Genomic DNA, 144,179 nt, shown 5'->3' on the forward strand with positions numbered 1-144,179 from the left:
TCCATCTTTATGGCTCGTACTCAAACCCACTATGGAGAATATGAATGGGATTTTTACTCCGTGGCCTCACTGTTGTGCTTTATAGAACAACATAAAAACCACAAACAGAATATGTGCAATAAGATCACCCTCTCTATAAGGTACCTTCAGTAGTACCTGAGAACCACTGCTACTATGACTTCTCTAAGGTTGACTTCTCTTGAGCATGGGTTAAAAAAGTCGGCAAATAGAACAAAATAAAACCTGGTATGCACATGCCAAATGTTAAATAACTGGTGCTGCTGATTCATTTGTGTAACATGGAGGCATTTGTAGCAGTGACCTAGCTAGCTGGCGGAACAAATCGGCTGCCGGATTCATGTATAGCTAACACTGGGTTTGATTAGCTTAACTTATCTTAAAGATCTGAAAGAGACTGAAACATCCAGTCTGACTCTGTCAAAAAGTTCTTCGAAGGATTTTAAATTTAATTTGTTAGGCTATCGACAGGCTGTCCACTCCAGTATTCCCAGTCTTTATGCTAATGCTAATCTTCTTTTAAGCCGCTTAAGCTGCACATTACATGAACCCTGTCACAGAAATGAACCAGAGGAATATGTTATGTATGATTACTTTTAATATTTAATTGCTTTAATCGCTGCAGTTTTGATTTTAAAATTACTTCTGATAATGCAGATTACTGTTTACATTTCTTACATGGTAGTTCAGTAGTTTTTACACAATTGTTTGTGACATTTTGGCTAATTCGCACATTCAAGGCAAAAAAACAATAGAAACATTTAACTAGTGGTTAATTCTGTTAGTCTAAGTATATTGCATTATACCTATAATCCATATACACCTTTAGTATTTCTGTTTCTTCTTCTTTAAAATTAGATTTTGGAAAAAATAAATGAGCCATTGTTTAGTTTAGAGGCAGGGGGTTGTAATTTCTGCTTCCTCTTGGGAGGATGTAGTCTTTGTTTTAAATTTGACAACCTTGACTGTCATGCACACACAGATGGTTGCAATAAACACAGTATCAAAGATCACACTCATTCTGAACTGACCCACTCAGTGCCTTAATCGGGGGCAGACTTTGGCTCTCTCTCTCTCTCTCTCTCTCTCTCCACACACATACTCTGTTGGTCCGTCTCCAGATTTCTTCATGTAATGTCTTTTTTTCTGCAGCTTCCAGTCTCTCCACAGCTTGGGAAGAGTCTGCGTCACTATGATCGGATTGGTTGCTTGTGTTGGTGGCGGCCTGCGTGGTTCTGGTATGTGGTAATGCAGGGAAAGGGGGTGGGGGTACGTGGCTGGATGTGCGAAGGGGTGAAGAAGGAAGGGCTGGCCAAAGACGGTTGATTGGATAACTGGAGTGCCAGGAGTGAAGAAATCAAGGTGCCAAGATCAGGGCTGGACTTCGTGACCTCATGCTTTTTTAGGGGGTGGGGCCAACTTGATGATCTCATCTTCAGATGGCTGGCGGATGATGTCTTTATTTCACAGCGGAGGGGTGAAATGTTGGAAAAAGAGAGTTGAGAGAAAGAAAGGGTAATCATAAGAAACCTGGTCTTTCAAAAGGTGCAAGACAACAAGTATAAGACAGCACATTAAAAACAAATGATTTAAGTCTTTTCTCACGTAAAGTAAATGCTTCTACAGATATCCGACTCACACAGCTCGATTTATAGCTGTTTATAGCTATTGTTAAGACTAGACTCAGTTTCAGGCATAAGGAACGTTTTCTGCTGCTTCGCGTTAACACAATACACAGCATCAGAATAAACTTTGATTTCTCATCAAAAATGTGCCGACAACGCTAGAAAGATTTTCCACCAGAAACTTGTTAAATGTTATGTTTGAAGTCCAGTGTGCCAGCTCAAATTTGGGCATACGAATGTGAATTCAGTTTGCTATTTGCCTAATGCAAAACAGTATAATTTTTAGTTTTCAACTAATTTTTAAAAAGATTTCTAAAGTATTTGCGTTTTCTTGTGTTTGTGACATGCACCGTCATAAAAACCAGCAAAAACAAGCTGTCCATGTCCTCACACCTGTCTCCCTGTGGGATTGCTCCTCTCTCTGATTCCTGTTCTTCTGTCTCTATTCTCTAGTAATAACACAAGTTAGCAAGCAGCTGTTAAAAGTTAGCAAACAAAAGTTGCTTTTTTCTAAAAGATTCTAATGTGATTTACTTTTTTTTGCAAAGTGCTAAAATTGAAAACTCCCAAATAACAATGTTAGTTATGTTCTATCTTTAAAAATCTAATTTTGTACTTAGTAAATGAGTACTGCCAATTAAGGGCAGCTAATGTCAGTTAGTGTCTTAACATTATGTCCTTACATTATGTGTCAGTTTAATGAATTTGTTCATCACTATACAAACAGCAGGACTAAGAACATTCATGACATTTTTGGTGCCTTTTATTTTTACTAAGTAACATCCAGAAAAGAGAAAAATATTGAATTAAAGGACATATTTGAAGGCAATTGGCAGCAGCTGAAAGCTTTAAATTTTTGTTTTTAATTTAATTTTTTAACTTTTTATTGTAATTTAAAAGTTTCATTACAGCAACGATCTGAAAAGATTACATTTTTCTTCTTCTTTTGCCTGATAAAATCATTAGTTATGTCAGTGTCACATTTTTGTAGCACTTTGATTATTAGTAATTAAACAAGATGAACAAACTTCGATGGAAAGATAAAGAATGATGATGATGACGAGGAAACAACAAGACTTATTTGACCATTGTCCTCACATTTTTATGTTGTTATAACCTCACTCTATTACAAGACAAAAATATTGTAATAAACTAAACAAAAAACTAAATAAATGAATAGGTAGAGAATGGAAATGAACATTTTCAGTTCAACATGAAGCCTCTGAATTAATTTAACCTCTCAAAAGCTGACAGGTTATTGCAGTCTATTGGAAATTGCAGTCTGTTTAATACCAGCAGTATATTTCAACCTCATAATTAAATCTGTGTCTAAAATGTTGAAAGTAAAACATGAGATTTAATTTAAAAATAAAAAAGGGGAAACGGAGGAAACTGAAATGCGGCTGATACGACATAATAATTACTTTATTTCTCACATATTGGTCTTCCAGTAATGCTGAAGCTTTAGTTGTGACTTTACATATTACTGGTTAATGATTACAACATCAAGTATAACCATGTAAAACACGATTTCTTTTTAATCTATTTTATGAGCAGATCAGCCCGTTTCATACATTTACTGAGAATGAAGATCACTGAAGAAGCTGTTCAGGCAGTTATTCGGTTGAGCCACTAGAGAGCAGAACTAGATCAGATTTGGGAGAACATTAAACCAAACAGGGAACAATCTTTCAAATAAACAAATTCAACTTTCTCAATTTTTAAGACAGAGCGTGCTACCTTTGTATTTCTTGGCCGAAGGGATGCGTGTGAGCTTGGTGTCGATCTCATCATCCTCAGAAATCTTGAGCACTTTGGTGCGATACTCGATCACCCTTGTCAGCAGGTCCGGTCGCCGTGAGATCTCAAAGATGTGTTCGATGTACGACAGGTTATCTGCATTAGGAAGCATTATTAGAGGAGATTTTTTGGCTCATAAAGGTGTTTCTGACATCAATTTAAGCCACATATGAAAAGAACCATAACAAGAAGTGGATCTAATTTATGTCTCTCACCCTGGGCCAGCTTGTCATTCTTCTCCAGGTAGCTGAACCACTCTTTGGAGGAGGTGATGTTGTTGCTCTGGTCCTCAGGGATGTCCTCCTTGCAGGCAGATTTGAGCTGCTCCAAGTCCTCGTTGGTGATGTTTTCAGACAGGTCGCTGAGCAGAGAGCTGTACTCCGCCATGGTCTGGTCACGGGAAGAGGGAAGAGAAAGAAAGGTGAGAATTGAAATAATGTTAAGTTGCAACGATGGCAGCGCGAAAGAACAAAATCTACAGCGATGAGAGAAAGAGGTTCCTAAATTATCTCAATCTAATATTGCTGTGTGCAGCAGCAGCAAGCAGCCCACCTACTTCCCAGACTTCACAATGGAAAACAGCGAGAAAAACTTAGCTGATGACAATAGCATACCGTCAGGGTGGGATGGAAAAGCACAAAGACACAGAGTCATCTCCTTTCTTTAAGGTCATTTGCTGCCAGAGTTTGGTTTTTAGCAGAGAGTTGGAAGAGGAGACTGACTGAAGAGAAAAAACAGGACCAATCTGGACAAAACACAGACTTTTAACCATAACAAGAAGGCCCCAAAGGGAAGATCTTTTAACCCAGAGGAGGATTTTATTTAACATTCAGTCTATTTTTCTCCACCACAAGTCGATGGATTTATTTTGATAATCTTTTTATTTCATATAGGTTTCGCAGATCTCCCATTTGTCCAGAAAACGATTAAAAATACATCAGAGAATATCATAAATGAAGATATCTGACATGTAATGATAACAATGAATATGGGCACTGCATTTTATTCAGGGTCAACACCAGCTTCTTCTTGCAGGGTGTAAAATATGGATGCAAAACAAAAGCACTTCTTACTCCTGCTTATGCAAACCTTTGTGACTGTCTCCCCCTAGTGAAATGACTGAAAATGACAGTTTCTTTGTTTGTTGGCTTTTCTGTGTGTTTCAGTTCAATTCAATTCAATTTTATGAATACATCGCCAAGCCACAACAGCAGTCACCTCAAGGCACTTTATATTGTAAGGTAAAGACCCTGCACTTATTCAAGGAAAACAGAGAAAACCCAACAATTTCAGGACTTTGAAATTGTTGCGGCTAAACATGTGACTCCTGGTTTCGACTGGGGAGGAGACCAGAGGGGAAAAAAAAAACAGTTTGTGTGCAGGATTCTACATTCACTGGCCAGAGAAATAGGTACACCTTGCAAATACCACCGTGGTCCTCCTTTTGCCTTCAGAACTGTCCTAACATTTCATGGCAAAGACTCAACAATATGCTGCAAATACTCCTCAGAGTTCGGTCTGAGTTGACATGACAGCATCACAATCTGTTGCAGATTTGTCAGCTGCACATCCATGATGTGGATCTCCTGTTCATGCTTTGATGTTGTACACTAAACTGTGATTCTACCATCTGAACGTCACAGGAGAAACAAATCGAGAATGAGACCGGGCAACGTTTTTTCAGATCATCTGTTGCCTAGTTTTCACGATCCTGTGTTCATTACAGCTTTTGTTTCCTGTTCTGAGCTGACAGGAGTGGCACCTGGGGTCGTCTTCTGCAGAAACTCAGAGAGAAGAGGGGTTGAGCAGGTGTACCTAATATTATGGCTTATAGTGTATACCCAGATTTGAAAGGAAAATGTCCTGGCACTGAAATGACAGCCAGAGCTCCATCCCCCCCACCCAATATAAGATATAAGCTCCAGATCAGAAGTAGAGGACATCATCTTATGAATCGTTTGCTGTGAAATCATGATCCACAAGGGGACGGCAGCACACACTTTGGGAACAGCTGACACACATTATTATGTAATCCACTGGAGCTACGATGTAATAAATATTCATTCTGGGGGGATAACATGAAATTCTATAAACAGAGTCAAGACAGTAATTTTTTACATCTCTATTTACACTTAAATAAAGCTGTGTTTCCTTATGTTTTACTTCAATACCAGTTTGAATAACAGATTTTGAGGCTAACAGTTTTGACTCACAATTTTTCCTTCTCCTAACATCTGCTTCTTTTCAGCTTTGACGTGAAATGTAAGCAGTGGTCAGAAGATTCAGTACACAGGCATGCTGTGGTCAGAGATCACACCAGCGGCAAAGGAGCGTGCGTTTTAAGGATTTTAGGGTTAAGGTTGTTCTTACAAAGACATAGTATGAGGGTATTTGTTTTTGTGTGTGTCAGTGTGTAGGAGTGGGTGAAAAAAGGGACCCCCCCCCCCACACACACACACACAAAGTAAAACAGAGGCATAAACTGACAGTGTGTCAGACATGTTGCGCAGCCTGTTTGCTCCGCTCAGCGCCGCTGGTTTAGAGGAAGCAAAGAAAGTGCACCATGAGGTCAAATGCAAGCTTTTATAGTGAGACTGTAAATCATATCTCGGGTTTATCATATTTGGGTCGAGGGATTTGCACGCACTTTCATATTCAGATGACTGTGTAGCGATGATCTGCATGAGGTGAAGAGAGAGGGAGGAGCAAACAGACATATTTTTGCAGGTGCTGTGTTAAATCATTTATATTTATATTCATGAATCTGTTTTTTTGGGAGCACAGTGGTGAAGCGCTTAGCACTTCACCAAGCAGGTCCTCCTATCTGGAGCTTGCATGTTCCCTCCAGATAATCCTCCTGCCTCCCACAGGCAGGTGTGTCTGTAGGTGTGAATGCGAATGTAAATAGTTGTCTGTCTTTAAGTGTTATCCCCACAATAGTTTAGCAGCCAGTCCAGGGTGTAACGTGCCTCTCAGCCTTTGACACCATGGAAGCTCCAGACCTTAAACTGGAAAAGCATTCATTTCACATTATATATATTTTAACATACACATATTATTTTTGTCCTGATTAAACAAATGATGATTGTATCATCTTAATTCTTAGGTAAACTAAAGTTGTCACAAGTAAGCTCACTCTTAATTGTTGCAGCTTACTTATAACATGGTTTGACATTTTTAAATGCCACACACACACACACACACACACACACACACACACACACACACACACACACACACACACACACACACACACACACACACACTTAATTCTCCCTGGTTTGCACTGTGAAGTCTGGTGACAAAGATAGAGGGGCTGAGACATAGTGAGCTGCCAATGCTAATTTTTCCAGCATTTTCCAACCAATCACATGGCTGCCTCAGGATTTCCAAAGTCCTGGAGAGATTCCTTCGTCCCTGAGAGAGTTTACTGAGGCTGCAGATTAGCTTTGTTGAAATGATTAAGGTCACCTAAAAAACAAACCAAAAAAAAGTCTCTCTGGGAACTCGACAGGATCTGTTGTTTTGCTCTGGGACACTTTGGGCAACTTTGGGGAGTTAGACAAGTTGTAGCAGGGCCTTCTATAAATCCTACAAGTGCAACATAATTATACTTAAAATTAAACATGAACTGTTCATTTGATATCTTTCTGTCCCATCCCCCCCGGTCGCTTGTCCCTGGGATACATGCAGCTGGCGAGAAGCAGCAGCTCTGTGCAGTGCATCATGGGCACTGGCACGCAGGTCTGTCTGCCTCTGATCCCCTCAGTCTCATCACAGTGAACACAGCATACAGAGAGCCCAGAAGAGCTCCATGATCAGCGGCGTGACCTATATAACGGTGCTGCTGCCTACCGCTGCCACCAGAGGGCCCCCACTCGCTGTGGAGCGTTACATAGCGTAGAGGCAGCTTTGCTTGCTCAAGCAATAGCATCTCACTGCACAGCAATATCATCCTAGCCTCATCAAAGGGGGCGTTATATTTGTGCCTGAAACTACAACACCACATGCACTACTTTCTAAGCTCGATCATTCAGAAAGTAACCTGTTACCTTTTATGCACACTAGAAGAAAAAAAAGTAGAGTCAACAGCTGGTGACTTGATGAACAGATACTGACAGAGCGACTAAGTCTTCAAATCAGCACTCGATGTGTGGGCCAACGCAGAGCCTCAGAGCAAATATGATGGCTAATGTAATCGTCCCAGAGGCTGATTTAAGGTCACATTTGTTTGTCTGTTCTCTAATGGCTAATGGTTGCATTTGGATTAGAACCCTGATCTCAGCCTCGGGGCGAAAGCACAATGATGACAGAGCATTTCTACAGTGCGTGCATGCTTGTGTGTGTGTGTGTGTGTGTGTGTGTGTGTTATTTCAGTCTTAAATGTGATATTCATCTCCTCTCTAACCAGAGCAACTTGCTCAATCAACACAAAGCTCTGCGTGGGAGAGAGCAGGAATATGCACCTTAACTCCACTGAATACAATGAGGATCTCAATACTGTGTGTGTGTGTATGTCTGTGTGTGTTTGTGTGTGTGTGTTTGTGTGTGTGTGTGCTCAAGTGAATGCATGCTTGTATGCTTCAGCTCATGAGCTTGTGAATTGTGCCCATGACAGAGGGAAGCTGATTGAAAGAATGAAGGTTGTAGTTGTGTGTGTGTGTGTGTGTGTGTGTGTGTGTGTGTGTGTGTGTGTGTGTGTGTGTGTGTCTGAGCCTCCTCTCTCGACCCAGGTCGCCCTGCCTGCTCCCTGTTTTGCACCACAATGGACTGGCGCTGCTTTTGTGTACTTTTATATGAGAATGGCAAAACAAAACAAGAATGGATGGAGTGGCTACATTTAGTGTTTCTATCCCATCACCCCGTTTACATTCCTCTGACTCTCTGCTGCCTTTAACTCTTATTCCTACTGAAAATGTGCAGTCTTGGGCTTGCTACAGACAAATAAAGGAATATTGAATATTGTCGTTTTATTGATGTGTGCCCTTCTTACTTTCCCTAATATCTTTTCTTTCTCTTTTTAGCTCCCTCTGTGCTCTCAGCGATCACCACCTTATGTTCGTTCAACTATGGAAGCTCATTTCTTTTACTTTATGCAAGATAGTTAACTTTCCTAATATTGTAAAAATTGTGCCAAATTTATTAACTTTTTGCAGCTGATTATAACAGTATAGTATGCATGACCTATCTTGCACTCTAATTGTTGTATAGGTAGGTCCAGTACTCATGTGAACAGTGGTACATGGGATCTAGACTTCAGGCAGCCATTGCATTAAACATAATTGTTTTTGATTAAAATTTTTGTTAGTTTTTCAATTTATTTTTGAGTGTCTGAAAACGAGGGACTGTATATAAAACACAACTGCTTCAATGCATACATATTGTAACATAAAACTGCTTAAATTGAAGCTGAAAGTCTGTAGATGTCAAATGGTCTCAATTACATGTTTTTCAATTGCTGGATAAATAAAAAAATAAAAAGTCTCAATGAACATGTCACGCTTTTTTATTAACTAAGGATGACACTGCTTTCTTGGTCAGAGCATCGAGGCTCGTTGTTGCCTGACAACTGATACAGAAACCATGACGATGAATGAAACCACCACTACTGAGCTGAATGCCACAAAAGATCAGTTTTCTGCCACTGACGAGTCCCTGATTTCCCTGTAAAAGAGTAAAAGACTGTTTTTCATTTATATATGTGTAGTATTGCAACCATGCTCCAACCACAAGAGTCTGTTAAAGCCTCCCTGACTGCAACCCCTCCCCTTTTTGCTTGGTTTCTCTGGGACGAGCCTGACACTGCTTCCATACATAGAGACCCACTGTGCTTCACATTCTCATGAACACAAACATGCTTTTGTCTGCTCGTTCCTCTGTCTGCTGCCTCTCGCTCACTCTTGCTCTGCCCGAGTGTTTGCATGTGAAAGCGCGAGCAGGAGGAAGAGCTGTCACTGAAATTATAATTACAAAGTCCAATAGCTCTGTCAGCTTATTTGCTGTGTGCACTGTCACTACACTTAATTGTTAAAGAGGCCTGCAGGCGATCTTGAACAAGAAAAACTGATTTCTGGAACAGAAAGCTAGACATAGGTTGTCTGACGGTATTTTTGGAATTAAAACTCAAGTTATATTGCGAATATATGGAAAGTAATTAGTGGCAAAACATTTGAATGAGCAGCAAATCTAATTTAGCTGTAATCAACTATGCAAAGGGAAGATTTGGACTTGCAAAAGGAGGTTTGGAGCTTATGTTATTAAAAGTTACATTGCATTAATATTGTTTGTTATTACATGAATAGCTGAACATGTTGAGAACGCGTTGCATCAGTATCACTGCCAAGAAATCTGCCTGCCTTCACTTTTATGCTTACTAAGTCACTGCATTCAATTCCCCCGTTTCCAGTCTGAGTTGAGCTAACCTAACTGGCTCCTGGCTCTGTTTTTTTTCCCGTGGACAGCAAAACAAGCCTGTCACAGGAAATGCAAAACAATCATTTGAGGCATATAAACAAATTACAGGAGCAGTCTGAGATTATTCAGTAGACAGAGCGGATTATTTTACCCTATGGCTGTTCATGTGTGCAATCATCCAAACTAGGCAACTTTGAAAACACTGTGCAAAGGAGGCCCCGGAGCTTAGTCGTATCTAGTGACACAGGCTCTCTTATCCTGTATGCAGACATGTGTAGCCAAAAGTCCAGAGTGTTCAGCCGTCACTGAATTTTGCATGAATTTCAAAACGTTTCACCTTGTTTTGTTTCCAAGTGTCTGGAGAGCGCGACGCACACTGCAGCATCCTAGAGCTGTAGAGAAGAAAGACGCACTTCTATTTTGAGAGTTGAGGCAAGTCGTGAAGTGAAGCTCATCTACGATACCAGCAGATCAGCTGATCTCTGTGCCGATGACTCAGCTTATACCCTTCTACCCATCCAATTGGCAGATCTCATGCACGCCACCAGATGTAAGTTCCTTTAGAGTGTCTGTGCTGTGCCTGATGTGTGTTCTTTACTTATTTTATAGCTACAATTAGAGCTGGGCGATATATCGAGTTTTTAAAACATATCGATATATTTTTATACGAGATATAAGATGTGACAATATCCTTTATATCGATATAGTCTATGTTACATTATAATTATAGTTGTGGAGCCGCAAGTTTGCCTCTCTTTCGTCCACTTTTGTCTCTACGCAACGTTACTCCGCCTCGCCTTCACTGAAGACAACTCCCCCTCCTCCCCCATCGCTTCACATGCAGGCAGCGACAAGACGGACACGGCAAATCTCCGTTAACGAGTTACTGCGCATCGCCCCATGCGTGGGGCTGGACGGCGTCAACGTGCTAACGAGCTAAACATGCTAACGAGCTAACAGCGCTAACCCTAAAATCCTTTCATTCTCTCAAAAGTTGACAGCGCGCCTTATGTATGAATTCTGGTTGTGCTTGATGGCCGCGAACTGATTTTATGTGGTACACGGCGCTCAGCAATCTGTCAAAAATGTTTGAGTACGACTTTGGTAAGCTACGGAGCTGCACCGCTTGATAGATTGTCGGCGCATTACGGCTACCGAGGAGCTTCGCGGAGTGATACGTACTGTGCATCAACGTAATATTACCGTATTGTGTGTGGATAAGGACCATAAATGGCACCTGTAAGAGACGTGGTTATGAAGCGGATTTCAAACTCCAGGCTATCAGTCACACAGTAAAACTTGGGAAAAGAGCAGCTGTGAAATCTGTCTGTCTTTGTTATTACGCTCAGCGTCTTTTAGTTTACATTTTGACTGCACAATTGTGAGCTCTTTGTTTAGCACAAAAACAACCTTGTTTTCTTTTATTTATGGAGCATTATTATTTAATGAATGCTCATAATTTAATTTTGAGTAATTTTTCATGTACATCTGTGCTGTATGTTAATAAAAGTGCTTGTGTGACATCTGGGACACAGCTTTGACTAAGAACTCTCTTTTTGTTCTTACTTTATGGCTTAAAAAAAAAATCGAGATATATATCTTATATCGCCATCCAGCTAAAAAATATCGAGATATGAATTTTGGGTCATATCGCCCAGCCCTAGCTACAATTAAACTTAATTAAAGTCTGTTTCTAAAGCGCCAAATCACAACATCAGTTGCCTCAAGGTGCTTTATAGGGTAAGGTAAAGACCCTACAATAATAGAGAGAAAACTCCAACAATCAGATGAACCTCCTATGAGTAAGCGCTTTGGCAACAGTGGGAAGGAAAAACGCTAAAAAAACTTAAGAGGAAGAAGCCTCCAGCAGAACCAGGCTCATAGAGGGGAGTAAGGCAGGATAAGAGACACATTTTGGAAGAGAACCAAAGATTAATAATGATTAAATTCAATCACAGCGCACAATATAAATGGCCTCATATGGAAGGATTCTTCTTTTAGCTATAGCAATGGACAAACTTGCAGTCAAGGATGCATTTTTGGCAGCTGATGTCCCTTCTCGGTGTTTACTGAATCTATACAAAAACAATTCAAGCCATAGTTTGGTCCTGACTGCTCTCCCACAGCTCTCAGTGTGAATAGAAACCAAGCAGCAAGGCTTCTTCCACTTCATTACGGTTAACTGTTAACCCCCTCTCCCTGCCCACCTCCCATAGTCTGCTGTGCAATCAGGTCATTATCCATTCAGACACAACATACTGCTCACCCACAACTACTGTTTCTCTTTCTCCCCCCATAAATGTTCGACAACATGCGTGCGCACGACTTGTCCTGGAGTAGACACAGCAGCAGCTGATCGGTATCTTGTACCAAAACACGAGGCAGCATGTGAGAAGACAAAGATAACGACTGATACAAACGCAGAAGACCATGAACTGAAAGCTGCTGCTATGATTTCCATTACAGGCCTCATTTTCTTCCTCTTTCTCTTTTTTACATTTGCTCCCTTTGTTTAGGACACACACACACACACACACACACACACACACACACACACACACACACACACACACACACACACACGTATACTGTATATGTATACCACAACCACCCAAACTCCATTCACCAATGACATCACCATGGAAACCAAGCCTGGCTTTGCCTTTAGGCCTGGAGACTGTTACCTAGCGACAGGGCCGAGACCCCCTCTCCCCCTCCTCTGCTTCAACTCAGTTCGTACATTGAATTAAATGTTTTTTTATAGTACCAATTCATAACGATGTCATTTATCCCAAGGCACTTTATATTGGAAGGTAAAGACCTTAAAATATTACAGAGAGACAAAGTCTCTTTCAGAACAAAAGCCTACAAAAACACAGGGGTGATCGACTTGTTAAGGAAAAAAACCCTTCAAAAGTTAACGTATTAAAAGTTTCTTTTTTTAGTCCATTTGAAATACAGACAGAGACCAATACAATACAGGGGAAAAAGTTAGCACTATGCATTCAGACACATACAAGTGAGCACAAAGAGACATCGTGAGGATGCTCATCTCTTGACTGTGACCTTGTGACAGTCATACGATCAATAGACATGACACACACATCTCCTGTGTGGCTCCTTGTATCAAAGGCAAATAAACACACACACACTCTGTCCATCTCCCTTTCAAATACACACGCAGGCACAAACACAGCGCACACACAACTGTGCTGGACTCCAGCTTGGAGACAAGCCTTTAGATTTTACCATAGCAACCGAACCGCAAGGATTGCAGCTCAAAATCTTTCTGACAGAGATCTGGAACAAGAAACAGACTCCGCTCTATGCAATTTATTCAAACTGTGCAACTGGTTTATCTTTGCCAGCACTCCATTTCCTCCCCCACCCCTGCTCTCCTGCTCCCTCACACAGATATTGCCTTTTGTCTTTATTGCTGTTAGTCCCCCTACATCTTCATCAGTTGTATGAATTGGTTACCCCTGTACAGAGTGTATTAATATTAAAATACTTCACATTCTTTCGTTTGTTTTTTTCTAATGAATGTTTTTTAATATGTTAACACTAATGAAATCGCGATGACTGCTGGTGTGTAAATGCTGCAATAAACTCACTGTTAGCTTGTGAGTTTGCCAGATGGTAATAAGTTTATGATACATCTCAAACCTTTGGGTTGCAACTAATTAATATTGTCATTATAAAATAACGTGTCCGTTAGTTTCACGAGTCACTTGATCAAATATTTAAATTAAATTTTAACATGAATATTTAAATCTTTTGAATAACCACAACGCCAGTGATATATTAGCTCAACCAGCTCATGGTCCATCGGTTTCCAGGCTTCTTGCAGCTTAAAATAACAAATGTGACCCCAGTTTTGAACACAATTTGGGTAAAGACCCTGACTCCCAAGGCATAAGCTCATTGGCCTTTCAGAAAGATGAGCTCAAAGAAAATTATCGACACTTGCACATCAAAATCTCACAGATCCCAAACAGACATCCTGAACTAGTTTTTTATTAGTATGAGTCATATGAGTCAAGGCACTCTCAGGGCACTACGTGATACACTCATGGTCTGTTTTCTATTGATTTGTATCTCAGAAGTTAGTTTTTCAGTTCATAAATGCTAAATCATGTCCATAAAATTACAAAAAAAAAATCTATTTTACAGTTTTAAAAGGAGAAAACATTCACATTTGGAGGTTGGAGAGGTTGGTGGAGGACTGAATCATTTCAGTGTTCACGCCAAGTCGAACGAGTCATACACATCACGGATTTTTACACACCATTTGTATTATTTTCAATCTGTTATTAATTCAAAACATCTTACATGCCTGCGAGTAGAAAAAGATCGTGGTTTATTTAAATTCTTTTAAAGCTGTTTTCTTGGTTGCCATGATCGTGCATCTCTTTTTGTCTCAATATAAGTGCTGCAGACAATAAATATACGTCCCGTTAAAGTAGTTTACTCATGGTCATGGAGACTGCACAAAAAAAACCACAAACACACAGACAAATATTAGTCTGGGCTGACATGATATCAACTTCAGTTTAACTTGTTGGTGGCAATGCAGTAATTCTAATAATCACTTTGCTCTGCAACCATTCCTGCGCTGGAAAGTGTGGAGATCAGACCACCATCTATGCTCTGGGAAATCTGTTCAACCACAAGATACACAGCCGCAGGTTACACACATGAGATATTTGAAGTGAGTGAAGTGGTTCCACGTTTGTAGATGTTGTTACCTACACCAAGCCAAGAACTTGTTGTCTGCTAGTGTCAAATTCACTGTGCAGACATTACAGTCATCCAACTCTTGGCAACTCTTAGTTGATGTGAAAGATTACTTTTGAATATTAATCTTTCATCTATCAAATAAATATGCTTCTGAAATTACGACACAGTACATTAGCATCTTTCTCTCCAGTTGTAACGTCTATGTTTGCAATTCTTAAGTTAGTTTCCCAAAGATCATATTGCAAAGTAGGTTGTCAGTCATTCCTTGTCAAACTTTAGGCCTCCAGACCAGTTGACGACAAGCTAGCAAGCATCAGCTATTAAGCAGTATTGCCCAACTGAGAGTGGTTGCTGTGAGTCACAAGGTGAACTTAGTTGCAAAGCGATACACAATGCTGTACCAAAAACCTTGTCATCAATAGTTTGCATGGATGCCAAGGAGAAGGTCTGGCTTATAAACACCCACCAGCTACTTATTAAATGGTAGTGAAACAGTGAAAGGTGCAACACAAGTTAGACACAGAGCCCGCTCACCTTCAAAGCTGCCTTTGAATGTGTGTTATTTTCAGCCACAAGGTACAACTTTTACTTTGAAAGTAAAGATTTCCCATTTCCCTAACCATTATTGAGTATTTGCACATAAAATTGTGTTTTCCGCGTAAACAATTGGTGACTGCGGCAATTTGCTAGTGACCAAACCAAGGTCACAAGGAGGTTTTTTGTGTACCGCCCTCTTTATGACCTCCGGCAGCAACAACCAGCAAACTCACCCACCCCTCAGAAACCTCTGGTCCTCTCCTAGAAATCATAGTGGCAGGGACATAAATATAATAAAATAAAATAAAAAAACTAATTGCTATCACTTATCTTATCATCTTGTTTTACTCAGGGAGGCAGAAGAGCTGGTTTCAGTCTTGTTCATTACCCTGACCTTTGAGGACCTCCCCTCATCTCTTTCTCTCTCTCAGGATTTTTTTCTATTTCACTTAGATGCACTGAGGGGCAGAGAGTAGGAGTCCCGCCCACTCTCCATCTTTAAATCTCTCATAAACAACTTTACAAAAATCTCTTCTGCGCTCCACGTAGAGCAGCGCCTATTCTGACAGAGCAACGGCTCTTATTCCAAAAATTATATAATTACATGACGTAATCTCTGTCTAATTTGAGCAATGCTACTTTAAAGCATACCAAGGTTTAAGTGAGCTTAAATGCATTTCTTTCATATTGTCTTTCCCTCTCTGTATATCTTGTTTTGTTTTTTTTTCCACATCTCTCAGTACAGTAAAGCATCTTCCGTCTCATATGAGCAGGAGGAGGTAAGGGATCAGGGAGTGGGAGGCAGAAGAGCTCACAGTTGCAGGTCACAGCAAATGTCCGCCTCCAAAATCTACATCTCAGGTCAGAAATCTCCCTCCCACCCAAAACAGATATAAATTAGCATCTCTGAGCACATAGCTAATTACTTTGTCTTTCAAGCATTTCACTTCAACCCACCTGCTTTGGTGTTGGTGTGTTTTTATTCCTATATATCTGCACTCACTAACTATGGATTAAAATGTAAAAACATTAATAAAGAAATATGCAGAGGAATGTGGGCACAATTATTTAATCCGTTGTTTCCGGTGTACAAATTTGCACTCATTCTTATGTTGCCATTGGCTGATTTCCCAGTGCAAATCAACCTATTTACTGAATTGACGACATATGTTACCAACAATAAGCAGGTGCTAAAGCATGCGCTCATTAATAGGCCTCACACACTGTTTACAATCAGTTTTGATTCTTGTGTTGCATTTATCAAGACAGGGTCCTGTGGGACTGTACAAGTTTAACATTATGTTCAAATATAATAGATGCAGTCATATGAACAAAAACAAAAATAAAAATAAGTAGACCCGATGATTCAGCAGCGTATAGAACCACCTTTAGCCTGTCACACAGATGGAGCCACTCTTCTTTACAACAGTGCTTCACTTTCTTGAGGTTTGCTGGCATTTGTTTATGCAGGTCCTAATACAGCTTTTGAGTCAGGCTGAAGTTGGTTTTTGATCAGGCCACTGATTCTTTTCTGTTTCAGTCATTCTGTTGTAGATTTGCTGCTGTGCTTGGGATCATTGTCCTGATCACTGGGTCAATTTCAACCAGACAGATGGCCTCACATTTGCTTCTTGGATACTTTAATCTACAGAGATATTTATAGTCAGATGAGTGACTGAAAAGTGTCCAGGTCCAGTGGCTGTAAAACAAGCCAAAAAAATCATCACTCCTCCACCATCATGCTCAGTTTGTGTTGATATGTTGTGTTTGGCTTTCTCCAAAGATGGTGCTGTGCATTATGGCCAAATCTCCACTTTGGTCTCATCCTTCCAAAGGGCATTGTTCCAGAAGTCTTGTGGTTTGTTATCATGCATTTTTGCAAACCTAAGCAGAGCTGATGATCAGTTATTTTAGTGCATTTGATTAGCAGCTACTTGTGCTCTCAATTCTTGTGAAAGCAGGTTTTACATATGTATGAAAGATGTTTCCTCATGTGAGCGGAGTGATGAAGTCATTTTGAGTGGAGACAGAAACAAAGTAGCTTTTCTGTTTGTTTTAGTATTTTACTGGATGTGGTTTCTGGTATTTGTCATCACCAGTGGTGCCTGCAGAAGCTTTTTAGTAGGGATGGCACAAAAAAAACACCCGAAAAACTCAGCTATTCTCCTATGATGTAATAGTGAATCCAATTGAAAACTATCGATTCTTATTTTAGAATTAACATTAATATCTTATATACAAGATATACAGGGAGTGCAGAATTATTAGGCAAATGAGTATTTTGTCCACATCATCCTCTTCATGCATGTTGTCTTACTCCAAGCTGTATAGGCTCGAAAGCCTACTACCAATTAAGCATATTAGGTGATGTGCATCTCTGTAATGAGAAGGGGTGTGGTCTAATGACATCAACACCCTATATCAGGTGTGCATAATTATTAGGCAACGTCCTTTCCTTTGGCAAAATGGGTCAAAAGAAGGACTTGACAGGCTCAGAAAAGTCAAAAATAGTGAGATATCTTGCAGAGGGATGCAGCAGTCTCAAAATTGCAAAGCTTCTGAAGCGTGATCATCGAACAATCAAGCGTTTCATTCAAAATAGTCAACAGGGTCGCAAGAAGCGTGTGGAAAAACCAAGGCGCAAAATAACTGCCCATGAACTGAGAAAAGTCAAGCATGCAGCTGCCAAGATGCCACTTGCCACCAGTTTGGCCATATTTCAGAGCTGCAACATCACTGGAGTGCCCAAAAGCACAAGGTGTGCAATACTCAGAGACATGGCCAAGGTAAGAAAGGCTGAAAGACGACCACCACTGAACAAGACACACAAGCTGAAACGTCAAGACTGGTTTTTCTAAGGTTTTATGGACTGATGAAATGAGAGTGAGTCTTGATGGGCCAGATGGATGGGCCCGTGGCTGGATTGGTAAAGGGCAGAGAGCTCCAGTCCGACTCAGACGCCAGCAAGGTGGAGGTGGAGTACTGGTTTGGGCTGGTATCATCAAAGATGAGCTTGTGGGGCCTTTTCGGGTTGAGGATGGAGTCAAGCTCAACTCCCAGTCCTACTGCCAGTTTCTGGAAGACACCTTCTTCAAGCAGTGGTACAGGAAGAAGTCTGCATCCTTCAAGAAAAACATGATTTTCATGCAGGACAATGCTCCATCACACGTGTCCAAGTACTCCACAGCGTGGCTGGCAAGAAAGGGTATAAAAGAAGAAAAACTAATGACATGGCCTCCTTGTTCACCTGATCTGAACCCCATTGAGAACCTGTGGTCCATCATCAAATGTGAGATTTACAAGGAGGGAAAACAGTACACCTCTCTGAACAGTGTCTGGGAGGCTGTGGTTGCTGCTGCACGCAATGTTGATGGTGAACAGATCAAAACACTGACAGAATCCATGGATGGCAGGCTTTTGAGTGTCCTTGCAAAGAAAGGTGGCTATATTGGTCGCTGATTTGTTTTTGTTTTGTTTTTGAATGTCAGAAATGTATATTTGTGAATGTGGAGATGTTATATTGGTTTCACTGGTAAAAATAAATAATTGAAATGGGTATATATTTGTTTTTTGTTAAGTTGCCTAATAATTATGCACAGTAATAGTCACCTGCACATACAGATATCCCCCTAAAATAGCTAAAACTAAAAACAAACTAAAAACAACTTCCAAAAACATTCAGCTTTGATATTAATGAGTTTTTTGGGTTCATTGAGAACATGGTTGTTGTTCAATAATAAAATTATTCCTCAAAAATACAACTTGCCTAATAATTCTGCACTCCCTGTACAAAGCCTACTTTATTCTCATTTTTTGACTTTAATCGAGACTATTATTAACAAAATAAACATAATGTTCTATTTAACATCATTTAAACATGAAGCAATTTGTTGTTTATTGAGTGAGCAGATTTACAATTTGAATTTAGTAACCGCAGGAGACACCCCCTGATGTCCATGAGAGCGAATGCAAGATTAAGCTCGGATGCGGTAACTACATCCATCTTTTACATTGAGTCTTACATTTATAGATAAACTATTGTCTGCCTGCAAGAAACTATTACAGTGAGAGACAGGACTAAGCACAACAAGAAAACAAAAGAGCTCCCAAAATCAGCAAAAATGACTTTAAAGAAAACCAAGGCTGACAAACTGGGCAGCTGAGAGTTCATGTCAGTGGTTACAACTGCTTTTACTGCAGTCATGGCCATACCAACAAAACTTTGTGGCACGGAGAGCTCCAGAACATGCCTTTTTCTCTTTATAAAAACATATATACATATAAACATCCCAAAACATGAAGAAATCAGACACTAAATACTAAGTATACAAAAAAAAAAACTGTCATTATACAGCTTCATGATTGGAAAGGAAGGCTGCCACTTTATATCCAACATGACTGTTATGAATCACATAAATACAAACCTAATGACCTGTCTTAAACTTGCTCAAAAAGTTACTCAGGAAGTAACTACAAAGAATGTGCCAGCACACAATAAAAGTCTCATGCTGTAAAGCCTCTATGAGCCACTGCAGAATCTCTATGGCGAGTAAGAAGTCAGAAATTGATCAGTGTTCGATGCCACAGGCATTAAACTGAGCCAGTCTGCCTCTCTGCATGTTTCTTATCCAATATTAAACAACAAACGGCCATCCCCGGCAGATGGCAATCAAATAAGGAGGAAAAGCTGTCCGGTCACTGCAGGGATCACCCAGCGTTCGCTTCGCATCGCCATACAACAGCTTGATCCACCGCTGCTACACTGCAGCATCCTGTTGAGCTACAGAATGATACCGTACTGTTAACACGCGGCTGTTCCTCCCTTTGTTTCATTTTTACTGAGGTAGTTGTGGGCAACTTTAGTAGTAATTCTCCAACTGTGCTCATTTTGGTTCCTGTTTGATCAAACAGTTGTTGCAAATCTACTGTTCCCAGTGTTTCCCAATCAGTAATGAACATATGAGCCACATGTTGCAACATGTAGATAATTAAAAAGGCTGATGATCAGATGGGTGACACACTGGTAATTCTTTTGCATAGATATCCAATTTCATCACTTTATTCATAATCCCAGCTACTCTCTAAATGATAGCTAAGTATTTACTGAAGCAGAAACAGATTTACCTTTGAAGTTAAAGTACTTGTAAAGGGTCTCAGAACTAGGGGTGGGCGATATAAACGATATACGATAGAAACGATATAAATTTGGCCAACGATAGAGATTTTGACTATACCGCTCTATCGCAATAGCACATGTTGATGGCGTCATCAAGCTGCGCCTGTTTTGGTTGAAAGCATTGCAGCAGCTACAACCATTATCATCTGCAAATTATGGCGGGCGACAGTCATAGCAAAGAGATGAAGCACTGTTGAAATATGGGGAAAGCCAAAAACTGCGCTTCCCCCACTTCAGTAACATTGATTCATTAATGTTGAATTCTCTCTCTATTCCCGTGTTGTTGCAGTATATTAATAACTAACCTAACCTAATAATCTCAGTTGTTCTCCTGACTGACGTTTGCTCCGTGTATGGCATCCTGCTATGCGATTGCATTTGTCCCTGACCACCAGAATCCCTCACGTTAACTTTTATCAAGTGGAAAAAAAGTTGGCGTTCATCCTCCAGCTCCACTGTGCTAATGTTATGCTAACATAGCTGTGTCGCTAGCAATCAGGTAGCACAACATTATATACCAGTAGAGCTGGGCGATAGAACGATAACGATATGTATTGCGAAATAACTTTTTCTTGATAGAAAAATGAAACTATTGCGATAGACCTCATCTCTCTCTCTCTTCCTCTCTTATAAAAAAATGAATAGCCAATACAAATTAAGCAGCACAGAGCCGAACCAATCATAGCCGCAGCGTCACGTAACTTGTTACGTACAGCTCAAGTGCCAAGCCGCACGTGTGTATTTGTTTGGGAAGCAGCCAGCCACCGTGTGGCCGGGTAATGGAGGAAATGAGTGTGCTGACTAGAGAAAAATCAACCGAGAGCTTGGGTGACCAGGTTACTGAAGAGAACACAGATGACGGTTCCAATGGCGGAGAGATTGTCGAAAGGAAAGGCCAGAGAAGTTCTGTAGTGTGGAGGTATTTCGGCTATTTGAAGTCTGACAAAAAACAAAGTAACATGCACTGTAAATTGTGCCGAAAGCATGTTCCCACAAAGTCTGGAAATACAACAAACCTTTTTTATCACCTGAAGCAGTGCCACCCACTAGAGCACGCTCAATCTCTGACTGAAAGTGCTAATTCGTCATCGAAAACAACCAAGGGAATCCCTGTGAAGCAGCAACAGTCAATTGAGTCGGCTTTCTCCAGCGTCTTATCATAGGACAAAAAAGCTAAGAGACATAGCAACATAATGAACGATAATGAAGGATTCAAGCAGCTAATTAAGGTAATGGATCCTCGTTACCAACTCCTTGGACATAAACATTTCTCTCAGACAGGGCTTCCAAAGCAATATTAAATAAGTTAGTCAATTTTGTCTCTTCTTCTGTAAAATAAACTAAGATTTATTTTTAGAATTAATATTTTGTTTCTAAGTGGAATTGACAATTTAGTAGTCTGTTTCGTTTGTTCTATTTTGAAACTTAAACGCTTTAGCGGCTAGCTTTTGTGTAGTTTGTAATATTTGCCTTTATTTATCTGAAACTGAAGCCTCATTTTAAGTACATCTACCCTGTTGAACTTATTATGGGAAATAAATATTTAAATCAAAACAAGTTGCTGATTATTTCACATTTTACTTGTGAGCAACAGCACATTTAAATCTTACAAATATAGTTATTTGGCTTATATCGTGATAGATATCGTTATCGCCTGAAATGAAAAAAACATATCGTGATATGAAAAAATCTTATATCGCCCAGCTCTATATACCAGGTAGTCCAACTTCAGTAACCCTGCAAACACCACTGCTGTTTAGTTTTCTGTCTTCATTTATGTTGGAAGTGATAACAGAGCTGTACGTTTTAATTAGTTTCAAAAATCTCTCAGTCAGAACATGGTATGAAATGTTTAGGTGTAAACTAGCGAGCTAACTTCCTCTTAACTTGTAACTCCGTTAAATTTAATAAATTCTGTTTTCATGGATGCATGGATGTTAAACTTAATTATTACACCTGGTAAAGCAGCATCGCTGATGATTTTATTAAAGATGAAAGAATTTAGACTGTTTTTAACTCTTAGTGTTCGTTTGACTTTGGGACCTGAAATGGACGGAGTTTTGGATCCAGGTTACTCCACGAAGCTCCTCACTACGGCAGCCGTAATGCTCTGACAATCCATCAAGCAGTGCGGCTTACCAAAGTTGTACTAAAACATTTATTAACAGATTTCTGCACGCAGAAATCGGTTCGAGGTCAGTAAGCACAACCAGAATTCATACATAAGGCACACTCTCGATTTTTGAGAAAATTAAAGGATTTTAAGTGTGCCTTATCAGAATCAGAATCAGAATCAGAATACTTTATTGATCCCTGGGGGAAATTATTATTATAGTGTGGAAAATACGTTATACAGAAGAAAAGAATATATCGCGATATATATCGTTACCACACGTGCTTCAAATTATACCGCAATATGGATTTTAGGCCATATTGCCCAGCCCTATTCAGAACTTTAATCCCACAACCTGACAACATGTATTCTGTGGTTAATATATGTGTGCTAAAGTCTGCTGTCATAGCGTAACCATTCAGCCATTTTCCAAAAGCGACTAACACCAATCTCAAACAATCAGTTAAGGAAAACACATTTTTCCCTAGCAACAAGAGATTGCCAGGAAGTCGCTGACTGGTCTCCTGTTCTGTATGACTGAGGATATATAAGCCATGCCGATTCATGACTTTTGCATATGTCAAAGCACAAGCGCATTAGCACACAATGTAAGGTTAACTTGCCAGGTGTCAAATGGCTGATATTATTTCTATGCGACTATCCACTGACAGACTTTGCAGACTGGTCGCTCCAGTTAACTGAAGCTACACTTACTATAGCATGGCCCATGTATATGTACCACAGTTAAACTGCAGTGATGTTACGAGATATTCTTCAACCTGCTTTAAAAAAACAACAGAGATATGGGTATCATTTTAAACCTAATACAAGCTATATGTACTCAACTGTATAGATAACTAAATAATAAATAAAATATTTTTTTACAATTAGTGCAATAATACGTGTGCAAAGTTCAATATTTATTCAGGTTAAAGTATATCTCTTGAGTAAAACGTCCGAGCTCTGATAATGTGCCTTTAAAGTCAGCAAATATTATACATTTTGCTGACATGGATTCTGATCACATTTCAAATATGAAATGGATTCAGTAATGGACATATGTTTTATTCATAGCAGACACTGTAAGATAACAGTCTAATGGTGAAGCACCCTGTGTCTCTTAATCCAATTAAAAACTGATTTTTCCTCTTTTCGAAAAGGAAAGCAGATTTTAAACCAAGATGACATTTATGTGGCTTCTACAGAGATTATTTTTTATGGCCAAGAGTGGCACTGCCAACTGATACACACACACACACACACACACACACACACACACACACACACACACACACACACACACACACACACACACACACACACCTTAAATTAAAATACAATCCTTCCACTGAAAGGTCAAACACAGTGCTCCAAGGTTGTGCCATCCATCCCCTTTCTACACCCACATCTTTCTCACCCATCTCTGATTCTTTCTCTGTCCTTGTCTCAGTTTCCCTGTCCTTCGTTGCCACTCTGTCCTTACTTTTCACTTAGCGACTACATACTTTTTTTAGGCCTCCAAGTGCTCTTTATGGCACAGACACATGATAGTCTTTGAAGTCGTCACCATCACAGGAGCATCTTGCTGCCGGGAAACATTAGAATTGATTTCTGACCGTTAATCTTACTTTGATGTCTCTTTTGCTGGGAACATTGCCCATGTACCTCACCAAATAAAACACCTCGTGCACACCATCACTCATGTCTGATCCCTCCTTCAAACGCTTGGCTCGTTTGTTTTTTCTCATCTTGTGCGAGTCCAACTGTTTCTCTCTCAGATGTCCTGTTTGTTTTTGCGTGCTTTGGAGTGAATCCCACCACTTCAACACAAGATTAAGCATCCTCTGGTCAGTCATATTCCCTCATTGCACTCTCACCATTCACAACACAGGCTTGGACGGTGAAAACAGGCATGCAGAACTGAAAACGAAGAACGCAAAGACTGATAATGTGAATGGAATTATTGGATGAGAGCGGTAAAAATAAAGAAGGATAGAGAAAAAAGAAGAACACTCGCTTCTCTTCCTCACAGACGGCCTCATGTCCAATGAGGCAGCGGGCACTGCCAGCACTTATCAGTTCAAAAGCCCAGAGCAAGAGAGATGGAGAAAGAAGGGGAGAGAAATGGAGGAAAGGAGGAAGCACTAATCTGGAGAGAAGCAGTGAAACGCCAGAGAATATAGGCCACTGGCCCATTTTCATTGAGGAGAAAAGAAGATTTGCCGAGTGTAAAAATAGCACAGCTGATTTCAATATCTTTTTTTAAACAGTCCGTCAGTTTGTCTTAATGTTTTAACTACCCTTTTCTCACTGATATAAGTTGGTGAATCCACCTGCACTGAGTATTTCTTCTTCAGTCACCTTTCTCACTCACTGTGTTAGTAGACCTCTCTGCACTGAATCATATCTGTTATTAACCTCTGTCTCTCTTCCACAGCATGTGTTTCATCCTGTTTTCCTTCTCTCACCCCAACTGGTCGCAGCAGATGGCCCCACCCCTCCCTGAGCCTGGTTCTGCTGGAGGTTTCTTCCTGTTAAAAGGGAGTTTTTCCTTCCCACTGTTGCCAAACTGCTTGCTCATAGGGGGTCATATGATTGTTGGGTTTTTCTCTGTATGTATTATTGTAGTGTCTACCTTACAATATGAAGAGCTTTGGGGTGACTGTTGTTGTGATTTGGCACTATATAAATAAAATTGAAATGAATTGAATTGAGACCTGAAGATGCTTTTGAACATGTTGTCTTAATTTCAACAAAAATCCTCAGCATTTTCAGGTGGCTTATGAAGCAGGTAGGTCTCAAAATCGTAGGCATTTCCCAGATGCTAGGTTTTTTTCTACATTTGACACAACATAGTTGATGGATTAGAATGAGTGTCAATAACTTCTCAGCTGATGTGCTTGGTAAAATGTTGCAAATAGGTAACAAAAAGTTTAACATGAGAAGCATTGAGCTGTTTTGTAAGAGAAAAAAAAAGAATTTATAATTTAAAAACCACACCTCTAGCTGTGAGCCTGGCATTGCAGTGTTTTAATTTATCTGTTAAAAAAAAAAGAGCAGATCTTGGTTTTTAGGCATGAGGTAGACAATATAACTGATGGACATAGCTCCCATGTCTGAAAAGTAAGCCCAAAATATATAGCATATATTCTAGCAAAGTCTGTGGAAAAAAAAGTCCTCAAGTCTCTCGCTCAGTGACGCCAGAAAACAATTTCTTGGTCTCAATTGAAAGTTTTTGATTATATAGAATTAAACATGAAGTTTTGTAAACTAAGGTCATTAATAAGAGTCAGAAAGAAGGACAAAACAGGGAATGATCACTGGCTACCAGCTGATGAGTGTCTCAGTCACACCTGCCCCCCTTCCTTTATCACATACTACCAATGAGTGACGTCCTGGTGGCCATGTACATCTTTTATTTTGTCTCTTCAAGTCAAAATAGACAAAAACTCTGAAAATATGAATGGAAGCTGACTCACAAACTCTTGAATGGTGAGATTGTTACTGTCAAGAAAAATAAAGCCCACTCTCAGCCTTGCATTAAATCCTCAGCTGTTAAGGTTACCACGCAACTGGTCTGTATGTGTTAAAGCCAACAGATTTGATAAAAAATGAGGAAATTGAATCTACAGTGCGCCTCAGAGAACACATTCTCTGATTAAACTGTTGCAAAATCAAACCTTCAAACAACAACATGTCCAACCTGAATGAGACTTCATGACGAGAAGAATATGAAGCTGATTAAAGCTTTTTGCTTCCTGGCCTGATGGTTAAATCTGCTGGAGTGTTATTAAACCTGCTATGTGAAAAAAACAAATCTAACAACAACATTTTACACCCGTTTCCTGGAAGATCTCCTTCCATCTAGCATTTCACCTTTAATAACGGTAATAGGATTAAGAAAGAAGGAGCTTTATTAGTTGTCTGGGCTGGATTGTGCTGAAGTCTAACGAGTCAGTTCCCCGAAAATGCAAATGAAAAAGTATTTAAACAAATATAGTTTTGTTTTTTCTTTGCCCGGATCAACCGACTTTTTGTTCGTGTCCTCCACAACCCTCAAAAATTTCATCTAATACTCCTTAAATAATCCTCCGTTTACTCTGGATAATCCAAAGGGATCACTCCAAACCGCTATTTTGATTTCCCTCTCTCTCTCTCTCTCTCTCTCACTCACTCACACACAGGTTTCCTTTTTTTCACAAAATTTGCACAAACTGATTAAGCTTCACAGAAAATCTAATTTTGCGTCCAGTATTATGATTTACTTCTTAACAACACAAACATTGCACTTTAGCACGCGTGCTAAGGCTGAACACAACAATTTATCAAAAGCATCCAAACAAAAATCCTTGAACCTTTTTATCCATGTGCAACACAACTTTGTACTTTTTGAATGTACACAAATTTGCATTTGTATCTACACGTATGCATTTATATATTTATGTGTATGTTGGTGTTTTTACTCCCTATTCTTCTACAGAAGAACAGCACTAGAGAGAGTTTGAGTGGGCAGAACCAACAATCAAGCCTCCCAAGTGACACACACACACACTCTGTGGGCACAGTGTGGATGTGTCCTGCATACAGATACTCCTTATTTTTTGGCTCAAGATTGCGTAAAGCCACAGGGTGAAGGTCACCAAACCGAAAAGCACAGGAGACAAATAAACTGAGTTTTTGGTGAGTGAATACTGGGAGAAATTCAGAATGTGAAAATGTGAGAATTGCTGCATGCAGCTGCATTTATTGTTCACTGGTAAAAGAGACTGACCAGATGCTGTTTTCTCAAACATACACACTGGTAAGTGTACGCATGCAAACCTAATGATAGCAAATGCATACATGCAGACATACACAGCATTATCACAGCACCATATCTGTGAGTGAGGAAATAATTACGGTATATTAGAGCAGACTGACAGGAATCCATTGCCACTTTTCATAAAGTGTCAGAGATGCAAGCGTTAAAGCGGTCTGAGGCTTTCAGATGAATGCGAAAACAAGGCATCTCAAAGAGTTCAAGACAGTGTGTTGTGTGCTGCAGAGACCTGGCTTGGACTGACCAGTCTAAGCTTTACTTCCTGCCGTCACCATGGACACACTTCCTGGCCCTGGGTTTGGTGCAATGGAAAAAGAAAACCACTGCCGCCAAGGGAGAGTGCAGACAGAAAAATAAAGAAGGAAAGAATGATGAAGAGAGTGAAAATAGGAGAGTAGAAAAGACATAGGGAGGACAAAAAGAAGAAAAAGCAGCTGCTGGACTTCTCATCGGAATTAAAACTGGAGTTAATCCCATATGTTTGTTCAGTGTCTCCTATTTCCCACCGGCTTGTTTTTTTATGAGGACATATTATGAAGAAGGCGGATCTTGGACCACGCTTGTCACACTGCACTGATGAAGATGCTTCAAAAACATCCAAAGGCACAAGTTTAGGCAGAACATAAGACTTTGAGTGGTAGCAGATTATTTTTAGATAAAGACTGGAAATGAACCTTTAATTCTGTGCAGAGGAAACCATCTACCACATTACATGATATACAGTCTTTTAAAGCCCCCTTTTTACTGCAGGCAATGCTGTATTTCAACAGCTTGTATAAAGTGATCGACACTGCTGTAAAACAGTTGGATGATATATAATATAGACCAGCTTCTATTCATCAGGCCTCTGGTACGTGTGCTACAGACAGTGTGCAGATTGTTTGTGAAGAATGGAGTTGTATAGAGTCTGCTAGACATACACTGTTTCTAAATTGCTGCATGCATCTTTTTCTGTCTTGTTTTAAAACAAGTAGAAAAGGATGTGTATTGGACATCACATAGATCAATAATAAAGTTTAGTACCAAGTTGAAGTGCATCAACAATCAAATGGTAATGAAATTTAAATCCCGACAGCCTAGTGAAATGAGAAACAGAAGTCTATTTTTAATCTCTCTCTCATCTGAGATTGTTAGTCGTCACACTGGAGTAAAAACATGTGACAGACATATAAGTTACAACAACTATACCAGCAAGATTATAAAAATCCAGATATTGTCTATAGTTGTCCATCCATCCATTTTTGTCGCTTCACCAGTTCATGACCTCGGGGGGAGATCTGGAAACCATCATTGGGCAGGTTGCTAGTCTTTTGCAGGGCAAAGACAGACAACTATTCACGCTCACATCCACACACACACAATTTTGAATTGCCAATGAACCAAAGATGTCTTTGGACTGTGGGAAGAAGCCAGATTACCGGGAAGTAACCCAAGTGGGCTAACCTTTATCACAACATGCAAACTCCACACAGAACGGTCCCAGCCAACTATTATTTTCCCTGCTGTGTTAAAATTCACAAAATTAACCAAAAGGTTAAGTGCTAGATCTGCCAAAGACAGTCAGATTATAAATCCACAATGAGTCTGAAAAACTGTGAGTAAGAGCTTTTCCATCCATCAGCTACAACCTGAATGCTAACAGCGTTTTATTGTACGTGCATCACCATCCAACCCCTCCAGGGTGGTCAGGAGTCACAGAAAGACAAAACAGAGTGAGAGAGAGAGAAAGAGGGAGTGCTTCTTCCTGTCAAGGGAGCTGCCTTCCACTTAATCTAAATTCTAAATGGCAAACGTTTCATTGTGGCTGCAGGGAAAGACCAGATGGCCATGACTAAAACCAGAAAGAGAGAGACCAAAAAAAGATGTGGTATGAAGACATGCAAAAAGAGATACAGCCAGTAGGAGTCAACAAGAAATGAAGATGGACGTGATGAGGTAAAGGTAATAATCAGAGCATCTGCAGAAATACCAAGAGTGGATTATCGAGTCCCCACGATCACACAAAGGCACAGTTGTGCTACTTCGAACCAAAGTCAAGACGTACCTCATGACCCAGTGACCCTGCGGCAGGCAGCAGTCATCCAAGCACGGCGACAAAAGCACGATCTCACACGACACACCGCCACAATGCTGAGCCGCCGTCAGCTCTAATTCTCTAATCCATTAAAACCCTGCTTCCATGTGGCTGAGCTACCTTAAGCAAGTCAGTTACCTTCAGCACCCCTTAAGTCGGCACAGTCAACAGTCATTACAAGCCGTTTATGCTTTAGTGTGGTTCTAAGCTGCCGGTAGAGCTGGTAGTAGTGTCATTTTCTTTTGTTGGGTGTGTTGTTAACTGCACCTGTCAGAAGCATTATTCTGAACATGGCTCCTCTGCTTCGGAATATAAATTCTGGTTCTAGTTTTTATTTAAAAAATAAAATAAAATAATGATAATTCAAGTTAGCTTGCTTTAGTTTAGCATAAAAATAGAGACAATAAATTAACTGTTATATGTTATGTGTTTTTCTTATACATTTCTGTATGAATAACATAAAACAACAACAACAAAACACCTACTGGCTTCATAGTTAGCCATCTGGCAGCTAGCAAAAGGGTATATCAGTGGTATCTTCTCTTAAAACTCTTTACAAGAAAACAGATAAATGATAAATCAAAATGTAAAAAAAGGAAAACAAATCAGGTTTGAGGTTAAAAATAGATATTTACGTCCATTTTGTCACAGGTTTGATAAAAAAAAAGCTGCTTATGCCTGACAGCGAGAAAGCTCAGCATCTACTAAAAGAATCAAGGAGGCGCTAAATATTAGCAAAACAAACCACTGTAGATGTAATTTGGCTCTTCTGTTGCATGCGATCAGTGGACTTGACAGACATTATCATTTGAAAATTATTAACATAATTGCGCACATAATGACCTGCATAATGTCATTGGGCTGAGACTCTGTTAGCTGCAGCCAAAGTATGCTAATGGTTTATCATCATCATCTGTTCAGCGAAGCTGGTTTGGAGATGAAGGGGCATTTTGTTTTGCTAATTTCCCGTTCTGTTGACGGTACCAGACAAATCGTCTCTGGTGGAATATTTATTCAAATGGGACCATTAATAGAGCCATTCTCCATATGCAAGATTCAAATTGCATTCACAGGTTTGCTTACATAAAAATACTGAATGTGTCATATGATTATTATGTTTTCTTTATAAAAGCAAATGCAGTGACAAGTCTGTTGACAGAGTTTGAAAATCTGTGCATAATTTGGTGTAGTTTTATGGATCTCTTCATTAATGCAAAGAAGCGCCACGTCAAAGCACATTTTTTTAGAAGTATATAATCAAAGTTGCAGTATGTGAACAAAAGTATTAGGCAACACCTCTTAATTTATTCAACTGCATTTTATTGTATTTTATTAATATAGCACCAAATCACAACAACAGTCCCTTCAGAATGCTTTATATTGTAATGTAAAGACCCTACAGTAATACATAGAAGATGTAAAGAATCAAACAACGCTCCTGTTGAGCAAGCAGTTGGGAAGGAAAAAAATCGTTTTAACAAGAAGAAACCTCCGGCAGAACCAGACAGCCATCTGCCGTGACCAGTTGGGGGGATGGGAGGAAGTTGGGTGTTTTCAGTCCCATTGCCACAGGTGTATAAAGTGAAGCAACCTAGCCATGCACGTCTGCCTTTACAAACATTTGTGAAAGAATGAGCTCCACTAACATCAGCACAACAACTGTGCACCGGGAGCTTCATGAGGAGCAGTTCCTGTAGGGCTAATGTGTAGGTGGTCCAGTACTGCGATCCATATAGTTTAGTAAACAAGACTAAGAATATGGCATATGTTCAATGCCAGCTAATTTTTTGACATTTCTGACAGTTTTCAGCATTTATTAGTACATAAATGTCAGTGCCCCCCAGGGTGGCTGTGGCTACAATGTAGCTGCCATCACCAGTGTGTGAATGTGTGTGTGAATGGGTGGATGGCTGGATATGTAAAGCGCTTTGGGGTCCTTAGGGACTAGTAAAGCGCTATATAAATACAGGCCATTTACCATTTACCATTATACTATATTGAGACAGCTCTTTATAGGTTATAAAAACGTCATACCTACAACCTTCCGAGTGCCAATGACTTACAAATCCAGCAACATAAAAACAAATGAAAGAACAAATTTGAGTCATATAAGACAGAAAATCAGAACAGCTTCATTTCTGAGAAGCTTGAAATAATAAATATTTGTTCAAATGACATCACTTTGATGTCAGCTTACTTACTTTACTGTTACTGACTGCATAACAATAGAAGCCTTTGTCTATGGCCGATTCTGTCCTGTCTGTCTGTATTAAGCTCTAACAGTCCATCATCTGCAGTCATGTCATCTTGTGTATATCTGAAACTGTCAGCTGTCGAACAAAATAAAAATTCAAGAAAAACAATCTAAGCAAAAGTAATTTAACACTCTTAGTAAGTATAATACTTGAGTAAATTCTACCTTGGAAAATTATACAGCATTAGGATTAGAAACCACACGGCTTATTAATTCTTACTTTGTAGGAATTAACTGATTCACACAGTAAGAGCAGAGTGAGTAGAAGACTTTTTGGATCCACTGCTTTTAGGTTATCCGTGACCCACTGCACCACACATACTGTATATTTGCAGGAGGGGATTATGATGTTAGATAACCATGTATACCGTATCACTGAATGCGGCATGTGCTGCCAGGATGCCTTAGGTAGGATGAAGCTGTGTGGTCCGGCTACAAGGCCGACGACTTAAACTGCCTCCAAACGTCAGACTTGATGACAGCCTCTTGCATCATGCAGACCGAGAGCACATCCCTCGATAGCAATAACATGATACAGCTCTGAGTTTGTGAGTCTGGGCTTGTGCCTCAGGTGACAAATTTAGGATTTGAGGGCATTTTCAATCTTATAACACAGCAAATAAAGTCAATATTTCCAGATTGTATTGTATTTTTTAGCTGTAGCTAAATTTTCCCCCTTAACCTTTGAAAACAAGAGCAAATCAGGCACTTGTGTTGGTTACATCCAATTGTCACAATGTGCTGGAAGAACTGTGGGTCTTATTTTCTGACACTGTGAAGTGTTTTATAAAAAAGCTCCAAACGAGTAAATGGACTGGAAATAAGTGGAATAATCTCGCTTCGCTGCCTCTCTCACCTAATGAGGTTTTAGGCCTGAATACACGATTAAATGGCGATTTTTAAATGTAAAATTATCACTGAAATGCAGCAGAACAATCTGGTACGTCACGCGCTGTGACAAGTTCACAGGCACAAATCCTCTGGTGTGTCACGACATCGGCGGCAGAAGCCACATATGAAAAATCATGGAAATGTATTTGTGTCGTCGATGCTTCATTAGCGTTAGGGCTTTACGGGAGATAAAAATATCTCTGTGCCTCTGGGAGGAGAGAGGACGAGGAGGGGAGGGGCAGAGTGTGTGCATCAATGTGTGTGTGTGAGGAGATGAAATCAGGATGCATAGGGGTTTTTTTCCTCCCCTCCTGCAAATGTCAGTCTGTGTGTTTGTGCACGACCGGGGTTGTAACAGCCACGTCGTTCAGAGCAAAACTTCCAGGCAAAAAAAAAAATGTGGCAAAAGGTGCAAAACCACGAGCTGACGTCAGCCACTTCAGACACTCGACTGTGAAGTCAAGTCAGAAATATCTCCTCACCTCATCGCCGCCACCTTCACACACACTATCCTCCTCACTTCTTCCTCCTGCTCCTTCATCAAAACAACACTGCAGGCTTTTGTGAGAATGTATGCAGCAGTGCATGAAAACATGCCGGTGAGGATGAAACAGGGGGAAAAAAGCAACTCTGTAGCTAAAATTTGAAAAAAAAAAAGGTGATTCGGTCTAATCATATCCATATACATTTCAATTTTTATTAAACCATTTAGCTTAAATACCTTCAAATATCCCAGATTTTTAAACCTGTGCAAAAAGCTGTTAAGCACAAATACAGGAAAACTGTATCACACATGCATATTTTAGACCTGTTCTGACTAAATGAAAGGACTAAACTGAGTATCATTACACCAAATTGAACCGGTTTCAGATCCATTCATTTCACTGTGACATGCAGGAAAATTATGGTGTAGAAACCACTTTTTTTACCCACCAGCTTTAATGTCTAAAATTGTTGCTTGAGCTGAAAAGGCTCCAAAATGATGGACTATTTCAGTCCTGGACACTCAAAGAAGAGCGAAATCCTGTTACAAGGCGAGTGATGGGGTGAACAAAACCTCAATCGCATTAAAGGTAAAAATACACAGGTGTGTCAGCAGCAGTCACCTTGCATGAAGTGAAAGGCAGTTGTACGCCTTTCACTTCATTTGTTCAGACTCTTCTTATATATGTAGGGAAAACTCATTTTTAGAAGAATGATTTTGTTTGGTAAAGCCCTTCTCACTGACCTACGAATCACTCTGGCATTAAAAGGCACCTAACTCAACGGATGAACCAGAGTTGTGTCTAAACATAACAGACAATTCAGTACAGAACCAATTTTGAATTGTATTTTTAGGCACTTAGCAGCCTGTTACAAAAGCATGCCATGTGTGCCCAGTGTCCAATATGTGTTTCACTGAATCTATGAAAAATGCCAAAGATAACAGAGTTTGACAGTATAAAATAGTATTTTTTGGACCAACAAAGAGCTGCAAGCTGAAAGCCTGGACAAGTGGAGGACAAAGATGAAGTGGAAGGTATAAAAACTACAGCAGAGGAACAGTATCTGAAAGTCATGTCCTTAAGAAATGGAAAAAAAAAAAAAATCGAGCAAAGACCTGACACGGGCCCTCAGAGCTAGAGGATACCAAATTACACGAGATTTGGACTCAAAATCAGTGGCAACACTTTTGACTGGGTGTCTACAGCCATCTATAAAACACAGTATGTTTTACAAAGCTTTGGTTCATGTAGTTCAAGAATGATGGAAATATTTGGATCGTATGCTAAGATAAGACATGCAGAAACCACCAGAGGGGTTTCTTGAGGTTCACATCAAATCCAGAAAAATGACAAATAAACAGGATTGTGAATTTTGCCCCAAAAGGTGCAGTTCTTCCTCTGAGAAAGCTAGAGAAACAGGTGGCTGGGTACTCAAGCAGGAAATTTAATTAAGAGCCAGAACTGTTCAGACACAGTCAGCCTGCAGCGAAACACTGTCAGATGTTTTGATTGGTTGTCCAATAATCAAGAAAATCAGACAGAAGTCTGGCTGCTTTCTTACATTCAGCTGCTGATGTGTCTGACTGTGCATTTCTGTGTGTGTGTGTGTGTGTGTGTGTGTGTGTGTGTGTGTGTGTGTGTGTGTGTGTGTGTGTGTGTGTGTGTGTGTGTGTGTGTGTGTGTACTGAGTCGTGAGCACAGAATTAAAAAGACAAGCGGAGTAAGACCTGAGGGACAAGAGGATGAAGAGGAAGAGGTAGAGAGGAGGGGATAAAAGAGGGCCCAGGCAGTGCTGAGACGCTGTGACTTATGTGTAGGACACGTTTATTGACCAAAGAGGACAGCAGAACGGCTACTTTATTGGTGCCTCATTTCCTCAAGAGGTTAAAGGTCACACAGCATGAACTCATTATTGGAAGAGTTAAGAGGTGAGGAAGAACTAGAAGACTCTAATAATTTTTAAAGTCTCCTTTAATCTTGAAATCCCCACCGAGGACCCCAGATTTCCCAGTAAGTGCAGTTTATAAATTCCGATTGCGATATGAAACACATTATGAACCATCTTGATGTAACAGCTGCGCTCCTGAACCTTTCTTTCTTCTCGGTTATTGAGAAAAGCAGTTGGTAATCTCTTCACACCGCGCCTCATCTCCAAACTGCTGCTCAAGCTCAGCATCAGACAAACACCTCATCGTATTATCTTTGGACTAAAAAAAGTCGACTCATGCCAAGTCCTAATAACAGCTATTTGAGGTGGTACTCAACAGTAGTAGAAGTCCATCAAGGCAGCGTGACAGCTGCTCATACAGGCGTTGTATGAATAATATGGAAACTAACAAAAACACCTCAAATGCATCACCTTGCTGTATGAAACTGGCGCTGACTGCTGCCAGCCCGACTTAGCTCAGTGCCCTTTCGTTGTAAAATATTACTGTTCTGTTGTCGTAGTCTCTCTTTCTCTTAAACTTAAGTTGACCCTAACCATGTGTTGATCTTACCTAACTAATATATATGCTTCAACCCCAAACCATCTCGAACAGTAGGCTAAATGATCAAAGCACTCCAAGGTACTCGCTTTTCAATTAAAATTGAAAATGCCTTTACAGCACGGTCATGTTTCACCTAAAAAACCCTAGATCCTCATTTTAGCGAGTTAAACAGAGTTCATGAAAACACTGGCTCTTGTTAAGAGGTATTCCATCAATGTTAACTTTCCACTTGTGGTGGACGGTAGGCTTCCCCCTGGGGTGAGAGTGGAATGCTCCATCAATAGCAGGGATCTTTAAAACCTGGACAACAGCCCAAACGGACATCAAGAAAAACAGTATCAACCAAAGATAAAATGAACGCATCTACAGTCAGATGCAGTTGGGTTTTTTTTTTGGTTTTTGTTTAAAAGGAATAAAATCCGTAATTTATAAAATTTTATAAAAAAGCTTCCCTTTGGTTAAGTCTCCTTTGACTGAAACCTCTTCGTATGGAAAAAAGACATTTGGTCAACTCCAATAAAATAACACAAGTGATTTTTTCCCTTTTTCTTTTTTTTTTTTTTGATAAAATCAAGTTCTAATATTTGCTTGTATGGTCCTATTCTTTTTATTCTATTTCATTTTTTAATGAAAACATCTGCTTTCACATCATGAACTCCACATAAAGGCTGAAAAAAGGAGGATAACAACAGCCTGGCTCAGACCTGATAATGGACTCACTGTCCTCACATTTTTGTTGCCGTCTCTTCTTATTTCTTTACTTTACCCATTTACACCTTCTCATTCACTCCACCATCACTTTCCTTTTGTTAATGTTGTGCTGCTCATGTATTTTCACCAATTATACTTTTATTTCCTCCTCCAACGTTTTCAAAAACACAGTCTTCGCTTTATTTTTACACCTTTGAGAGAAAACAAATCCTTAGGATAGAAATTTGAATACAGAAACTTATGCTTCATATTATGTGTAGGTCTTTTGTTTGTATGGTGATGAACAAATTGACCTTTATGTTTATAAATGTCTGTCCTCAAACATAGTGGCTTTTCTAATAGCTCTACAGTGCAGTGGTTTATGCATACACATTTGATCCTGGTAGAAGACACAAATCTGCCATAGATATCCTGAAAATCAAACATGTGGAGCCTGCTGTGGTCAAGAAGTTGAAACTTGAAGCTTCTTCTATTACTTGACATTTCCTCTAGGTCTTTATGGGAATGGTAGTTTTCAAAAACTTTCATTAATCTTGACTAAAATTCCTTTCTTGCTCACAGTTCATTCAACTTTATGGAAGCATTTTCAGGCATTGGTCTAAACTGAACATGTTACTGAAAATGTAATGTGATTACTTAAACAAGTTACACCTGACACTGTTTAGGATCTTGCCAAATCCCTTAACTAACCTTTGGAGTAGAAGACAACCTGCTCCAACTCCTGAGCCGTGGCCTGAATTCAGTGAAAGAACAAGACGAATTATTTCTTATGCTTTGTTCACACTTCCTACTTGTTGTTTTAAATGCAGGCTGGTGATCAAAGCCCAACACTTGTGTCTGCATAATGGGCATGAGAGTTTAACTGCCCACAACTTCATTATCACTGCAACAGTGCAGTGAAGTATCAACCAATTGTGCACACATAAAGAAGGCCAGGCAACCCTTCAGGTACAGTGTAGCTATGAAACACACAGCATTGCAGTGCAGGCAGTCAGTGTGTGTCTACTTTAGCATAGCATAAAATATTGCACCTTGTTTTCTTGATTTGCACGAAGACCAAAGTGTAAAAATGTTTTTGTTTTATAGGAAGTGGTGGGCATATTTTTGTCTGAGAGCAGCAACTAGTCAATTCATCACTTTGTCAGTTGTGGCAGTAAAATGTCAACAATGCTGCTACGATGGCTTTGAGCTCTTTATGTTTTAAAAACTTAAGAAGCAAAAGCACCTCTGTCTGCTGGTGAAAACACTTCAAAGGCTGCATCCCACATAATCTACAACAAAGTGGGATGAGATTCTTGCCCTGATATTTCTGTTGTGGAGGCCTTCTAGAACAACAGAAGGCATCTGGAGGCGAGCGCAGCTTTGGACATGATGTGGCTATTCTACCTTTAAAAAGCAACACCAGGCCCTCCGCCACACATACGGTGCACTTCCTCTCTCTCTTCTTTGTGTCTCTCTCAGCAATATGCAAACAGAGGCAGTGAAACAAGCACGGGGGCCAAGCGACACACACGCTGGGTCAGAATCACTTATGCAGACATGCAAAGCAATGCTGATAAAAGGCCCACTCTGACTTTGATGGTGCAGGCTAAGTTCCCCACTTACTTTGCACACTGCACCTTTGCATAAATAACTCCAAGCTGCAGACTGAAAAAAAAAAAGATCAGTTCCTGTTTGGCTCCTGTCTGATCCCAAACGGAGAAACTACATGGAAATATGCTGCTGGAGCATTTGGGCAAGGTAGTAAAGAAAGACAGGAGAGAGAAGCTTGTTGCTCATGTCTTTGCATATAACGAGCTGGCAAATTGTAAGGTTTTTTCTGCTTGGGATTCACTAAAATACATACTGGTTTTCTCCAGCTAGCATCCTACACTTCATCTGCTGCACACTGTCCCACTGTGTGGGTGTATTTGCATGTTTTCGTGTGTGTATTTGACAAACACCTGCACAAACCCACAGTCTCACCTTTATCAGCCCGATATGAATGTGTGAACATTATGCCTTTGTAAAAAAAAAAAGTTGGCTTTCCTGTTGTTGGCCTGTTGTATTTATGACTGTGAAGCATATGTCGTGTTTAGACATGAGCATTAGCGTGAGACTCCCGGCGTGTTCAGTGGGCTTTCACTATATTTAACTCAGTTTCTGTCAAACTAGAACGTGTCCGCACAGAGGTGATGAACACATGAATATATCTACTATATTTATAATGAAGTTTCCCTGACCTCGATGGTTTACTACGATAGTTTTTCTTGGATGTCACATAAATACAGTTACAGTGGTGGATGCTTATATTCATCACTATCCATTTTTAGGCTGGAACCTCCTGTCATACATCGAGAGGCAGACAAAACTCAACTGAACTGATTTTAAATCCAGAACCTTCCTGCTGTGATATGCAAGCGCTAACCACTGTACTACTAGTCCTTCTTGAATCACATGTTAATCATATTTATATTATTATAATTAACCTGTTTGAGCCAAGAGCTCCGGATGCTTTAAACACTAGTCTTGGTTTGGCATGATGATGTCATAGACAACTTTGGCTGTGAGCATAGAAGCCCCACCCACTCACTGCTCAAACGTTCTGTTTATGAGGTGCAGCCAATGGAAATAAAACCTAGCTAAAAGCTTGTTTCAGGCAATGAAGTGCAAAAGGTCCGTCCATCCATCCATCCATCCATCCATTCATCCATCCATCCATCCATCCATCCATCCATCCATCCATCTTCTTCCACTTATCCAGTTTAGGCTACTGAGGAACTGGATACTGAGGAACAGTTGGGATAGGCTGGTGCAGACTCACCCTGGCCAGTTTGCCAATATATCACAGGGAAATAACCAGGGACTATTTTGAACTGTGAATCCTGCCAATCAACCTGAGCTCTAGTTGAGTCCAAGCATAAAAAGAGTTTGAGCAGAAGATACAGCTCACCCAAACTCTTTGCATCAACCACCTTAATGTTTAAAGGCTTCAATGGTAGCTCTAAAACATGTGTAGTTTCCTCATTATGAGGAGCTGTGGCTGCTTCATTTGGTTGCTATGATGTTTGCATAGTCCTACGAATCAAAACATGAACCACGCACGATCCGATGCCAGTTCCAGCAGAATAATGACATCTTATTTGTGTTTTTCAAACAGAGAAGGATCACAGATGCCAATTAATTGTTTTAATAACTCAAATACAAGATTTGAAGAGTGGCTAACAGATTTTCAAAATTTTGGGTTGTCGCAGATATAAAACTACAGGAGTGAAAACAACACGCTGGCAGGCACACAAAAGTCATACACATATGCACATAAAGACGTACTCCAGTAAAATAGTTTTTTAAATACAGATTTTTCTGTTAATTTAACTCAAAAGTCTGTCCTCTACACACGAGTTTGCACCCACAAACACAGATGCACAGTTGAACAGCCAGCCTGGGTCCGGATGCCGGCATTCTCCACAGTGATAATGGGGCCGTATCCCACTGTAATGCACAGTTCACTGAGGCTGGCTCTCCTCCAGATGGAGAGGCAGCAAGGAAAAGGAACAGGATGCCATAACCTCGGCTCACACAGTGGACAAGAGCCACAGCTGCAGACGCTCACACACATACACACACCGAAGCGCACAGGCCAGAGCATCATCAACCATCAACCCGCATGGATGCTTGCATGTATGAAACACAGAAACAGACAGCCACAAGCAGGGGCATGCGATTAAAGACACGACAGAAGTGGTGCAAGAGCACGTCAACATCACGTTCATGCGCACGCTCACATGGAGCGCACTTCACGGAGTGTCGGCTGCAATCGTGCAGCTCCACTGTGTGACAGGAGGAGAAAGTAGGGGTGGTGGAGGAGCTGGAAACGGCGGAGAAGTGGGAGGAGGAGAAGCTGCCTTTTGTTATATTTTCAGCATGACAAGAAAGGCAGAGGAGCCGCGATGTGTGAGAGGATTTGTCGCTGAGAAGTAAGAATGTTATTCTGCCCCGTTCTGACCCGTTTAGGCGAGGAAGCCAAAAAGCCTCTTTTTATAGGTCTGTACCAGAGCTGGCTCAATCCTTCAACGCAGCAGGGGAGAAACTGAGGTCCTAATGAGATCTTTTTTAAATTTACATTCAGTTACTAGGATTTATTTTGGTGTTTACCTTCAACCTTCAGCTTTCTCACTGATGCAAGAGCATATTTCCAGAAAATGTTCGTGATCCTCGTGCATTTTTGTTTCTTCTCACAAACATATCTCGCAAGCACAAAAACCAAACACCGATCTGAGAACTTGCGTTACATAATAACAACTGCCACCTTGATTTCCTGCAGGAGCCTTAAGTTTACTGGCTGCGGCATGAATCACATTTTTCATCTGTCTTTTATCTGTTGTAAGAATGCTCTAATCTTAGAGGATACAACAGTGCTGCAAAGCCAACATAACAGGCTTTTCAATTTCAAGGTTTTATTTATGACAGGTTAGATTTTGTTTTTTTGTGTCCATTAAACTGTGTTTTAATTCAGCGATGAAGTTTGTGCATGAGTCTGATAAGGCCTCACTGACACAGGTCTGCAGACTGGTTGGCGAGCCCCTGGTAACCTCTGGTTGCTAGGGAAAAATATGATTTCCCTGGTGAGTGACTTCTGATAGTTGTTTGGTGAAACTGATTGCAAAGTGGTAGCAACAGTTGTACTTGGTAGCAGTTTACCATGGCCCACTGAGCTTGCATGGAAGACAATGGCTTGTCTGCGAACACTTGAGGCATTAAAAAAAAAAACTCAGATTGAAAGTTGCTCCTTGCCACTGCAACACATTTCAAAAGGTGAAACTTTTACTTTCTCCAACATTCTCCGTTTGTGGTTTGCAGAGTGAGTGTTTGTGGATAAGTTGGCCTCTTCCATTCAATTATGAGCAAGTGACCAAAACAAGCACAAGGACATTTTTGGTCCTCTGCAACTGATTTCACCCAGCAACAGCCAAACTCCAGTTACCAGTTGGTGATTACATATTTTCCCTAGCAACTGGAGGTTACTGTGGGGGTAGGTGCACATCTGTGTGACTGTGGTGTCACTGAAGAAATACAGATTACTCTTAATCTCGGACAAATCTCGGAAATCCTAATTTAACAGTTACTGTAACTAAAAACACAAAAGCTGCTGCAGCCCTGAATCTCGTAGCAAAAAAGATGTGAACATCAGAGAAGAGGTAAAAAGAAAAGAGAGGATGGAAACTAAAAAGGGCCGGATGAGGTGCAGGTGGAGGAAGGGGAGGAGGTGGGGGATAGTATGAGTCATAGGCCGTTACAACCACAAGCCAAACGGTGGCGAAGAGACAGAGACACGTGCGCACACTCAGAAACACACTGAAGTAGAGGAGAGGAAATCTTTAATGGCAGCTTCCCTGTCTCTTTCACTAACATGGACATGGAGTCAAATGGTCAGGAACTGTGGGGAATGGCTGTCTATATTGGAGTCACTGACCCCTCATGCACACACACACACACACACACACACACACACACACACGCACACCTACACACACACAAATGGGCTGGAGTCCCCAAACAGTCCATTAGAGATTAAACAAGTTGTTCAGTCTATGTTTCAGACTCCAGGCGTGACTCAAAATTTCAAATTACTCTGCCGGCTCGTCTGCCTCCTCTCCTCTTCCCCGCCTCTTTCAGGCTTTCTTTCTATCACTCAGTTCGCTATATTGTTCCATTAGTGGATTAAGCGTGCTGGTACTGGGGAGGAAGATGGGTGCAATTCAGAGAAAATGAAACTCAGTCCATCAACCTGCATCAGGGGAGACGCAAGACTGGGGTACTTTACCTGCCAGCCCTCATCACCTCTTCACATTACTGCGTTATTATAGATTTCTCTAATAAAACAACACAATATATGAATTCACTGCAGAACTCCTGAGTGCAATTCTAGGATTTAGGGTTTCTCATCCGCGTTATTGAGGGAATAACTAACATTTAAATGAGTTGGCAAAGCCAGACTACAGCAGCTACAGAAATATTTAAAATCATGTTGTGCTTGCGACCTGGTAGTTATTGTTGAATACATCATGCTCTGTGAGGGTGGCGATAGATGGGAAATCAGAGGAAATCCACCTTATTGGAAATCTACTAAAAAGTCGTTACGTTAATAAGTCATTATAATTACCATGCATATCACAAGTACACACCCTCCTCTAACTTGTAGCCAACTTAGCAGGCTGTTATCATCCACTGTAATCAGGCAAAAATGCAGGAGACCTCTAGTGGTTTTACAAGGAAATGCATACAATAGCTATTGTTGTAAGCTAGTAAATAGAGCTTTGTGACATGTGCTAACACATGTCCTGTGATCTGGCACATTCAACCCATATCAACTAAATATCACATAAACAAACAAAGAAAAAGTAATGTCATCAAACTTGTGCCCACAGTTGCAAGAGGAAGGTGAAAAATCGTCAACTTATTGCAGAATTTTATTAAGGCAAACAAGTGCTAACACAAACCTAATGCTTTCACTCAGCACACTGAAAAGTCTTTTATTCTGTCTTCCTCTCCTCACTCCTAACCGCCCACTGCAGACAGCAGCACCTTCCTGAGCCTGGTTGTGCCAGAGGCTTCTTCCTGTTAAACGTGAGTTTTTCCTTCCCACAGTCGCCAATTTGATTATTGGGCTTTTCTGTATTATTGTAGGGTCTTATAGTAAAAAGCACCTTGAGGTGGCTGCTGTTGTAATTTGGTGCTATATAAATAAAACTGAATTGAATCAGATGAACCTTACTGACACCAATGGAGATATGTGTAGGGCTTAGAAAAAACTAGGAACATTGGAAAGGGTTATTTAAATTCATCATCTGATACAAAATTTCATGAAAAAAGGTGAAGCGCTTGAGCTATCTCAATCTGCACTGACTTATTTGACTGATATTTAAAGTAAAAGTCTTACTTTAAATGGGAACTTTTTTTACAAGCACAATTTTTAAGAAAACTTCTGAATAAAGTAGGTAATTATTTCTTTACTATGTTTAAAAGCTTCATCTTCATCGGCTGTGCTCCCTTTAGTTTTTGGACATAAAGAGCAGCTATGCAGCCATCAAAGCATCCAGAATTACAGTGAAGCAGCTGCTTCAACCCCCTTGATTAAAAAACACATGTTAACTACGATAAGTAGCAGTATTATTATGAAACATTGATAAATAGTCCCTCGGTTACCAAACCGCCTGCTTTAAAGCTCTCAGCTCTTGCTGTAATTATCAGCATCATTGAAATACAACTTTCATCATGGAGACTGCTTGGATTCAATTACTGCTTATGCAATACAACCATTAAAGTTCCATTTGCTCTCCTGCACATGCTTGTTGTCCTCCTAATGTGAGACTAGATGCTGTGTAAGGTCTTTAAAAAGGAACATAGGAGGGTTATTAATCGCCTGTCTCTCATTGGCTGATTGTGTTGATGCTTTCATTCACAGAAACCCAGCAGCAACGACGTGTCTGTGCTTTGCCTTTCCTGCTAATGGTTTAGTAAGATTGACTTTACCGCTCAATAGTTCAACTTCTTTCCAAACGCTGTCTGCCAAGAGCCTGCGCACAACATGAGCAGCAGTGCATGGCGCTGATGACTAAAAGGGTTGTTTGTAATAATGGAGTGCACAGAGAGTAGAGTGTGAGACAAATATTGAACTGCATGTTGGAGGCCAGCTATAAGGTCACTATGGCTGTGAACTACACACAGCGAGAGTCCACTTACACGGCAGTTCTGTTTGAAAACTGAATCGTGGAAAACTTTATTGCAGCCAACACATATCAGATGAGTTAGGGGGCAAACTCACCCACTCCTCATTCCTTACATATTGATGCTTGCAAAAAGACCCCTCGGCGTCATCTTTGAACACACTGGTTCGGCATCAGTTTTCAAGGTTGATGCATAGTTAATGTTGGAAAAGAGCATGCTGTAGCACATGAAACTTAGCAAGTAGTTTAAGTACCAAAACCTTCGCTGCCAGCACCGCAGTCTCCTCACTGACAGAGTTCTGACTAACTTGCTAAACACCCATCAAAAATTCCCCCCTACTGTGAAGTTTATTGGGCCTTATAAAAAAGGCCCGCCATGTCTTGGCTCATGTCAGGCTCACATCTTGGCTCAGTGTATTGAACTGCCAACGCTAAAGGACATCTTGTGCACATCTCTGTGACAACATCTGAAGGCATGGCAACATTTGGGATGACAGCCCAGGGCCTCAAAGTGAAAAGTAAAAAATTACTCTAAACCATTTCACATCCTTTAGTGGCGCGAAAGCAAAGCGGAAACTGATTTTTCTGCAATCAAGAGCATATACAACTAGCAAGATTGCTCAGTTAGTGGGTATAAGTCCTCCGTGAGAAAGAACGTGTAATTGCTTCATTAAATTATATTGCAGCAATTATATTACAAGCAAATACCTGCAGATTTTCTCTAGAGTACCACACAAGGGCAAATATAATATTTACTGTTAGTTGTATTTAAATAAATAATTCATTCAGCGTGTAAGGATATCAACACATTATATTCACTGGACACTTCATTACAAACACCTTGCTAGTACTGGGTTGAACCGTCTTCTGCCTTCAGAAGTGCCTCAAGCCTTCATGACATAGATTCAAGAAGCTGCTGCAAACATTCCTCAAAGAATTTCGTCCATGTTGACATGATGGCAAAACACAGTCGCTGCATATTTGTCGGCTGCATATCCATGATGAGAATCTCCCGTTCGACCACGTACCAAAGGTGCTTTTTTTTGCTGATGGTAGAGGCCATTTGAGTACAGTGAACTGTGACATGGTGTGTTATCCTGCTGGAAGCAGCCTTTAGAAGATAAGTACACTGTGGTCATAAAGGGATGGACATGGACAGCAACAATTTAGGTAGGCTGTGGTGTTTAAATTATGCTCAGTTGGTAATAACGAGTTCAAAGAGACAGGGAAATATCCTGTCCACCATTACACCACCAGCAGCCTGACCTGTTGACACAAGGCAGGATGGATCCATCCTTTCATGTTGTTTCCTGTTTCCTGGTCTACTCATCAGACCAGGAAACATTTTTCTAATCGTCTATTGACCAATTATTTTAAATTGTAGGCTCAGTTTTCTGTTCTTAGCTGACAGGACTGGCACCCAGTGTGGTCTTCTGCTTCAAGGTTTGACATCTTGTGCATTCAGATATGCTCTTGAGGTACTGTTACAGGGCATTCTCCTCTAACCTCTGACATCAACAAAACGTTTTATCACAGAGAACTGCGGAGATGGTTGTGTGGGAAAATCCCAGCAAATCAGCAGTTTCTCAAATATTCAGGCCAGCCCATGTGCCACTAACAAACAAGTCACGTTCAGTTACTTCAAATTAAATCACCTTTCTTCCTTATTCTGATGCTCAGTTTAAACTTCAGCAGGTCGATTTGACCATCTCTGCATGCCTAAATGCATGAATTGCTGCCATGTGATTGGCTAATTATGTTCAGGAGTTGGACAGGAGTACCTAATGATGTGGCCAGTAAACGATTACAGCAGCTCTGAGGATTAAACTTATTTTCCAGCAGAAGAATGGCAATAAGTTTTGCAAGGTTGTGCATGTAACTGAAAATAAAAAGCCATAGAGATTTATGCAGCTTTCCTTCTTTTAAATGTGAACTTTTCTGTTTCTATGAAAACATTCTTCCAACTAATAAATAAAAATGTCATGTAACTCACCGATTTGAAGAGGTTGTTAAATTTTGAATAAGTGCTGGGATCAGACCAAAACTAAACAACAAGGGCAGATGTGGCTTGCAGGCAGCACGTTGCTCACCTTGTGTTTATCGGCTCCAAAAAGTCGTGAAAAGGTATTACATAAAAGCTTCTAGCCGGGTCTTTGTGTAATGGTACAATGCATTAGTGCAGACTGCAATACCTCGAGCACTAGGTGGACTCACGGGTCCCCAGAGGGTTACATAAACAACGTACCCAGAACAAGTTTGACGCCTGCATCGCATTTTATCGGTCTCATTTGAAGCGGAGAGAAGCTACATCCATATGTACGCGTGTGTGTGCGCATGTACTCTGAATTTTTTATCTCTGCAGCAAGGAGGTTAACCTGATTCCCGAGGCCTTTTCAACCGCACGTGAAGTATGTGCGCGCACAATGAAGAACACATGCATAACAGCTGACAAGGAGACAGAAGAAACAGCAGTAAGGCATTCAGAGACACGTTCGGGGGGCTCTAACTGATTCATTCAGGAGGCGAACATCCTTTTTGAGACGTGGATGGATGATCAGAGTTGAGACAGCTGTGAGCAGGGGAAACAAGTATGTGAAAAATCACGGTATTTAAAAGTAAAGCAGTATTTCAAAAGCTTGCGAGAGCATGGAGGCGCATAAAGGCAACATTTGGTACAGTTTATGCCTAGCTCAGGGCAGGATAAAAGGCGGCTGCAGCTCTGAATCACCTCAATAACACAAAGTGTCTCATCAAGCCGCTCATTGCTCATCAGAGCAACTGTTGTACACCCGTGCTTTCCACCCACGCCACAAGCTTCTTCATCATACAGTTAGACGCACACACACAAAGACCCATCATCATCCAACGAGCAGATGAAGAAGCACAAACACAACAGACCCCCCGACGGCCACTGCCAGCTTCTCTACGCGCCACAGGCTGACTCCTCGTCTGTTGCGAGACAAAAACAAAAACTGTCCATAAAAAAGTTAGCTGCTTGTGACACACATAAACACACAAATGAGCTCATTCAGCTAGGTTACTGTGGTTTAGGAATTGTTTTTTATTGTTATTACTTTCACTTTTACTTTAAATGATGAAATAACCGCAGGTGGGATAAAACAGTGAACCTCTTATTTGCTTTTATTGTCTGTAATATTGTAACACGCGTGTTCTAAAATCTCCTACTTCAGGGGAGTAGTTTGCCATTTTGAGAAATCCATTTATTCACTTTCTTGCCAAGTCGAGAAGACTGATATCAGTTATAAGTAGACTATATGAGGTGAATGTGAAGCTACAGCCACAACAACGTTAGCTCAGCACAAAGGCAAGCCTGTTGCCCGACCAAAATTAATATAACTGAGCTCTCATCACGTCTAATGAAACAAGCAACATGTTCTTGTTAAATACAGTACTCTGCAAAAGTCTTGAGCCAGCCCACATTTCTTTATATTTTAGGAAAATGGTGAAACAAGTACAAACATGTAAAAACGACATATGAGGCAAAAACACAGTTTGTACAAATCTAATGAGCTTGAAAGTCAATAGTTGTTGGGTCAAGTTTTATTCTCCAACACAGTCTGAACTCTCTTAGGCAACTTTCTTGTCATTTCTTTAAGTAGTTTTCGGGTATAGTTCTCCAGGCTTCTTGAAGGACATGAAAAGCTCTTCTTTGGATGTTGACTGCCTTCAGATGATCCCACACTGCTTCAGTAATGTCGAGGTTCGAGCTGTGGTGAGGTCACTCCATGGCTGATGGAGTTCCACTGTGTGTTTTTCTATCTGGGAATATTTTCCCTGCATTGGAAGTGTGTTTGGGATCACTGTCACACTGAAAAATGAACCCAATGTCAATCTGATGGTTTCCAGATGATGCTGTATGGTGGATGAAATTCTTATGGCACTTTTCTATGTTCAAATTTCCATTAATTTTGATGAGATCCTCAGCACTATTAACATCCCAACCATGACTAAGACGCCATCGTGCTTTATAGGTGGTTGTAGACACAGTTTCAAAATTGGAGTCATCACACTGTCAGACCTGTTGCACAGATGTTCAGTCCAGTTCTTGTGTAATTTGACGTTTTTCTCATTCTCAAGTACATGACTTTTAGATACTAATCATGTGCTCTTCATCTGTCTGTCACTTCTCCACTTCTCCAGTTTCTTAGTTTTTTTGTTAGTTTTTTTAAGGACACAAGGAACAAATTGTGTTTTTGTGACATGCTGCTTATAACAAAGTGCCTGAAGATATCATTTAAAAATAACTCTTGGCTAAGTTTTCTCTTATGTGTAGACACAACACTGGTTCAACCTTGAGTTGGGTGCCTTTTTTATGCTTAAATGGTTCATAGGGGAGTAGCAAGCAAGCAAACTTTCAGAAAGGCTGGTCAAGAGCACTTTAAAACATTTACAAGACAGTCGGGCTGCTTCAAATAAAATGCAAAGAAGTGAGAGATGGCTCAAGACTTTTGCACAACACTATTAAAATGCATTCGATCAACAGCAGCAATCAGTTAGAAGGTTTGGAACAAGTATCTGCATGTGAGAGAGAGAAGGGTGGAAACGGGTACAACAATACAAGCTGACCTTTGACATAATATCCTGTAACACCTGAAACACACACACACACACACACACACACACACACACACACACACACACACGGGAGAGTTGTTTTTGCTTCTCTTCCTCTCCTGCTTCAATCGAATCAAGTCTTATCAAATCCAATCAGACCCACTGAGGCGTTTCATTTGGAGTCAAGCAGCAGAGGAGATTATACACACGGATGAAGAGGAATGGCTTTAATCAGTGTGTGTTTGTGCATACATGCAAAACAGAGGGATAGAGAGCATTTGTGTTTGTGCATGTCTCAGTCTGTGCTGTTGCTGTCTGTGTGACTCTGGCCCGTCTGTGTAGGCTTAGGTGTACTGTGTGTGTGTGTGTGTGTGTGTGTGTGTGTGTGTGTGTGCAGATCATTTTATCCATTACTGTGGCCACTGTGAAACACTGCCAGTCACACAGATTGGGCTTATGAAACACTTCCACAGCTGTGTTAAAGCAGAAAAACACCCCTGCTGTGTTTCTCCCTCTCTCCTTTAACAAATAAATAAAGCGATTAACAGAATCACTCTAGTTTAACCAACAATCATGCTGAAATCACACCATCCTGCTACCAAGCCAGCACGTTTCTGCTCCGCCCTAAAAGAGGAAAACTGCGGTGTGTTTTATTTGCATAGCTTCACTTACACAGAGGAGTGCAGAAGAACATTTTCAAAAGTAGCAGCAAGCATTACAAAGTAGCTGTGTAGGCGTCACTTGTAGCACAGCAACCAAACGACCACGCAACCAAGCAGTTGCCAGAGGGATTAAATCTGTGGTGTTTTTTTTTTTCTTTAAATTTTTGGCTGCATCGAGAGCGCTTAACATGTGTGACTTTGAAACACATCACAGCACACATACAGATACACAAGGTAAATCTGTCTTTTAGTTTGAATGCATGATTAATGATGGCCAGCTGCTCGCTTCCTCTTCTTTTCCCTAATAACATATATACAGGATATCGTGCAAAATTTTAAGGTAAACATCAAAATGACAATCTGTCGAGCGCATTAACCTGCAAACACGACAGAACATTAGGATATACTGAAGGCGTGTGGGTGGCTTTGAATGACAAAACCCACGTAACCCACGCGTGATCTGCAATGTATCGAGAATTCAAGAGAGCAGGGAGTAAAAACAGACTACATCTGGTGATGTAATTGGAAATGCGGACTTCCCCTTCAAGGCATCGCATCCTGTTTGCCAAAGAGTGGAGCGGACGTGCTCGGGGTAAATTTTAAACAATAAACAGTGTTTGACATTTTTTTAAATCAGCGGGGTGGTAAACTTGGCTGTGGGTTCCGGTTTCACTCATGACCACTGCTCGGCCATGCTGGCGGTATCACTTTCTATGACCCCAATGACTGAAACAGAGACGTCTGACCAAGGTTTCATACTGTTTCAGATGATGTGCAGTTATGAGTAATCTTGGGCTCAAGCATTCATGTTAATACGTCAACAACCACCATCTAAAAATTGATGCACAGCAATCACCCCCAGAACGGGAATGACTCTGTCCATCTGCAGCAACCTCGCCCAGAAGGACAATACACCTTGCCACACGACAAACTGGGTGAGCAGTATGACAAATACCTTGGGGTCCTGACCCGGCCTTCAACTTCTCCAGATCCCAGACCCAAGCATCTGTGTTATGCACCAGAAGAAGAGTGACGCATGGAGGCCCCACCCCATTCAAAGAATGGGGTGCTGCTGCAAAACAACACAATCCCAGGTCCATGCCTTGACTTGGCAGAGCTGTCACATCAAGGCATGGACTTGACTATTTCAGCACTCAACGCTCTCTCTTCTACAAGCCTCGTACATTTATATAGTGAGGCTTGTGCCTAACCTAACATTCACACACTCTGAACCATGCACATAGCATAAACTCAAGGAAACGTTAACATGAAGCCTAGACGAGATGGGAATTGATCCACCAATTTTCCAACTGGCAGATGACCTGCTCTGCCTTGAGAGCCACAGCTGCCATCCATCCAACCATCTGTTTTCTTACTCACTTATTTAGGCTTGAAGGGAGGCTGGAGCCTAACCGTTTGCAGAGAGAAAACAGTATTTGAAACAGTTTTAGGTTTTAATTATTTTTATTGGATTTTAATGTTGTGTCTGTTTTGTATGAAGATAACACGGTTACTTCAATACAGCTGAAAAGAGATTATTGGATTATTACAAATTAAAAGTTTTACCTGCAAGACTTGCAAAATGAAACATGTTGCTTCTACAAACTTGACCTAAAAACCCAACCACATTGAAAAATACAGGAGTTTGCTAGCAGAGTGCAGAATGACTCATTGGTGTTTAGGTGGTAGGCTTCATAAATCCATCCACGATAAATGGAAAGAAATAGTATTTAAGAGAATTACCCAGTTAAACATTAGTGACATAGATTCAACTTTAATTTGCAGCTGAACTTTGATACTTAACTCGTTAAAAGAAAGTAAAACGGAAAAAATCCTCAAAACTACTTGGATGTGTTTATTTGTTGCAGAAGATTAGTTTGGTTTGGGTTGCAGGCTTCCAGTGCAAATTTTGTTGCATTTTTAAAAAGAAAAAGATTATATTGTTTGCTGATTGTATAGACAGAAATATTCCAATTTGGATAGAAAGTGGAATCTGCTCCTAGGGTTTAATCTGTCAGTGGACACCTAAACACAGCTCAGAAAAGTAGGCTGCAGGACGTTGCAAGCTGTAGTGCAGATTACAGGCAGTGATGTAACATGCCATAATACCAGTGACCTTCTGTAACTCATAGCTTCCTGGGGAGCCCTGTGTACACATGGTGAAAATAAATAAATCTGCAGCCGAAGGGTGAGAGGCAATGGGAAACAAAAGGCAGGGATAGTCTGACAGTGAAATATATGTTCCCCTCTGTGAACCGGGAGGCATGTCAGAGGATCTCCTGCTGCAGGAAATGATCCCTCCAGAGTGACGGCGAGGCATCTTCGCTGCGAAACACAGGTTGCTTTTCATGATACCCGAGTCTGTACTTTAAGACCACACACGTCTGTGTTTGTTTTCAGCACAATGTGAGCTTAATTACCCAGCGTAATGCGTTGACATGCACTGTTGTCAGATCAAGCCTATACAAGGTTTTTATTAAATAATGGATGTCACCTGCTGTCAGTGTCATCTGCCACTGAGAAACTGAAGGTTAGCCGAGGTTTTTATCTACTTTGTCAGAGACTTTTAATCACTTAAAAATGCAGTTCTTTAACAACTTCTAAATCTAAGCAATAATAAAATGATATAAAATTTAAAAAAAATATCTGATCGTGGAAACTTTAGTAGCAGAGAAAGCTACAATGAGATTTGAAAAAAATAAATGAAATATCCTTAAGTGTGCTCACAAACAAAAATGAAAATGTTAATAATAACTGATAATTGATACATAAGGCTACGTCACGTTCTACCTTCTTCTAATTTTTTGAAAATGTTCTCATGTTGTTGCTTCATCACGATCTCAATGGTGGATGGTAAAAGATTAAATGTCAACTTTTGCATTTTTTCTTTGTTTTTTTTTAGCAGTTTGTTTTGGTTGTAGTTCAATATCTTGGGTAAAGTATGGGGCTGCCTGCTGTACGAGTGGTTAAAGCGTAGCATTCTTCTTCAAAATGTTTGTATTTGACAGGATCTCATGGACCTATATCTTGTTAATAAATAATAATAAAATACTGAAAAGATATGAAATGTTTAAACTGAGAAAATATGTAATTACATTTTTTTTATTGTTTTGAGTTTGATGGCAGTACCATGTCTCAAAATTTGAGATAGAACAACCAAAGGCTAGTAAAGTAAATGATAATAAAAGAAACAAGTGCAGGAACGTTTTGCTAATTATGTTAATCGGTCAGTAACATGATTGGGTATAAAAAGAGCATTTTAGAGAGGTGGAGTTTCTCAGATGAAAAAATAGGCAGATGTTCATCAATCTGCAAAAAATTTGTAATAATTCAAGAATGATGTTGCTTAATCAAACATTTTGAAGACTTGGAATATCTCATCATTGGCAGTAGATATCATGATCAAACAAAGTCAAAAATCAGTTTTGGATGCCCGTGATCATCAGGCACTCAGGAAGTATTGCAGTGAAAACAGGCATGATTCTGTTTATGACTATTAGTTAAAAGAGGATCCCAGACAGTGATAAACATGGCCCTGTCTCAACTGTTTGAAGATGTGTTAATGCCCTGAAATTGAAAATGGGCTAAAATATGCATTAAATAGTTGTAAATTTCCTCAGTTTATACATTTTCTGTTGGTTCCTTTTCTGCACTGAGAGACACCAACAAAATTCTGAACAAAAATCTGAAGTTTGGCAAACTTAAGGAAACGACTGATGACTAATTAGTGATTGTTCATCAGCAGCTGAAAACACACGATTCGAGTGTGACGAACCACAGAGCTGAAATAAACCTGCTCTAAAGGAACTGCAGGTGGACATCTAATTAAATCAGTGCACTCTGTTTTTATTTACATATTAGAGCATCTCCCAACTTTTTTTCAGAACTGGCAGTTAACATTTCTTCGCTCTCGCACTGCAGGCTTACTTGTTGTTCCTAGAGTATTTAAAAGTAGAATGGGAGGCAGAGCCTTCAGTTTTCAGGCCCCTCTTCTGTGGAACCAACTCCCAGATTGGATTCGGGAGACAGACACTATCTCTACTTTTAAGATTAGGCTTAAAACCTTCATTTTTGCTAAAGTATAGTTAGGGGTGGATCAGGTGACCCTGAATCCTCCCTTAGTTATGCTGCAACAGGCATAGGCTGCTGGGGGATTCCCATGATGCATTGAGTCTTTCTTCTTCAGTCACCTTTCTCACTCAGCATGTGTTAATAGACCTCTCTGCACTGAATCATACTAGTTATAAACAGAGATGGTAGTAACGCGTTACTTGTAACGCATTACTGTAATCCGATTACTTTTTTCAAGTAACGAGTAAAGTAAGGGATTACTATTGCAAAAACGGTAATTAGATTACTGTTACTTACCTGTAGGAACGCTGCGTTACTGTGTTACTAAAACCGTGATTTTTTTGCGAGAATGTCTCATGACAGTGACGTAAGCAAGTGCGACGTTCGTGGCGACAGCTGTGTGCAGATCAACAATGGTTAATATATCGAGTGCGGGAGAGAGTATGAGCGTGCAGCGTTTAAAGCGTGGAAGTACTGACCTTACTTTGAGTTTGATTCCATAAAAAGTGACAAAAACATTAGTGTCCGTTGTGTGTGGGAAGAAAACTTATTTTTACAGCGAAAAAAACCCCTAAACTTCCGAGCAAGCACCGAGTGCGCAACGACGTAATGGGAAATTCACAGAGAAACTCGTGGATTCTTCCACTGACCGCGGCACACCTGCACCACCTGCACCAGGGTAAACCTCCGCCTACCCCCACTCCTGCTTTACAGGTGAAAATAGAGCAACAGGACCGCTGAGTCTTTGACTTTATTTATTTTCTGCTGTGTTTTACTTGCATCTATTTGAAAGAGTGAGTGTAAACACAAAAAATATTTTATTTTATGTGCTGGAATGTGTAGAAAATAGGTTTCAATGTTAACCCTTTAAGACCTACCATAGAACCAAGTCCGCCAGAGCTTATATTATATTTTTACATGCTGTGGAGCCATTTTTGGGAGCATTTCAAGTTGCTATACATCAATACAACCATTATAGCCCAGATTTTAATAATATGTATTCATTAAGTGCATAGTAATTACATAAATTGCAAAAAAGTGCAATAAACTACAAAAAAATTGAAAATCGTTTTTGCTTTTTTAACATATATTTGTAGTTAGAGAAATTTAAGAGGTTTATCCCTCAAAACTGTAAATACAAAAAAGTTGCTCAAAATAGTTTCCCACCACAGGAAATTTATTTTGAGTGTCTTCATAGTTTTATTTTTGAAATACACCAATTTTTATACACTGCAGGAAAAACGAAAATAAATATTATACTGCAAATTTGCAAAAAAGCAGCATATGCATCAAAATAAACTATTTCCAGCAGTGCAATATGAGTCCTAAGCATCCCAGAAATGACACAGAAAGTCATAAAGTCAAAGATAACTTTTAAAAAGACCAGTATAGGCCCTGAGGCCCTGATGGTAAAAAAGACTACATTTCCACGAAAATGACGTCACTTCCGGTTTCGGGCAGGTAATGGCGGAAATGCAAAAGTTCGCGCTGACATCTATTCCAACGTAGGAAGTGTTATGAACAGCTGATCGGATCGGCAAAGCGTGTTTCTGGAATATTATGTTTTTGTTCCTGCAAGCGCTTTTTATGCAGTTTTTGCAAAGCTTTATGTGGAAGGAAACCGTGACCTAGGACAAGCTGATGGCATTAGATGTAAGTACAACTCCTCCGGTTTCATATGCAAAAAAAATTTTTGCGCTAGCTTACATGGTTGCAGTGCTACCGGGATTTAAAAATAGTTACGCAAAACAGAGCGTGCCCGCTCCGATCGGCTCTAAAGGGTTAAACTAATTTCTTCCAGTGAAAGAATGTTGCATATAATTAAATTTTTGCTTGATGCATAAAGTTAAAAGATTAAAACTAACAAAACAAGTTTTAAAAAGAGACTTTTCCATTTGATTACATTTTGTATGATGGATTATGCAGAAAAAGTAGAATTGGGCTGAAAGATCTATCGCTTTATTACCTATTCAGGTTGTAAATCGTGTTTTTAAAAAGTAACTAAGTAACTAAGTAATTAATTGCTTTTAAAAATAAGTAATCAGTAAAGTAACGGGATTACTTTTGGGGGAAGTAATCAGTAATTAGTTACTGATTTCTTTTTTCAAGTAACTTGACCAACACTGGTTATAAATCTCTGGCTCTTTTCCACAGCATGTCTTTTATCCTGTCTTCCTTCTCTTTCTCCAACAGGTCGCAGCAGATGGTTCTGCTGGAGGTTTCTTCCTGTTAAAAGGGAGTTTTTCCTTACCACTGTCGCCAAAGTGCTTGCTCATAGGGGTCATGTGATTGTTGGGTTTTTCGCTGTATGTATTATCGTAGGGTCTACCTTACAATATAAATTGCCTTTAGGTGACTGTAGTTGTGATTTGGCGCTATATAAATAAAATTAAATTGAATTGAATTGAATTGAATTGAATTGAACTGAATTGAACTGAATTGAATAGAATTGAATTGAACATGGATCTTTTTATTAATGTTTGTTGCTATGAGATAAAGCCAAGTTTACTTCTGCAAGAGAATGTGAGGAGGAAATGCACTGCACTTTGTGGTGTCTCATACCAAATGAAACTAAAAGCGGGGACAGAGGAAATGGATCGGATGTTAGTGAGTCCAGATTTGTCTCAGCAAAGTTTCAATTCCTCATTTCCTGTGGTTTGAGACATACCCATACTCAACGCTGGGCTTTCATATAGCCTAAAATGGAGTGCACATTTGGCTTTCGACTTGTGGTGAAGCAATGTTCTACCAAAAATAACAGGTCCTTTTAACACTTTGGCTGTTAGGCTGTGAGCTGTTGCACAAATGGGTTTGTTAGATTTCTATTGTCTGTAATGTGCGACAACCAACAGCTTGTTGAAAAGGAAATTGCGAAAGTGCATGGAAAAAATAAACAAAATCAAAGAGCATATTGTGCCTTTGGTGTTGATTATTTCAAGCGCCAGTTTAACACCGCTTTTCCCAAATACTGTATTTGTCTCGGTGCCTGCAAACAATCGACCACAAACATTCCCCTGTCGGCGGCAGGAGGAAATCCGAAACCACAAACAGACGCACACACACACATATATAGGAAGTGAACCTGAGAGAGGAAGCACATTTCTGCTGTCCCACTTATTTCTTTTCTCTGTGTGCACAACGACAGATCGATGTATACATGTATCAAAAAAGAGAGGAGACCGGCTCCCAAAAAGCCTAGTCAAGGCTCATACACACAGGCCTCTATTTGTATAACTGTGAGGACCCTTAAGCTCTGTTCATAACCTAAAATTAAGCTTTACCCTCAGGCAAAGTTAAAAAAAAAAAAAGTCCTCACAAAGATGTATTATAAGTCCACAGGAATGTTCGACAGCTTGCAAAGATTGGACAGTGTTCAGGGATAAAAATGAGTGGAATGTGACCTAACAGGAAATGGACTGACAGCTGTCACACTGTGCATCTGTTACACGCTAAAGTGCAATGTGCTGTATGAGTGTGGCAGATGGGGTCAGAATGAATGGGAATATGCAGTAATTAATGACAAATAGCTAAAATTAGAGCAGAAGCTACATGTCAACAAAGTTAATCAGGATCTACTTGGCTAATTGTTCATGTCATTTTTTAATAAATATGCTAAATACTGTGCCAGCATCTTTACCGTGATGCGTTTCTAACTTTTGACCATAAAAAAATGACTGCTTGAGTTTATGCTAGCAAGCAACGCGACCAATGTCGGGCTTAAGAAGTGGCAAAGGGAAACATAAAATGGGTTTAATTTACATACAGCAATAAATGTTTTAGCTTAAAACAGACTTAAAAGTAAACTGGGAGAACAACTGATGGTAAAATCCGCAAAAATTGCGTTGTTCTTTTTTACTTTTTTTGTATCTCTTTATAGTTCTAATTAATCTTTTTGGCTGTTTTTACATATGTCAAACCTCTATCAAAAACAAAACACATTAGTTAAGGGCTGTAGCTAATAATGGTCCCATTATACCTGCTGTTCTTTCCTCTTATGCCAGCACTGATGTAAAGGTTTTATCTGAGTGGAGACAACTTGATAGTTTTATCCCATCGTTCAGAAGAATATTGAAAAAAAGCACTCGCTTCCTCAGCACTAAACAGGACAGAGCTGTGCAGACGTCACTTTTGACACAAGAAAAACATAATCAATGCGTCGGTAACATGGGCCAGCTATAGATTTAAGAACATATTAGAAATTACACATTATGTATTATAAATGTATAAATAACATTATGAATTTAAAAACAATAGTTTAAATTTTGTCACTGGAGCTTTTTGTTTGTGTAAAGTCTTTTACAGTTAAGTAGAAACTGTTGCAAACATTCAAAGAAAAATGCTGGTGTGACATGTGCAAGCCACCTATAGAAAACAGTCGTGTCAGGAAAGGCATCTGGCTAAAAATCTGCCAAATCAAACATGATCCCTTATTCACAAGTTCACAAGGGAATAAGAAGAGTAGCTTAGTCGAGATAAGTCTGCTACAGTTGGGGAAGAAGACTTCCGCTCACCCCCACCCATGTGCACGCACAAAGTGTTGGCCATCCACCCAAATTCATTCATAAAAGACCCACCCCTTCCCCATCCGCTCACACACACTCTCAGCCATCCGGGACAGTCACAGGTGGTCACCAGTGCTTTATCATCTGCTCCTCTGGTTTAGAGCCAGAATATTCCAGATCATGTGATCCTCATGAATACAGATCTACTAAACCAACACCACAGACTTTTATCACACAGTATAGCTGGGATTCAGTGGGAGAGTGCACTGTAATCGTCCAGCCTATACAAGGAAAACTGTGGGGATATTCAGCAGGGGTGTAATGAAAAGGACACTAGATACATGAATAGCCTGCCCACAGCCACACTCAATCCAATTAGTTTAATCAATGGTGTATTCAGTGCACTCTTGAGAATGAAACATCCATCCATTTGCCATTTAAAAGTCCATGAATGAGTAAAGGACATACACTTATTTCAATTTTAGCTTCATAAAAGTGTTTATTTTATTGTTAAGAAACAACTGTGACGAACGCCCCGTGGAATCACTTAACTGACCAATGTTGTATGTCCTCCTCACAGGGGTCTCAGGTTTATTTTATAGTTCACAAAAAACAACTCACATTGACAGCAGGCTGTGAAGTAGGCGAGTCTCCGACACAGCCTCCATGTAACGGTATGCAATGACAGAAATGAGCCGTGTCCATGAATGGAGAGCGGGATGACGGTCAAATGAATGAAGTACACTCTGGGGGAAATGGGTCTTAAAGCAACAATCCCCCACGGGCGTGTGAGAAAAAGCATGATTTTTTTTTTTAAAAAAAAGAAAAAAGATGGAGACAGGAAGGGAGAGTTAGAAAGAGATGTACTCACCCCGAGGAGCAAAAATGAGTCAGCTACAGGCAGGGAGAGAGACACAGAGATGGAAGTGATGCGTGAGTCTGCGGGACGATTTCCTCTAAAACGCTAAAACTCGTAGAAAGCAGCCCGACAGAGGCGGCAGACGTGGTGCAAGGAGGGAGGAAAAAAGTCCACCTGGTCAGTCCCGCTTGGTTTCGGTTCACTTTTGTGGTTTTAAGGCGCTCAGTGATGAACTTGAGTGTGATTCATCAGCGTGGCAAAACGCGGCAGCGGTGCCTGGGTTAGACGAACTGTCAGCACGAGTTTGGGGTGTATGATGCTCGTGAGGTGTCACTATGTCCGCTTGCTTCGCTATCCGCCTCTGAAACTGGCTGCTCTAACGTGGAAACGCCTTTTGTCTCTCTCTGCGCCCTCCTCTCTCTCTCTCGGTCACGGTTAAGCACGCTGTCTGATTCGCCCTGAGATCGTCTGTTGAAAACAACGCCTCACTCTGTCAATAACACGACGCTATATATGGCAGTAATAATACTAATGCTAATACTAGTACTACTACTACTAGTAGTAATAATAATAATTCGATTTTTGAAGGGACTTCAGGGGGCTGTGAAGCTTGACAGTGTGTTCCCTGTAACACACTGTCATCTTATCTTCTTAATGTCTCTTCATTTCCTTTCAATTAATGCTTTTGGGGATAAATAAGGGACATCTTTAGCTTGCATTTCTTCAGAGCTTCTGGATAGCACTGATTCAGGCATTCCCTCGATGTCAATTTGTTCGCCATTTGCACAAATTTCAAGTATCCGATGTGTGAATGCTGCTTTATCCTTGGCTCAGCACTCTCGTTTAGGGCACTTATCCAGGACCCTAGCTGAGATGTGATGTTCATATGGACAGGCTAACCACTGAAGTCACATTAACACCACTTTAGATTTACCAGCTAACCTGACAAGAGTCTTTGGACAGCTTCAAACCTGGGAGCTTCTTGCTGTCATGTGACTATTGTGCTAAGCTGTTTTATTGGTTTAGCTTTCTTTTATTGGCTTAGTCATGTAATCAATCTAAAAACACCATTAATGACCCTCAAGCTTCACAGTAGTGATCACTAGTCTCTAATCTTCTTTCCATCCAAATATTTTATGTGTTTTACCTTCTCCTACTTAGCCCATGGTAATATGGACTGTTAAATGTTTAGCACTCACTTAGTCCTCAAAGCACTTTGACACTGCAAGATGAATCCACAGACACGTGCTCAAACCCACACAGATGCATCACTGGGTAACTTGGGGCATTTCTTCAATTGATCTCTTATTAAAATAGGGCCTTTTTGGAGTATAACCCAGAGAAATATTTGTTATACATGTGGGGTTAATTTAAAGTTAAAGAAACAAACAACCAGCAGGAATAACACGACGAGCACACATTCGTGTTCTCTTTAGTTCTCGGTAAAAGGAGCAGAGTGGGAGCTCCTTCCCATTCGCCATTTTCCCTCTGATTCCACACATACTCTCTCAATTCCACACACACATTTTTCGAAGCTGATGTCACTGAGCCGCTATCCGGTCTGCAAATCCCTCCTCCTGTTCCTTTCTCTCTGTCACAAACATCCCCCCCAGCTTCAACTCCATTCTTTTAAAAGTGACAGCGAGCCAACAGAAATTGTGCTTCTGGGTGCTGATCTCTCAAATGAAGTTAAAGCATTCATTAGTTTCTCCCCTCTGGTCTCCGAAAGAAAGGTTTCCCCCTTAGTACAGTGAAAAAGGACACAAGTGGGAAAACAGCTGCAATTATAGAGTTTATGTCTGTATTTCAGATATTTCTGTCACAAAATTGCTTTAAAAACGACCGATGTCTGTTCTTTCAATGGGAATAAAATATTATTTCATTGCTTTCACATTACACATTCTGCAACACAAAGCAACTATGTTAGCGAGATGCATCCATAGATTATAACGAGGCTATTATTTCTCATAGTATTGGAATGATAATTGCATTCAAAGTCAGTCAGAAGTCATCACCATCAGAAACATGGAGATATGTTTAGATTGGTAGTAGATAGTAGCGTCCATGTCTAACACACAGTTACTGTACAGTTGGAACTATTTAACTGCAAACTCTTTTGTAACTCTAAGCGTAATTTTCATGGCTAATAATTTTCAAGAGAAGCTCTACTGCTCACTAGTGTTTTGACAGTAAAACGGTCCAGCAGGGGAAGCACATAAATGCTATAGGCTCTACAATGCCGAAATAAAAATTACTGTAAGCTGTCAAAGCAAAGTTGGCATGCACTACCATTTTTCCCTTGCTTCCCCACAAAACCTTTTTGGAGATTAAACTTTTGTTGCTGCATAAACGGTTGAAGTAGCCCGTTAACTCCAGCTAGTCCTGCATATGTTATTATGAAAAGAACACAAACCCCCTTTTAAGTGTAAAGTAAGGTAAAGTACGTTTTTTGAGCAGTCTTTGCGACCATCAGGAACTTAGAGTAAAACGTCCAGGCAACTAAAAATAATAACTATGTGTAGTGGAAATACCTTTATATGTGATGTCACATTTCCTGTTTTTTTAACCATCTTCAGGTTACACCAAGAAAACAAGAATTGCTTCCTGTTAAAAGCTGCTTGAGACATTCTACACTTCACTTTACTTTTCAAAGGTCTTCAGAAGTGCGCGTAGCTGGGTGTGAAGCGCACAGCTGTGTTCATTCTTGCAAAGTGTAACTTAAATCCAAAAACAGGTGCCGTACATCAAATGTCCGACGACTAAACTTTAGATCACTCAAAGAAATCATTCTGCTGGAATAAACTGCTAATGGCCTCTTCACACACCTCAGAAGTGCGTGAGTGTGTTTTGACATAATTTTGGAATATGTTATGACGGACATGAAAAAAATGCCCCCAAATTTAAAATAAAACACATTTCATAATATAGAATATAAAAATAACCTTTAAATTACAAAATTTTACAGTGCATCTCATGATTTTGTTGTGTTGTTATGACTTTGCAGTTGCTCTGTAACTCATGGTGATGCAGATCATCAAATCTGGAGGTTATGAATAACGCTTTTCTTCTCAGGTTTTGACCTCGGGCATTGGAAAAAGTCCCCTTTTTTTACTAATACACAAGCATGTACACATGATCACTCACGAGGGTGCAAAAGAACTGGATTAAGAACGCTGATCTTGGGAAAGTTTCCATTTGCTTTTACTTAAAAATCAGAAAAACTGCTGCAATTCAAAGAACCAAAGCATAACATTTACTGAGGTTAAATGCATTTATATTCTTTGTGATGCTGAGTGATGACAGACTGTAATACTACAGTCTTACTAAACAGAGCTGTAGTTGCATTAAGGCCTCACCGGCTATTATTTGAGTAGTTTTTAAGATCACTAGGGTGTAATCATGACTATGTTTACATCTTTATTTATTAATAAAAGTGACTATTTAATGCCTGTAAAAAATCATGATGTTCATGACGCCTGACTTAAAAGTTTGGACTGATGAGGAGACAAATTTAAAAGACACATATATTTTATCCTGTTTTGAGCACTTTTTCCAATGACTTCATCGACTTGTTGGCCTTATTGAATGGAAAACACTGGTTTGTCTTTTCTTTTGCAAAGTTTTCTGGAATGAAAGATGAAGATTAAGCTTTATTTTGCTGAAAACGTTGAAAATGATGAATGCCTTCTTATTTCAGATTGCTAAAGATTGTCTTCACTATCAACAACACCCTAAATTGGCATTGATTCAGGGGAAGCATGTGAGTTAGCCCATTACTGTTTCAGTGCACTTCTTTGCTGTCTTTTAAAGAAGTGCACTTCTTTAAGTGATCTGCTTTTTTAAAACACAGATCAGCTGTACATTTTTGAAAGTGCATGTAGCCTTGGAATAAACACTTAAGTTAGTGCTGTAAATTCGCCTTGATGCCAACAGCATTAAATTCCTTACACATCAGCAGAACCTCGCTTTCTCACTTAAATATCAGTGACCACACGACAAGAAAAGAATTGAAAAGTTAAAAATGTTTATTTCAGTGTAATGTTAATTAAATGGGGCAGCATGGTGGTTAGCACTGTTGCCTCACAGCAAGAAGGTCCTGAGTTCAATTCCACGATCAGGCCAGTGTCTTTCTGTGTTGAGTTTGCCGGGTTTTCTCTGGATACTGTGGCTTCCTCCCACATTCGTGCAATTATTGAGGATAGGTTAATTAGTAAGTATTAGCCCTGTAACAGACTGGCGACCTGTCCAGGGTGTACCCTGCCTCTCACCCTAAGTCAGCTGGGATAGGCTTAATATTGATTCAATGAACAAAGAAGCAGTTCATGCAAAAACCTGCTAAAGAAAGGAACACTAATAACATACTCGGACGTAAAAACTGAATGTATATTTAAGCAAAACCATGAAATGTTTTGCAAACATCCTGTCAATATATATATATATATATAGTAAACAAAATATTAAATAAAATATAATTATGATCATCATTATATTGCAAACAGCAGTGAATACAGTGACACCAGATTTCCTGTACCTGTCACCACCTCAGTCAGTCGTCTCCGGATCAGGTTTCACTGTAACAATGGGCTTCCTGTTGTTAATGCATGCAAATAAGGACAGAGTCATCTGAAATGGAGAATGAGACAGTGCTCTTTGGACTCAGAGTGATACAGAAAACAGCACAACAAAACTTCTTTTTTATGGGTTTAATCTAAGGTATTTTCTACTTGAAAGAGCTGAGGTTCAACTTCAGCCATTTTTCATGAACAAAAACTGAACACGTCAATGCTTACAAATACAAAAGGAGTGGAAAACAACAGCTTGTGTTTCTAACTCTTGCATCACATGTCAGATATTCAAATAGATCTCAGTGGGTGATGGATGAGTCAGTTGACAATCTTTGGTTGCCTTGGAGGCCATATGTTGATTAGCGCACTGGGATTTATGGAAGCATTCTCAACATGAGCTCCCCAACTTCCTGTAGCGGAACAATAAAGAGTTAACCTTTCAATCATTGCCATGTCAAGAATTCTATAATAATAATGGATTAGATTTATATAGCGCTTTTCTAGGCACCCAAAGCTCATCTCATTTATTCTTAGAAATATCTCTAAAGGACGCGTCAATTCTGTAGCATATAGGAGATTTATTTTTTCTCTAAGGATGCACCACATATATGAAAAACATTAGTGTTAGCACAAACTCACTTGTTTGGGCTTGCCATGGTAACAAAATCCTTTCACAGAGAGTTTGAAGTAAAGAAAAAAAACCTGAAGTATTAAAATAACAGTGCTATTACAGTGAAAAAAGGAAAACCCCTGACAAAGGAGAATTGATCCATTAGCCTGTCCTTTACCCCTCAGATATCTGGTAAAAATCTCTCAGTGTTCATTAAAAGCACAAAAAATAAAACTCTGGTTCAACCTTATATCCCTAAAGGATGAGTTCTCACTTACAACACAGCTGAAGAAAAGAAGATGTAGGTGTAAAAATAAGCTGGTTAGATATCAGTGAAGAATATTTAAAAAGCTAAAGTTTTAAGATACATGTATCGACTACGGAGCTCAGAATGAAATAAAATAGAATTAAAATGCAATTTATATTTATGCAAGGAAATAAAAAGAGGCAAGCTTTTAACTTATCTGCCCATTACTCCAGGCTGCAGGTGCACAGTGAGTAAAACTAGACTTTAACAAGATTGGTGAAAACAGTCTGCAGAGTGATTCAGTCATTCTCGGTAGAGATGATAAGATTATCATAATCACTATTTCTGGATTCATAAAAAGCATACACTCACCAGCCAGCTATTAGGATCCCCTTCCTAGTATTGCATTGAATCTCCTTTATATTTAATTCTCCATAGATTCAACAAAGTGCTGTAATCATTTCTCATAGATTCTAGTCCACATTGACATGATTGCATTGCACAGTTGCTGCAGATGTGGCGGCTGCACATCCATGATGAGAATCTCATTTTCCACTACACCCCAAAGGGTCTCTTTTCTTAGATTAAGAATTAATTATTGTGGAGGCCACTTGAGTACAAAGAACTCATTATAATGTTCAAGAAACCAGTGTGAGATGATTTGAGCTTCGTGACATGGTGTGTTATCCTGCAGGAAGCAGGAAGAAGATGGTACAAGATGAGTTTGTCCATCCCTTTAAGTCTTAAAGGGATGGACAAACTCAGGTGGACTGTGGTGTTCAAATGATGCTCAGTTGGTAGTAAAGGGCCCAAAGCCTGCTGATATCCCCCCACATTATTACACCACCTGGACTATTGATACAAAGCAGGATGGATCTATGCTTTCATATAGACTACACTCAATATCCTATAATTCAAATGTTGGAGCAGATTTCGAGACTCCTCAGGCCTTTTTTGCAGTCTTCTGTTGTTTCATTTTAGCGAAACTCAGTTTCTTGTTCTCAGCTGATATAAATAGTACCCAGGGCGGTCTTTGCCTTTTCCTAGTCCATGTCCATAGGCTTTGACATGATGTATATTGAGTGATGCTCTTCAGCATACTTTGGTTGAAATGCCTGCTCATTTGAGTTACTGTTGGCTTCCTATCAGCTTGTAGCAGTTTGGCCATTTTGCTCTGACCTCTGACGTTTTCACCCAGCGAACTGCTGCTAACTGAATATTTTCTCCTTTTTGAACAATTCTCTCTCCAGAGACGGTTGCGTGTGAAAATCCCAGCAGATCAGCAGTTTTTTAAATACTACGAGAATGTCATGCGATGTGGTAGGACTCAGGCGCAGAGCACAGTTCAGGGAAAAACAACGTTTATTTACACAGTCACCAGGTGCAGATATATACAGTGAGGGGAGCGAGAGTCCTGGGTCCGAAAGGGAAGTCCGGGATAGGAGTCACATACACGCTAGCTCTTCTTCTTTACAACGGTTCAAACAACAGGTTGGTCACGGGTCCGGGGAAACTGTGCACAGAAGAACAGAGGGTTACACAGAGATCACAGCAGGTCCACAACGCTTAAGGATACCAGGCTGAGGTTTACTGACGTGTCTAGCACAATCATCCAGCGGTGAGGCTGTCTGCGTCCCGGCCTTAAGAGTCGAACCCATAATTAGAGCCTGACGAGACGGAGGTGTGTGTGCCAAGGGCGGGAGCCTGAAGTGAGCTCCGCCCTGGCGGGGAGGAGAGAGGAGAATGTACACCAAACACATGTGGCCTTGTGGAGCCGGCCGGGCAGACAGGGGGACCATGACAGAGAAGCCCATCGGCAATGTTCAGAGTTACTGTAAATCAACTTTCTTCCTCATTTTGATGCTCCGTTTAAATTTCAGCAGGACGTCTTTACCATGTCGACATGTCTGGATGGACTCGGTTGCTAAATAAGTAGTTGCATTAACAAATATTTTTTTTTAAAAAGAGGGGGATCTGTTTACTTTTATCTGGATTGAGAAACAATTTCTGGTTGTTAAATTATAACTCAGAGTAGTACTGGTGAGTTTAACAGCAGACTGAACATAATAATATCATCAGCATACAAATGCACAGTCCGGCCGCTTCCACATGCCATCAGACAGGCAGGACCCAGATCAAAAACAAAAGGTTCACACACAAGAACACTAATCTGAGGTTTGGGTTAAGCTGCAATTTAACAGAAAAAAATGCATGCAATGTACAGCATGCGTGTGTGAAACTAGGCATTTATGTGCCCATGTGTGTGTGTGTGTGTGTGTTTCTGATTTTGTTTGCATGTGTGTTTTTCCCAGAACAACTAAAATAGGGAAGTTCTTGCTTCCCATCACAAGACTGGCTTGTTTATTTGAGGGGAGACCAAAGCCCAGAAAGGAAGCTTCTCCAAATAAAACAACTGAGGGTTCAGCTGCTGTGAAAAGAAGGAAAGAAGAAAGGAAGGAGGAGAAAGATGCAAGAAATATAATTGAATAAACCTGAACTGGATGATAAAAAGGGGGAAAAAGAGCAAAACTCAGATGGAGAAAGGATGGAAAGAAGAGACAACAGACAGAGACAGAGAGAAACAGAGACAGAGAGAGACACAGAGACACAGAGAGAGGGGATATCGAGGGACTTTTGTGTCACTGTGTGTGAATGTGCTTATTGAGAGGGATGATTCAGTAGAAAGGGAAACAATGAAAATGCAGAGTCACAGCACCCCTTTTATTCAGATCTTATATTCTGTTGTTTTCACCCTCCCAAACTTTCTTTTCTGCTGTTTTAAAAGCTTTACTCACCACAGTTTAAAGTGTGTTTTTTTGGATTTTAATGGCAGTATGTTCAGTGTTGTCTGATCTTTGTTAATCACTGAGAGCAAGCTGCACAAACTCATAATTTTGGATCCTTTCGAGGTTATATCCTTTATTTTTGTCACTAAATTGGAACTTATGTCAAGGTCCCTGATTTAAACCCAGTGGGAGTTTCCCCCCAAAGACCCTAAACCCTGGCTGGTTGTGACCCACACCCGCTTTCACACCTTGGCTCATGTGATTAGGTAGAGGATCATCAGGGGGTCCTTTGTCCCTCTTTGGGGGGAAACTCCCACTGGGTTTAAATCTGGGACTCTCCACCATTTGACCTTAGAACTGAAGAAGCTTCTCGGATGAGAGGTGAAACGTCTTCAAGCAACTCAAAGAAGTCCAGACGCTTTTCTTTCCAAGCTCCTTAGACTACAACATGTAACACAGATTCTGTCTGTTTCTTTCAGTCTGCGTTGTCCTCCAGCTTATATCTTTTCCCATTTGTCATGTTGCCAGCTCACCTGCCTTCTCTCATCACTCACTGCCTACCTGCACTCCCTCCTCCTTGTAAACACAGCTTTAAAGAAGCGTCTCCTCCACATTGTCATTATCTTCCTGGTTTAGCATCTGTCCTGTAGTCATCCCTGCCCTCTGTTTTTCATTTCCTCACCCTTCCCCATGATGACACTGCCTCTGTAGCAGAAATTAAAGGCTGAGCTCTAATCGCCAACCGCACTAAGTGCAGGCCGACAGCTCGGGGCATCCAACCCTATTATAAACACAGGCATCCAGATCAGAGCGGTAATGACAAATGCCACAAAGCAGCCAGCAGACAGACAACTCTGCCCTCCCTTGTTAAACCATGACCATTTAATGCTTTCTGCTGGGCTCTTTCCTATGATTAAATAATAATACTAAAAGCTCAGCTATTACAACTGCTACTACAGAAAATCCATCAATAATAGTAATTATTATGCTCTTTTAAATAGTTTCAATTAAGGCTCACACAGATGGACAAGACATAAGAATGTGTTGCTTTGACATAAGAATGTGTAAAAGTCGCTCAGACAGATGATAATTTATATTCTTGTTGAGGCAACTGGTTCAGTTTCATACTTTTTCCTTTTAACTTTCAATCATGGAGGTAATAATAACGCTTCGTGATTGCAACGCTACTAGAACAAAGTGACATTATTAAACCAGGTAAGAAACAGGCTGGAAATTAAAGGCTACAGTAACCAAACAAAGCCACAGATCAGTCAAACTTATTTAGCAGGGAAAGAGTTTATTTAACTTATCGAATTGTGGTTCAACTTTGAAATAATGTGTCTACCATAGTTATTTTCCTGTACATGCAGAAGTTATTACAGATAATTGAGGTGTGCAGAAAATGGCTTGCAGACAATAACCACAACGTCTGCTGTTCTTCTGCTATGTAATCATTATTATTTCCACCATATGTCAGTTCACTGTTTTGGATTTACACTCAACTCCTTTTTATACCCATTCATAGATATATCTTAGTTTCCCCCTTGGCCCCAGGGTTTAGAGTTTTTCTCTTAAGGAACCATAAATGGTACCTTCAATGGACATCAACACTGGCCTCACCATGCATCTCTGTCAGGTTGTAAAACCAACCGTGAACTTTTCCCAACCAATCAGCATAGATCACAGAGAGACATAATTGCATCTGACCAATCAGCAGTGGCTTGGAGCATTTTGAACGTCAGTGTTTTTCTGGATTTGGGAAATTTGTTTTTATGGTCCTGCCTATCTATTATCATGGTTCATAACATAGAAAATGACAGTGCTAAGTTGCTGAAACTCTCACATTATGTGGCTGAATTGTTGTTTTAAATGCTGAGATAGGAGTTGTTCATTTCTTGACATACATCAAATGCATCTAGAAAGCTTTACTATTTGTATTTATTTTTGCTGTCTTATTTTTGCTAAAAATTGATTAAATAATTCAGTATTTGACATTTATTTAGCTTTAAATTATTCCACATAAGAAAAAAAATGTCACAACCAGTACTTAGTGTGTTTTTTTCTTCACTTAATAATATACATTTACCATTTATACATGAATATTTTTGGTTTTCAGTGGATCTAAACTTCACTTTTACTGTTTATCTTTGAAATGGGCTCAATATTGACCTAAAATATCCACTTGTATCTTTTGCTGCTGTCTGCTCAACTGCTTCATGGAGAGCGAGACACTGTTGTGATGCCATGCCATCAAATACCATGCCACAGAATAGCAAGACCTGTACTTGGCTGCTCTGTTTAGCCTTAATTGAGTGTTTACAAAAGAGCTTAAATATTTGAAGAAAAATAGTAATGTGTAACTGCAGCAGAACGTTCAGCGGTGTCACCAAGCACTCTGAAGAAGCTGCCTAACTGACTGGACAGGACCGCACTTTGATATTTATGTTATAATTATGAGAAGCATCAAGAAAAATGTAAATGAATAAACATTTTTTTTAAAGCTTATACGTGTTTTCCTTATATTTTTTAATTACCTAATGGCTCTGTTCCTACTGTGCCTGTGATTCACTCCTTGTGAGTAAAGCCAACCAGTTAACATTCCTCATGAGTCAAGCATCAACCTATTCCCCTAAACACCACTCGACCACAGGAACTGTAGGGTGGGCACATCTTTGTAGAATTTCCATAGATTCTTTTCAAAGGAAAGCCATCTAGAGTGTCACACATTGGTTAGTGTCACTTTGTTCTCTCTTATTTTGAAAAGAAACTGAGACTATGTTGCACAGTAACCACCTACTGAAAATTCCTAAAATTCCTAATTTTTCACATTTATGTGAAAGCCTCACAACCACCTAATCTGAATAATATGTTACACAATATATATGCCTATATTGCCTATATATTTGCCTGGCAAACCCTTGACAAAAGACTCAAATGATATTTGTATTGCATAGCAGGACCTATTGCAGAAATGCCCTAATTTTTTATGAAATCAGTCTCCAATTTACTTCTATAACACCATCTTACTATCCCTATGTTCTTGTCTCTGTGTGATTAAGTATAAGTTAACCAACAGAATGAAGAGACAGAGTAATACAGTAACATGCGTATGTACTGTATGCACTAGTTATATAATTATTGAGAGTGAGATTGGTACTTGGATTACAGTTTGTAAAGAAATAAAGACAAGTAGCAAGAAGTGTGCTTCCTCCTCTCGGCTAACAACAACCCAAACCCAGCTATCTCCCACTGAACTTTAGGCACATGTGACAAAAACACAACATCAAATGGATCCTGACGTTCTGTATCATGTGTGTGGAAATTTTTGTTTTCCTAAATATTCTCTCTATAATTTTCTGACAGCTTATTGATGTATTTAATGCCTTTGAACCATCCAAGCATCATTAATTCAGCTTTAATTGAGGTGCGACAGATAAGCTCTCCAACATTTGTCATCTACCACTAAAGAAAACGACAGAAAAATATAGCAGGCATCGACCCTAAGCAGAAAAGTAGACATTTTACAATGAATTTTTAAAGTTTCAAAATAAGAAAAAGCAAAGTCTTACAATTAATTCCAGCCACTCTTTCCAATTTTAGCCGATGAGTAAAATTCTAGAGTCTTAAACAATGAGTCAAAAACCTGATCTCCTCAGGGTGACTTGAGTCATTCGGGTCTTTGTTTGCGGCGCTCCTGAAATACTCCAGCCCCATCTAAATGTGTCCCGATGTTACAGATGGTCGTGACTCCTCGATGTAGTCTGTTAATTACATCTCACATTGACTGGTGCGATGATGAGTAATGACAGAACAAACCAAAGGCTTTTTTTATTTTTGTACCATGTCACAAAACGGGCTCTTCACACAGGACATTATACAATTGGAAATGGCACATAATATTAACATAAAAATGAGAAACGCTCTAGGGTTTCTCTTTCAGTACATACAATAGGCAAAAGTAAACTCCTGGGATCTTTTCCTCTTTGTATTTGAGACTTTTTAAAATTTTATCTGTTTAGTTAATGTATCAAATAAGTCCCAAAATATCCATAAAGAGCATTTTAAGACAACAAGGGCACGTAAAAATAGTTTTTCATGTATTTCTTTTTGTGCTTCTGCTTTTTGTAACTCTTCTGCCTCCATGTCTCTTCTCGGGAACATTAGGCTAGGTCTGGTTTAGACAACTGTGCACTGAAAACTGGTCTCCATTACCCACCGTTTCTTAATTATACCATCCTCCCAAGGCCCGTTAGTTGAGGCAAAATTACAGCCTAAAGGGGTTGTTACATTAGGTGTTGCTCAGAAACCTGCAGAGGGATTGATTACAGCTCATTAATCACAACACAAAATGCCTGCTGCGCTTTATGGTCTTGTTAGAAAGAGAGGGAGAAATGCTGCAGTGAATGAAATGATGAACATAAACGTATTGTTCATCATGAAATTCGTGACTTTTTGCAGCGCCTTGGGAGATCGACTGTGTGTATCGATATTAACTTTTAAAAATCAAAGCAAAGGCATTCTTTGTTTGTAAAATGAAATAAAAAAATGATCCCAGACAACCAAATAAAAGCATCTGTGAAAATAAATTGATTTTTTTAAACATTTTTTCCTACTAAAACAACATAGCACAAACAACATAAAACCACTACCAGACGAATAACTGATTGACATGGAACATTATGCTATGTTACTAACCAAACAGTGGAAAACTTATCTGCATTATCTTCTGATAGAAAAAAGAAAATGCTTCTTTTACATACTTGAAATGATCTCAGTGTCTGTCAGCATGCAGGTAACAATTCTTCATTTACAAATCTACTTTAGTATTATTGTGTGAACCTTTCTGCAATGAGCAAACTGTTCCTAAACCACCCACAACTACCCATTGCTGTGAACAACTGACTTAAAGTGTCTCCAAGCAACTTGGAAAGATACATGCTAACACAAGCTAACAACTGCATAACATATTTGAAAGATGTGCAAAGTTTTGTTTCCAATAACCAGCAGGTGGCGACTCTGCAAGAAGTTCAGTTGAACTCAGTAAACACTTGACACGTGAACAAGTGAAGTCACAAGTCTTTTTGAAAAAAAATGTCCCTATTTTTTGTAAATATGAGCCTGACTAGAGTTAAAGAAGAAGAAAGATAAAACAAGACTGATATGTCGCTACTGTACATGCAGCGTTTCTCATTTTCTCAGTCAGATCCAGGCCTGGCTCATCACATCTGGTTTGGAAACACTAAGAAAGCAACAGTGAAAGTGCTTAATTGGATGCATCCCAAAACAAAAGCCCTCTATTAATCTTCTTTGGTGCTGGTCATTCTTTACAAACAGTCTACTGGGAACAAGATATCTTCAGACCCAGAGATACCAAAGCTTCGTACATGCCATTACCAAACATGCAGTCAGACGTGGTTTTTCAGCATCTTTTAGGATTACTGCACCATATATGTGCTGAAATCTGTTTCTTTAGTAGCTTAGTTTCTTTACTATCATTGCAATCTAGGAATCTGCTTACAGTTGTGTATTCTTGTGATTATTATTTAGAACTTATTAAGGCTATATGTTGAGGCTAAGTCGTAGATTTCCCACTGCAGCATAACTCGGGCTTTAGAGAGCAGCTGTTTAGTGACTTAGAAACAACAGGAAGTCTAGTTTGAGTAGAAGGGCTGACTGAAAAACAAGACAAAGGAACACTAAGTGCCTGGCTGGTGAACAAAATGGAACATTTCGCTGGATTCAAACATCCCTCTGGAGATGATGTAGGCTAAAAAGATAGCTTGAAGACATTGAATATTGGACTTCATTTTGCCAGGTGGCTGGAGACGTGCATGCAAGTGAGTCATGATGTTGTTCCTTGATGTGTAAACAAGAAGCCCTAGACAGTTATTGGATTATTCTTCGTACTTTTATATGTGTATTTTTTGTTTTTGTAAAGATACTTGCATCATCTTGTGGGTGCAGTGCACATATTATTTTTATACAGCATCATATTGTGTTTTATATTGTCATGTCTAAAAAATAGTGGTAGACTTAGTATTAAAAAATATTAAGAAAATAACCATCTGCTTCAGTTTGCTTTCACTCTCTAAACAGGATGAACCCAGTGACCCTGCCTCAGACATTTTAATTCTCCCTTGCAGATTTACACACACACACACACACACACACACACACACACACACACACACACACACACACACATGCACACTTACTACAGCATGTATGCCCATCCTACACACTCCAACTGTTCGGTCTGAAGCTTGATCTCTTAGTCTGTCAGGTTTTCGGTTACTTAGCAACACTCATCCTCCAGTCATCAGTCAGCTGTCAAAGAGTCTCTTCATATTGACATTTCTTGACAGAGACTAAATGGTCTCACAGTGCATACACACTGGAGTCAGAAATTAACTTCTGCTCTACTGTCAAATATTCATAAAAATGAGCAGCAGTGGCTCCAAAGCACCTCTAATTAGATCTCTGTGTGCATTCTCTGCATTTGACTATGTCGACATTTTATTCGCTGGCTTAAAAGGATTCATGGTGAATATGAATGAGCTTCATTGTGGTCCAACATGACTGATGCTGAAACTGGAGAATTCTGTCTGTTGCTTTTATGGGTGAGAAAAAAAATGAGTAGAAACTAAGAGCTCGAAGGAGCAGGAAATTATGGCAGCACCCTGGCTATGTTTCTTACTGCTTGGAGTTTTTAGTGCTGTGCTACAACTACTGCGTCAAAACAACAAAATGGCTGGAGGTCTAGGACCAGTTATGCCAGTTTGCTTTTAAAGTCAAACACAATGCAGGAAAAGATTAAATGGAGCTACCTGCTGTAGTGAACAAGGAGGCAGCTGAAAAAGCTTCCTTTTCTTCTGTTTTTATAATGAAGGAAACTGAGTGAGCCACAAAAGGTGTTTTGTTTATTTTCTCTGAACAGGAGTGATGAGCCAAGAGCATTGGCTTATTAGCCTGTGTAACAATCTTTACCTACCAATCCACAGCATGTAGTAGAAACTAGAGTAAGCCAGTGGTGTGGACTTTGGTGGATGGTGGAAAGCCACGAGCACGGATGAATTCTGTTAAAAAAAGAATCAGGTCGAGATAGTGCCTCAAGTTTTCTTTTCTCACATGTAGCACACTGCAGGAAGTAATCCACTTCAAAGGCGTCACTTTCTGGAAATAATTTAGGTGGTTTAGGCGATGCCTGACAAAGCAGGCCACACAAGACAACCATGCAGCGACTGCACTGAGCTATCTGTGCAGAACTTTCAAAGACAACCTTTACTATTGAACAATGTGATGTTAGAACTTTTCCTGAGCAGTTCTTGGCCATTTTTCATAGCTAAAAAAAAATGCATTTCACTAATAACTGTTGTAAAATGTATAATTAAAGATGTGTTATTAATAATAATTGTAATAATTCAGGTCATTAAGGTTGTTTTTTGACTTTTGTTGTTCTATTTATGGAACATGGACACGATAAAACGCTGTATTGTTAGTCACATGAATGCATAATGCTCCCTTTGCTCCTTCTCAACCATCTAGAAAAATACACAAGGGTTTTAAAGATTTTTTGCTCAAAACAGCCTGTTGTGCATTTTAGTGCACTCTTTTTCTTAAAGCCTTTTGGGAACATAATGACCTGATTATCTTCTGTTTGGCGCATTCTGTTTTGCCTCTCTGAAGGCTTCAAGGACAGCCTGCAGCCTGTTGTCTAACATGGGAGATTGAGAGTGCAGAATTTCATTGTGTCCCCATAACCGGAGGAAAGACTAGATGTAAAAGGGGTTTTAAATAAGAACGTACTCAAACTAAGCACAGTTGCTTTGTATCGTACCTGAGCATTATTGTCCCTGCTCTCCACTCCACTGCTGGCCTGCACTCACACTGTACTTAATGATCCGGGCCAAGTATGCTTCAGCTTGTCTTAGCATCTCAAATCCTCGCTCCACCTCAGGTTTTCTCTCACTCTTTCATGAAAGGGCACTTTAGAAAACCATTCTTATGGAGAACAAAAAGGATTTGATGCATTTTGTTGTTTAATTAGGGCAGCTTCTGGAAACAGTGTCTTCTGTATGCTCACATAACTTATATTTACTTAACACAATGATTTTCATGGAGGCAGCTGTCATTGGAGGAAGCATTGGAGTTCCCTGGTTAGTGCTCATAATACATGTGCAACATGTCAGAAGAACCTGAAACATGCCTGCGTCCATCATGGTAGGATGCCATCCTCAATAGCACTCGCTGATGACACCAGTCAAATGAGGAGTTTCAGACTTTATTTCTATCTGACCCCCAGTTTCAGACTTGGCTGTAGTTTAACTAGTTGAGTTGTATCATTTGGCTCCATAGACAGAGGTATCAGGTATCATCTGCATAGCAATGAAAAAATATACTCTCTTTTGATAATATTGCCCAACCCAAATAGCAAATAATATAAATAGTACTGGTTCAAGCACAGAATCCCAAAAGGCTCTGTGACTAACATTCACGTGTGAAGAATACTCTGTTTAAATGCACAAATTAAGGTCTAGCTGGCGGATACAATTCAAACCACTGCACCATATTTCCTTTAATAGCAACAGCACATTCTAGTCTCTGTTGAAATGTTACTCAGCATTATCAAGTGTTAGAGACTAATTTTAAAATCATTTCTTGAATAACGTATATGCTTTTTAAGTTGGTGGTGTTTTTGTTAATTCTGGTGACAGAACTGCCCTGTTACCCCTGCTGCCTTTATTTTACTGATAAGATACATATACATTTTTTTATGGTAAAAGTATCTCCATGAAGTGGAAGTAAGTGAGTAAAATTGTGGCTGTTCAGCCCAGAAAGCTCACATCCTTCAGATTCATGAGAGATACACACAGAGGTGATATTTCTTTGTCGGTTCCTTACTTCAAGCCACTCCTCTGACGATGTTCCCCATTATTTTTGGAATTTGAAAATTAAATGTTAATTTCAGTTACTTCTTCCCCTGCAGCATGCCATCACTCTTTCTGTCAGCCTTATTCTGTTTATGAACTACACTTAGATTTGAATCTAAAGTCAAACCTCACGAGCCTTTCTTTCACAGCTGGCTAAGATCCTGGGAGACAGGTGAAATCTGTCAACCACTCAAAGGGCCTCACCTGAAAGACTGTGATTTCTGAACTGTAACAAAAAATAAATGTGGCTCATTCAAGGCCATGTGGCAAACACAATTTCCCTTTACTTCTGGAAATGTCAAGGGCTTAACTCCTAATAATTTAAACTGCACATCGCAGAATCTCTCCTCCTATCAGTCTGTGTGTGTGTGCGCGTGTGCGTGTGTGTGTGTGTGTGTGTGTGTGCGTGTGCGTGTGTGTGTTTGTGTTTGTGTGTGTTTCTGCCCCCTCTAGTTGCTTGGACACCAGAACACAAAGGCTGGCCAGTGTTTCACGCAGAGAGCCAACCCACTACTTTACCAAAAGAAATGTGTTTGTGTATGTGTGTAATCTCTGGGTGTATAGTTGTTTCATTTTGAGTATTTGTGTTGTACATACATGTCTTGTTAAACTTCTGTTGTTCTGCTTTCATACATCTTGTTGTGTGAATTTCTTAAACTTTGGTCATGTGTGTGCGCGTGTCAGAGAAGGAGAGAGCACCAGCTTTGTGAGGAGACGCTTAGCAACATTTAAACCAGCATACGGACCGTGGGTGTGGGACAGAGAGGGAGTGAGTACCAGGGCCAGACTGGTCCTGGTAGGAGGTGTGTGGAGGGTTGCGACTTGGGTCTGATTTGGAACATTATTTCGATCTGATAGCTTATTAGCCAAAACATGTCTCAGGTCGGCTCTGCTGCTGCATGTTGATGTGACTCACAAATGAATAAATATGACCGCAATCATGCAACAGGTGGATGTCATGAGTTTACGCCCACTTACAATCTCTAAATATCTTCTCCCTGTGGCTGGAAGGCAACACTGAAATACCTTAAAGACGAAATATTTTGTGCTATCTTTTTAAATTTTCTATTATTATAAACCATCTATAACAGAAATAGGGAGGGAAAAAGCCCCAAAGATATCATTTTCCATTCCTTCTACCATTCCCTAGATTTATGATACCATTAAGAATTTTCAGATATTTCACTACTTTGAGTTACTGTCAGACATAAAGAGGAATAAAGATGTCCTCATTTTTCAAAACACTACTCCCTCCTGGTTGTTTGGGAAGATCCCAGCACCTTTGGTGCTAATAACCATACCACATTCAGAGTCACTTAAATCACTTTTCTTCCCCATTCTGGTGCTCAGTTTGAACCATTTCTACATGCCTGATTACACTGAGATGCTACCACATGATTGGCTGATTCAGTATTTTTGTTAATAAGCAGCTGGCCAGGCTTAACGTTTTACTGAGGTGCATCCATCCCAACAGGAACTTATGATGCAGACATAACTTGGGATAATAGATCTTCACAAAACAACTTTCCACTCATCAGTCTCTTGGACAGTGAACCCATTTAATTTTTTTTCACAGACTGTTTTATTGCTTAATTCCTGTTATATTGCACAATTATCCTATAGCAACATAATCCTCAGACAGCATTAAAGATGTGCACTTGTAGACCTTGATATACAGACATGCAAAGCACTCTTACAGATTTTAATTCATTTCTTGTATTCGTTCCTTATTTGCTTCCAAGATCATTTAAGGTCACCAGACAACTCACACAGTTTTTATTTTTGATCCTTTCTTTCTGTCTTTGGCTGTAGGAGCAGTCTTACGTTTATAATATTAAATTCCTCATATTAGTATAGGAGTAGAGTTTGCTCTCCTTGTGCTTGTAATGTGTAGCTTTAAATGTGTATTTGTGATTTCTCACCTGGTGCCAACGCGTTACGTTGTATATTTACTATTATAACACGAATTCCTACAATCAAAGTTTGTCAAACCTGACTGTTTTCTAATAACCCTGAGTTAAAGTTTGCAGTAGACTGAGCTTCATTTGGCAGTACCTTGCACTGCTGTTCATTTCCACAGTGTTCATCGTGACATATTTTGACAGAAAAAACATAAAACAAAATCAGCATTTCCCACTCAGAGGTTTTGACATGTGTCGAGTGTGAGGATATGGTATTCTGCACAAAAACATTACCTGCATCTGAAATAACCTGCTGTGGTGGACATATAGCATCACAATAGTGCATCTGAAATGTGCTTAAGTTGACACACTGTGATACTGCCATACAATAAGAAAAAGCCATCTTTGCTTTATGCTTTATTAAGTTTTCACATTCTGCCTTTATTAAACTTTTGGCATTTTTTCTTTCACCTTGTGCATTTAAAATTCTGACGCAATCATGCATGATTAACAACAGTGCTGTTTCTGCCCTCTTAATTCATCTCTACTTGGCTAATTTTCTTTAAATTTTCTTAAAATATCAATTCACACATCATCATTTTCTGACTCTGATCTTCATATAAATCTATGCTTAATGGAGATGTTTTACAAACATAGGGTCTACTGAGTTCGGCTTCCATCATATCCTTTTATTGCATTTCTAATTGAGCCTGCTTTTTGGGCTCCTTCCTATGATTTATGTTACTTGACTGACTGTACACAGCATTACTTTGTCACATTCAAGTGTTGCACTTATTCTTCTTCTTATAAAATCCTCAGTTTATTTCTTTAAATTTTCCTTTTACAGTCGGGTGACGAGATCACAACAAACTAAATGAAGACTGGATGATGTGTTTCAGGGAGCTGTTACTTATGCCTAAGTGAGGTTTGATTTCCTTGGACAGTGGCTGCCTTTTAAATCACTTTCAGTCCAGCTGTTAAACCTAAAAATTTACAGAGGAATATTTTTTGGTTCGTTAAGCCACTTAACACTGACCTATGAATCATTCAAGCACAAAAAAAAATGCACATAACACATGCTTCAGACACTTTACTTTACTAGCAGCGTGCCGCAAAAACATATGATTCATTTATTATTTGTAGATTCTTCTGAATATGCAAAAAAACACAAAAGATGAGGATAATGATAAATACTATTTTTGCACCAACAAGGTGATTCCCAGAGAGCTATTATCTGAAAACTTGGCATATCTCAGCACGCTGTGTAGTATATACTTAAAATTGAGTGGAAACTCGATAAGTGGAGGACATAAATAGCATTAGCTCACGTAAAAGGCTATCGACAGCAGATGAATAGTGTCTGAAAGTCATGTCCAACAAAGACCTAACACAGGTGGTTAACTTACAGAAGTGCAGTGTGGCTGCACACTAGGTGGCCCTTAGACAGTGATTTGGGCATCTGACTTGGATGCTGTTATGGATGACTATGCCTCAGATGAGTTTGTGCATATTTATTCCATTGTGGTAACTCTTTACATACATTAAATTCTCCCCTGTTATTAGCCCCAATAGCTAATTTTCCTGCTTTCTATATGAGTCAGTGTCCTTATTCTCCTCCATGTGTCATTCATTTCCTCCTCTTTTTGTTACTTACCTTTTTTTCCATCCTTTGATCTCTCACCTAAAATTACCCATCACACCTTTTCACCTCCCTTGTTTCTTCCATTTTCTCTCCTTGTGATCAAGCCTTTAGATCTCATTAGCACCCCAACTCGGATGTGTCATACTTTTCACCCCTTGCCACGGTGGAGGAGGTGACGCACAATATGGAGTTGAAAGTACAAGTACAGCAAAGTCTGTGCTGAAACGATGAAAGTCTTAAATGGGGACATCGTTACAGCATTTTTTTAATCTGAAAGAGGGAAAATGACTCTTGGTTCTTTGTTTCACAAACAGAGACATATCGGTACAAGAAAATAATTAACTGAAGCTGATGGATTTACTTTAGCTCTGCATAAGCCACATTTGCAGTGATCCTTCTTCATCTCACAAAACAAGCTGTTTGAGTCAGCCTGCCAGTCGCCTTAGCAACAGCACATGCAGAGTTTAATGACCTCGGCACAAACCGTGTGATTGCTTGTTATTACTCGTCCTGTTTGAGACAATCTAAAGAGGGCTGAGAGGGAGAAGATGGACGTAACAAGCCAAAAAAGAGATGAGGGTTATTGGGGCAACCGCCAGAGGAGGGAGCTGTCCTCAGATGTGCAACAGTTAGCAGACACAGTTAGGGCTGAATGAAGGAGGCAGCAGGGGCTAATGGTCTTAGTCACACACCTGTTAATATTTAACAGGAAGCTCTCAGTGAGTGCGAGAGTCTCGTTCCTGTTACAGTGCTTGTTCTCCCTGATGATAGATCAGGAAGCCGAATAGGAAGAGGAGACGCTCACTCTGCTTGTGTCTCTGCGTCTGTCGTCGTCTTCTCACATGAATCTTTAGGAAATATAAAATCCTGCAGCTATCTTCCATCAATAATAATGTAACCCAAGCTCATCAACAGACCTTTATGTGCTTCCTGATGAGCATGAAGAGGAAGAATGTACTATTAATAGTAACAGTAATAATATAGTATTATATAGGGTATAGTAATAACTCAGTCTTAGAACAAAGTATTTAGATGAAGACATCAGGCAACATCTCTTGAAGTTAAGGTTGGGTGATTAATTAAGGTTAATCCTGACATGTTTTTAACCTAACTAGTATTCGACCGATCCACTTCAGACTAGGCAGCTGTATTGTTAGGACCTAAAGTGAGTGCAGTGTCACATGTGAAAAGCAGTCTCACATTAAGAGTGTAAGCAATCAATGTGCAGATGATGATGGCATCATCATTAAATCCTCGCATGCTCTGACATCATCTCTCACCAGTGATCTCACAGAGATGCCAGTGACCAACAGCTGCATATGGCCACACCAGCAGGCGCTGCACTAGTATTACATAACACCTGTTCTAGTTCGTGTGTAGAATATTCCAGTCAGGTGGTATTACTGCGCATTTTACTCTGCTGTCGCGCTACAAATTGGACACGTCTCCCTTTAGCTAAAGTCTGGCATTTTACCGTCCTCGTGGGAACGTTAAAGGATTTTTAATGACTGTGTTGCTTTGTTACTGTGGATCTCTTGTAAGCAGTAATAGACTGCTCATTATGTATTTGGCAGGCGAGGTACCACAGCCAACGAATTTGAAACTGTGGCTTTTACATTTTTGTTAAATTCAACAAAAACACTGGTTAATTGAAAGCAATACTGAAGAGCAGAAAGTCTTGAGTCACCCCTCATGTAGTTATGTTTTGCTTCCATTGAGCCAAACTTTGAAGGTCTATCAAAGTTATTCTCTGGACTTTGACTGCTTTTTCAATCATTTGCAGTTCTGAACCTGACCTCACCTATCTCAAAGGTGTACCTCAAGGTTGTGTCTAACCAAACCAAACTAAGAGAAAAGGCTGAGCTATGCTAAATGACACAATAACTGGACTGAAAATCAGTGACAACAGGTCAGATGGAGGTTTGATAATGATTTGGGGCTGCATTTCAGCCAGCGGTGCTGGGTCTTGTTAAATTGATGGAATTTTAAATGGAAAAAGTACTGTCAGATTATAATCAACCATGCAATACTTTCTGGAAAGCATCTGAATGGCAACAGCCTTGTTTTTTTTCAGCATGATAATGATCTCAAACACACTGCCAATGCAGTAAAAGCAGACCTGCATAGAAAAAAACACCACCAGTCATGATTGGCCTCCCCAGAGCCCGGACCTCAACATTACTTAAGGAGTGTGGGATCATTTCAAGGCAGCCGACATCTAAAGAAGAGCTTTGAATGTCCTTGAAGAAGCCCGGAGAACTATTCCTGAAGACTACTTAAAGAAATTAGAATAAGGCTGCCTAAGAGACAGAAGGCTGTGTTGAAAAATAAAGGTGGTCATGCTGAATATTGATTTTCAAGCTCATTCAAACTGTACATGTATTTTGCATGCATACTACTTCTATGTTTGTTCAATGTTTCAATAAATCGCTGCACCTGTTCACATTTTCCTCACAAAATATAAAGAAATGAGGGGTCGATCATGACTTTTTACACAGAAATGTACTTACAGATAATGTTAATATCTTCTATGTTAATGTTTTAACATCAATACCTAAGTGTAGTCAGCCTTTTAACAACATTTAAAAATGTCCCTACACCACTCCTTACTTTATAAACTGAAAATCGGGTGTTTCACACACCAATAGATATGAAGTCAAATATATTTACATCTGAAAACTCATTGTGATGATGCCCTAGCTGTGCCAGCACCCCTACGGCGGCCCTCACTGGCATCTAAATAGACACATGCTGCCTGACCCACCATGCTGGCAGAATGAGAAGGGCGATCATATTACAAACTGTTATTAATAGCCACCCTCTCCCCTTTCTCATTGTAAACTAATAGCTGACATGCTCTCACACTGTATCTGAGTCTCTCTGTGCCACTCCTCTATTAAATCTAATTTCTCTGCTCCAATTCAAATATAGCTGACGCACAGGCCAGAGGAGTGTGCTCAGAGCACGCTCATGCGTCAGCCAGTCACTGTAGCTATAATATATCATCTCCGTCTTCAGTCAAACATAAACTGTCATGAATTGTGATGTTTTATTGATGAGAGTTCAGGACTTTTTGCACATGAGCAATCCTGTTACAGTGGGGCAAAAAAGTATTTAGTCAGCCACCGATTGTGCAAGTTCCCCCACTTAAAATGATGACAGAGGTCAGTAATTTGCACCAGAGGTACACTTCAACTGTGAGAGACAGAATGTGAAAAAAAATCCATGAATTCACATGGTAGGATTTGTAAAGAATTTATTCGTAAATTAGGGTGGAAAATAAGTATTTGGTCACCTCAAACATGGAAAATCTCTGGCTCTCACAGACCTGCAACGTCTTCTGTAAGAAGCTTTTCTGTCCCCCACTCGTTACCTGTATGAATGGCACCTGTTTGAACTCATCATCTGTATAAAAGACACCTGTCCACAGCCTCAAACAGTCAGACTCCAAACTCCGCCATGGCCAAGACCAAAGAGCTTTCGAAGGACACCAGGAAAAGTATTGTAGACCTGCACCAGACTGGGAAGAGTGAATCTACAATAGGCAAGCAGCTTGGTGTGAAAAAATCAACTGTGGGAGCAATCATCAGAAAATGGAAGACATACAAGACCACTGATAATCTCCCTCGATCTGGGGCTCCACGCAAGATCTCATCCCGTGGGGTCAAAATGATCATGAGAACGGTGAGCAAAGATCCCAGAACCACACGGGGGGACCTGGTGAATGACCTGCAGAGAGCTGGGACCAAAGTAACAAAGGTCACCATCAGTAACACACTACAACGGCAGGGAATCAAATCCCGCAGTGCCAGACGTGTTCCGCTGCTGAAGCCAGTGCATGTCCAGGCCCGTCTGAAGTTTGCCAGAGAGCACATGAATGATACAGCAGAGGATTGGGAGAATGTCATGTGGTCAGATGAAACCAAAGTAAAACTTTTTGGTATAAACTCAACTCGTCGTGTTTGGAGGAAGAAGAATACTGAGTTGCATCCCAAGAACACCATACCTACTGTGAAGCATGGGGGTGGAAACATCATGCTATGGGGCTGTTTTTCTGCCAAGGGGACAGGACGACTGATCCGTGTTAAGGACAGAATGAATGGGGCCATGTATCGTGAGATTTTGAGCCAAAACCTCCTTCCATCAGTGAGAACTTTGAAGATGAAACGAGGCTGGGTCTTCCAACATGACAATGATCCAAAACACACCGCCCGGGCAACAAAGGAGTGGCTCCATAAGAAGCATTTGAAAGTCCTGGAGTGGCCTAGCCAGTCTCCAGACCTCAACCCCATAGAAAATCTGTGGCGGGAGTTGAAAGTCCGTGTTGCTCGTCGACAGCCCCAAAACATCACTGCTCTCAAGAAGATCTGCATGGAGGAATGGGCCAAAATACCAGCTACTGTGTGTGCAAACCTGGTAAAGACCTATAGTAAACGTCTGACCTCTGTTATTGCCAACAAAGGTTATGTTACAAAGTATTGAGTTGTATTTTTGTTATTGACCAAATACTTATTTTCCACCCTGATTTACGAATAAATTCTTTACAAATCCTACCATGTGGATTCATGGATTTTTTTTTCACATTCTGTCTCTCACAGTTGAAGTGTACCTCTGGTGCAAATTACTGACCTCTGTCATCATTTTAAGTGGGGGAACTTGCACAATCGGTCGCTGACTAAATACTTTTTTGCCCCACTGTATGTCAACACTTCCTACAGAGCATCTCTCATATTTGTTTAAATACTAAGGGGTTTCCTGATGTGTGCTGAAGTAATCTTTGCTGATTTAAAGTCAAAGCAGTCATTTTTAGTAGAGCTAACGTGTACAATTCGTTCATTCTGGTGTTTGAACAATGAGAAAAAGCCAGACTTTCCACCTATTGGGAATGGTTGGAAATGAACCAAATAAGTGAACCAAATATAACTGAGACCAGTTGTGGAGGGTGGCTAGAAAATTAGAGAACTATTAAAGGTTATTTTTCTGAGAAACAAACAAGTGTCCCCATTTTCTCTGTTTTTCTAAAGACAACTACTCTCTGACCCTCTATGTGGACTCTGTGGACACCATGTTGTTCAGAGTGTTGTCCAATAGAGCTCTTATTTTTAGAAAGAGTGTGTCTCCTCTGCAAAACTTAATATGGGAAAGGCATCTTAGAGCTCTCCTTTCTACCCACTCTCATCATACATCTATCCATACCTTCAGCCCTCAAAGACACTAGGATGGTATCTGCAGCTCTCCAAACAGCCAGCAACACTGTTTTCCCTTTTCATAGCTCTAGCTCCAAACAGGTGGCTCTACAGCCTAAACATGGCTCCTCCTATGTTGGCCCCCCCCTTTGCTATTTTCCTGAGCACTATCCACCCTGACTGACCCCACCACTGTCATTCCTACATTTTAGACAGCCAATGGCTTGCGGATGGGCAGGATCAGTATTGTGCCCCCTTTACTGCCCCAGAAAATGGTACCACCCTCTTTAGCTAGTGACATCAGCAAAACCATGTGCAAATCTGTTTTAAAAGGAGGGTATTAATGTCAGGCCTGCTCTTCTCTAGCCTGCGGGACAAGAAGAAGACACTAAGTTGTGTTTGGGACAACATTAACTTCTTTAAGAGTATTTTAGTTGCCCTTCTACCCCGCTATCACCAGGCATTGAGAAGAAGAGTTCTTGCAACGAACAGGTGACGATAACCATGAAATGGTGCTGGGTGTTTTTAGGGGTCTTCGTTTCTTTGGGGACCCTGTGCTGGGGAGAGAAGGGCTTGGAGATCCCTGAGTATGATGGCAAAGACCGGGTCCATGAACTCAGTGCCAAGAACTACAAGTCCATCATGAAGAAGTATGACGTAATGGTGCTTTACTACCACAAAAATGTGGATGGGAATCGCAGTGCCATGAAGCAGTTGCAGATAGAGGAGATTGCCCTGGAGGTGGGTGTCTGCCAAATAATGACACTGAATGAATATGTGGTGCATGGGTGTGAAGGGGCATGGTGGGAGGAGGGGCGTGAGGGAAAGGTTTCAGATGGGCAATTTGGCACCACACTGGGGGTTCCTGGATGCAGTCGCAGCTTTCACACTTAGGGTTATTGATGAGTGGTATTACCCATTTGACATTTAAGAAGAAAGGCAAAAAAGAACAGATTATTCAGTGAGGCCAAGTTGAATAATTAATAGATCATTCAATTGTGGCATCTCACGAGTATGGCTGCCCATGGACGAATGCTTTAGAGAGGCAGCCATAATGGAGAATGTGGGGGAAAAGATGCAGGGGAGTACTCATCTGGAAGTCTAGACTATGGATTAACATGCATTCAGTCACCTGTTATCAGATTATTTTCCAAATTAGGTAATCATACAATGATTCCAGTTTCAGTGTTGAGCATAATTGATGTATCTTCACACAAACTCACAGAAATAACTGAAACTTTGAAGACCTTACAGGATAACCTGTCCATGTGGACACTTATGGCATATTTACATTTTATTGTGTCATGCAGCTTGTTCATTTAATCCAGCTACCTTTAGGTATGGTTGATGATAATGATTATTTGTTCATTATTTGTTGAACTTGATTAATTGACCCCTGTAGCTGCCTGCTTACATCATTCAGGAGAGACTTGGATTCTTATTGAAGTTAAACTCAGGTGAAATGATGTTGCAGCCTTCATAGAACTACACCAACCATGCTAACCATTGCAGGAATACGTAAAATATGAGTTTTGCAAAAGTAACAGCAGAACATTGACAAAAAATCTGGTGAAAAAACAACGAGATTTACACATTAAAGTCTCACGAATACTGAATAGTCATGACTGCAAAATATATAATTTTTTCATTGTGCCTCATCCTGTTCTGTATATTTCTTAATTCCCACATGGGAATGAGGCAGGACAGTGGTGCACCGTCACCCCAGGGCTGAAAGGTCTTGGATTGGAATCCGACCTGGCGGAGTTTGCGTGTTCTCCCTGCATCTGTGAAGGTTGCATTGGGATACTGTGGCTTCCTCCCATAGACATGCTTTGGTTTAGGTTTATTGGTGTGTAGTAGTTTGACTCTATGCGTTAGCTCTGTGACAGGTTGCAAGCCCACACATGACCATGATGTGGATGGAAATGGGAAAGAAATGTATATTATTCCTTTATTATCATAAAATATTAATCCTTTTGATCTCATAGTGTTTACACAGTGGCCCATAGGGTAGTGGTTAACACATTGACCTAACACATGACCGCTCCCTGGTTTGAGACTTCGAAGAACTTAACATCTTAGCATAATTGTGTAAAATACGTATGTGGATCTACTGCTTTGTTGACCTCTGATTGAATAAGAGGGTAGCTAAAATAAGCTCTTTTTTAGAACAATAAGTTTTGTATGAATTTCATACAAGGTCATCCAGGCCTTTGTCTTTAAGACATGCTTGTATAGTTGACTTGTATAATCTGGATTAATGGATAAATAAAGCTCGGTATCATCTACATAACAATGACAATGGATGCAGGGACACATGTTCAATATAAAAAGTATCCGTCCCAGCAGAGCACACTCTGGAACTTTGCAATTTTCATGTCTGAGACTCCACATTTCCATACACGTGTTGGAATCAGACAGATACAACTCAAACCTCTGCAGTGCAGTTCCTTTAAAACCAACAGTGTGTTACAATGTCTCTGGTAAAATATTGTGGTTAACCATATTCAATGCTGCACACAGGTTACCTCTAGCTATGTTAAGCCTAAAATGTTGTATACAGTACAAATATAACCTATTACAAATTGCTTTTAGTCTAACAACATCAATTATGGTATAACATGATGTCATGCTCATTTATCTGCATGGCATATGATGTAAGTGCAACAGCAAATGTAGGCAAAGCCAGAATGTTGTGAAAGCAGAAGTAAATGAGCCCTTTCTCCTTTAAGCACCTCTGAGGCAGGCACTTACTCATAGATTATCCAGAGATACTGCTAATCAGCCAAAGGAGGAGGGAGAGTATGTCTGCTCAGAAGACTTTTATTAGGTGAATAAATATGAACAACTCTTTATTAGACAATCCACAGCTGATGCACCTGGGTCCTGCTGTCAGCCAGTATATTCACCATAGCAGCCTTTTGCTTGTCAGAGCAGAAGTGTCTTCTTACAGAAGCGCAGTGTACCTTACACTAGACTGCATAAGTCACCGCTGGAAATAGACTGGGACAGAGCTGCATGCTTAGCAAGAGGCTAAAGCCCTTGTGGGAGTTTAAGGCCATATTTCACATCAACTACATCTCCCTCATTTACTACATGCCCCCCTGGACACAGGCTGAAGTCTTAACCCTCTAAAGGCAGGCGTTGCCGATTTGCAACACTTAAAAACTAACAACTTGATTACCCCACATACATATTTTATGAGTTTTTTTTTACTCAGAAGTACCACTGCAGGACTTGGTTGTGCATTAGCAACAAAAAGTTTAATTTGAGCCTGAGAGGGTTAAACCATCATTTACACACCCAAGTCAATGGATCTGATCAATTTCCTATCTGTGGTGCCAAGTGCTGCTTCTTGGCTGGAGAAAGAGATGCTTAGTGGAGCATGTCCCTGCGGGACTGTTACTCTCTTACTGACTTCCCGCCAGTCGTGACCAATCACAAACCATCCCCTTCTGCTCCAAAGGGGATGTTTAAAATAGCTGGTCATTACCACCTATGAATCTGAAAGTGTGAATTATTAAAGTGGAGAGCTCGGGGGCTCAGATCTTTACTAATTTTGTTTAAAAGCGAGGAATGACACGTATGATGGGATGTATTTATTCATCATTTTTCTTTATTTCTTTCTTTCTTTCTGCTTTGCAACAAAATAAATATAAATATATTACAACTTTTATTAACATTGACTTGATTATCTTAATTTCAGTAAATGTCAAGCTATAGTTATGTTTAATTTAGGGTTTTCATGCATAGCCTTCATTTAAATAGAAATAGAAATGCAGTTATGTCTTGCAGACACAGTTGGTGTGCTAGCAGATTATATCAATTGAAAAGACCTGCACTCAGAAAATTTTCTATAGATGGTTTTTGCAAGTGGTGACGTATTACATATAACCTGTGCACTCTGGAATGCAAGCAGCAAGTAAAAGTATAACTGAAAATAATCTCAGATAAGACTCAAACTTTGGCTCCTTGATCAAACGGTGTGCATGTTTGTGCATCTGACCACCTGCCCATCGCTTCACACAGACTTTGTAAAGTGAAAACAAAAAGTGTTATTTCCAGGAAGCTCGAATAGACTTCATAGATTTCAGACATTAACACCAAATGAGAAGCATGAAGTTTCACTTTAAGGACTAGAAGTTGGTATCAATCACACTTTAGCTGGTTTCACAGATTTCTATACTCATGCTAGAATTATCTGGATGTCGTAAATGGCATTTAGCTGCATGTGTTTGTGAAGAAGCTCACTCAATTGTACATATATGTGGGAAATTATATGAAGATCATGCTGGCTTGACACAGACACATACACACACATCACAAATCCAGAGAGCAAGTCAAAAAGATATTCACTCACTGGAAACAAACTCTGGTAAAAAATGACCGCACTGGTGAAATACGTTACCAGCAAACTCAGCACTTTCCAGTGTGCTGCAAAGACTTACTCAGTCACTCCAAAAACATGCCCAACATGTCACCTTTGACCACAGCTGTAGTCACATTAGTCTGTGAAAAAGAACCGATGTAATCAAATTACACCCTTTACTTGTAGTAGCTATGGTTTATGAAAACTCAAATTAAAGTGTTTCAATTAGTAAGTTACACTGGCCAAAAACGGGGAAGGCACTTGGCACAAAACTCTGCCAACTCTGCCAAATCAAAACCTACTCTTACTGTTACTATTTTTCTTATTGATTATTGTTGCAGTTCCTAGTTGTACTCACAGGTAAATTTCCTTAACCACTCAGTTATTTTCAAGAAACCATATCGTATTTTTGCGAGGCATTTTTGGCTTCACCTACCTAAGTCATTTAAATAAATAATTATACATAACAAATTATATATTATTTATATAAAAAGAGCAACGCCCCCAACCCCTCCCCCCCCAAAAAAAATCAACTACACAAAAAAACCCCCCCACATATAGATGAGTAGCACATGGTGAATTGTCCTTGCTGAATCTTCTACTTTACTGCTATAGTTAATTAGCATGTCAGCAGAATCTGGAAGTGCATTTTTTCCTTGTTGATATGTTGATAAAGAGGTGACAGAAGAATAAAAAGTGATAATTTGATAGAAGTTTTCATGCTTCACCAGGCAACCGAGTATAAATATATCTCTCATGCATTTATTTAGTTCCATGCGATATGTGGGAGTTTAATCACACATGTCCAACAGCGCTGCGAAGTGACAGCAACAATCTGTTTAATGGACTGGAAGCAAATTTAGATGGCAGTGGTTAGACTTGAACGACCTAATGTGCTGGTCTTAAAATACAACCTCCACCTGCAGCACCAACAGCTATAAATATATCTCATTATTATGACAGACATTATTATGACAAATATTACAAAGCAGAAGTCATTAGGATATGATTAAAGACTAACGGACGGGAAGCAAAATTAACATCTAAGCGCCAAAAGCAGTGATTAAAATGAGTAAGTACTCAATGTTACGCTGGTTAAACACATGAAAATAATTGCATCAGTAATATGAAAACTTTAGATTCATAAGCAATTTTTGCAAACATTGATCACAACTTGTTTTTCTGCTTTCTCTCTTCGTCCATCTACAGATCTGAACTCTGATCTTTGGTTGCTATGTACTGTAAATGCTCATACTCACCAGTCTCTCCACTGCGCTCAGATTGTCTTTTTCTTGCCACACTCTTGAGCAACACACCAGCTCTCTGTTTTGCCGACTATGTTGCTATGGTCCCCTTTGTACCATCCAGTAAACTGTAGAAAGTAAACTGTGAAAACAGCAGGAGCCACATCAAATTACTCCTTCATTCTTGATTTATTTATTTTTCTTAAATTGGTATGTTTTTAATCAGTGAGTAACATATTACAAAGAATTTGTCTGGAATAGCTTTAACGCTTTAGAGACTATTTTGCAAAGTTTTGTTTTCATATTCTGTTCTTGTGCTTAAGCCTTTTACAAAGGGATTTGTTCCTGAGCCATCTGGTCTGACTTAATAAGCATTTTCTTTATTAAAAACACGATAAAAAAATATACATGTTGGGTTTTTGTTTTTGTTATCATTCACAAGAACTTTTAATGATGTTGCCTCACTTATGAGTTTCTCTTTTGATCTTTGTGGAGCTGGGACTTTCATTAGTTAAACCTCACTAATACTGGCCTGGACCCAATCGCCTTCAGAATTGTCCTATTCTTCGTGGCATAGATTTAAAAAAGTGCTGGAAACTAGACACATAGATTTCAGTTCATAATGACATGATTGCATCATATAGTTAATGTAGATTTGTTGTCCCATTATGCTCTCATCCGTAATGGGAATATCCAGTTCTCCAGGCTGTTTGACTAGACTGAGATCTGGTGACTGTAGAGTTCATAACAAACTTTATCCTGCTGTAAGCAGCTATCAGAAGAGAGTACACTGTTGTCTCCAAGGGATGGACATGGTCAGAAATAATACTAAGGTAAACAATGCTTATTTGGTACTAAGGGGTACAAAGTGTGTCAAGGAAGTATCCCACATCCCATTACACTGATGCAAGCAGCCCGGCCATTGATACAAACCCGGATGGATCCATCCTTCCTGTTTTTTACACCAAATTCTGATCACGCCATGCTAATGTTAAAGCAGAAATCAAAACAGATCAGACCAGGCAACATTTTTAAAGTTTCTTATGCTGTCCAATTTTGCCTTTTTTGCCGTTGCCTACTGGTGGTGGTCAGAGGGCCCGGTGGCGCCAGTGTCCGGCAGCCTCGCCTCTGTCAGTGCGCCCCAGGGTGGCTGTGGCTACAATGTAGCTGCCATCACCAGTGTGTGAATGTGTGTGTGAATGGGTGGATGACTGGATATGTAAAGCGCTTTGGGGTCCTTAGGGACTATTAAAGCGCTATATAAATACAGGCCATTTACCATTTACCATGCAAATTGTAGCCTCAGTTTCTTGTTCTTAGCTGACAGGTGTGGTCTTCTGCTGCTGCTGCCCATCTGCTTCAGGGTTTAATAAATGTTTTCTGAGATGATCATTTGCATACTTTGGTTGTTCTCACTTTAAAAAGGGGGGTTTCACGCTTGCCTGAAGTCATCAAATCAGCCCCCAACAAGCTGTGACATGTTTATTTCACATCACCTTTTCCTGTAGTTCAGTTATATTTAAAGTATAACAAAATGAACTGCTAAAATTGTATATATTTTATATTATAATTTAAAATAAATAAATGCATGATTTTTCCAAGGTCATTGAGTCATGTCATAAACATCCATCCACATAGTGGGCATGTAATGTTGTATATGGAGCTGTCTATCTCCCAGCCAATTTGATACAACTTCCAGACTGAATTTAAGCAACTGTTACATAGATTTGCCACAAAAATGCAAACAGACAGTCATAATTCAAACAGCATCACACTGTCTGACTTTGGCGATCACCTCAATCTTTATATGTCTTGACAAACACGATGCACTGTCCTCCTGGATTTTACAAATATTCACAACAGCATTAAATAAGACATATAATACCATATTTTATTAACTGAATAATAAAGTGCTGGGCAAGAGTGAATAGACTTACTGTTCATTTCCTTCTATGTTTCTCCAGGGAGAATAGAATTATTAAGTTATAAGTAGTTGTTATATTAATAGCTAAAAAAAAAAGTCACATGGGTGCACACAAGGCACGTTGTCCAATATTGTACAGGAAGTACAGGAAGGAGGCTTCTGAGTTGTCCTGTCTAATCTTCTTCCATCCTCAGAGAGATCCGGGAAAAGGTCACGCTGTCGCTGTGGTAACTGTTATTCAAAGTGACTGCTGAAGCCTTCCCCCAAATATAAATCAGGCTTACACTTGAATGGTCTTAGTTGGTTGGGTTAATAGTACACCACTAATGCATCTTAACCTTAGCTACTACTGAGAAATTATAATTGAAGCTGCTGGTCTCTTATTAACTAGAAATCCCATAAATTCTCCTCAAATACAGGGTGTAGGATGTCAGCTTTTGAAATGAGTCAGTCAAAAAGACAGTACCTTTATTTCTTGTAATTATAATAATGTGAATTTCTTTGTGTATTTAAATAGAAATCCGCAATAAATTTCAACAACAGTGAAACAGAAGTTTGCTTTTGCTGCCTACACTGTTTAAAATTAAGGGCCATGTGTTTAAAAAATGCAAATAATCTGAATGGCCAGCCTTAAAAACCAACTGTTGCTGCAGCTGTTGAATAAAAAACAAAATAAGGCGTAACAATTATCAGTAAAAAATCAGTTAAATACACTCCTCTAAATCAGTGACCATATTATTGACCAGTGACCGAACCTTAACCTGATTGAAATGCTGTGGTGGCACTCCTAGAGAGCTCCTCATCAATGAATGGCAACAAACCTCAGTGAACTGAAACAGCATCTTAAAGACGAGTGGCCAAAAATGCCTCAACAACAGTGGAAAAGACTGACAAAGTCATAGAAAAATTGCTTACACCAAGTTATTGCTGATAAAAGTAATTCTACATTCTACTGAATCATGGGGTGTACTTATAGCCCTTTTAGTACCTTGACTGCAAGCTGAAAGGTCTTTTGCATGTGACAAAACACAGCAATGGAGGATGTTGAGGTGATTTACCTGCTGCTTGGTCTGTGGCTTTTTGTCAGACTTGAGGACCACAGGGTTTTTGTGCAGCCATTTCCTTTGTTTTCCTTAATTTTCTCAAATGAGTCGCTTTAATGACTCATCATTAACTGGCCAATCAGTGGCAAGCAGTCATTTGATGAGTTGGCGTCACATTTTTGGATTGCCTCAGATTGCTAGGAACTCGAGGCCAATAGGTACTAAAAAAGTACCTGGTACCAAGCCAACCAAGAAGGTACTACTGGAAAAGGGCTATTGTTTTTTCACAGGACTGTTAGTCCCGTGTGTCTGTCCATCCTCTTCAATAAATTGCTATGCACACAAGTCTTGAAGATAATCTGACAGCCTCTGAGTCATTCCTCCAAATGCAAGGCAAAATTATAGGGACAAATGAGAGTGACGAGTAACACACCTGTCAAAATGTAACATAGAATAACACAGCTTTTGAGTTGTGAGAGACCTAATCCTGTCTTATCTTCTTTCCTGGTCCCAAAATTTAAAGTGTGAAAGACATACTAAATTAAGAACAAATTTGTGAGATGTGATATCATTGGATACGACAGGAGTTATGCATACGTGAACTGTCCTTGGTGTTATTCTGCGGCATCATCTCATCTGTGTTGATAGATAAAGATGTTTGTTTGCCAGCGAGACTGGCATTCTGGCTGCTCCAGTTTGTTCCATGTCAAAACCCACCTGTTGTTTATAATAATAGAAGAGTGTACCTCCTTATTTGGTTGGTGTGAAAGAGTTAAAATGATATTTTTGCAGCCTTGTGTGGTAATATACCATGAAGCTTTTATGCAATGTCTGTTTTTCTATTTTTTTTCTAACTCTTCTCAATAATCCCAGGCGTGACTATGCAGCTCTGTGGTCAGTAATGCATATGGCCCGAGGATCCATGGTACAATATGATACCTGGATAATGTGTTTTTTGTCATGAAAGGTAAATATGATAAACTACTGGTCTCGGGTTGATCGCACTGAAACTCTACCAGGCGTTAAATTATCTGTTTAATCTTTCTGAGGTATAAAAATTCGAGCTAGTTAATGTGATTTCATAAAATATATTCCTGAATATAATCACAGAGACAGCATGCCCTTCTCTGCAGATGAATAGCATTGAGTATTTTCATAAACAGCCTCCACAGATTACATTTGCACATCTGCAATATTGTTCGGTAAAACCACTTGACAGGTTTATCATCGTTATAGGGCTCCATCAAGCAGCTGTCAGCCACAGTGGGCCTGGATATGAAGTGCAGGTGCAACGGAGAGCAATGTCTCATACCAACAAACTCAGTTTTCCCTAATGAAATTCTGCTATTATTGACTTTTGTCGTGTGGCAGGGTTTTTGGGTATTTGCTTGTTCTACCAGATAGCTTAAAATTGGTCATAATAAAAGAAAAACAGTATGGGATTGCATTCAGTTTTGAGATAACACAACCAGATGTATTTTTCTATGCTTAATTCTTTATTAACTGCTTCCATCCATCTATCCATCCATGTTACAAAGTGTGATGCTACACAGCTTGCCAGTCGCTGACATGGGCAGTGTTTCATGTATGAGTAGTTTTTTCCATGTGTACAATCATCTCTAAATTTCCACGCTATCCTCTCTTTCTCCCTCAACATAACACACACACACACACACACACACACACACACACACACACACACACACACACACACATTTTTGCCTTTTCCATCCTCTAAACATTCGTTAACCCACACCTCTTTTATTTGCATGTGCACCTGCCTTCATATCATTTATTCATTGCAGAAGGATGTTAGGGAAATGGGAGGGATCAAGGTGCACTATGAAAAAATTAAATATGAATTATGTGACTTTGAAACCCCAGCTTACATCTCTATTCCACAACGTGATGGACCTGAAGAAGGACATGTATGAAATTGTTTTCTTGCAGTTTATTGCGGAGATACAACCATAAATTTAACACTGTAGAAATAGAAGAAAACATATTTACAGCTAGATATTGATATTTTTCAAGTACAATACAGTGTTTTATTTTTTAGTCTTTGCAGAAATTATGGTAATGTAAAATTTGTCAGGATTCAGTAAGAGAGGCCTGTATGGGAAAAATCCCCTGCTAACTGTGTGAGTGGTTGATGGAGGTTTGTGTAGTCACTAGTGGGAAATTGGTCACAAAGAGGCACTGAATCTCACTTGCAGTTGCTTTGGTTGCTAAAAATTTTGCTGTTCTCACCTGCAGTTCGTATGGAAGACACCAACTTGCCAACACCAAGTGATAGTGAATCAGTTATGAAAACGTGATTTGCACCACATGTTTTCATACAGCCTTTTTAAAATGTCTTGGTTAAGCATCAGGCACATCTTCTGCTTTGAAGGACTGAAGGTTAGTCAAACCCTAACCTGGGTTAAAATGGCCACGGTCTTTCTATGCAGACAGCATGTTCTTCCAGTGCCTGCATGGGTTCTCTCCAGGTACTCAGGCTTCCTCCCACAGTCCAAAGACATGCATGGGGTTAGGTTAATAGGAGAGTCTAAAATTGGCCATAGACCAATTTTAAGTGTGAACTGTTGTCCTGTTTACCCTGCGATAGACTGGCGACATGTCCAGATTGTACCCTGGGTAGATGTTTTGGGTACATATTGTTTATGGGGGTTGGAACAGAAATATTAAAACAACATTGTAATGTCAACCAAACAGCTGAAAGCGCTGTGCTGAGGAGTTCATGATATATAGTAGAGGACATTTTTTTAAAAGTATTAGTGTACAGTCTGCAACAGCTTTTCTGGTATTGTAGATGGTGCACTGTAAAAAAAAATGCTGGCAAATCTAACTTCCTGCATACTTTAAGGTAACAGAGCAGTTTGTTGCAGCTATTCCATGGCCCATTTTCACTGCATACATTGTGAGTTGCTGGAAACACACACGTACCAATAACTTTAACAAAAGGTCTCCAAGCAGTAAATTAGCATGGTCGGTTAATGCATCAGTTTTTACTTTCCTGTTTTTTTCTTGTGCAAGAATAAATAAATAAAAATGTATATGCTTGCTAATGAATACTTTGCTGCACCACTTAAATTGAAAACAGCCATCATTTATGCAGATGGTTGCAGGTGTACCATTTTTGCTATAGTTGGTGAAATATATTTTTCAGTAGTACACATCATGGTTCCTAGTATGTGCCTCACTGGAAGGCAATCGTGTGTGCACAGACACTCTTGGCTGCATTGGCACATCTCTTATCTATTAAATGGCTTTAGTAAAATAACACATGTGCAGTTTTTCTCTTTTCTTCTCTAACTCTCCACAGTGGGCCTGACAAATGCAGGAGATTCACAGATGGTCCCAGACATTTCTGTCCTCACAGTGTGCTGTAGGGAATCAGCTTCTGTGCCTCTGAGGTTTCCAAAAGCTTTCCATGCATTTCATCAGCTCTCCTGAGAAAGCATGCTGAGCTGAAGTAAAAAAATAGAATAAACTTAAAAAAGAAATCTATAAGATTGTTTAAAATTGTATTAATTAAAATTATTCATTTGAAAAGACAGTAGCTTTGAAAGTCTAATCTCTGTGGAAAATCCTAGACTGTCTCCTTGTGAACAGTGCAGTTACGCTCGCTAGTTGGAAGTCAGAGTGGGTTTTTTATGCGCTGTTGTGTCTGAATCTTTCATGACCACCCCGGTGCAGTGTTATGTAACAGTCTAGTGTAGAACGTCCTGATGTGTTACGGCAGCCATTACTAATTTACTGTCTGGCTGAGAGGAGGAAAACCAGCTGAACTTCTAATTTTGCACAGATCCCAGGACACCAGATTCTACAGGAAAATGGGAAATATTCCTGCTGTGACAAGCTTTTAATGTTTCTTCATTTGAAAGATTAAGCAATTTTAGAGTTGCAGACCAGAGCCTGGAGAAAATTAGTTTTCTGCCTTTTTATTGTGCATGTTACAGACTGATTTGCAGTATACTATCCTGTTGATTTTACCATCATTTTCTTATTTTTTTTTAAGAATCGTGATATTGTTGCATTGTCAGAATTAATGTTATTTATTTTACTTAAACGTCATTATCATACAACAGCATCCGTTATGACAAAGCCATTATGTATCTTCAGCATATATAACAGAGAGGAAAACAAAACCCTGTAACAATGTATTCACTAAAACATCAACCTTAAGGAACAAACATTGATGTTTTTTTAAAGGAGTAGTGACAAAGCTAACAGCAAATCTGCTACAGGCTGAGATTGGGTTTGTGTCCTTTAGGTTTTCACTGAGTGACTTACATCATAATGTCAAACACACACACACACACACACACACACACACACACACACACACACACACACACACACACACACACACACACACACACACACACACATATGATTCATCAAGTGCTCATGTGTTCACTCAAGGAATAGACCAGAAATGCACTGGTGCAAAGCAAAAATGTCTCAGTCATAGCTAAACCAACGACAGAGAGGGAAACAGCAACTAGGTCAGCTCTTTTCATGAACTTTCACTGGAGGAGGGAATGACATTTATGGTTGAGTTATGGCTGAAGAAGAATGCTGGGTATATGATGTCGAATGTGTTACTGATAACATGTCATGGCTGTGTGCAGACAGGCAGGATGAAGGGCCCAAGTGCAGGACTCACAGAGGCAAAAGTAAACTTAAAGACTCAAACAACTCAGAACAGACAACTTTAATTGGTGATACTGGGAACTGAACTTGAAACGGAACACACAGGCGAGTTTGAGGTTACAACGCGACGACAAGCAGGAGCAGACGCAGACACTAAATACAGAAGGGGAACAGGGCAAAGAGCAAACACTTGGGAGACACGGCTGACACAACAACGAGATGGAGTACACCAAAACAGAACCTGACGCACACAGACTGAAGACTACCAAAGTAAAACAGGAAGTACACTGACTGAACTTACAGACACAGACTCACGAGCAGACACTTTGACATCACAGACATGACAACAGAGGGAACACAGCACAGCACAACTAAAGAATCAGAACATAACCCATAACACAGACTCACATCAAAACATATGAAGCTCAAAATGCTGTGTCAAAAGGACCCAGAACCATGACATAACATATTGTTTACATACCCAGAACAAACCCACAGTACGTGCTGGCATTGTTGCACTGAAACTTAAGTTCAAAGCTTTTTTACTGAAGTCAGTCAGTTATGCATGGTGAACTTTCAGCATGACAAACAACACCTTGTTTTTCTCTTGAAATATAAAGGTGGACATTATAAAAGATCTCAAGAAAGACTCAGTTTTCATATAACATGTCTGACGCTTGCTAAATACTTTGTTTAAACAAGGTGAAAGAATATAGATCTGACACTAAACTGTTTTGCATCCACCTCTCAAAACTATAATAAATCAATTCAACACACTTTTTTTATCAGATAATAGAGGACATAACTCCACCTAGCTATTAGTAGGTGAAGATGTGTGATTCTGATTTAGTGGGTGGCTTATTTTTAATATAATTTTACCACTATCACTTTGAAGAGCCTCCATTGAAACTTATTATAGCGAAACTTAGAAAAATAAGTAAAAATGGAAATAACTGAAAGAATGGATGTCTGTCTCGATAGATGCTGTGCATATAGTGTTGGTGTATTGATGGAAGGCATTCATATTAATATAATTATATTCTTCTAATTTGTGTCTTGAATTGTTTTAGCGATATATCTGAAGTGTCTGGACAAGCACACACATACATATACACTGATATGCACACACTCATCCCCCCTCCCTTTCCAAACGCCTTCAATACTTGTTCCCTCTTGGGAACATGGTGGGTCTAAGCCCGCGCTGGAATGGTAGCGCTGGGCAGGATGGCTGCTGTGTTTGCTTCGGATTACTCCTCACCCCCCACCCGACCCTGTGGCTTGTCACGTGTTCCATAATGTTGTGCTGTGGACATTTATGTGCTTTTTTTGTGCAGAGGAGTTTTTTTTGTTTTGTTTCCTGTTCTCATGCTGTCCTCCCAGGAGCCCAGCATGAGTAGAGGTCTCTTTTTTTCCTCTTGTACTTTCCCATTGTAGTGTATATTTCTGTGTTTTTTTTCTGTAACGCTACCGATCTCCGACCTGTATCCCCATGTGATGTCTGTGTTGTGTGTGTAAGGTTGGGGGGGGGGCTGGGGTCCTATTTCACTGCAGGGCAACCTGCACGTGGCGAATAAAGCCTTGATTGATTGATTGATTGAGATGTCAGCAAAATTTTCCAGTTCCTTCTTGTGGGGGATGCTGAGGTCAGATGAGATATCTATTTCTCTGGCGAGTTCTCCGTCTGCTCCAGGGTCTGCTTCCACCTGGGCATTTCTGGAAACCCTCCAATGGGATCCTAGCCAGATGCCCAAACCACCATTGGCTGCTTTTGACACTAATGAGTATTTACAAATTTCTTGTGAAATAGGAAATAATTTCATGAATGCATATATAAGCTTTGATGCTAAATTTGTGCAGTCAAATTTTGCATTATGTACAACTGATGCAATTTTACAAGGGTTTCTCAGTAGTACAAACATCTTCCACTCACACTGATGATGCTAGCAGGTTAGCCTAGTAGGCAGTGGACAGTTGTATATTGGACGAAATGTGATCCCCTATTGCACTGTACAGTCTATGCTCTCAATCATTTCTCAGCATTTGATGCCACAGCCAAGCGCAGCAGGGAGCCAGAGCATGTTTTTGACAGCTCACCTTGGTGCTTTTCCTCATCGGGATCACGTGACAAGCTGACTGTGACTGGGCATTAGCAGATGGAGCCAAGTAATTACGCTGCTGACCTCTAACTTGGCTTCGCGCACTCAGATTTCAGCATGGGTTGGATGATAGCAAGGGAACAGATAAGTAGGGGTGAAGTGAGGTGAGATATATAAAAAATACATATATATCTCAAGATGGAAAAGGTGTGATCTTGACACTAGAAAAGAAATGAGACCCTGAAGACAAAGCTGGTCAGCTTGATTGGATTGGATGATTGAAGTAAATCTTTACTTTTTGTGCATCATCCTCTATTCATCAGCTTCTTCGATTTATCATCTCTACCTGCCTTCTCTCCCCACAGCAAGCACCCAGAATATAATCTATTATACTTCAGGGCCTCTTGTGATAAATGGCTTCTGATACTGTTGTTTATTAAAGCTACTTTAATTCGAATTGCCTTATAAAACTCTATATTTGAATAAAAAAAGTAAAATGTAATATTGTATTATCCTCAAACAGAAATTTCTCAAATAAAAAAACATCAGATGCCACCACTAATTTGTGACTTACTATTTTTAAGCCACACGTTTGGCATGTTGGCATTTTTGGAACCAGAAGTAATTGAATTTAAATGTAGGATTCACAAAAAATCAGTTCTTAAAATGTCTTTCCTCTTAGATATTCCACAATCAACTGTAAGCTGTTTTATTCAAGATTTTCAGATTTTCAGTTTTCAGTTTTATTTTTTTCATATGCAAGTTAGCACAGGGTCAACATTGCAATGAAATGTGTTTGACGAGCAGCAGTCACTCAGCAGCATGGTACAGTAGATGAAAATATAATAAAATATAATAAAATAGGAAAATAGTAAAGAGCAAAATATTAGAGAGACGTGGTAAAAGAGAAAAGATAACTAAATATATATGTGTCTATAAATATAAATATATGTACACTAGTGATTAAATAAGAGAATCTTGCAAAGAAATATGACGGGAGGGCAGATGGGATATTGCACAGGAATAAGCAGCAGAAAATTACAGTATTGCACTTTTTAAATATAAATATTAATAACAATAAAGTGGAGTGACCAGTGCAGATTAAACAGAGTACTTGTGAAGCTGCAAGGTAGCTTCTGAGTGCGTCCTGTGGACTGTGTTGTGTGTGTTTAAGTGTTGTGGTTGAGGTGTCGTATGGCTTGGTGGTAAAAACGGTTTTTAAGTTTTGTAGTCCGAGCAGACAGACTCCTGTAACGTCTGCCAGATGGTAAAGAGTGGTAAGAGTGGAAGCTGTAAGGAAGTTACAAAGCAGGGTCACTGAGTGCTGAAGTGCATAGTATCTATATACCAAGACTCTGCTGATTCATATAACTGCAGAGTTGCAAACCTCTTCTGGCATTAACATTGTAGCATGCACTGTCATGGCATATATTTCCATGTAGGCGTAATATGTAGGTGGACAAGTACTTGTGTCCATATAGTGTATATCTGGAATGGAAAGTAGAGTGTGTAGTTACCTCGAGGAACTAGTTTTGTGCACTTTTGGACTTTTTCAACTCCAGAGGTTGCCACTTGGAATGGAATAAAATAAACCATTCAATAATTGAATGTAGTAGTTCCACTTAGTTATCTTTTTTTTTAATTTGCAGGGTCAGTATTTCAGTACTTGGAGTACATTTGTGCATGAAGTCCTTAGGTCATGATAGTCCTTTGAATAAGCTCAGTGTAAGCCTTCTGTGTGCAGTGAGGGCCTTTCCAATTTTCTGTAAATCAAGACACTGTGCATTCCCCTAAAGCATTACTTCTTCTTGCAGTTGATCACAAGTCAAGCAGCATTTATCTATCAGGTATGTTAAGGTCTGCCTCTTGTGTCAAGTGTTTCAAAGCTGGGCTGTGAAATAAGGATTTCTCTGCTGCTGAAGTATCTGCTGATTGTTCCAATTCTTCTACTCGTTGACTGATCATGTGACGTTACAACATGCACCACAGACCAAAAAAAGTCCAGCAGCAGCAGCAGCAGCTTGGGCTGTGCAAGTTTAACTTCACGTTTCTGAAAAGTAAGTGTATACTCATTTAAAAGCTTGATCTGTTCATTAAACTCTAACATGTCCATCCATCCTCCTGCCTATTTATCTATACAGCAATGCAACCATCGGCAACAAGGGACTACTTCACCCAAATCATTAAAAAAATAATGTTGTTTAATTTTTCATACAACTCTTTATAGTATTTTTTTTGTGAAGACACATTAAAATTAAAACTAATGAGCTGTACCTCAAAATAGTTAGAAAACAGCATGCAGGTGCAGTGAAGCGTGCAGGTGAGGTTTTATTTAACACAAATTGTTTCAATTGTTCATTGGTGGAGAATATGTCAAATACATTTATTTCTTAAAGAAAAAAAAGCATTTTGAGATGATAATTACTTTCAAACAGATAAAGCCCAGTACCAATTCTATCATGTTTTGCTAGCAGGTGGCTAGTTTAGCCTAGATTAATGCCTGGAAAACTGCTAAAGCTAATATAGCTAAAGCTAACCATGCTGCTTTTCTTCAATATTTATAACAATATCCTCTCAGTATAAATTGTGTAAAATAAAGTGGCAAAAACATGATGCGGTGCTATGGAGGTTTTGTTCTGGGATAATCCCACTTGTGGAAGCTACTTTGAAAACTCTTAGTATCCATAGACTAAGAAAGAGTGCATAAGTGTTTTTGTTTTTACTGATTTGGGAGAAATTAGCCTTGAAAAAAAAAAGACAACTCAGACATAAGCTACTCAGTCTGAACTTGGGAAACCAAAAGAATGGATGGCACTAAAGATTGTCTCTAAAGTGAAGCAGGAGATGCTTTCCACAGTTTACGGCTCTTACTGCTGGTGCTTTGGAGAATTTTGTCACTTATGAATGCTACCCATTTTGCAATGATGCTTTGCAGGCTGCTGTATTATGCTTTTGACTCACTTCATAGTGCAACCTTATATTTAAATGGTCGATCGTCATGTTATGTATGTAATGTAATGTATGTAATAAAAAATAAGAAGTGAGTACAAATGGAAAAGTGTATATGTTTGAAATGGTTTCTGAACTTGTGTGAAGAGAAAGAATAAGATGTATGTTTACAGTTTGTTTAAATATGTATGTGCATGTATATGTTCAGTAAATATGAGCTGCTCTTATTTCCATCACACCTGTTGCGACGTCTCTTATCCTTGACGTAGTTGGCTCAAGTTCTGCCCCTCTTGTTCTTCTGGAAAGCTTGCTGTCGTTCCTCTTCTCTTGCCAGCTATGATGGCTGTCAATTGTTGGCTTTGGTTTCACTGAGATTGAGAAAGTGCAAGGCAGCAATCCAAAGCTTTGGCCTTTAAGCCTTGAAAATGAGATGAAATGCCAAGGGTTTACTTGTGTAAATGAAATCAAAAATCTGTTTTCAATGGTGTTCAGGGATTAAAAAATGCCCACTATTGTCAGAGCAATGAATCACAAATATCAGACTGAGGCATAATCAGCTTAGGTATGGCAGTAGATTCACACAACATTCACTTTATTTTCTTTTTTCCCATCCACATGCTCAACTCACTTCTTTTTGTCTTTATCCCTTTATATAGCTTGCAGCCCAAGTTCTGGATGATTTTGATGATGAGGACATTGGGTTTGGCTTGGTGGATGAAAAGAAGGATGCTGCTGTTGCTAAAAAGCTTGGTGAGCATGACAGAAACATTGCTGGAAAATTAAGGGTCTTTCGATCAATGCAAATCTATGAAATCCCACTGTTTCCCACTTTTCTCACAGCCTTTCTTTATGCTGTCACTTTATGTACAGAAAAAAAGGCTCTCATCAAATTGATTCAGTTGATTCTTTTTTTTGTTAATGAAATGTTCTAGTTATGTTACAGCACGTAATAACACCTAAAACATGGTACACAGTATTGCACTATTGAATAACTGACAGTATTGCTGCACCAGAGCAAAAATAAATGTGATTTAAAAATCTATGAAATGAAATATTATTATAATGAAACACTTTTCTTGCACCAGGTCTTGATGAAGTGGAGAGTATCTACATCTTTGCCGATAACGAGATTATTGAGTATGATGGAGAGCTAGCCGCCGACACCCTGGTTGAGTTTCTTTATGATGTAAGCAAATTCTTGTCATTCATTAAGGATGTTTAAATTCAACCGTTGTTAACTTCAGATCTCTTACGATACATCTGTTGTACATGCATGTTTCAGTTGTATTATCTTTTAAAAGGATTGCTAAATTAATTTAATTATTATTAATTTCTATCCAACTTTAAGATGCTAATAAACTGAACTTACAGTTCCATCATTTCATTGTTGTTTTGTCAGGTGATTGAAGACCCCGTGGAGATCATCGGCAACGACCGTGAGCTTAAGGGTTTCTACAACATGGATGAGGTCATCAGGCTTGTCGGCTACTTCAAGAATGAAAGATCTTCTCGTATGTTAAAAATTAAGACTGAAAGGCTGAGTCTCAAAAAGACCCTAAGCAATTAATACTGCTTTTTTTTTCAATGTGGAAATTTTTTTTCCTTTTGTTTTTACCATGCAGATTTCACTGAGTATAACGATGCTGCTGAGGAGTTCCACCCTTTCGTCAAATTCTATGCCACATTTGACCCCAAGGTTTAAACTGCCTGATTGAGTATTTCTATTATGTTGGGACATTTTAGCAATTTTAATTTCAAATTTTAAGGTTATATAATTGAGCTTGGTACCGTATATTTTATAGTATGCATTTACTTTGTATCAAGTGTCTAAAACATTTAAAAATCACTGCTGTGCTACTTTATTTCTACCTTAGTTCATTGTTTTTTTCTTTTCTTTCAGATTGCCAAGAAGCTGAAACTGAAGATCAATGAGGTTGATTTCTATGAGCCATTTATGGATGAACCTATGCCTATTCCAGGAAAGCCCTACATCGAGTCTGAGATTGTTGAATTCATTGAGCAGCATGATAGGTGGGATACTGACATAAAGACCTTAAGGATACTGTATATGTGGCTGTTTGTGTGTTTCCAACATTTTAGATTGGGTTTCTCAGAGAGGACCAAGACATATTACTATAGCAGTAAAGTCCATATGTGTGTGTGGTTTTATATGTAGTATAATGTAGTTTTGTCCTCATGCTGAACACTAATCTAGCAGTTCCATCTAGTGGTCGCTCCTATTACTCTCCTGCACTGTACCGTTGTTGATAGTAACTTTTAAAGCAATTGTTATGCTAGAATATGCATGATCTTTTGCAAAAGTCCATTGTTAACCATAAACATAAACATTTTAAATGTCAAACAATTACAGTTTTTAACTTAATTACAACAATGGTGGTGGTCATGTTTCAATATAGCATCATCTTATTCATATAAGTGATATATGACAAAATACTCTCGTCATTTTTATGTTATACTAAAAAAAACTGTTTTGTGTTTATAAACTTTAAGATTGTTTTATGTTTCAGGCCCACTCTGAGGAAACTTGAGCCTTACAGCATGTATGAGATCTGGGTAAGAGATCTGAGATTGCTTTGTAATAAAAAACAAACAAACCTCCAAAACATTCAACATATCATATTCAGAGTTACTTGTGTTGTTATTTTAGAGCATAAATATTCAAAATACTTTCATGAACCTCTTTTGCACTTGCAGGAGGATGACATTGACGGAGAACACATTGTTGCCTTTGCTGAGGAGGATGATCCAGGTGATTTTCTGCCTTAGTGTTAGAACTAAACAGGTGAACCGATGTGGACACACTGAGGCAGAGGCTGTAAAAGAGATGAGCCAGTGATAAGAAAGAAGAGGCTAGGGCTTTGGCTAAGAGGTGGAAACCTGGGATGAGGGCTTGGGTTAGTGGCTGCAGCTGGCAGAGCTCTGTTCAGACACCAGAGCACCTCCCATCCACACCAGCACAGGGTGGATGGGAGGAAATGGCTCATGAATTAAATCAGTGCGAAATTCATATATGAACCCCATACTCCAGTATCACTGGTACAATAGCTGACCTTTCTTTATCTCTAGATGGCTTTGAATTCCTGGAGATTCTCAAGGAAGTGGCACGTGATAACACTGATAACCCTAACCTCAGCATCATCTGGATTGATCCTGATAACTTCCCTCTGGTATGAATTTTCTCAGTTAAAGTGCATATCTACTACATTGGAAATTATTTGTGTTCATGATGTAGTCTACTTACAGGATAAAAATTACCCTAATGATTTAAAAAAAAGAGTCTCCATTTAATGCTTTCTTTTCTTTTCCTTTTTTCTGTTTCTCCTTTCAGCTGGTTCCATACTGGGAGAAAACCTTCCGCATTGACCTCTCTTCTCCTCAGATTGGTGTAGTTGATGTTGAGGATGTAAGAAAACTTTCAGCTAACCCATAAAAAAACAGGCTATCTGTACAGCATGAGATACTCAAATGGTCATTACCTCATGCTTTGATAATCAAAAGAGGGAAAAACCCTAAAATTCATGTGTAACTAATCATCCATCCATCCATCCAGGCTCATTTTTAATTGTTTAACAGTATTTGCTCGTCACCATGGTCTATTTGTTGGTGTCATTGCCAAACAGTCTCTGAAAGATTAAAGCACTTTGACAGTAACTTTTCTTAAAGTAACTACAATTGTTATTGTCTAACAAAAATGTATCAAATGTGACACATATACAACAGTCCTGATGAGGCCTTAGCTGAATCAGATTCTTAATGGAGCTTAATAGTAAGCTCTTTGTTTAGTTTCATGGTTTCTAAATTTGCCATTTTGATTCACTTCCTGGCACTCGTTAATGACCAAATAGCGTTGAGGGTAGTAGAGGAGATCAAGTAACAAGTTAAAGGAGAGGGAAACTTGCCCATCCAGCAACTGTTAACAAGTAGTCAAATGAACCCTGAAGGCAATCTATATGAAAGAAAGGGAAGACTTTGTGTTTCCTTTATTGTCTAATGTGTGTGGCGAGCACATGCCATTAACACACAACTGTTATATTGTCCTAAAGGAAATGAGTCGCCATGCAGGGCCCATGTGCATAAATGTGAATTTTTCTTTTGAATGTATAAATGTCTGTCACCGGCAGGCTGACAGCGTTTGGATGGAAATGGATGACGACGAAGACATGCCAACAGCTGATGAGCTCGAAAAGTGGATCGAGGATGTTCTGTCTGGAAAGATTGATCCAGATGACGACGATGACGATGATGAAGATGATGAAGATGATGATGACGATGATGATGACGATGATGATGACGACGACGATGACGATGATGACGACGATGATGACGACGACGACGACGATGATGATGACGACGATGACGATGATGACGACGACGACGACGACGATGATGATGACGACGACGATGATGACGACGATGACGAATAAATGTTTTCTACTATGTTTAACTTCACTATGATTAAGCCTCTAGTGACAGAACACAAATGTAGTGCCAGTTTTTTCTATCATCATGTGGGGAACACACCCACAGGTTTCCTACTGGGGACAAATGTTATGACCTTACGGGGAACTTTATAATGTCAGTTAGAAAAGGAGATTTTCAGAAATTACTGTCTTTGCTGATGAACAGGTTGCAGATTAAAATGTTACAGTATTTACTGTATGCCCTTTGACTGCATAAAACTAATGACTCAAAATGTTCACAGTGAATGTGAGTATAGAGTCAACTTAATGTTGTAATGTAATGTAATAGACTGTGGTTCACCCATTTCTCATTTTCTTTAATATACTGTAAGCCTGTTTCTAATGACATGTTTTCTACTTGAGGACAAGAAACACTTTCTTGTAAAGTTTTTAAAGAAAATAAAGGTAAAGATACTCGACAGTCTTAAGATTGTTGCCGTCTTGTGAAGTTTATGTACACTAAGTTTGAGCAGTTAGAATTAGCAGAAGAATTAGTTTAATCTTTCATATTTAAATGCTTGTTGCAATGCTGAATACAAAACTCCGTGTTTGGTCTGCAAGAAATATAATGGGGTTTGTTTTAGGTTTGCTTGTGAATACTTTAGTTAAATTTATTTAGTTACATCTAAGACAAAATAACAGGACACTCTTTGCTTTAGATTTATAAACAGCATGTATAATGTTTCAAAATAACAAACTAGTGGTAAATAGATATAGAAATCAATGATGGCACTGATAAATGGAAAAAAGAATTGCTTTTATTTAGTGGAATTTGAACATGATGTCATTGTGATGTTTAACAATAAAAACACCATCTTTCTCTCAGACTAACCAGTATCTTAAATATTCAAGGTATTCCAACCTAAATAGGAATGTTAACACTTTCTCAAAGAAAATCAAATCAAAACAAAAAGAAATAACTTTTTTTATTTACTGACATGGTGAAGAGAGCGTTTGTTGAATTACAAGCTGGTGTTAGTAACTGACTCACAACAGGTACAAAGGTCGGTACTGTTTCTAATCACTGGTATTTTGAGCTGGTGCAACAGCTGCTGCCAGACACAAATGCAAAGTGAAATAGCGTGACATAAATTACTAAGGAAAATCAAAAGTGAGAGAAAGCAACTTGTCATAGCTAGAAAAGGGTTGACAAGATGTTTTTGGAAGAGACTCAAAAGATAGTAAACACTGTAGGATCTTACTATTTATATTTTATTCCTACACAGTTGGTGTGGTGCACCCTCAATTTCATTTTACATGTACAATGACAATAAAGGGCTATTCTATTCCATTCTATCTTAAAATATAGTTCTGGGTAATTGTAGCTGTGTGTGTTAGTGCAGTTGGACAACTTAAAGGAATTCCAGAAACATTAGAAAAAATAAACATTAGGCTTGGGTTTTTTCATTATGTAGGCCTGCTGCAAAAAGCAGAGGTTAAATTAATTCTTCATGTAGCATACAACTACTATATTACTATATAGTAATAATGGAGACAGTAGAAATGCTTTGTAGTAAGTGCACCGTATAACTTGTGGAATTCTCTGAAATGGCTCTAATAACTGGAATGTAGATTCCAGGTCTTGCTGATAAAAGGACAAAGGTACCTGGTAGTGCAGATTCTGAGAACTCCTTCAGCTCCTCGTATTGTTGCCAAAACAACAGTTAGGGAATGTCAGGGTACCACAACCAGTGAAGCTACTAGATGCATTTTGTGGACAAAATTACAGTAAGATCTTAATGTGTGTGTTACAACTTCACTCTTAGAGAAAAGTCGAATGAGAGGACAGAAGGGCAAGATGAAAGAAGATATTAAGAGGTAAGGGCTGCTGGTAAGTTGTCTTTGATGAACTGGAAATTTAAAGCTGAAATGTTATGTTCTAATTCTTGTTAGATTTTTTTTAAATCTATACAACAAATGTACATCAAATTAAATTTGTGATATACGGGATATTTTAAATGTTTCAAGTACTGGCTAAAGTAGATAGTTTACAGCATTTTGATCAAATTCCAAGTAATAGGCTACGATGAATGGTGAATAAATAAATGTATACTGACTTGGCTACAGGATTTGAAGCAGTTATAACAGCTCATGTATTCACAGAGGTGACCACAGCGGGTAGCTATGCATGTTTGATTTGACAGCTTTTTTACAGCAGCTAATGTTCCTGACACGACCAGGATCAGACCCCAATTTGGTTGATCCACAGTCAAAATCAGAAGGATCACAGCCTGTCCAAATATCTACAGCAGTTCACAATTCAAATTATTACGTTATTTTATTTCTATACATGTCATATTCCCAACTGCTCCCGTTTGACAAATCTCACTTTAAACTGAATTAACTATTTACTAAACCCGATTTCATAGATGTCAAGGTAATTCGGTGTGGAGCAGAGTGACTGGCAAAGTGTTTATATACGGTAAGGCAAAGTAGGGGAAAGGTCTGCAGCAGAGGTCCTGTGCCACTGGGTATTGACATGGATACTCTCCATGAAAGTAGTTAAGCTAAAATAATATTTTAAACAAATGTAAAATTTAGATCAGATGTTATTATTTGATCCCTCATAAATAAGGGGATTTGGAACTGAAGAAGCAGCACTATATACGATTCTTAACTCCTAATAGATTGAGCAGAAGTAAAACACAATGAGAAACTGTGAATGAGAGAAGAGTCAAGAGTTTAATAACCAAAAAACTGAAAGGCTTTTCAGACGGTCCCCAGTTTAAGGTTACCATTGTGCATCTCTCATAGTTTAGCCTAGACCTTCTTTCAGTGTTTGTTCCAAGTCATCGGTGTAGATATGCCAGAAAGGGCCAGTGCTACGAACTGAAGTGATTGTAGACACTGCCGTCATTTCTTATCACTGTTATGTGAAATAACATTTTATCTTTTGTTAAAGGGTCCAACGGCTTACTTATACCACTGGTGCACTAAGATACAGCCTTGGTCTTTTTTTAGAGAAAGTCGAAATATTTTAATCATATTATGTAATATACTTCAACACTGCTTTAGTATTATGATTATATTCATTAAAGCTTTTAGTGCAGAGACATTTGTAGTGATTCATTCAAAATTCTGTTTTATTCATGTTTTTTACTGTCCCTTAGCCTCATACCCCCGGTCACCTCTGTCTCCCATGTCAGAAGAGCATGTCTGTATTTCAATAATGACTTCCTCTGTCAGGATTTTCAGATACCTGCACCAAACCTAACAAATAAACATTAAACCAGATTCTTATAGTGTTCAGTTTGTTTAAAGATTGTCTGGTAATTTTTAACATATAAGATCTGGCTTTGATATCCAAGACTTATTTTCCTGATCCTATCCACACCAGTTCTGCAGATAGATATGGAGGATGGGGAAGTGGAAGATGAAAGTTATAACGTTATATACGCTGTCAGCTCAGAAACTCCTGATATGAGCCACATTAGTTAACTGTACTTACAAAACATACACCAATTAATAATTTGATCTTTTTCGTCCAGATATCGCTTTTTCCAGCTCTATCTATGTCGCGACTGTTTCAGGTCATCTAGTTTTCTAGGGCTGTGTCACTAATGAATGAATGAAGGGATCTATGTCTCTGCCTCTGCGTGTCTGTCCTTCACTTTCGAGAACTGTTTATCCGATTCAAATTTGAGGCCATATATCGCAAGTTATCTGAGTACAGTAAGTGTTGTGTCAAGGCTTAAGTTTTTGGGATAAGAAGGGTTTTGTTGCCCTGAGCTGATTGTGCTGCTTGGTTGCCTTGTGTGTCATCTTGTTTCAAGGTAGCTGGTATTTGCCTTTCAGGTTTAGTAGCATTTGAAATGTATGTTATTGCAAATCTCATAAAAAGACACTTTTTAAATCATCTTTATAGGGACATGTACATCTTTAAAGTAAACATTTTTTAAAGTGAAAAGGAGAAAAAAAGTGTTTTTTCTCTGTTGTTTATCCTTTAAGTATTTAAATCATGAACACACAGAGGATTATTAGGTACACTTGTTCAGCTGCACATTTAAATGTCTAATCAGCCAATCACATGGCATTAATTCATTACATTTAGGAATGTAGACTGGTCAAGAAGACCAGTTGAAATTGGATGTAAGGATCAGAATGAAACAAAAGCTAAACTCCTCGCAAACTGGTTTCCCACTTTGCCCTTAAGCTTACAGAGTTGCAGTTGTAGATCTCTTTTACTTACTGATTTTTCAGTTTTACTTAATTTTTATTGTTCCTCTCGAGTGAAGTGTAGCATAATACTCAGTAGCTACTCAGACGTAGATTTTTACTTAACCCTTATATTCTCATAGGGACATTTTTTTCCAGTTTTAATATTTGACTGCTTAAAAATATCAATTAATTTAATTAATTAAATTTTATTAAATTTAATTAATTTAATTAATTTAATTAATTTAATTAATTTAATTTAATTAACTTAATTTTCATTCTTTTAATCTGAAATTTGGTCAGTTTTCCTAAAAGGATCTGTAAAAAACAACAACAAACAAACAATAAAACCATGTTGAACACTGAGGCTGTCTGGGGTCAAATCTGACTTGACATTTATATTAGATTCACCAAACAGTGATATCAGGGAATCTTGAAACTGTGCATATCATCTGTGTGTATTTTCTTTGGAACAGTGGTGACGGAGGTCAAAAGGGAAAAAATAGCAAAAAATGACATGGGAGTGATCAAGAGGTCAGAGGTCATAAGATGCCTTGAGAAATGCTGCCCTGACACAAAGGGGAGACATCTTTAATCGAGTGACATGGTGGTGGAGTGGTTTAAATCCTTGCCATTCTCCACAGTCACAGCCCTTCAGGTTCCTCCTATAGTTTAGTTTTAGGAGTGAGTCAAATAAAGTTGTATGAATGTATAGGTTATGTGAATTGTAGTAAAAGCACTTTCAGTCATCTGGGAAAAAAAGAAAGGTGTAAGTACATTACATTTTCACCTACAAGTGTCTTCAGTGTGACAAAATATAAAAAAAATAGAATCTGCCAACTGTGGGCAAGCCAATGTTACAGTAACTGAGATTAAAACAGAGATAAAAAGAGGGGATTGTAATACAGTAAAGCCACCAGACTTGCCATTTCTGTGACTGTGGGTAGAAAATATAAAGTCTCACATGCTAAAGTTATTTGTTATTGCTTCTTTGAATTCCGACTAGTGTGTTCCAAGTGTTAATTAAGATTGAATTAATATTGCAATTATAAATGCTAGTTATAAAGATGTTTTTTGATAGCAGTGAGGACAGCATTTAATATAAATTATTACACATGGCTATAAAAAATCCAAACAATTCCAGGATGTTCTTTCCATTTTCACTTTTAATAAAACATAATTAAATCATCATGACTGTTATATTTCATATCTTTGGTAAGTAAAACAAGGGATATGCTAATCTTTTTTTTTACTTACAAGATGCTGCGTGATAACTGATAGAGGTGAGCAGATCCAAATACTGAGAGCATTGATATCAAAACTGTTATTGCAATTGGAATGATACTAGTGTACTTTGTTTCTATTGTAATTTGTTTGTATCCTCTTACTGAAGCTTGTCCTAGTGTTGTGGATCAGTGAGTCAGTGCCTTGCTCACTCGTGGCATACAGCTTAATGTCATCCATGTAGCAGAGGTATAGAGGGTCATACATAGCCCACTTGAGTGAAACTCCAATTTCTGTCAGTGTAAAGAAGTTTAACTACACATATAATCAATAAGATAGCTTCATAAGAGACAAAGAAGAACAGTTTCTACCACATGTCTCAGTTTTTCTTAGTGATAAAGGAATGCTGTTTTAGTAGATGAGAGAAATCTTTCTGCTCTTTGGGTTTACATTGTAGGAGATATATGTGTAAAATTACTGAATGCTAAAATGTGAATGGTCATGAGGGTGAGGGGTATTCATTAGTAAGATATGCTATAAAACTTGTATAAATAGAATTAAAAGTCCAAAGTTTATGTTCTCCTAGACATTTTCCAAAGCCATCCTATAGGCCGGATTGGAGTCGAATTCTGGTCCCCTTATGTTTAAAAGCCCTTCTTTAAGTCCAGTATGTAGCCCACTGAATGGTGCTGTCATGGTCGGCTGTGTGGCAGGCAGGCAGGAGTGGTGGACCCAAAATGCAGGATTCTCAGGACACGAGGTTTAGACAGAAAATGCAGCTTTATTGCTGGAGCAGAACATCAAGATAAAATAAAACTCACAAAAGCAAACAAAACTCTAAACAGAGATGCAGGAGGACTGGAAATCCTAAACACGCAGCAAGTGAGGGTGAACAGACGTTAACGATGCGACACCGAGTAGGGGAAGACACAGACACTAAATACAAGAGGTGAACGGAGCAAAGAGGAAACAGCTGGGAGACACGGCTGACGTTGATTACACTGACGAGACAGGGAGAGCACAAAGCTGAACGCACTGACAAAGGACACAGACCTACAAAATAAGACAGGAAGCACACGCCAGACAGAGACAGACTCGTAAACAGGCATAATGACGTCATGGACAAACAGAGGGACATACGGGCAGAGAAGACTAAGCACAGGCAACCTAAACCAAACATAAGGGCAAGATAACAAAACCTAAACCAGACATAATCATCATCGTCATCAACATCATCATCAGATAACTAAAGAATCAGAATATAATTGTAATCAAAACAGTATCACCAGAGAATAACCAATCCATAATGCAAAAATAAACCAAAACATAAGAAACTCAAAATGCTGGGTCGACCCGACCCAGGACCGTGACAGGTGCTCAGTATATCTCAAATATGCTCTATGAAAAATACCTGAACCTTTTTGTGTTGTCTTTCAGGTCTGTTCTATTTAATAGCCCAGAGAAGCTGTGCCCTACCTTTTTGTGCCACGGACCAGTATTTCACAATCATGGACCGGTACCGCTCTGCGGCCCTGTGGCGGTTGGGGACCGCTGGCCTAGAGCACATTTGAAAACCAGAAGTTGACCCAAGGTGCTTTAGAGACAGGCACATTTACTTTCCAGGCCTCTAAAAACACCCAAAATTTGTAATTCATGACAAGCTGCAAGGTGTGTTTTGTTGTATAAGCTAAAGGTTATGGAAAGTAAAAGTCAGAGTGACTTAGTGGTCATTAAAATGTATGCACACACTGCTCTCCTTTGTACTTAACCTATATATAAGTATTGCTACTGGTATCGGTAACAATGGCCCTGCATTTACTTGATATCAGATTGATACCAAAATTTGCAGTATCATACAGCACCATTAACAGATGGTTTTCAAAAAAACAAGTGCAAATCCTATAAAAGTACATTTTCTTTGTTCTCTGAAACATTATTTAAGGATTAATCATCCATTTTTCAATGTATTGATGGCTATTTATCCATTCTATTGATCTGCAGTTGGATAATTGCTATAGACATTTATCAGGAATGTCTATTCATTATAAATGTCTTTAATTTTTTATCTTTTTCAAAACTTAACATACTCTAAAGCAGTGGTCCCCCGGGCCACAGACTGGTGCCAGTCTGTGAGTCGTTTGGTTCTGGGCCGTGAGAGTTGAGGCTCGGGTGGAAATTTATGGTTTCCAGGGTTTTTATTGTTAACTCGGTTTCCCTGGGTCTTTTCCCGTGTTGTAGTTGTGTGTCTTATTTTGAAATGCTGCTAATAAAGTTACACAATTACACTTTGAATTTGCGTTTATTATTATATTTACAAAATATTACCACAGTTTTTGTCTTAGTCGTATGATTTTTTTTTGTTGTTGTACTATCTGCGACAACTAAAAATATTTTCTGACATTAAACTGATCCTAGGCGTAAAAAAGGTTGGGCACCACCGGTCTAAAGTCATAAAATATGAACAGTATGTAAGGGTTAAGGAGTAATTTAGCATGACCTACGTGCTCTTTTAATCAGCTTCATTTTATATGAGTGTTTTGATTTTTTCTGATTTGATTTAAGTTCACCAATTTGTGTGAAAATCTTTGAAAATCTTATGTGTATCCCACTGTAACTTTACTGTATAAAGAGCTAACATCTCCAAATTTTTTTGGAGTAATAGGTCATTATAAGAAGTGTTTGTGAACTAAAAATCAAGAATGTGGGATTCTGTTTGTCCGTGATTTGGACAGCCCAGCGTGTGCTCCTGACACAGGGGAAACAAATTCTGTCGGGGAGACCTACCTTGGCACCACCGCTGTGCAGATGAAGCGAAAGGCAAGTGGTCATCATATTTTCTAGTCTTTGGCTTGGAAGGAAGTTGGTTTGGAAACATATTTGTCAATGCTTCATCTTCTGCTTTGCATTTGTGTAGGAGCCCCGTCAAAAACCTGTCCGGGCATGTTTACACACCTTTCCTTGTGTTAGAGCCCTTGTGTTGCTTTGAATAATGGCTACTGCATTATAGGAACAGTAAATTCAGCTACAACTGATATGTTTTTGATCTGTGAATAAGTGAATAGGTATTAAAAACAGTATAAGTATTAAAGTACAGCTGCTGCCTGAGCTGTACAGTTCAGACAAATCGCTAAAACACTACTGACTGAAAGAGATGCATAAATCACAGTCAATTGTAAGATTTCCAAACAGCATCAAACTTTGTATATTACAAAAACAACTCAATGGTGATAGCATTATACTAATATTTTGAATTATTTATTTAATGTGCAGCAGCATTCATGGTATAATGAAAATCATAAACTGGAATAATTTTAAAACAGTTTGCTTTTAAATGGTAAATGGCCTGTATTTGTATAGCGCTTTACTAGTCCCTAAGGACCCCAAAGCGCTTTACATATCCAGTCATCCACCCATTCACACACACATTCACACACTGGTGATGGCAAGCTACATTGTAGCCACAGCCACCCTGGGGCGCACTGACAGAGGCGAGGCTTTTACTCTCATGGTCCCACATCATGCTAAAGTTAAACAACCACAAAAGGGCAAAGTGTTAGTCTCTGAAAATAAAACTGTATAATTTTTAACATGACACTGATGAACCTGCTTTCAGCCACAACTCTTCTAAAAAATGAGTCAATTTCCTCTGAGCTAAAATTTACCTCAGTAAGTGACTTAACTTCACACTAATTCTACTTTATTGCCCTTTTGCCCTTGTTGCTTTTGCAGAAACCTAGACCTTCTTTCTGTCCAGCTTGCTGAAACAGATTAACATCCCCTACAGAATAACTTCCTGGGCTATTAGAAATATTATTCTGAAATGAAAAGAAATCCTAGCCCAGGTCACTTAGCACAGTCTAGTTCATTCAGCTAGTCCTCTAGCCATCACGTGTCACTTCATTTTCTTTTTTTTGCCTTTTAAGTCAGTAGCACCTTTTGGGTTGCTTAGCATTAATGGGTAAAGGTTCCTAAACCTACAATTTCAAAAAAGGTTTCTGGTTGGTCTATGTTATGCCATCTGCTCTTCCTCCAGTAGAGGGAGCCATTTGTCCACTAGCAGTTGAAACTCCAAATCAAATCAAATCAAAATCAAATCACTTTTATTGTCACATCACATGTGCAGGTACATTGGTACAGCACATGCGAGTGAAATTCTTGTGTGCGAGCTTCACAAGCAACAGAGTTGTGCAAAATACAATAATGTAAACAAGCAAAATACAAGAATGGCTACATCTGAAACTAATAAATATATGTACAATATATAATAGTATATGCATTTCTGGATGTGTATACTAAATATTTTTCTACGTGTGTGTGTGTGTGTGTGTGTACACATATTTTACAAATTAAATAGAGAAAACAATAAATAAAATATATAAAAATATACAGAGTTGAGACGTGCAAAACAGTGGCATTACTGTACAGTATGGAGTGCATAATGTTGAAGTTCCAGTAGTGAAGCTGAGGTGTCTATGACGTGTTCAGCAGTCTGATGGCCTGATGGAAAAAGCTGTCTCTCAGTCTGCTGGTACGGGACCGGATGCTGCAGAACCTCCTTCCTGATGGAAGCAGTCTGAACAGTTTATGGCTGGGGTGACTGGAGTCCTTGATGATCCTCCCCGCTTTCCTCAGGCAGCGCTTCCTGTAGATGTCTTGGAGGGAGGGAAGCTCACCTCCAATTATCCGTTCAGAGCACCGCACTACTTGCTGGAGAGCTTTGCAGTTGTAGGCGGTGCTGTTGCCATACCAGGTGGTGATGCATCCAGTGAGGATGCTCTCAATGGCACAGCGATAGAAGGTCCTGAGGATGCGGGGGCTCATGCCGAATCTTTTCAGTCTCCTGAGAAAGAAGAGGCGCTGCTGCGCCTTCTTCACTGTTTTGTTTGTGTGTACTGACCACGTAAGATCCTCAGCCAGATGTACGCCAAGGAACCGGAAGCTGCTCACTCTCTCCACAGCAGCGCCGTTGATGGTGATGGGGGTGTGTACTTCTCTGCACCTCCGGAAGTCCACTATCAACTCCTTTGTCTTTGCGATGTTGAGGGTGAGATGGTTGTCTTGACACCAGTGGGTCAGGGTGCTGACCTCCTCCCTGTAAGCCGTCTCATCACCGTTGGTGATAAGACCCACCACTGTAGTGTCGTCCGCAAACTTCACAATGATGTTGGAGTTGTTAGTGGCTGTGCAGTCGTAGGTGTAGAGTGAGTACAGGAGAGGGCTCAGTACACACCCCTGTGGAGCACCAGTGTTCAGTGTGACGGGGGATGAGGTGATGCTGCCCAGTCTGACCACTTGGCGTCTGTCAGACAGGAAGCTAAGGATCCAGCTGCAGAGGGAGCTGCTCAGTCCTAGATCCTGCAGTTTCCTGTCCAGCTTTGAGGGAACGATGGTATTGAATGCTGAGCTGTGATCTACAAACAGCATTCTCACATACGTGTCTCTCTTCTCCAGGTGTGATAGGGCAGTGTGTAGTGTCAGGGCTATGGCATCATCAGTGGACCTGTTGTGGTGGTATGCGAACTGTAGAGGGTCCAGTGAGTTGGGTGGTGCAGAGCGGATGAAGTCCCTGACCAGCTTCTCGAAGCATTTGCTCACGAGGGACTTCAATGTCTTTACTGTATGAACTACCAAAGACTTAACATTACGGTACTGTGAAGAAAAAGTACCCAGTGCCAAATCTCTGCAACACCTGGTACTAATAAGAAACACATGAGCGGAAGGCAGCCGTCAATACTCACATGATGACATTTAGACTTTTCTTTAACAGTTTGGAGGAACATGTTCAACATGTGAGACAGGTCCTGCAAAGACTTTCAGAATAGCTGAACCACTCACCAGATGTGCATCAATCAATCCACCCTTCATCTGGGATTCTTACACTGGGCAAGCTTCACTTCTGCCCCCATGTTCAGCTAATCACACCCAACACATCAATTAACTGTTGAGGTGAATGGTTCTGATTCTAGAGTAGATGTAGTGTTATCACAGCAAATTGGTATCAAATTGCAAGCATGACATTTGTTCTCATGATGCCTGATCCCAGACAGCGTAATTATGATGTGGGTAACTATGAACTTTTTGGCTTTTTTGAGTTGGGGCACATTTAATCTGCCAAGCATCTCAACTCCTACTGGGTTCTTTTTTTTCTTTTTTGCTGGCCTGGTGGAAGGAACATCAAAATTAATGCATTTCCACACCAGTTTTCCACTACTCCACTTTTTTAGAGCAGCTACATAATAGCAGCCTATAAATGCTGTGGGATCCTTCTCTTGGGAAGGTGAGTCAGTGCTTCAGGTGCATGTGGTGATGTCCACTATAGCAAAAGACATTCTGAACTTAATGATCTTTCAGTGTGTGAACATTTCTAAGGTTGTGGCAACTGATGTCACACTACTCTGCTCATTCATCTTTTCTTGTGAAAAGATTTATATGTGATTTATATTGTCTCTATTAATTTCAATTCAATTTTAAGATTTTAAATTCTTAAATTACAAAAAATGTCTTTTTGGTGTCATTACACTCACAAAGGTCAACGAGGTATCTGGCAATAGAGCTCCACTGAGACATACCACGCTGAAACTTTGCTTGCCTGCATGTATAATTATTTATACTAAATTTTTTTTGTATATTTTTGACAAACTGATAACATTCAAGGCCACATTGACTTACTTCAACCATACTTTTAGTGACGGTTTATTTATCTTAGAGTTTGGCACCATGACAGTAAACAATGAAAATAATACGGTAGGATAGAGCCAACTAGCCTCCAAATTTAATTTGTTAGATTGAGGAAAAGTTCATAGTTTAAAATAAGTTAGTTCACAAACACAAATACAAATAGTAAAGGCTATCCAGAACCTCAAAACGTGACAGTCCTGAGTTAATGAGTTTGGAGTGAGGTCAGGCTAAAAGAAGCAAACGTGAAAACAAAATCATAAAATTGCGCAGTGACAGGTTTATGCTTATATGGGAAGACAACAAGGTATGATTAGATGGAGGAACCGGTGTAGAACGTTGACCTTTGCACAAATACAACAACAAAACAGTGATGATAAATACTCACAGTGTTTACAAGCTGTTTATTTGTGAGTTAATTAGTACTGATATTTTCAACACACCTGAAAATACCAGTTTTAATCACTTCATTTAAGAATAACCTCCAAATTGAATTGGTAACACTTAGGTAAAGATCACAGTTTGTGTTTATATACCCCAGCTCCCAAACTTACATGTGCACATTGAGCACTCAAGCCCTTAAAATGTGACATCAAAGAGTCCTGAGGTAATGAGTTGGGAGTGAGGCTAGGCTCAAAACTGCAATAATCTGATAATAAAATAATAAAATGGCACAATAACAGGAAGAAAATAAGGTTGTATTCAATGCAGCAACTGGTGTTGATGGAAAACTTTGACCGTTCAGCAGAAATACAACTACACATAAATGGTGGCAATGTTTACACTCTCTCATAGGTATTAAAAAAATCTGTTTAGACTTTATCTCTTGGAATGATCTCTCATTTAAAGCAATTAGTTTTTAGCTACACTAAAAGTGTTTTGCCAGTAAGTGTACTAGTTCCTTATTGATCTGGGTTCAACTTGTACAGTTACACAGATACACAAAAGATTTAACAACAAGTCTATTGATATGTTAGTGATTAACAGACTAAACTACATAAAAGGAGCATCAACCATGTTAATCAGAGGTTTGAAGATTGTGTGATGCTGATTCAGCTTAGACGATGAGCGCTTTGTGGTTTATTTTTCTGTTCTGTGGCTTGAGTCTGTCACAGAGTGATAGTGAAAATGCTACTGGAACACAGCTGTGCCATCCTGACATTTATAATTTCCTGAAAGAATTTGGAGTCATGACAGAAAAAGTTAGATCTATGGAAGCCAGACTTAAGGACAGTGAGACCAGGCTTAAGGAAACTACAGCCAGGCTGGAGTACAGTGAAACTAGGCTGAAGGAGAGTGAGACCAGGCTGAACGACACTGTAACCAGGCTGAAAGACAGCGAAAAACAGATTTTGATGCTGCAATACAAAGGTAAAATTGTGGACAAATAATCAATTTCAATGAAACATTACTCATCCAAGATAAATGTCAAAAGACAGAATGCTGTCTCTTGTCAAAGAAGTCATAATTATGTCTGCAAGAGGTAAAACATATTCTCATATTTTGGTTTGGGGTACTGAAACTAGAACTAATGATGTTGTTCTTAATTCTCCAGAAAGAACAAAGGTAATATTCAGTGCAGCAGGAGGAAGAGGAGATATATCAATTGGACCCTTCAACACAGAAACTACATTAGCCTTCAAAAGAGTGATTACAAACATTGGAGATGCGTATAATAAATACACAGGTACGACTCACAATATTGTTTGTGTTAACTGCAGGGCGATCGTGGCTCAAGAGTTGGCAGTTTGTCTTGTAATCGGAAGGTTGCCGGTTCAAGCCCCAGCTCGGACAGTCTTGGTCGTTGTGTCCTTGGGCAAGACACTTCACCTATTCCCTACTGGCGATGGCCACAGGGGCCGATGGCGCAATATGGCAGCCTCGCTTCTGTCAGTCTGCCCCAGGGCAGCTGTGGCTACAACTGTAGCTGCCTCCACTAGTGTGTGAGTGTGGAATTGTACAGCGCTTTGAGGGTCTCGAAAAGCGCTATATAAATGCAATCCATTATTATTATAACTAAGTATTATTTCACATATGCATATACTTTTCAATTTAACTGAAAAGTTAAATGACAAGTACTGTTGTATGCTGACTTAATTACTTGTAATAAATATAATTATATAGTATTGAAGTATATTGTTGATTTGCGATGTTGACTTTCTGCTTTTAATTTACAAACTGTGACCAGAATTCTTCTTTTTCCTCAGGAGTCTTTATAGCACCTGTCGCAGGAATTTACTACTTTTCCATTTTTTATCATTCTGGAAGAAACGGAGCACTGAAACTGTACATGAACAATCATTTGATTGCCATGACCCATCATGACCAGCCAGAAAAACATGGATCTAAAAATGGAGGAAATGCAGTATTCCTGCAGATGCAGACAGGAGATCAAGTGTATGTGTGCTTGGGTCCAAACTCACAAGTTTGGGGATCAAACTATCATACGACTTTCAGTGGGTATTTAGTTACTCCAATATGAGAAACTGAATGAAGCTAATTATTACTGGCTCATAAGCTCAGGGAAAGCAAATGGAACGATGCTTCTCTCCCCTTCTTCAGTGAGGAGAGAGCTCATTGTATCTGCCTTTTAGTTTCTTTCTTTTACCTTTAATTTAACTTTTCTTCTGCTTTAGTCTTTTGTCTGTTATTTTATATTTTATAACTAGATAGACAGAAAATAAATAAATAAATAAATAAATATGAGGTTGAGTTAAAGAACAGCAAAAAGTAAGACTGAGACTGTGCAATATAGTGTAAATTGCATTAATAAAAACAGTATGCAGACTGTAAATCTACAAAAAGCTGCAAGTAAACAGAAGTATGTGTGTGAAATCTTACACCTGACCTACGTTTTCTTATATTAAATAAAGCACAAGTGTCATACAGGGTAATCATTTTCTAATATCATAGCAGGAGGTGTATTATTTCCTCATTTTTTCATTCATTCCGCAATTTTAGGGAGCAACTTTGAATATATTTGTAAGATGATGATTACAATTTTTTAAAAATTTGATTGAGGATGGTCATAGTGCTACTGAAACACAGTCATGCTTTCCTGATATCACACCATCTGCTTGTTTATACAGGGTTATCAAGCATATACGGATCGTTCAACACAACTCTGTAATATTAGAGTCAAGATGACAAGTGTCATTTTGTAACAATAGTAACACATTTCTCACTTGTCTTAATCCTTTTTATCACTTATATAATGCATTTTAAAATGTTCCTTAATGTTAACCTAACCCAAATAAACATGTCTAAACTAAATTTACTTTGCAAATACATGTGTTATTTCCACACTGTTCTTTCCCTGTAATTACTTACTCTTTATTACGCATACTTTGACACAAACAGATAATAAAGGTTTAAGAAATGCTATTGATTAACAGCTGATTATAAAACAACAAAAGAGAAGCTGAAATATGAATAACTATAAACACATTTCCAGCCAGGAACGTCAATAAAGAAGCACATGAGGTAATAAACTGAAACCATTTACTGAATGATACTGCTGATAGACTATTTGATGTTTCAATCATTACTTTCAATGAAACATGATGAACAGCGGTTTATTTTCTAAGTATCTTTACAGCATGTACTAAAATTCTTTATTATTTTATCTTCGTCTGTCATGCTGCCAGTGTTTGCTTACAATACAGTGCATTGACAATTAGAAATATTAATACACTGAGTATGAAACAGCATACATGTATGCAAAATATGTGAAACTGAAGCATTTCAGAAATACGATTTTTGTATGTCTCTGAAAAAAACAATAACAATTTATTGGTCAACATTTAATACACACCTGATGGACATTTGTTTTGTAATTTTGGCTGAAAATATAACAAAATTAAAATAATATCATCTTTCAGCAACCATTCAAATTTCCCCTCAAATCCAAATGGTTAAGCACTAAGGCAGTGTGAAGAGCACCTGGTGAAATCAGACAGAGCTGGTTGTTTCTGCTCGTCTTCAGACAGGAGTACCGTGTTAGTAGTACTGTGATAATTATATGCATTTATACTTATTTGTACACAAATAATGCCCAAAGAACAACATGTAGTAAAATGCTTGTGTCCAAGCTGCGGACAGGCTGCAGACGTAGCCATTTCAGGGGGTCTAGCAGGACCCTTACTGGATACTGGGTGGGAATCCAACTTGTGACTCCCACTTTAAAGGTGTGTAGTCTCAGGTTCAAACACATATATAGATATAGATGTATTCAATATATACTAGAGTTTGAGCTTAGACAATGGCAACTACACTGAGACTGTTTCCTAGTAAATGTATTACTATTTCCTCAATACTCTTCTGTTGAGTTAACTAGTACAGACTGATAACAGCTTGATAAAATATTCAAAAAAAGTTTATTAGTCTGTTAATAGTTAACATGTGAATGTTAACTATTAACATAAAAGCAGGTAGATCAATCACATTAATCAGATCTCTGCAGGGTGTGTGACACTGAATCAACTTGAAAGATGGATTTTGACATTTTATGCTATATTGTGCTGTTCTGTGGCTGGAGTTTAGCTCACAGTCATAACAATGCTACTGAAACAAAGTCATGCAATCCTGACATGTGTAAATTCCTGGTAGACTTTGGAGCCATAATGGAAAAAGTGAACTGTATGGAAGCTAAGCTGAAGGAAAGTGAAGCCAGGCTGAAGGACACTGAAATGAGCCTAAAGGAGACTGTAACCCAGCTGAAAGACATTGAATCTAGGCTTAAGGACAGTGAGACAAAGATGAACCACACTGCAAACAGACTGAAGGAGAGTGAAAACCAGATTTTGGAACTGCAACACAAAGGTACATCAAGAGCAATTTTATTGATTAATCTAAACACTTTTTTCATAATTGTTTTTGGTTGAATCCTCAGTTTGACTGAACCTTATGTAATCATCAAGGAATAATGTGAAAAGACAGAAGCTGCGTGTAAATGTGTTTACTGTCAGAGAGTATTAAAGGTACAATTTTGAACTGCATCTCCAGCAGTGGACAGGGGAAAGGACTGGACTGACAATGAATGAAAAAGCAGTCCAAAGAAAAACCCTGAAAGATCTTTACAAAACCTGGAAAACTACTGCCCAAGAAATACGATTTGAAAGTCTAGCTCTTTAGAAGTAAAATGCAAAGAAATGAGCTTAGTCTCAAGGCTTTTAGTTTTGTTTATTTACAGCAGTTATTCTGTGTCCCGCTCTACATTTGCATTGCTTTCTCAAAATACTCTCCTGAGGTCCAAAGCTGCAAGTTTAAACCACTTTAAAGAATCTCAAACTTTCTCCAGCACAGTTAATTTCTAATGATCAGAAAATGATTTTTTTTCTTTGTCTGTTTCAGATTTATCATTGTGCTTACTTACCCAGTACTATACAAAGGTACTTCAAAATGAACCAATGAAATTAATTTGGATTTTATGCATATAAACAGGATGCTGTCTTTGCAGCTGTCAGTACATTTTTTGTACTTCTACCTTGCCAATAAACAATAAAATTTAATTTTAAAAATCTGATCTGATTTTTAAGATCAAGTGAGATGAATTTGACTGCTCTGTGTCTTGACCAGTCATGCCTTTCTGATGTGTCACGTCATAAGAGAGCTGGTTGTCATGAGAAACTGAACTGAGCAACTGAAATCTTTTGAAAATGGTTTCAAGAAAAGTTGTTTTTTGAGAAAGACCAGATATAATCAATGTAATATTAGGACTGGGAGATTGAACAGGTGGACACTTTAGGTTCTTTAACCTCCTAAGACCCGAACTCTTCCATGGCATGCATTTTTAATTTCTCTTTGATATTTGGGCATATGTGATCATGAATGTAAAAACAAAGAATTACCAGATTTTTTTTTTTTTTACCTTATTTTTGTTTTTAAGAAAAATAAGAGCCACATATGAGGATATTCGTTTAAAATTTTGATAGCACAGTAGCAGTATAACGTCCTCGTAAGAGGATATCAATCAATCAATCAATCAATCAATCTTTATTTATAAAGCACTTTTCATACAGAAAAAATGTAGCACAAAGTGCTTTACATAGTTAAAAGCATCCCACCCCACCCTCCAACTCACTCCCCACACTCTCAATACACATATATCCCCCCACCCACACACACATACACACACGCGCACACTTAAAGAGTAAAAATTGGGCTGGGCTCGCATGAGCCAAGTGAGGAAACATTATAACAGAGAGCCGTCTGCACCGGGAGCCGGTCACAGACCGCAGCCTCCGGGCTGGGCACACAGCAGGAGGGAGGCAAAGGAGCCCCCCAGCCAGTCTGAGAGGACCCCAGAGACCCAGCAGCCACGGTCAATAACAGCCCCGGTGCAGAGAGCGCCCTCCGAGGAAACACTGGAGATATGACGCAATACGATATATACAGGGTAAAATGATAAAATAAATGAGAACAGGATACAATATAAATATAAATATAAATAGAGTAAGAAGATTAAAAAATGAATAAGAAGAAAATCAAAAAATATTAGGTAAATCCTAAATTAATAATAGAATAACAGGATAGAATAAATAAGCATAAAAAAATAAATAAACGCTAAGTAAAAGCTAAATTAAAAAGGTGGGTCTTGAGCCTGTTCTTAAAAACATGTACGTTCTCTGCGGCCCTGAGCTCCTCCGGCAGGCTGTTCCACAGACGGGGACCATACCACTGAAAAGCTGCCTCTCCGTGAGTATGTGTCCTGACTTTAGGGACAATCAAAAGGCCAGTACCAGAGGACCTCAGGGTCCGCGAGGGTTCGTATGGTAAAAGCAGATCTGAGAGATAAGAAGGCCCAAGACCATTAAGACATTTAAAAACCAATAAAAGAACTTTAAAATCGATCCTGAAACACACGGGGAGCCAATGCAGCGATTCTAAAACCGGTGTAATGTGGGCCCGCCCTCTGGTCTTCGTCAGCACACGAGCTGCCGAGTTTTGCAAGAGTTGTAAAGTTGAAATATTCTTCTTAGGAAGACCAGAGAGCAGGGCATTACAGTAATCAATGCGACTGGTAATAAAAGCATGCATCAGCATCTCCGTGTTGGCCCGAGAGAGAATAGGGCGGACTCTGGCTATATTTTTTAGATGATAAAATCCAATTTTGGTTACATGTTTAATATGTGGGATAAAACCAAGCTCAGAGTCAAAAATAACACCCAGGTTTTTCACTTGTAGCGAAGGACATAGTGAAAATGCCTCTAATTTAGACAAGGGTTTCTCTCTCTGAGCCTCAGGACCGACAATTAAAACTTCAGTCTTGTCCTGGTTAAGCTGTAAAAAGTTTTCTGCCATCCAAGATCTTATATCCAAGATACAGTTAAAAAGGGCATCCATTGGTCTGGTGTCATCAGGAGACACGGAGATGTACAGCTGCGTGTCATCAGCGTAACTGTGGAAGTTCACTCCATGCCTCCTGATGACACTGCCGAGAGGCAACATATACAAATTAAAAAGTACAGGGCCTAGAACCGACCCTTGAGGCACACCACATGTCATTTTATGGATCTTAGAGGAGCATGTATCCATACTCACCATAAAAGATCTGTCAGAGAGATAGGAAGTGAACCAGTTGTGTACAGCACCAGAGAGGCCCACCATGTGTTTTAGTCTGTTTAAAAGAATAGCGTGGTCTACTGTATCAAAGGCTGCGCTTAGATCCAGTAGCACCAGGACTGAGAGCCCTTGTAGAGCAAAATTGAGTATTTTGGTCTAAATAACCCAAAAATGTGATGTCCACATATGTGGACGCCAGGTCCTAGCAGGTTAAAACAGACACACAGTTACTATATAGAAGAATGAGATAGTAGTCCCTACCAAGAATTCACAGGTAGGACTGATTAGAAGGTATCAGTGAATGGACTAGTTAGGTTTAATGAAATTACAAGTGTGTTGAAGGATATTATTGATATTGTATTTTAACTATTGCAACTTTTAATAACAATGACCAACAGCCTTGTGTTATTTACAGTGCTTTTTTTTTTGGGGGGGGGGGGGGGGGGGGGGGGGTTGAGTTTGGCTCAGGGTGATGGTATGGCAGAAAGTAGTTGTGCTAACATTCTAAAAGAGTTTGATGCCATAAGGCAACAACTCAGAGATCAAATACTGAAATACCAAGATACTCTGTCTTTTTTTGACGAGTCATAATTCACAAAACTGCAGGAGACATAAGACAAAATACATGTTTTTGTGTGGAGACAACCATGGATTTACTTTACACAAATGTATTATATTATTTTTATGATTTATTTTCCACAGAAGCAACCAAGATAATATTCAGTACAACGTTAACAGGCAGTAGACATACTGGACCTTTCAACACAGACACAATCCTAGTCTACAAAGGAGTAATTACCAATATTGGCAATGCCTACAGTCCAGTAACAGGTAAGAGTTATGCAGCACTCTTTACACAAAGCAAAATAACGCATATAATCAGTTTATTAAATTTTACAAAGCAGTTTAAAAAGCAGACAGTTGTGACATATTTATTTGGTTGAAGTACAATAAAAAGGAAATACAATACTGCACAAATGATCTCCAGTTTGAGTTTTCAGATTATTTTTAATGTGACCACTGCTCTTCTACTCTTCAGGTGTCTTTACAGCACCCATTGCAGGTGTTTATTACTTTACCCTCTTCTATCATGCTGAAGGAAGTCATACACAACGCCTGTTTCTCCATAAAAACAGTGAAGTGATGGTGATGACAAATGATCACGCGACACACAGCGATGTAGCTGATAATGGAGGCAATGCGGTGTTCCTGCAGCTGCAGCAAGGGGACAAAGTGTACGTGCGCATGGGTGCAAACTCACATGTTTGGGCATCCGAAAGCCAAACAACCTTCAGTGGTTTTTTGGTCACTCAAATGTGAGAAACAGCAAACATACATACAAGATAACAACAACAGGGTGAAGTTAAGGCATTTTTCATATTCTTACCTATGTAAAATGCACTAAAACAATGAAAACCACATGTCAAAACATGCAAAGTCCAAGTCATTCAATCACTTCAGCTCTGTGATCAGCAAATAGTGATCAGCAATACTGCAAATGTTATTTGTATAAATGAAGATTGTGAGGAGACTCAGTAAGTATGATAATCACTGTCTTTGTCACAGTCAGGGTGAAAAAAGAGAGCAGCAGCTGTGCTTGATGTTGGTATCAAAACGTGTGCTGTGTAAATATATGAGATGGTATCTTTAGGGAATAAGTCACACTCCCTCTGTGTGTTTTGTCTGTGTTTGGTTAGCAGGTCCAAATGTGATACTGACCTCTTCTGTTTTTTTTCTGTGTACTGTGTATAAATGGCACAAGAGTTTTAATTGATTGGAATTCAGTGACAAACATGTTTCTAATGAGCCTCAGAGCTGGCTGCAGTGTAGCATCACAATGGCTTACACAAATACAGATTTCTGCTATGAAGAAACATGAAATATGAGTATCTTTAGCTGAGAAGTCACACTTCCTCTAAATGTTTAGTATGTTTGTTATAATTTTTTTTCAGGTTTCTTGGTCTGACAGCATGGTAGAGAGATCTCAGAAATACCACTACCAATTCTTGGATTTGCTGTACGGTGTAAAAGTCTTGAGACATCCAATATCTATTATTTCTTTGTTTCTTTATTCTGCTTCCTGTCTTGTATTTTTATTAGTGGTCTTAAACAATAGTTAAAAAACCCCCCAGAACTTTGGATACTGGATATTGACTATTTTTTCCACTCATTTTCAGTCTAATCTTTGTACCTGACCATTTTCAGAAGAATGTGTTTTTGTTTGTTTTTTTGTTTAACCCTTTAAGACCTACCATAGTCCGCCAGAGCTTATATTATATTTTTACATGCTGTGGAGCCATTTTTGGGAGCATTTCAAGTTGCTATACATCAATACAACCATTATAGCCCAAATTATAATAATATGTATGCATTAAGTGCATAGTAATTAAATAAATTGCAAAAAAGTACAATAAACTACAAAAAAATAGAAAATCATTTTTGTTTTGTTTATTTTTTTTACATATATTTCTAGTTAGAGAAATTTAAGAGGCTTATCGCTCAAAACTGTAAATACAAAAAGTTGCACAAAATAGTTTCCCACCATGGGAAATTTATTTTGAGTGTCTTCATAGTTTTATTTTTGAAATACACCAATTTTTATATACTGCAGAAAAATGAAAATAAATATAACAATGCAAATTTGCAAAAAAACCAGCATATGCATCAAAATAAACAGGTAATTTTGGACATACGATAGTTCGTGCTGGTGTCTATTCCAACGTAGGAAGTGTTACGAACAGCTGATGGGATCGGCTGTTCGTAGGCTCATGGCTGTTCACGACAGCCGTGAGCTTGTCCAAGATGTTGTCAGATGTCGTCAGAGTGACAGTACTCAAAGTGTGGTGGATTTTTGTTTGATATGTATAATTATGTAACTATATACACTATATATCTATGTGCACTGAACATATATATTTTAACTTATTTTAACGTAGAGTCTTATGCACAAGACATTTTGCTTCACCGAGGTTTATTAAGGTTTTACAGTAACAGGACAGTTAATGCTGTTGAGAGTTCGCCTGAATAACTCACTCTCCAGCTCTGGTAACTAACCTCCTCCAATACACACTCAACGTCTTTCATGCAGCACAACCAAAACAGTAACATTGTAACAGAGATCCTGAACACATCACGATAAAATATCATACAATATAATCACACACACACACACACACACACACACACACACACACACACACACACACACACACACACACACACACCCATACTTTGAACCTACACTGATGTAGTTATAAGATTGTGCCAATTGCTGTGTAAGATTTAATAATTAGGATTAATGTGTGACCTTTGACTATGTTGTGACCTATTGTCAGAAGGCAAAGCAAAGGGTTAACCTAAGGGTGTCCCTTTGGACAGGGCCCTCAGCAAGAGCCCTGCCCGTACCCTGGCCTGTACCTGACCCCTGCAGCTGTGTTTGGGTGCGTGGGAAAGTTACCCAGCACCAGGGGGCGGGGATACTGGTCCCTATATACTAGGGGACCAGTGGACACCCCCAGCTCTTTTCCTCCTGCTGCTGCTTCCTGTCCGTCTCTGTGTTGCTCTGCTGTCTGTGCTTAAGGCTGTACACCCCGGGGTTTTGCTTTGCTTGCTTTCTGCTATGTAACTCTCTTGCTAGATGTATGCATGTATTTTTCCTGCTGTTCATATGATTCAGTGTATTAAACTCTGTTCCAAGAATTCTACTCTTTTACAGAGCATCTTTTTGAGTGTCTTCATTTTAATTGGATCTAAAAGGGTTGGATCTCCACATCGTTGGTGGGAGAAGGTTATCAGGATGGCTTCAAAATTTGCGACCACAACAGCAGTCGCAAACTTCTCCAAGATATCATCCGTGCTGCATCTAATGAGCCCAGTCTGAGAAGCCACGGCTCGCTCTATCGTTCCAATCAACATAGTGGGCAGCCTTGTGGGGATTTGAACAGCCGTTTCCACTTTCTTTATTCTTTGATAAGCCAGGGCCCAGCCAGCGCTGATCAGCAACAACCCTGTTATCATGGTTCCGAAAAGGTAGATGTCTTCAATGGGCTCTCCCGAACCCAGGCTTCTCGAGGGTGTCAATTGCATTCAGGGACCAGTTGATCAAATCCATAATTCCTCTTTTAGGTTTTAGAGAACAGACTCTTCCAGGGTAAAGGGAGAAAAGTAGACAACACTAGACAGAGCCATGAGAAAGCCAAGCAGGAAAGATAAGGGAAGGGAGAGGGAGAAAGTGCGACTGCCCTCGTCAAGAGCCAAACGAGAGAGCTTAAAAACAACCTTGAACATGGAAACTACAGACTAAACTGGAAACTAGAAAATAAAACAACGCAAACTGGGAAAGCAAACCAGGAACTGAGAACTAGAACTAAGTCAGGACTACAAAGGGAGTAAACACAGCACGGTGAGAGTACAGCTCAATAATGGACAGAAAAAAATCACAGGGCTTAAATACACAAGCAGGACAACGAGAGGATAGGGAAAAGGTAGGAACACAGCTGGGACAAATCAGACCTAACGAAGCAAGACTAGACACACTGCACACAGGACAAGGACTAAGGAGACATATGGAACATAGCGACAAGGGTGACATGAAATGTGGGACACAGGAAAAGCATAGAGCAGACATGGGAACACAGGCTAAACAGAGGCTGAGGAGAACACTAAGGGAGGGAGAACAAAGATCAGTGAGAACTAAAGAAAACCGAAACCATGAATAACAATAATCAACATCAACATTATTACAAAGTCTGAAACAGTAACACTTACTTTGAATCATATAGGAAATAAAAAAAGTACCTAATGAATGGACTAGTTGTCATATAAAAATATTAAATTTGTCACATTTTCTGTTTAATTGTGCAGACAGGTAGTAGGCACAGCAACTGCATTTCCAATAAACCAAGTTCAAAAACGGACTCTATGGCTGACGCGTGTTCCTGGTTTCCAAAAGAAATTCTTCCAGCTAAAGTATGACTTGAAGATTGTTTATTTATTACAAACTGAAGATGTAACAATTAATTTTTTTCTGAATAAGCATGAAAGTTCCAAAAAACTTATCCAGAACTACCTGTGTACACAGTCATATCCTAACCTCTCTGTCCATGCCTCGCTTCTTCCTAAACCACACAGCTTTTCATGCTGCCATTGCACTTACATACTTAAAGTGGTAGGGACCTCTTTTAGATTCTAATCCCAAACAGTGACATATCATTGCCTTACATAAACATAACTTAAATGTTCAAATTTATCAATCCTGAACGATCAGTTATGTAACGAATTTATGTCTATCTAATCAAGTCATTTACTTGTAATGTGATCGATGGACTGCAGTCAGCCTCCTTTCCTGTCATGAAACTATTAATATACATATTGCATTTATTGCAGGTCTTTATTGTATTACATGCTTGCACCAAGCATATTGCATAAAAATCATCCATCCGACCTACTGCATTCTTTCAAGATGGCTGCTAGGGTGCAGACACACAGCTTGGCAGGTCCTGTGCTTTTGCCCAAAAAAAACAACCTAAAAACCATCTAAAAACCCCTGGATCTTGACATCAACTTGTCTTTTTGTTTTTATACAATTTTATCTTCTGTGGAGTTTGACATGTCTAAGAAAGCTAGATACCACTTTCCCTGCCAAATGGAGTCAACATCTTTTGTTCACAAGATTCTTGGATTTTGGTCATGCTAGACCACCCCCAGTAACAATTGTCCCTGGAGATACTGAAACTTGTTCTGACGCTATTTTTGGCTGGTGATATAGAACTAAATCCTGGAACTATTTCAAACATCAGTGATTTGGACTGGCTAAAACTAATTAGCCTAGTTAGCCTATGGGCACAGCTATCTCTGCATTGCTTTCCACCTCAACTAACTGTGCTCCAACCACCGTCCCAGTTAGTATACATCTGCAACTAATAGTGTTTACGCCCCTGTTGTCCGGGCCTCCGCTTCTGCTGTTTGGGTTACCACCTCAGCTCCTTGGGCCTCTGCTTCAGTTGCCTGGGTTTCTGCCTGGGCCTCCACCTCAGCTGCCTGGGCCTCCAGCTCAGTTGCCTGGGCCTACACCTCAGCTGCTTGGGCTTCCACCTCGGCTGCCTGAATCTTGGCTCACAAGTTCTTCTCCTGAGTCTGCGGTTGTCTTTCCAGAGCACACAGTATTCAGAAGGGATAGAATTGGAACAAGAGAAGGAGGAATACTTATGTAAAAAGACACCTGGATTGCTCTTTACTTAGTTCACCAATAGATGTTGAAATTATTTGGGTTAAAATCATTCTTTCTCCAGAAATGTCATTTACGTTGATCTGTTTATATCACCCTCCTTCCGCAAAGAATATTTTTTTATGAACAACTACAGATATTACTTAAATATAATACTATAAATAATAAGTCTAATGAAATAATTGTAATGGGAGATTTTAATGTCAACTGGGACTGTGAAAACAGAAAAACACTCAAGGACATAATGGAGACTTTAAACTTTACTCAACACATTGAACAACCCACAATAATAACAAAACAATCTTAAACTAAAATAGATCTGGTTTTTAGTAATAAGCCCGAGCGAATTATTAAATTTTACAATTTTATCACTGGTATTTCAGACCACAATTTTATATTATTCTCTAGAAAACTTATAAAATCATAGGTTAAGAATGACTTTCATAGTTCATCTAATAGGAGATCCTTTTATGAATTTATACCAAGAAGTCAGCGACAAAATGTAGCAGAAGCATTAGCATCAATTAACTGGGAGCCTTTATTAGCTGCTTGGCTAACACTAAAACAAACACTACAACACATTTTCTGAAGCCGCAGGTTGCTACTGTCATAGCATATACTTATAGTGCTATGTAGTGTAATAGCATTATGCCGATGATACACTAATACTCATTACAACAAAATACCGCAAAACAACATCATCACTCTCATCTCAAAATATGGCCGAACAGTTGTTACTCAACTTACATGACATTCAGAAAAAGTTCGGTAACATAAAAGTTTGTTTGTCAGTACCTGTGGATTAATAGAGAGGACACCGAAGTTCGCGTCTTGCTCAGGCCGGAGCTCATTTATTTCTGAGCTGCGCATGCGCAGAGCCTATAGCTAGAGTCTATCTGGTAGTTCCACAGCAAGAACACCATCTACTGGCATAATGAAATATAACTATGGTCTTGTGTTAAATGTAGCAAAAGCATTAGCATCAATTAACTGGGAGCCTTTATTGTGTAGTGATGATCCACAATTCAGTAGCAGTCACTTCACTGACATTGCCAAGGATGTTATATCAACATACTCCATTAGAGGTCGACAGAAAATAAATACAACATCTAATCTGCCCTGGTTAAACAAAGAGTGCAAGAATCTAATGAAAGCAAGGGATCAATTACTAAAACAGTTCCTGAAAACAGGTCTAACTCTGGATAGTCAGAGATTTACTTCAATGTGGAACAAAGTAACAAGAAGTTTGAGACAGGCCAAAGCAATTTTTTTTATAAATATAATTGAAAGAGCCAAAGGTAATGGTAAAATTATCTGGCAACACCTAAATAAATTACTTGGCTGTCATTCAAACAAAAACAAAAATACAATTGAACTATATGTACAATTGAACTCTATTGTTAGAGAGCCTCTATCTATTGCCAGTAACTTAAACACTTTCTTTATCTCATCTGTTAAGGAGATCAGTCAGAGCTTTGACTCAGTTGTATGCTCTGATAATGTGAATCATCACTCATATTTCAGACACTGAAGTTGCTAAACTAATTACAGGTTTAAAACAATCAAAAGCACTTGATGTATATGGTATTAACACAAATTTCCTAAAGGAACATATGGATTTTCTTGTATGTCCAACAACTCATGTTTTGAATATGTCTTTCAAACACTCCATTGTTCCAACAGATTGGAAAATTGCTGCAGTTACACCAATTTTCAAAGCAGGTGTGAAGACTGACATGGCTAATTATCACATACTCCCAGTCATATCTAAAATAGCTGAGAAGTGGGTGGTTAAACTCCTCACTGCTCACCTTGAAAACACCCAACCCTCATTACATCCATTGCAGTTTGGTTTTCGGGCACATCACTCCACAGATACTGTCCTGTGTATGTTAGTGGAGAACTTGAAGAGCTTGCTGGACAAGAGTCCCTGTGTTGGAGCTTTATTTTTAGATCTGAAGAAGGCTTTCGACTCTGTAAACCATCAGATATTGTTGTCCAGATTGACTCAGTTTAATATCTCTAGTCAGGCTCTTCAGTAGTTTGCCTCATATCTCTCACACAGGAAACAGTGTGTGGTGTTGGACGGGGTTAAATCTCCATATTTAGACTGTGATACAGGGGTTCCTCAAGGATTATTGTTCTCTCTTTTTATCAATAACTTACCTGAAGTCTGTCCAAATATATTTGCTCAGATGTATGCGGATGATGCAGTTATATATACGCAAGCAAATAGTGTCCAGCAGGTGGCAAAAGATCTTACAGCTGCTGTAGCATTGATGCATAGCTGGCTGGAGGACTCATGCCTAATGTTGAACACCTCAGAAACTGTCTGCATGTATTTTTCAAAACGCCCCTTAAACTTGAAGCAGTCAAACATATTCCTGGATGGAGTAGAGTTTGAATTAGCTCCAGAATTTAAATATCTTGGGGTCATTATAGACCCAACATTATCCTTCAAGAGTCACATAAGTAAAGTGTCCCAAGGACTTAAATTTAATAATCGAAATTTTAATTATATACGTAGTAATTTAAACATGAATGTTGCAAAAACGTATTTTTAGTCAATGATCATCTCTCATAAAGACTATTGTTTGACGTCCTGGTCACTTACTTGTCCAACAACACTTAAAACTATTGAAAACATTTATAAAAGAAGTTTAAAACTACTTGACAAAAAACCGACTTCCCACCACCACTGTCATGTGTTAAAAAAACACTGAACTTCAATAACTTAGAGGAACTTAAAAGACTGTGTTTAATATATAAAGTCTTACACTCCCTTGCTCCACCACCACTAAAGGAGTTCATTAGGCATAAAGAAAGCTCAGACAAGACCACTCGAGCTACAACCCAAGGAGACTTGTTTATACCCCACAGACAGACAGCATTTGGGCAGAACGTCCTCTCTGTCCAGGGCGGCCATTGGTGGAACAGTCTTCCTCAATTCATTAGAGAATGCTCTGCATTCACCTTGTTTAAGGCACAGGTTAAAAATTGGTTATGGACAAATCAAGTGTGTGATCATGTATAAGTTGTATAGTTGTAATGTTTTATTTGGTAATAGAATTGTGTGCTTGTGTGAGTTTGTTGATGGAGTTTTTATTATGAATGAATTATGAATTTCTTATGAATTATTATGTCTATTTTTTATGTTTTATGGACAACAGATGGAAATTAGCCCTTGGCTATAATCTGGTATGTTTACATTCATGTAATTTTTTTACATTTATGCACTGTCCTAAATAAATTAAATTAAATTAAATCAAATTATATATTCTGCTGATTAACATCTTTGGTATCTTGCTATGGTTGTGGTCTCACATTTTTCCAACCTATCTTCAAGCAGAAGGGATCGTACAAGGTGTTGTACTGAAAGAGTACAACACAGAGGCAGTTCTTTACATATGACAAAGAATCACAAAAACAAACAGAATCAGAATCTTGTTTATTGGCCATGTATATGCGCAAACACATACAAGGAATTTGGTTCCGGTAGGTGGTGACTCTCAAGCACAGCAATGTAAATCACAACAATATGTAAACAATGTACACACACACACACACACACACACACACACACACACACACACACACACACACACACATGTATTTCTCTCTCTCTCTCTCTCTCTCTCTCTCTCTCTCATTCATATATATATATATATATATATATATATATATATATATATATATATATATATAGTGTGTGACAGTTCAACTGTTTAGGAGGGAGATGGTGAGGGGAAAGAAGCTGTTCCTATGTCAGGTGGTCCTGGTCTGCAGGCTTCTGTACCGTCTGCCAGAGAGCAGCAGGTCAAAAAGTCTGTGTCCAGGATGTGAGGGGTCTGTGATGATTTTCCTGCCCATTTCCTGGTTCTTAGAGGTGCAGGTCCTGGATGGAGGGCAGGGGGGCGCCAATGATCTTCTCTGCTTCCCGTACAGTCTGCTTCACTCTGCTCCTGTCCTTTTTGGTGGCTGCTCCATACCAGACTGTGATGGAGGAGTACAGGACAGACTCAATGACCACAGTGCAGAACTGGATTAGCAGCTCCTGTGGAAGACTGGAGTGGACTTCCCCATTTGTCTCAGGAAGTACTAATCCTAAACAACAAAAACAAAACTAAAGATTATAAAAAAGACTAAAATGTGATATAATGATATAAAGCAAACATACAGTTTTTCATCGTTTCTCACATGTGAGTGACCAACACACACCCAGTAATTTACAAATGCTTTTTTCATATGTGTATTTGACTGGGTTTTGCTAATGTGAAAGTTGTAAACCAGGCAAACCATGGTTCCCTTTCAGTCGATTCACACATATAGCCGCTGTCATCACAGTCATCCCTCAGTTCGATAGCCGCTCTTCACCGAGCCAAACTGCTCAGTGGGGCCACCTTGTGTTGTACCTCGTTCCTCTCCTTCAGGGAACAGAAGTTATAGACATAACTGTTCGTTCCCTTTCAGTCGATTCACTCAGTACAACACATAAGTATGGGACATATATACACGCCCCGCAGAGCAGGGGCGTGTATATATGTCTTTTTGCTAACATCCTAAAAGAGTTTGATGCCATAAGGCAAAAACTCAGAGATCAAATACTGAAATACCAAGATACTCTGTCTTTTTTTGACGAGTCATAATTCACAAAACTGCAGGAGACATAAGATGAAATACATATTTTGGTGAGGAGACAATCATAGATTTACTTTACACAAATGTTTTATATTTTTTATGATTTATTTTCCACAGAAGCAACCAAGATAATATTCAGTGCAGTGGACATACTGGACCTTTCAACACAGACACAATCCTAGTCTACAAAGGAGTAATTACCAATATTGACAATGGCTACAGTCCAGTAACAGGTAAGAGTTACAGTCTTCTGTATTCAAGGTTCAAGGTACTTTATTTGGAGGGCGGGGGGGGGGACGACGACATTATATAACTGGTATATACATTGGGTGAATGTGCAGTAGTAGCAGCAAGCAGGTGAATTCTGTACATTAATAAGAATAGACATCTGACTATTTTACAGAATAGACAATATAAACATATTTAAAATTAAAGGAGTTTGAAATGTAAATTATGCCTGGGTTTAGAGTGTCTGGAAGAGAGTCCTGTCTCAGTCAAATATAGATGATGTGAGAGGGCGGGTGTGTGTGTGTGTTTAGGGCCCGGATGGCTTGGGGATAGAAGCTGCTCTTGAGTCTCTCTGTCCTTGTATATTCAGTAATTCAGCATTTTTGTTTTTTTTTTACACAAAGCAAAATAACACATGTAATCAGTTTATAAAATTTTACAAAGCAGTTTAAAAAGCAGACAGTTTGCTATTTATTTGGTTGAAGGACAACAGAATGAAATAAAATAGTGCACAAATGAATTTGAGTTTTCGGATTATTTTTAATGTGACCACTGCTCTTCTACTCTTCAGGTGTCTTTACAGCACCCGTTGCAGGTGTTTATTACTTTACCCTCTTCTATCATACTGAAGGAAGTCATACACAATACCTGTTTCTCCATAAAAACAGTGAAGTGATGGTGATGACAAATGATCACGTGACACACAGCGATGTAGCTGATAATGGAGGCAATGCGGTGTTCCTGCAGCTGCAGCAAGGGGACAAAGTGTACGTGCGCATGGGTGCAAACTCACATGTTTGGGCATCCGAAAGCCAAACAACCTTCAGTGGTTTTTTGGTCACTCAAATGTGAGGAACAGCAAACATACATACAAGATAACAATAACAGGGTGAAGTTAAGGCATTTTTCATAGACTCACCTATGTAAAATGCACTAAAACAATGAAAACCTTTTCCACGTGTCAAAACATGCAAAGTCATTCAATCACTTCTGCTCTGTGATCAGCACCCAATATTGTAAAAGGCAGTGCTTTAAGTGGCCCAAAAGAGGTGCTGGTACTCTATTTTTTTTCCGCCTCCCCTGAGGAAACAACAACTATATTGAATGGGTTTTATATACAACAGTCAACAGACAACCTTATACAAAATAATAAATCATTTTATTAGTTTGTGGATTTGCTTGAGCTAGAAAGAGCTACTGAACATAAATAAAATGTGCAAAAAGGTATTGAATTTTTTTTTAACAAAACGTACATAAAATAAATTATAAACTAATTTGTATTTTGCTCTCTCTCTTGAGTCACTGCTGCTATCAGCAGCAGCACTTGTAAAGTTTTTTTTTTACACAAAATGTATATAAAATAAATTATAAACTAATTTGTATTTTGCTCTCTCTCTTGAGTCCCTGCTGGTATCAGCAGCAGCACTTGTAAAGTGTACCTGCAGAGCTTGGTAGTTCTCCCATACTACTTTCACTGTTCTCTCACTTGAAGCAACCCAAACATAATAACCATAGAACAGTAGAACATAATCTTGAGTCTTGAAGATGGTTCATTTCTTTACCCCTGAAAAATATACAAAAGCAGATTCAGCAAAATACAATCACAGTACACCAAATGAAAAATGAGAAATACTGTACAAATCATTTTACCTAGAAAAGGCTCCAGCATGTTTTGGGCTCCACTTTCCTTTCACTTTGGGCTTCGCAGTTTGTGGATGCTGCACTTCTCCTCCCTAGTGCCAGCCATGTCTGCACATATGTTTGTGCGTTAAACTGATCCAAGGGTGGTCCGTTGCATTTCAGGAAAATCATATTTGAAAGCCTTTTGATGTCGAGAGAGTTTCTTTTATCTGTCAAAGTATCATTCATTGAGCTGAAAGCTCGCTCGCATTCACTTGTTGATACTGCAATGGTGCGGACAGCTGTAAGAAGCGGCTTCAGGGCTGCTGGTGTCTTGGAAGCTTTAAGGTCTTTATACTCCCTAAATCCTAGGACACTTTCCCTCTCCCCAACTCTGAATCTCTGACATAAACGTCTGACCGCTGCATCCCCATATTGAATATCTAGAGATGCAGGCCAGGAGTCAGACTGGAGGACCTTGATGTCTGAGAGGAGGTGACTATCTGTCTTTTCAGATGAGGTTTTACTGACATGGGAGGAAGTTGTTGGAGTCATCCTGCACTTAACATTTTCAGCCAGCCTACGGAAAAATTGGCCATGGTTGATTTTTATAACCCTCTGATTTTCATGCAGGCATACATTTCTGAAGATTTTCTCCTTTTCAGCTTCAATGGCAGTTTGTGTGTAGGGACCAGGTGTGGATACCATTGACTCAAACACCCGGATTTGTCGGTCCAGCTGCCTGTCGGCTTGATCCAAAGTCATGTCCCGTCTCTGGACATTCTTGAGAGGTCACTGAGTTCTGTGAGAGCGTCATACTGTACATGATGCCAAGACCACAAAAGAAACAGTAGTGAGAACATCATTGAGTCCTTTGTATTTTGCTCTCTCTCTTGAGTCCCTGCTGGTATCAGCAGCAGCACTTGTAAAGTGTACCTGCAGAGCTTGGTAGTTCTCCCATACTGCTTTCACTGTTCTCTCACTTGAAGCAACCCAACGCACTGATAAAACACGGCCTATCACAAGGAGACGTTGTCCAACATTGTGAGCACTCTCGGTTAACTCCCTTTGGTTTTTTGGTGATGCATGGTAGAGGGAGTAAAGCTGATCTAAGAATATTTTAAAGTGGTTGATTCCTCCTACCTCCTTCAAAACATCACAAACTCCCGGTTCCAGTCTGTGATTGGAACAATGCCAGACAAACAGGTAAGGGAATTTGGAACAAAGCTGCGCAGCAACTCCTGCTTTCCTCCCAAGCATCACTGAGGCTCCATCACAAGCAAATGCCAACAAATGTTCCTGTAGGTAGTGAGGGTCAAAGCCATTATTATGAAGACATCCTAACAGTGCTTCAGTGATGTCCTTTGCTGTGGTCCCCTGCAGCTCAATCAGTTCAAAAAATATTGTGTCTGGATTTTCAGTGGAAATAGCTGACCGCAGGCACACGACAAGCACAGACTTTCCACTTATTGTAGTGGATTCATCAATGAGCACACACAATTTTCTTTCATTCATCACTATGTCATTGACTACCTTCTTTTTCATTTCAGCTGCAATGTGATCCAGTATATTTGCACATGAGTTATTAGAGTGCAAAACTCTGCCCATCTTGACACCATTTAAGACTTACAACTGGACATCTATTGGCATGTCTGTAAAGGGACGCCCATGCTTGCCAATCTTATAAGCTGTTCTAAACACATTGCAAGTTGAAGCGTAGTCAGCCTTTCTCATATCTTCAATGTGTTTTTGCATTGTATTTTGTGTTGCCTTCTCTTTTATTTCAACTGCTTTCTTGTGATAAATTGAGTCTCTGTGCTCTTTTATTTTCTTTCGTAGTGAGTTTTGTTGTGCAGCCTTGTCCCTTCCAAATGACGAGATTAAGCACCCACTCCACTCCTGCGACACTCTCTGCCCTTGCTGCATGTCCACGTGAGCACAAACTTGACTACACACACTACAACCCAACTTTTGATTTCTGCTGATCAGCCACTTGTAATTTGTGGAGAAATACCGGACTTGTGCTTGGGACCAACATTCTGGCCACTCATGCTCGCTAACGCGGCTGTTGTCATCGGTAGAAATGGTGTCATTCTCGTCCTCGTCGTCGCCAAAAGTGCCGTCGTCCGCGGCTGAGGCACTGGTGCAGCTTTCATTTGCTTGCGTCTGACCTGCAGCGATATCATTCTGGCTCGGTGGGGTGTCAGCCAGCGAGTCCTCTGATTCTGACCTTGTTCTTTTACTACTCAGAGTCTGAAGCCAGGAGAGCATATTAAGTGTTCATTGTTTTTGTATTTTAACCGAGCAGCTGTTTGCGCGTTTTACACACCCTCTCCGGACCACGTTGAGTTGTTGACATGACAACGGCAAAAGCGACGCATGCGCTTTTCACTTGTAAAACACATTGGTGTATGGGTAATGTAGTCTCTGCTCTCGGTGGGACGAATTAGGAAGCGTGCTTGTGAAGGGCGCTCTGAAAAGCGGCAGCGCAGCCAAACGATTACAACAGATGTGCAAATGAGAGTACCGGTACGCTAAAAGCACGTTCTGGGCGCATGGAGAGGTGGCGGTACTCTCAAGAGCTATATTTAGAAGTGGCGGTACTGAGTACCGGCGCGTACCGGCCCACTTAAAGCACTGGTAAAAGGTGTTTGTGTAAATGAAGATTGTGAGGAGACTCAGTAAGTATGATAATCACTGTCTTTGTCACAGTGTGGGTGAAAAAAGACAGAGCAGCAGCTGTGCTTGATGTTGGGATCAAAGCACATGTGCTGTGTAAAGATATGAGCTGGTATCTTTAGGGAATAAGTCACACTCTCTCTGTGTGTTTCATCTGTTTCTGTTTTTGTTTGTGTTTGTTATAATTTATTTTCAGATTTCCTAGTCTGACAGCATGATAAAGAGATCTCAGAAATACTATTACCAATTATTGGATTTGCTGTACTGTAAAGTCTTGAGACATCCCTCATTTCTTTGTTTCTTTATTTTGCTTCCTGTCTTGTATTTTTTATAGTGGTCTTAAACAATAGTTTAAAAAATCCCGATGTTTGGCTATTTTTAAACTCATTTTCAGTCCAATCTTTTTACCTGACCATTTTCAGAAGAATGTGTTTTTGTTTGTTTGTTTGTTTGTTTGTTTAAGCCACTTTGTCAAGGTAAACAGGACCAAAATGCAGGACTCATACATGGAATGAGCGGCAGCTTTTATTGCTGGGAAGACTTTCCATATAACGTAAACTCACAAAAACAAACCAAAACCTTGAACATGGAAACTACACACTAAACTGGAAACTAGAAAATAAAACAACACAAACTGGGAAAGCAAACCAGGAACTGAGAACTAGAACTAAGCCAGGACCACAAACGGAGTAAACACAGTACGGTGAGGGTACAGCGCAATAATGGACAGACAAAAACACAGGGCTTAAATACACAAGCAGGACAATGAGAGGATGGGGAACAGGTAGGAACAGAGCTGGGACAAGTCAGACCTAACAAAGCAAGGGAAAGCAAGACTTGACACACTGCACATAGGACAAGGGCTAGGGAGACTTAGGCTGTATCCCAATTTAGTGTCACGATTAGTTAATAAAGTTAGCTATTAGTTAGTTAGTTAATATTCTGTAAAGAATTACTTGTACTGTATTATAACAACTAAACAACAAACAGAACATTTTTCTCTAAGTAGAAGAAAAATGGTCTCTGTTCAAGCTGTTTCACCACCAGTATAACCCACTGGAATCATGTCTAGTAGATAGTTTACATTTTAAGTGTTTGTTTTGGCTGCTAAAATACTGTGCTTGCTCTTTGGTAAGGAAAACAATTTGTTGATATAACTTAAAGTTCATGGTCACTGATCATGATGAAAGACTGACACAGATAGAAACTGAATTTCTGCAGAAGAGAGATAATATATATGTCTGTAGGGTGCCAAGTTTTACCCAGTTGTTGTAGCACATAATTTAGTTTTGCATAGACATATTATTCACTCTTGACAACATGGCAATCCAAATCATATTTATGCAATAAGTGACTTGATTCTTGTCCACAGAAATCCATATGCTTTATTATGATGTAACACTATAGATCAACTTACCTCAGAATATATAAAGCATATAAACAATTACAGCAATATGATGCAACAAACACAGCAGTACTACTAATCCAAAATACTCAAAGCTTCATAGAACTGAAACAAACATTTATTTTTAGCTCCATTCTGCTGCTGATACATACTTTAGGTTTCTGAATATTAAACTTGTTGCTGCCTTTCATAGTGTGTAACTTGAAGGCCCTGAGTACTTTCTCACACACTGAAAACACTGGAATGAGAACATTATTTGAACATTACCTAATAAGACTGATTCAGGACAGATAATTGGTTATTTTAAACTTTTCCAGCAGTCCTTCACAAACAGGGAACAGTCTGTCTATTCTCTCCATCTGTCAGCTGCTGCTGGCTCTTCCTCCTCCTCTTCCTCACACACTGCTGAGTTTGTCCTGGTGGATCATCAGGGGTGCAAAGCCTCACAGATGATGTGCAGCAGTGGGTCCCTCAGTCTGTCCTCACTCTGGACACTTGCAGTTGTCACACATGGAAATCAAATGTGTGATAAGCTGCAGGATTCAAACACAAGTGTCACTTATTAATACATGTTCATACTTTTATTCCACAATCAGAGAGAAAGAAACAGAGA

The 144,179-nt window shown here is 39.4% G+C and overlaps 4 protein-coding genes and 1 long non-coding RNA gene across 6 annotated transcripts in view; 4 read left to right on the top strand and 1 right to left on the bottom strand.

The window, feature by feature from the left end:
* Positions 1 to 1,261: 1,261 nt before the first annotated feature.
* pea15 (proliferation and apoptosis adaptor protein 15) lies at positions 1,262 to 58,905 on the bottom strand. Its single transcript, XM_004563515.5, has 4 exons — positions 58,534 to 58,905; positions 3,659 to 3,833; positions 3,384 to 3,539; positions 1,262 to 1,475 (listed from the first exon to the last, which is right to left on the bottom strand). Exons 2-4 carry the CDS (start codon positions 3,828 to 3,830, stop codon positions 1,411 to 1,413), a joined length of 393 nt encoding a protein of 130 aa, XP_004563572.1. The 5' UTR covers positions 3,831 to 3,833; positions 58,534 to 58,905; the 3' UTR covers positions 1,262 to 1,410.
* A 25,819-nt stretch (positions 58,906 to 84,724) lies between these two features.
* Positions 84,725 to 107,581, top strand: casq1b (calsequestrin 1b). 2 transcript variants are annotated; one of them, XM_004563513.4, is made up of 12 exons: positions 84,725 to 85,129; positions 101,538 to 101,570; positions 103,329 to 103,422; positions 103,758 to 103,858; positions 104,072 to 104,183; positions 104,295 to 104,368; positions 104,573 to 104,703; positions 105,201 to 105,246; positions 105,388 to 105,442; positions 105,760 to 105,860; positions 106,022 to 106,096; positions 106,815 to 107,581. In XM_004563513.4, exons 1-12 carry the CDS (start codon positions 84,893 to 84,895, stop codon positions 107,115 to 107,117), a joined length of 1,362 nt encoding a protein of 453 aa, XP_004563570.3. In that variant the 5' UTR covers positions 84,725 to 84,892; the 3' UTR covers positions 107,118 to 107,581. The 2 variants fall into 2 exon arrangements, with proteins under 2 accessions (XP_004563570.3, XP_004563571.3); XM_004563514.4 differs by lacking the exon at positions 101,538 to 101,570 and having other exon boundaries at positions 84,726 to 85,129.
* A 12,669-nt stretch (positions 107,582 to 120,250) lies between these two features.
* Positions 120,251 to 122,049, top strand: LOC112430698 (uncharacterized). The gene is made up of 3 exons (XR_013097271.1): positions 120,251 to 120,578; positions 120,763 to 120,894; positions 121,415 to 122,049. It is a non-coding gene; the product is annotated as an uncharacterized LOC112430698 (long non-coding RNA).
* A 1,648-nt stretch (positions 122,050 to 123,697) lies between these two features.
* LOC112430703 (complement C1q-like protein 3) lies at positions 123,698 to 128,090 on the top strand. The gene is made up of 4 exons (XM_076882183.1): positions 123,698 to 123,879; positions 123,985 to 124,028; positions 127,473 to 127,601; positions 127,810 to 128,090. The coding sequence occupies exons 1-4, from the start codon at positions 123,698 to 123,700 to the stop codon at positions 128,088 to 128,090; spliced, it is 636 nt and encodes a 211-aa protein (XP_076738298.1).
* Positions 128,091 to 140,673: 12,583 nt separating this feature from the next.
* The window catches only part of LOC143416703 (complement C1q-like protein 3), an 18,206-nt gene continuing 14,700 nt past the window's right edge, over positions 140,674 to 144,179 (top strand). Inside the window, exon 1 of the mRNA XM_076882184.1 lies at positions 140,674 to 140,688. Within this exon, the coding sequence (XP_076738299.1) occupies positions 140,674 to 140,688 (15 nt within the window). The remainder of the gene's footprint in view (positions 140,689 to 144,179) is intronic.

The sequence above is a fragment of the Maylandia zebra genome, linkage group LG3, assembly GCF_041146795.1.
Source record: "Maylandia zebra isolate NMK-2024a linkage group LG3, Mzebra_GT3a, whole genome shotgun sequence".
Lineage (NCBI taxonomy): Eukaryota > Metazoa > Chordata > Actinopteri > Cichliformes > Cichlidae > Maylandia > Maylandia zebra.

Bases quoted from the DNA above. Each gene is read 5' to 3' on its own strand.
- casq1b (XM_004563513.4), top strand. From the start codon at position 84,893: ATGAAATGGTGCTGGGTGTTTTTAGGGGTCTTCGTTTCTTTGGGGACC. The intron at 105,861-106,021 runs GTATGAATTTTC...TTCTCCTTTCAG, and splicing joins ATCCTGATAACTTCCCTCTG to CTGGTTCCATACTGGGAGAA. The intron at 106,097-106,814 runs GTAAGAAAACTT...TGTCACCGGCAG, and splicing joins GTGTAGTTGATGTTGAGGAT to GCTGACAGCGTTTGGATGGA.
- pea15 (XM_004563515.5), bottom strand. From the start codon at position 3,830: ATGGCGGAGTACAGCTCTCTGCTCAGCGACCTGTCTGAAAACATCACC. The intron at 3,540-3,658 runs GTGAGAGACATA...TTCCTAATGCAG, and splicing joins GAATGACAAGCTGGCCCAGG to ATAACCTGTCGTACATCGAA. The intron at 1,476-3,383 runs GTAGCACGCTCT...TGTGAAATAAAG, and splicing joins TTCGGCCAAGAAATACAAAG to ACATCATCCGCCAGCCATCT.
- LOC112430703 (XM_076882183.1), top strand. From the start codon at position 123,698: ATGGATTTTGACATTTTATGCTATATTGTGCTGTTCTGTGGCTGGAGT. The intron at 123,880-123,984 runs GCTGAAGGACAC...CACTGCAAACAG, and splicing joins CTGAAGGAAAGTGAAGCCAG to ACTGAAGGAGAGTGAAAACC. The intron at 127,602-127,809 runs GTAAGAGTTATG...TCTACTCTTCAG, and splicing joins TGCCTACAGTCCAGTAACAG to GTGTCTTTACAGCACCCATT.